The 144,179-nt window shown below is 41.5% G+C and overlaps 1 protein-coding gene across 1 annotated transcript; it reads right to left on the bottom strand.

The window, feature by feature from the left end:
- Positions 1-26,689: 26,689 nt before the first annotated feature.
- Positions 26,690-101,723, bottom strand: tusc3 (tumor suppressor candidate 3). Its single transcript, XM_041933679.1, has 10 exons — positions 101,603-101,723; positions 67,433-67,602; positions 61,527-61,644; positions 57,967-58,107; positions 55,324-55,464; positions 54,853-54,942; positions 39,792-39,855; positions 36,935-37,009; positions 28,495-28,585; positions 26,690-26,924 (listed from the first exon to the last, which is right to left on the bottom strand). Exons 1-10 carry the CDS (start codon positions 101,705-101,707, stop codon positions 26,909-26,911), a joined length of 1,011 nt encoding a protein of 336 aa, XP_041789613.1. The 5' UTR covers positions 101,708-101,723; the 3' UTR covers positions 26,690-26,908.
- Between the last annotated feature and the right edge of the window lie 42,456 nt (positions 101,724-144,179).

Genomic DNA, 144,179 nt, shown 5'->3' with positions numbered 1-144,179 from the left:
GCCTTGGAGGAACACTGATGCCGATGTGTCATCCACTTTCACCTGTAGGGACACTAAACACACACAGACACACACACACACACACACACTGACTCACAAAGAGCTATTACACGTCGAAAAAACACGAGGAGTGTGTGATCTCAGACAAAAGGATATTAAGTTGAGATGACACCTATCAACTGGCTGGAGGCAATTACACCTCAATAAAAGTCTTCATATGTTAGTGTGTGTGTCTTTCTGTGCGCGCGCCTGTGTGTGTGATTGCCCTCACGATGTCATGCACGATTATGGTAATTAGCAAATTACAGGATAAGATCAAGATTACTATTGCACACACAGCTGTTGAGGAAAAAGTCAGGAACACACACAGGCTCACGCACACGTATACCAACCCAGACTCAGTGTGGGGTTAGAGGATGCGAGAGCAACAAATCAATGCAAATGCCAATGTCCATCTCCTAATGTCCCCATGAATATGAGGCAGTGGGACGGAACCGTCCATACACAGTGTATAACTCAGTGCTTAACAAGCCCTAACGAGCCTTAACGATCCTATAAGCCCTTGATTAGAGGTTGATTATGAGGACGGCAGGGCTTAAGCAAATCGCTGTTTACCACTGGCCTTTGGCTGTTTGTGTGAAGCCGAGGTTGGAAGAGTGTGTGTGCGAGTAAAGAAGAGAGTCAAGTGAATGTGTGTGTGTGATTGTGTGAGCCATCAGGGATGAGGTGCAGACTTTGGGTGAAAATGTGTTTCCAATCCACCAGGCTTTGAGCAGGAAACAAAAGGGGAATTGCATTCACCCGTGAAACAAAACAGACTCTCTCTCTCTCTCTCTCTCTCTCTCTCTCTCTCTCTCTCTCTCTCTCTCTCTCTCTCTCTCTCTCCACCTTGCCGCTATTTGCTAAAGACAGTGATCCGTTGCCTTGTTTGAGATTAGGGTGCACAGGTTCAGTAAATGTTAATGTCGCTTTCAGTCAAACCAGTAAACGCTTAATTACACAGTAAAAGACTTGTTTTTCTTATCTTATTAGTATTACTGTTCTTTTTTTTTTCTTCATTGAAGTGACTCTTTGGCTGCCACTTCCACTGCTGTACTGCATGAAAAATTCATGGAGCAGTTACTGTTCTTCTCATGAGCATCTGATATGTCTGGTTTCATTTCCTCAATGTGGTAATTAACATCCCAAATACCTGTCAGGCGTAATTTTGCTTAATTTTCTGGTTGCAGTTGAACATTTCAGGGTTTTGCATCTCATTCAAATTAAAAATCGTTCATTTTCGTGGCAGGAGTGAATATCAAGCGCTACGGCCATGCGAGCAGCTCTGTGAGGCTGGACTTTGACATCGTAGTGCTCACAAAGGTGGTGCTAACATGTGGGTGTTTATCATGTGGGCCATCTTAGCTTAGCATGCCAACATTTGCTAATTAGCCACAAACACAAAAGTACAATACAATGAATACAAAAATACAAATGTCAAATGGTGGTGCTGGGTGAAAAGTCATACAGATGGACAGACATTACAAGAAGGATGGGTTATCACATGCACCATGTTTGAGGTCAGACAGGTGGGATACATGTAGGTTTGCAGCAGAAATGGATAAAAATGCACATGCTCAATATAAACACCAAATCCTTTAGAGCAACAGTTTTAACCAGCAAAAGGATTTTGTTTGCTTCAAAGCACAATAAAGGATTGGAAACTCGGATACTGCTGTCTTAGTTTGAGTCCTGATGGAGCTCTGCGGGATAAAAGTGAAGGAGTCTCGGCACATCAGCCGGCTCTAACCTCAAACAGGTGCCTCAATGGACAGGCATGATCCGGAGAGATGAGATCTGCAGCGAACGGTTATATTAAGAGCGTTTATTAATGTGCAGCAACTAAGAAGAGGCAGCGGTGATGCAGACGTTTCAAATGCCTGCACCCAGGCAACAGCTGTCTCTTATGGGATGGACAGGTTCTGGGCATTTCTTAGCTCATTAGATATAGATTCATTTCCTCATTTCATGCATACGGTTCAGTTGTGTTCAGTGTAAAAGTCCTGTAGCTCTGTCTGCATAACAGTTTGCTCACAATGTCCGCTACCCTCGGGGGCGAGGAACTAGTTTCAATACGCCAGGTTTTGAGGCTAGAGGCCGTTTCATGATTTGCATTCACATAACGTCGTGTCATCACATACTGGAGCCTTCAGGCTTTGTGCCGCCATCTCGGTATTATTACCGAGCCACTGTGATGCCACTGCTACGACTACCCGAAGCTGATGCAGGTGCTTGTGCGGCTGACCGGCTGGCACCGCCGGCAGTGTTGGAAGAAATCACAAAGGCCCTCATACTTATTAAAAGCTTATAGCTGCACAACGTGCCTTAAGCTAGTTTTTCACAGCATTAAATCCTGAAAGAACTCAATGTTTTTCTCTGTTCGACTGTAATTGGCTTCATGAATTCAGAACCTTGTTTTCTCCAATTAAATGTATGTTATCCGTGGCTTTCCTCTAATTATCCACAACTCTTGAGCCACCTGAGGTCAATGACTGAGTCAATGTGGTGTGTTTGATTGAGGCAGATGGGAATGTGTGTTAGCGAACAGAGAGTGTTTTTACCAAGTCCATCTATAATATTAATCCTAATACCAAAAATATTCTGCAGTAATGTACAGCTTGTAATTGCTCTGTTGAATTTAACCAGTTCCCAGCAATCTTTCATTGAACCTACAGTCAAATGTAGCAGCATTCAGTCGTGTTGTACTTTTCTTTTAAACATGAGTGGCAAATGTACCACTTAACAGATAAACTATATATGCACAACTGAGCAATGCTGTGTAATCAGCGGCGATATTGTTTTTATTATTCATGCTTCTTTTGTGTATTTGTGTGTGTGTGTGTGAGAGAGAGAGAGAGAGAGAGAGAGAGAGCTGCAGATGTGATTTGTTTTTGTCATGTCATTGGAAGGCAAATTATTTTCTCCCACAAGTTACATATTCATACTCACTCATCGGACAACGTTTGTGCCACCAGCAGTGGCAAACGTATAAAACTGTAATTTTCCTGCCCTGGAGCTATTTTACCTGAAGCATCTGGCAAAGACTCTGGAGAGCCACGAGTGTGTCGATGAGGTGAGACGGCGCCGAAAAACAGACATTAAAAACATATGTCAAACAAAAGTGCGACGCTCTGGTGTCGTGCACACACACAAAACGAGCCGCGTAAGCCACGCTGGATTCAAATCAAACCCCTGTCCTGCTCTGGGATTGGACAGTGTTACAGGAAGAGGTCTGCAGGGAGCGTAGGGAGAGGCAAATGCATTTCTAGTAATGTGGTGTCATGTATAAGGTAAACACAGAAATACACTCAGCCCTTTTAGAGGCTTCGCTGTTTCCAAAAAAAAAAAAAGCATTTCTTAGAGATCCTGGCCCTTTTCTCATCGCTCATTTTTAAACAATCTTTCATGTTACAACTAGAATGGAGGATTAACCTTTCGATCTTTTACAGCAAATCTCACTCATCACTCTCACTAGCTGCAGGGCTAAATAAAATAAGCGATTTGGCTACCCCTGTTTTAAAAGCAGCCACTTCTACAGCTTGTGTTGCTCTCTGCGTGTCATGAAAATGTCTCTGTTTTTGCCACGTGAGCGGCCTGCATAGGACATCTCGGAAAGCATCATCCATTCTGCCATCAGATTTGGCACGAATAATCAAAGTACCAAGAGAATGGTTGCTTTTGAGTTTGGTGAGCTTTTCTCTACGGCTGCTGTCAGGTCAAATATTTTCCTTTTGGTTAACACTTGTGTTGAAGTTGCAATATCTGGACAACCTACTGGCTATACATCCATAAAGTTAACTCTTGATGCTCATGTTCTTCATGGGATCATGAACGCCTTCATGGTTTTGATGGCATCCAACCTTTCCACCATCGGGCACAACATTTCCAGTTGCACATAGGAAATAATAAATGTATATGAAACGTGTGAACTTTAGTCTGCTACACCACCTTTTTTCTTGCAGTGTCATGAGGTCAAAATGTTAGTATGCAATATTTGCTATTGACGGTGTAACAATGCACACCCTCACTTCTACTTCAGTGTGTTGGCCTGTCAACACTTTGTTACCACATTCTCCTTCCAGTCTGACAGCCTTTTCTCACAGGGAGGACAAGCTAAATTCATGTAACAGGTGGTCAAGCTGCCGCATTTAATTTGTCTCCATAATGAGCTTTTATATCCAAACGATTTGTCGTGCAACTGCTTTGTAAAGGGCGGAAAGGTCAAGAGAGCACAATGAAAGAGAGGAAAGGAAATGATCTTAATGTAATGTGTTTATTTTCTATTATTTGTTGTTGGATGTATTTTAGACCTGTTGTCAATTATCCCAACTACTCACTAAGCTAAATTTTAAAAGATTAGTCGTCTAGTTGACAGCAAGAAGCCACAATTCCTGTTTGCTCAACCAGTTAAGCATCATCTTAACGTTCTTAGCAGAACAGAACAGAACTCGCTTTTGCTTCTGTATCCTGTCCCTTTCGAGGCAGAGCGAGTTGGCGGTTTGAGATGCTCTTCGGAGAAGCATTGTTGTGGAAAAGCTGTTATTTGCATACTTGCGGGCCACCTGTTCACTCACACAAGTCTGTCCAGTCTCTTCGGACCTCTGCCAATGCATGCAAGGACTGCTTCTGTGCAGATCTGCTGCAATTATTCTCATTAAAACCGCACACGCTGCAGAACTGCCGTTTCTGAGAGGCCGAAATGGATCTGTCAGCCACCACTGATCTGAAAATGAACAAGCCAAATGAGTGTTTACGAAGGCTGACACCCCCTTTTTTAAGGACGCCGAGAGACGGAGAGCTGGCGGAGGAGCAATAGTGACAGGTAGAAAAAGAGAAAGACAGACATAGATGTAGACAGGTTGATGGCCCACAAAAGGCCCATTGCAAAAACACTGTCAACACGAGGAACCCAAACACCTGTGACTGACTGTGTCCGACATCATTTGACAGACCCGGCAGGGGAAATCATGACAGCCGCAACACAAATGAATGATCAGCTATTCCACAGAGAAGGGAGACTAATTCACGTGTGTGCACTCACAAACACTATCCAAAGCCCTGACATGCCCGCCTTATAATTGGTAATCATGCCTCAGTAATGGGACTGTAATAACACTAATGCCGCCTCACCTCCCATAAACACACACACACACGATGGAGAACACATTAAAATGACATGACACTCTCGCTAACAGAGCTGGCAGCCGTGGTTCTGGGGTTTAGTTGCCATAGCTGTTAATGGAATACCCATCTAGTGTTTGTGTATGTGTGAACGTGACTGCCTGCACGTCTGCCTTATGCCTGGATCAGACTACAAAAATCTAGATGAAACGATTTTGTTGTGGCAGACGAATTGCCAGCGTTGCGTGAATGGCAATCGGGCATCTGTACCCGTGTAGCGTGACATGCTGAACGACACTTCATGCAGTGTTTGGCTCGCGACGCCCAGACGAAAAACTACTACTACTAAAGACTAATGTCTCAGAATTGTTTTTTTGTCTTGACGCGCCCTGTGTGAGATCTCCCAAGACCAGGGTGCTGACCATTCAGGTCAGTCAGGTAACCATGGCGAGGAGGAGGAGGGATGCTGAGGTCGCTGCTGTCAGGTGGGGCAACAAAAGAGAGGGAAAGCTCGCTGGGGCAACAGAAAACCTGACTATTTGACTTTTCCTGAAGGGAGAACCATGCCCGAGTCAAAAAAAAAAAACAAATGCTGGCGAGAAATAGCAGATCCTCCATCAGCTATGCCGATCATAACTGCGGGGATATGCTTATCATTACTCCAGTAGCATGTGGTGAGCTAGCTCCTTATTCCAGATCTAACGTTAAAGTAGCCTGTTTGATGCGGCCAACACAGCCAAGCTGATCTGGTCGGGGTCATATGTGTAGCAGTCATCCAACCAAGACACAGCAAGAGTTGATGGCACATTGACCATCATCAAAGACAAAAAAATCTGATGGTCTGATGTGTGTGTGTGTGTGTGGAGGACTGCGTCTGAACAATCAGTGCCTCCCAGCTCCAGATGTCAGGAGTGGAAAAGTCGCCGGCAGAAAGAAAAACAAGATGTATAAAAGTTATTATGCTTCAATTGGCCATTCCTCCTCCTCCATTCCTCCACTCCTCTCTCCTTTTATCTTTTGTTTTTTTTTAGATTATTCTCTCCATCTCCTCCCCCTCCATCTTCCCACATCAGAAAATAAATGAGAGAAAACAAACACATTTAGTGGTTATTGTCTTTCTTATTCTGCAGTTCAAGCAATTCTACGGGCTGGTGGCAAGACACACACACACACACAGACACACAGATATATTCCGTCACACTTCGGCACATACATTTTCACTTACACACAGCCCCTCATACACGTCCACACACACACACACACACACACGCTCACACACAGTCTGCAACTTGGATGGCACTATAAACACATTGATAAAACCATTTCTATAATAAGCCGTGTTTGTCAAAATGTCATCCCTCGGCCCCGCAGCCATTATCACTGCTTCAACATTTATAGTGGCTCTTTAAATAAACGGCCCAGGCCTTCATGGCCTACGGTGATACCCATCTCAACGCCCACACACACACACACACAGATTCACACACGTGCGCATTCTCTCTCTTCCCACTACATCGTGACCATTATGCTGCACATTTAATGGGAATATCCTCTTAGCTGTGACTGAGGTTTTGCGTTTTCTCTTTTTGTTTTGGTCTCCTTTTTCAACAAGTAGCCATAATTGACTGTCACTGAATTTCTCAGAACATGCAACATGCAAAATGTGAAATAAGAAATATCGGGGAGTGAGGAAATGGCTGGTGCCCTAATCAGTATTTCTTACTGACACTGGATCAAATGATTGTGTGTTGTGTGAAACGGTTTCACTCATAGTCACCAGTTTTGGTAGTAAGGTGTAATTCCACTATTTTTGTAACTAGAAATGTAACTAATTACTCTTTTAACATTGGAACACACACTCGACACAATGAAAGCCTTTGGCCTAAACGAAGAATAGATGGATGCAGTACTTGTACTTTCTGTATCTTTGATGATAGTACATGGGGTGTTGCACTTGGACAGTGATTATGGCCAGCCATTATCCAATAGATAATACCAATTATACAATGACCATGTGCACCTGTTCTAGGTTGACTATACATGTGCTTGCCTCATGTCTTTGTCCATTTTGACTGTGATGAAGACACTGCAAATCAATCAGTGTTTTTGGCCTGAGCTGAACTTGCTGAGTTTGCCTGAGAAAGAAAAAGAACTTGCTGAGAAAGGCTTATAGGTTAAAGACCAAAATGCACACACATTTGACCCGTTTTTATACAGCAACACACACCTCACAGAATCCAGTCCAAACGCTCAGAGCAAGTTGGGGAAGCTTCATGAGCCCGTAGCTGTTCAGACACAGCCTCATGCTGTAGGCTAAGTTGAGTTACTGTGTGTATACATATGCATACATGTATACACATTGGTAATCACGAAGCCTGAAGCCTGAAATGTCAGGTTCAGTAACCTGGCAACAGCCAACCTAGCAACAAAGAGCTGTCAAGAAAGCAGTCATCCAGGCCAGTAATTTCGTGCAACATCCCTACACACTACCATGCACCCAGACACTGTATCATCACAGACACATACTGACAAGCACACACACACACACACTTCATAATCGATTGCAACTTGCAATCAGCATGTGCCCCTGCAATGATTAAAAAGTTCAGCTATTCAATTTGTCTAAAGTCAATATGCTTTCCAGTTAATTCAGTGACTATTTACAGATATTGGATAATTTAAAGGTGTGTGTTTGTGTATGTTTCCACAGTGTGTTCAGATAGAAAACAAATGTTTTCATACGTATGCAGGAACGGAGGTCTTCGAGCAGAGCAATAACAACAGGATCTCGGAGGGAAACATTTGTCTTCGCATTCTTTAAAATGATCGGCTGCAATATTCCCGGCTTTATTGTCCAATAAATTCTGTTCAGTGCCAGCAACCACGCATTGCATTTACTGTAAAAAACTCAGTTTATTGCCTTTGATGTAGCACGGATTTACCACATACATTCAGGCTCCAGGAGACGAAGGTGTGGTATGTGAGTATGTGTGTGCACATGTGGTATGTATGCATGTAAACACTTTGACTTGTACTATCCATATGGTATGTGTGCGGTGTGTGCATGCACTGGTATTTTATTGTTGGTCTTTTTTTTTTTACAACTTTATCAGGCATTATTGGTACCTTCCAGTCAAAATGAGCTCTTTTCCGAGGTTTGCCCCGAGGTCAAACTTGACGGGCTCCTCGGAATATTAACAAACAGAGACTGCAACGAGAGGCCATAGGGCTGGACGAGGGGTGAGGAAGACCAAACGAAGGAAAAAGTGAGTGCTGAAGACATTATGGGAAGGAATGGAAAGAAGAAAAAGTTAGAGAAAAAAACAGCAACGCTTAGAAAATAAGAGGTCCGTTATTACCATAGCTCGGACGTGGTGGGAGAGCAGGGTTGTATGTGACGTCACATTGAGGAAAAAAAATCATCAATGTTATTTCTAAATCACAAACGTGAAAACCAAAACCGTAAGAAGCATAAATCTCTTTTGCTTAAGTGGAAGCCATAATGTTTAGACACATGCAATGCAATAATGTAATATTATATTTCTTTTGGGTTCATGTTCATGGTTTAGATATCACATTTAGAGATTTGTTTCCCATTAAAGATGTTATAATATTCCACAATTTGACACTATATTTGGTGCCCTGCCCTAGACTTGGATGGAAACATGCCGATGGTAATTCCTCCATGTTGTCAGCATCTGACAGTCACACAAGAATATAGACAAAATTGTTTTGAGACAACCAGATCTTGGCAATCCTGAGGAGGCCATTTGATTGGCTGTGAGTTAGAATCTCCAGAAACAACACTAGTGGTCGACGCAGTGTCGATGCAGGTAAAAGCAAAGTGATGTAACTTTACTTTCCCCATCCTTCCCCATCTAAGCAACTATTATAGCTTCAACTACAACTATTACTTTTGCAAATATGAGGCATGTTAGGTAACAAGTCCTGCACATGAATATTACAAAACAAATAAATAAATAAAAAAGGAACTTTTCAGCAACACAATTCACAAAAAAACATTTCTTGAGCCCCCTGTGGCTAGCCCTTTCCAAAAACACTTAAAGAGATCCATGTGATGCATCTTTTTCAAGGAGAGAAGGTGCAGTAAAACGGGCTCAGCGAAGACACAAAGACGAGACACCAAAAAGTATGCTGCAACCAGGCCAGTTCAGTTTTCCTCAGGTGCCCCCTCCCTCTCTGCGACTTAAAATAATCCTTTAATGGCACAGCAGCTTCATATGTGCACCAGGTGTAACTTCCACGAGTGTAGCTCAGGGCAGCGTGAGAGAAGGTGTCATCACGACAGTTGCTCAAAAAACTCTTAATCTCAGCGCCGAAATTAAGTGTGTTATTCCAGGTACACCAGAGAGAATACCTGCTAAACCTGATTATACCAGAAAATCCCATTACCCATTCAAATGGCAGACAGTGTCGCATGCTTTAGGCTTCCAAAGAGCATTTCAAAGAAATTCAGCACAGCTTCAGAGATTCGTTTTGAGGCCGCGGATGCACTCAACATGAAACACACTAATTTAGGAGAACTTAATGAGACTCTGTACCGATAATTGGCCAGTTTCTGGAAAACAGGGTTTGCCATGGAGTAAACATTTCTCCAAATGATTACCTCATGGGAAACATCCTTACATTTTTACATACTGTATAGTCACAGCCATGTGTAAACCAAAAACAAATATCTGTCCATTAAGTTGTTACGCATTACTTGATGCATGTAAATGTGCTTTTTATAGATAGACAGATAGATAGATAGATAGATAGATAGATAGATAGATAGATAGACATGTGTACATACATATGCATTATCTGTAGTCTTACTTGGACCCCTCTGCTTTTCACTAACATTAAGTGGCAGGTTTTAGTAAGCACATTTAAAACAGGGCCATTTGCTGCCAGTAGGTAATTGTTCACCAGAGCGTGAAGTGAGTTATTCGCTTTTGAGCAAAAAGTGCACACTGTTTACAACAAGATGGCTTTTTCATGAGAAGCGCACTACTGTGAAAACAAATCCTAATGGTATGCTTACAATGATGCTGTATTCTGTCGTCAAGTTTAAATATATATACACACACTATATCCACAATTCACACTCAATATTTTGAATATTGGAATTTGTGCTCCAAATTTGATGTTTAGATTTCAGTTTGTGTGTTCGGTTGGACGCTTCAGCTCAGTGTGTCATGTCACAGTTGTTGCAGATGGGGCTGCTGTTTGGACCTGCCGGCACAATTTGCGCAAAACCAGTCTTTTTTTTTTTCGCCATTGGAATCTGAACCAATGTGTCCATAAAGCTCCCTCACCGGCTGCGTTTCAGTTGCCGGTTGTACTAGCCATGCCGTTGGTTGGGTTGGTTAGGTTAAGGCATGAGGAGCGAGATTGGTTAAGGTCTGGTCAAGAATATCAGAGTAAGCCAATCAGAGGCAGAGTAGGGCAGGTCATCCATCAAGCATGCCGGGTGCCATAAAACACAGCCAATGAGCGTTCAGGTTCATTAGTTTCAAACGGTCCACTGTTCACCAAAAACACGAGCACATTCAAAGACGAGCACAACGCTGCACAGTGTCGTGTAGTGTGTATGAGTGCGGAGGCAGTTTGCCAATAAGTTGGCCAGAACAATCTTCCTGTGCTGCCCACGTGTAACCAAAATAACAGATGCTGCTGCTGAATTTAGAAACAACAGGAGCTCCGGAGCATGTTTGTGTTTGCTTACTTGTCCCAAAGCCTGTTGAGTGTTTTCCTTATCTGAACTATCCTTTTTATCTCCCTGAAAAATCTCTGAATATGAAAGTAGTTCTGTGAAGCTGCGATGGTTAGGTGTGAGGCCCGTCAAATATACGTGCGAATAACTTGACGCGCCCATTTTGTGACTTCATTACCATTCCGGACGTGGCCAACAGGTGTGAAATCACGCGCTGGGGGCCATTTTCTCGCCCTCTTCCCTCTGGAGGCCCCTGCACCCTTTACTTTTCATCCTCACTCTCACTTCCCTCTAATCTGACATTCACCTCCTTGCTCGATCCTCCATTACCATTCTGTTCACTGAACTGATATTTGAACTAATGAGCGCGATATAAAGTCAGAAGATGAGGCCGTATTCACTCCGTAATGAGTCTGCATGTATATATGCCAGTGTGTCCGTGTGTGAGAGAAGGAGGGACGTTTGTGCACAGTGTGGGCTTGTATGTGTCATGTTTAAGAGTCTGTGTGTGTGTGTCTTTATGCTTATGTGGGCCCCTCGTCATGATTAGCATATTTACAGTATGTGTTTTTATTTAATCTATATTTCTGGTGTATTTTCAGTGGGATGTTCTTGGCCTGTCTTTATAACTGTGTGTGCGTCCACGTGTGGGTGGATGAACACTCTTGTTTTCATGTGCCAGCTTCTTCTGTCTTTCATGCAAACAGAAAGAAATGGAAGTCTGGCCACTCCTATGTTTATCAATGTGGCTGAAAATGTGTTTTAATCATTTCGTTCTTTTTCCCCTCATCCACACACTGTGTACCATCAGCTGTCACTCAGTGAAAAGTTACACAAACAGAGGCTAACAAAAGATTTAAACAAAATGTCAGATTTTCTCCACTGTGGTCTGATTCTTCCGGAATGATGATAATTTACTTGAGTGACAGCTACCAGGGTGAGATAGAGTTTATTACTATATAACAAGGTTTCTGGCATATGCAGTCAGCTTTTAACTAGCACACAGAGCACACACTCATGCATGCTGTACACACTACATGAAATAGCCATACATTATATTAAAGCATGTGTTGAGCTTGAATCCAAGCACAAAGACTTTGGGTTTGTCCATGTGTGTCTATTCTTTATGGTGTGTGTGTGGGTGGGTGGGATGTTGTGTGTGTGTGCCCATGTATTAATCATGTTGTGGGGACATCAATCTGTTTATACAGTCATATTGTGGGAACAAAATACAAGCTCCCATAATGTAAATCAAAAAAATTTTAGGTGAAGACTTGGGTTAAGGTTAAGGTTCAGGTCAGTGTAGGGTAGTAGTGGTTATAGTTATGGTTAGTCTCCAGGAAATGAATGCAAGTCTGTGTAAAGTGATGGAAACCTAACGTGTGTGTGTTTGTGTGTGTGTGTGTGGGTGCGTGCATGTGCGTCAAGCAGCAGAAAGGCCATGCAGACAGTTTCATGCTCATCAGCATCAAAAATAAATGACAAAGGTGATATGCAAATTAGAGATATGCAAATGAGGCCTATGTCTTACCCAGGATTTCCTGTAACCGCGGTAACCTATAAGACAACTTTCTATTTGAAGAGCTGGTTACCGGGGCGCACACCATTAGTGTTACCTTACTCTGAATATGTGTGTGTGTGTGTGTGTGTGAGTGTGTCTTTGTGTGGACGTGAGACCCACACCAAATTTGACTTCCTTGACATCGTAGCTAGTTGTGTTCAGCATCTCATTGTCGGTGCTCGGCAGCCGTCCCTGCACGGTCTCACCCACAGCTGTGTCAGTCACCAAAACCTCAGGGCATTGTTAAGGAAGCGTCACTAGGGAGACCAGAGGAGAGAGCCAGGAAGGAGGTCTCAGAGAGTTCACGGATGTTTTCTTAAAGGGAGGTAATATTGGTTGTTCTGGATCTGCTGAAGAGTAACACATACACGGAGGAACTAAAGTTACTAATGTTAAGAATGTTACGTCAGTGTCAGAGAAAATGTTAAATCAGCACTGCGTGCACAGACAAAGCAATATGTGCTGTAAATCAATTCAGCACATTTTGTACTAAATCACTGTTAATGTGCCAGAATGGCTGCTCTTCATGGTCATGCTTGTTTATGGAAACTTGGAATTAATCAAAAGACCATACAGGTGCTGTCATCACACAGAAATGTAGTCAAAACTATTTCTTAATGGTTAACTACCATTAACTTTTAGGGCAGTAATGGTTCACAGGTTCATACCTGGATTAAACAGTCACAGTTCAGCATGACGATGAGCAGAAAGAGGAACAGGCCTAACGACATCATATATTTCAGAGTAAGCTGCCAACAATGTTCCAGTTAGGCTATTTTTTTTTCTTTGGTCCACGTTTGTACGTTTTTTCTCTTCTTAGACTTTATAGTGATTTAGCTCATCAATGCTTTTGGGCATTGGGTTATATTTCCTCTCCAGCAGCGTCCATGAAAGTTTATTTTTTTATCGTACTGGCATGAGCTAAAACCAGTGACTGCAAGCAAGCTAAGAGAAATCATGTGAAAATGTAGTGGCTTGCAGGTGTATGAAGTATAAACAATGTGCAGTAATCCTTCCCTTGAGGTTAAGATACAGAACATATCATCTTAAAGTAATTGATTATTATGTAAAATTCCAATTAGATATGAGAAAAGGCTGTTGTGATTCTTTGGATGTTAAATGTTGTGTGTCTCTCTAATGGTCAGAAGCTTTTTCATCCACATAACAGAACTTGGGGGAATTTAAATACAGTCTTTGACAACTGTGTTAGTAAAATAATGATAAATATATACTGTTAACATGTATATACAGTCATTGACATTCAGAATCAGCCAGACTACAGTTATGATGACCAGCGACGCAGACTTGTGTGTGTGTGTGTGTGTGTGTCTGTTCAGCACTTTTTCCACCTTGTCAGTGAATCTGGCAAGTGTAGGAGAAGGAGGTGGCGGTGGGAGACAAGAGATACAGAGTGCTGATATAATTAAAAACCAATTTTTAGGGTTATTACTTTTTCACCCGATTTCATCTAAATCTGGCAGGTTGTTGCTGAGGAAAAGACGGGAAAGTGTATATAGAGAGAAAGCGCGAGGCAAAGGGAGAGACAACAACAGAGCCTGAGAGTCTCCATGTAATAATTAAACCCCCTTTGAAGGCTACCCTTTGAAGGGCTCTTTTCTCAACGCCCAGCCGCTGCACAGCTAAAAAAGCACTTCTCTTTAAAGTCGCAACGTTGATGATGATCTCAGACCCCTCCGGTCGCCGTGTGTTTCGACGGTTTGTTTGTGAAAGAAAATTAGCTCTGCTGCTCCCTCGCAGGATGGCCACCGACTTATCTAATTCCTCCCTTTGAAGTCTTGGAGGGAGGCGTTTGTTTGTGCTCAGGGTGGAGGAGGTGGCGTCGCCGCTGTCAGCCCTCTGGGAAGCGACAGGGCGGGGTCTGCTCGGTCTCCGCCGAGGCACTTGAATCAATTTATCAATTAGCCACAATAATGCTGTTAATTAGGAGCTGATGGTGATTTGATGAGTTGTGATTGTTGTCTTCTCCTGCATCCCTGGGTGGAGGGGAAGGGGAGGTGGAGAGGGAGATGGAGAGACAGTGATAATGTAGAGGGAAACTGGAAAGCGAGTGAGCTGGTTAGGGGAGTAACAGAGTGACAATTACTGTGTATTACATGTTGCTGAGCGACAAGTACACTTCACAGAAAATGAATCGGGCCTGTCAAGAGCCAACAGTTTGAAGCCAAACGTTGCTGCATCAGCTGGGTATCACTGTGTGTGTGTGTGTGTGTGAGAGAGAGTGAGAGGGAGAGGGTATTTCCAGGTGATGCACTGTACCTAACTGAGGCATTGCAGAAAACAGCAGCCTGACACGTCCTGATGCTGTCACTGTAACAGCATGTACAGTCTGCGTGCTCCAGCGTTTCATGTGTGTAACTGTGTGGGCGTTTGTACATGTGTGCGCTACAAAGTGCATTTAGAAGCTGTAACACCGGAGGAAAAATCTTGACGAACCCTCTGAAAGCCTGTAAAGAAATTAGCTGTGCTCAAAAAAAAAAAAAAAAGGAAAGAACAAGCCATGTAGAGAAATCCAGCTTAAACACAACATAATTAAAAGCTGTAAAAGTTATATTTAGCAAAACATGAGAAGAAAATGCAAATGGTGTTTTGGTCGGGCAGCTTGTTTTTCCTCCAACTTTCTCACGCACACATCGCTTACTCCCGTGGTTTGCTACTATAAGAGCACTTTATATAAGTCTGAGGGCACTGGTTGCCATGGAGACGCTGTTGTGGCGTGATGGGATGGAAGGTCACGACTGACAGCAGCATTTCAGATCTCTGCGAGAGGAAACCTGCAGACCCGCTGATGTCAGGAAGTCGACTGCCGTCTCTTGACGGGCTCAGGATGCTGTTTGGTGGAGAAGGAGAAGAGTGAGGCTGGTTTCAGACATCGGGGAGGGAATGAATGATGCATGTTCTGTACGTTCTGGTGTCTTCAAACCGGATGTGTGCCATACACAGCAGGAACAGGAAATGTACGCTTATAGCACAAACTGACCGTTTGCAGGTATTCATGCTACAGAAAAACTGTGTTCCTCTGGCGAGCAGTCAGACTATCACAGGCACGTGGGTTATTTCCAGCAGGCTGTAGCCACCCAGGCCTCTCTGGTATGATGGCACAAATGAGAATGTTATTCTATACAACTGCACAAACTGTAGCTTGTTAATTGTCAAACTTATACCTGTTTTTTGCATCACTATTCCATGTTTTTCACTTCTTTATGTCTATATATCTCTTTTTGTACCTTGAACTTTGTTGCATGTACGTAATTTCTTTCTGCAAACTCTGCACTGTACTGACCTTGTAGAATGTGGAATTCCCTCTGTACATACTTTCTGGAACTGCTGTCAGATGCAGAAGACTTGGTTGCATTGAGCATTGAATGCCATTGATAATGATTGTGATGGAGGTGGGATGTGACAATAAAGTTAGAATCCACAAATATGTCGAGGCCAGTATCTTTGTGCGTTGGACTTGTTTTGATCAGTTGAGGACAGTTGATGAAGTTAAATCCAGACTTTTTTATAGTGCTAGATGAAAAGTTAGGGGATCCACAAACATCTTGTAATTAATCCTGAAGCGAGCATGAATGTATTCATTGAATTTCATGGCAAACCATCCAACTTTTCACCCAAAACAACAAACGTCGACCTCATGAAAAGTCAGGGGGTCACCAAAGTTGTTATGATTTGGAAAGTATTGAGCAATGTGTGAAAAGGTTTCTTTTCTCCTGTTTCACTGGGTCTTGTTCCCCAACGTTAACAGTGTGTTAACAAATTTCAGTGCAGTGCTTCAGTTTATTCAACTAATTATCAAGCACGTTGTAATGCAAGCTTGTTTAATTTGTTGTTTTATGTGACATTGTTGTTCTGCCTGGGTTGTGTGGGTAGATCAGCTGCTCACTCAGGGAGACTGAAAACAGGTTTGGGTCATTCTGTTCTGTTTGCCGGGAGGGCCCGGCCACCGTTCAGCTCCATGCAGACAGGTAAGATAGTTCGGCCCACAGGTAAATTATGATGTCAGCAGTGTATATGTTTTGTTAATTACTTTGTTTGATTGTAATTCTTGCTCTCAGGCTAAGCTGCCTGGACAGGTGGTAGGTTCCAGTTAGGTGAGAGCGATGTCTAGTCCACATGTACATGGATCTTTTTAAATACAGGGTTTTCCCTCCTTCATTTCCAAGAAGAAAATCCATCCACACAAGCACAAAAATCCCTGTATATAAGAAGATGCAAAAACATTGTTGAAGGGCTGTCAAGAGCATGCCAAACCAACAGGCGGTGAAATAACCCAAACCCTAAAGCCATGTTGGCCGATCAGAAGCCTGAAAAAAGCAATGACTGGCAGGCTACCTGCAACCAGAGATCCAATCATCCTGTGAACAAAGTAGATAATGACGCACGCTCTGTCGACACAAGCCAAAAGCACATCAGCAATGCAAACAGGGTTGCTGAATGTCTTCACCCTGGATGGAGTTTTCCAAAAGCTCCATTTTCTGTGACCAAAAATGACATTTATCTGTTGCTGAAAGGCCAAAACAATAGAAAAAGCTTTAAAAAAGAAATACCTGTCTAGTGTGGACCAGGCATAAGATGGTAAGTTTCAAAAAGCTTTTTGTCTAATATAAGTCAAAATGTTTTTTTCTGCACTTACTCCTGCATATTGACCTACTTCTTCAACATCTGTTTGAAAGCCAAGTGTCATCTGGCCTTTATATGAGGTGGCAGCATTACAGACAGGCTATATGTATGTATGTATGTCTGTACATATATGTGTATGTATGTATGTATACATATGTATAATTTTGTGAGAACAAAGAGTGTTCTAAGCTTTTCATGTTGTACATTTGATCAAGAAGGTGGAAGATGAGTTGGAAAAAGTTTTGAGAAGTAGAAAGTTTTAATAAGTTTCAGTGCAACACATAGACGTTTTGCAGGGGAAAAAAGATAATGAAAGTCTCTCAAATAGATAACATTACATCTCCTCTCCTCTCGATTTCACACCCACACTTGCAGATTTTTTCCTTACTGTTTGTGATTATCTATTTTTCATCAGAAAAATAGATCGGAGCTGAAATCTCTCCTCAAAATGACTTCCCCCTGCAAATAGAAGTGGTAATTTCAAACGTGGTAGATGGTGCTCCTGAATCTTGAGCCTCACAAGCTGTCATGCCACAGCATTATCCAGTATTATCTGTAAACTTGTGATTTTATTTATGCTTTTTCGTCCTTCTGTTAACAGACTCCGCATGCTTTTCCTCCTTCCTCCCTCTCCCAGGTAATGCTGCCGTGATTGCTGTAAATCTTCGTGATTACGTTCCAGGGCAGATCCCAGCTTATCCACAGTCCGGATCTGGTAAGAAGGGTGATGGCGGCATCAGCGGGGACGTAGGGTTGGCAGTGTAATCAAGGAAATACTTTGCTGAATTATCCTTTCTGCGATGAGTCTCCTGAAGTATCTTTTCTCGTCAGTGGCATGATTACTGCAGGAAGTTGTGGAGGGCCCTAGAAGAAGTTTCACAGTTTGATTCAAATGAAAATAAATGAGTTTTCATACATGTCGGGGATTGATGGCGTACGTGACGCATGCCGATGCGTCCGTGAGCTAATGCGAAGCCGGGCATGCTTTGAAACAAACATAATCTTTTAATAGCACATGAGGACTTTCCAGAAACCAGATTAATCCTCTAACAGAAAAGCCTAAATCTGTACTTTTTATATTCTATTTCACTGAACATGAAACTTTAATTTTCAGCCGATGACAGTGAAGTAACACAAACAAGCACATGTTCATACGCAACCTTCATTATCACTTATTTACTTTTAAAATCCTGTTTCCAATTACTTTCTCATTTGTGGCAATCTGGTTTATCCTATCTTGATACATCCTAAAGGTTAATCTCTGGTTCCTCAAACAAGGGAAAGTTTCCTGGTAAACAGCTGTTGAAGAGAGACGAGCAGGGATGTCACCACGTGGCCTTATTCTCCTCTATCTAATACGACTGTTTCCTCTGAAATCACATGTACACGCAGCTGCTTACACAACCAAATAAAAAGAAAAAAAAAACATGCATATACTCATGCGCACACTTTGATCCGTGCGCACACACACAGACACAGACACTGATGCAACAAAACAGCAACAACTGGAGCAGCACCCTGATGATAATTACTGTAGCTGTGGTGTAGATGCCTGGAGAACGCGTTCGTGGACTGCAGATGAGAGGGGAGGCTGGCGCACGCCGAGGCGGCATCACGGCCCAAAAAGACGGACAGCAGAGGAGTTTCTTCAAAGTTTGTCCTGATGCAGCAGGACGCAGAGGTCAGGCGAAACGGGTCGCCGGAGTGGAATCAGGCCAGACAGCAGGTTTCAGACACAATTCACCTGTAGCTGTGAGTGCCTTCAAGATTCATTGTAATATATTTAGTTGGAGGAGCGGAATGAATATTGAAAAGGTGCGAAAGACATTTTCAAGGTTTCTAGAAGCTCGGAAGTTACACAAAGCTTGGCCTGACGATTAGAACGACCTCGCTGCACCGCCGTTCATGAATGGCAGTGCTGATAGGTTACAGCGCCTGTGAAGGTGAAATAAAGTGCCAATGCTTCACACCAGTAATATACATTACTCACGTTACAATGAGGAGGCGCTGACTGGCTGCAAAAACCGGGATGAAAGCACAGGTGAAGGATGGTGAGCGACCCACGCTCACCTCTTGGTTTTCTTAAGGGACAGCAAGAAGAGATTGTCAGCTGCGTGTAAGTCAGATGGTAAACAAGCAGAGAGACGCATTAGAGACGAGATGCGTCTCTTAAAGACTCTCACCATGACCTCTGAAAATGCCAAGCCAGTCCTCTGATTTTTTCTATTTTCTCTCTTCATATGGAAGCATGAAAGCAAACATTAGCGGGTACGAAAGTACAATAACAACTTGTTGCACGGTACTAATGTATCTTTGAAAGGCTTCCTCTCCTGTGAATGTGTTCTTCTGTTGTCCAGAAAGCCTCTTAAATCTTTTTTTTTTATTTAACCCAGCAGATTTCATTTTGGACCAGCTCCTGTGCTGGGAACAGGTGATGCGTTTGACTTTTGCAACAGATTTTTATTAAATTTCTGAATGTGGCGGAGTCACAAGCAGAAGCCTATTCCAGCATGCATGGGAGTGTGGGCACACTGAATAGGCTGCGACTACATCACACGAATGGTACAGGCAATCATGCGTAGTTACAGCAACAGATGAATCCGCCTGATGACTTGCTGTTTTATTATTTATTTCCTAAAAAGCACTTCTGCCTAAATGTCACTATTCTGCCAGTAATTACTTCCTTCTGTCAGCCTGTTGAATTAATAGACGGTGACAACAGTGTGTTGCTTTATGCAATGTGGTGAAACACGTACCTAATGTTCTGTTTGGGGCCCTTGCGACCCACACATGCTTAACATGCTTTCATCAGCTTAATACTTCATGACGTTTCCTGATCTTATGACAATTAAATACAAACATGATTTTAAACCTGTGACATGTTACATAAAATGACTTTATGTCTCTGTTGGATCTCAGAGACCACAGCTCCGATGTGGTGAAACACAGTGGATTTTTACAAGCTTTACACCTGTGATCGGGTTTGAGAGTCAGTGTTATGCAGCACCACACCTCTCAATCAATCATTATATACAAAGTCTATTCGGATTGTCAATGGAGTTTTCCACAGAGGGTCTAACAGGGAGTTTGTCATCTTTGGGGTCGAACTGACCACAAACTTAAGTAACCTTCATCAAATGTGCAAGATGAGTTTGTAGCTACGGTCAGTACATTGCTACTTACTGGGTTTTAATCTTAATCTTACTTTTTAATCCTTTATGGACTGGGGTTTTTCATGACCTTATCATTTTGTTCCTTATAACTACAAATGATTGATTTCAGTTTTAATTGGTACTTCAAAAAACAGCATTATATATATATATATATATATGTATATATATACATACATACATACATATATTCGCCCGAATAAACTACTGTAAGAAGTTTACATCACAGCAAAGTATTTAGTTATTTCTTCTCAAAACACGCACACACACATATACATGCATACATGCATGTATACATTTTTCTGCGATATAAACTATACAGTAAACTTCTTACAGTAGTTTATTGTTTATTCTTAGAGTCGAGAGGAGGTAGTCCTTGTCTGCTAGTGGGTTATGAAGGTCAGGAGACAAAGAAAACAGTATTTAGAGCGAAACGCACACACACACACATATACACATATTGCAATTATTGTTATCATTTCTATACATACAGCAGTAGGCTCTATGGGACCCTAAGCAATGAGGAAGTAAAGCCATTGTCAAGAGATGAACTTAAACTCAAGTGTATTTACCGTGATTGGAGTTGGTTTCCATTCCACTGACGTCTCCTGAGAAATGTTGATGTCCTTCATCACTTCAGTACGTCAAACATTTGCATTTATGATACCTGTATGGTGGATGATATTATCATTGTCAAAAGAGGTCGAACTCCACAGAAGTGACAGCAGATGGAGAATGTTGGATCCTGTCATCTGGTTGCACAGATCCAGTGTACAAATACTGCATTTTTTAGTACAATTTGAATAATTTCTCAGACTGTTCATGTGGATTATATTATTACTATTACTGTACCATAGGTTCTGTTCTGAAGCACCAGACTGTAAAGGATTCCGGAGCACAGATTTATATACAGAACATGTTTTAATACAGGATAAAATTTCTACATAGTGACTAGCAGTATAATTCAAACCTCTAATTAACACAAATTGTACAAGATTTGTGGCTGATTTCAGCATGCAGAGTGACTTTTAGAAGAGGTGGGGAGATTATTCTATATGTCATTACGTCTTTTCTTCTACAACTGCCCTCTATCTAATATCCGCATTGATTTCGCTCCATTTGCCAATACCACCCACCACAGGAAGGTGACATTTGTTCTGCTTATTTTCTTCAGACCGCAAAGGCCAACAGTTGAGGAGAAACAGATGGGAAATTCAGCTCTCAGCGCTGATGCTCAGCATTGTTCCGCTGGTCCATTCAAATGTACTGAAGTACTTCTGGTGCCGAAAACAAAAACAGTCTAACTCTGGGCCCATCAATAATCTGGCCGTGGCATGGCTGCTGTTGGCTATTACTGTGATTATTCTACTTATTCTCAGAAAGGAAGTTATTTACAAGCACAAAGAGAGAAAGTGCTACTGCCAGTAATTATCTCTCCTCGCTTACAAGGTGGCTATGTTAATTACTCGCTGAAGGTAGGTGTTCTAGTTATACCATCTCTCTGCAGTATGTAAGAAAGAGCTCTTAGTAACTTTGATTTAGTTTCTTGCCCTGCACAAACTCAAATACACCAACAAGTCAATAGCCAACTCACTGAAATTATTTTCAGTAAGGTATATTGCGGTTTCTGATGTTCCTGTAGGTTAAGAAAGGGAAGGAAAGGATGAAAATACAGTGTATGTTTCTGTTTTGGTAAGATCAGCTTGCACACAAACACACACGCACACACTCATGTGGACAATGGTTCACTTTTCCCACCGTTTCAAACAAAAATAGACAAGAATGGGAAGTCTGAGAGGGAATATTTTTAATACACTTGTCAAAACTGGTCTATGTGCAGCACCGTTCCTCTGGCTGCCCACACACAGCAGGTTACATAAATGGTTTCAACGCTGCAGCCCACTCAGTGTTTTAGTGGGCAGTCCACAAGTGAAAGAATTAGAAACGCACAGTGTGTATCTGTGGTGTAGTCTTACACACACCCGTCCTGGAGCAGCGCCCCATAAGCACATCACAAACTGCTGAGGGCATTTCGAAAAGCTGGGTGTGTGTTATCAGGATGAACAACTTATTGTAAGCACTACAAGATTTAAACAGCCATGGGCATTTACAGCTGGGGAGATACAGAGGCTTTGGACTTTCTACTGTTTTCACAGCTGATATTATGTTAACTTATGATTGAGTTCTTTCTAAAAACCTGCTCATTCCATGTATGTACAATATAATCATATGTTTTGTATGCTCGGGCAGAAGTTCTTGTGATGGCAGTCATGGCCATTGCTCCAGCTCCCCCACCGTTTCCCCTGTATGCACCTAGCAGCAGTGTTGGACAGCTGCTGAAACATGACCGCTGCTGCTTTATTCTTGATGGGTTTTTTTTACCAGAGGAGAGAGGAGAGAAGACATGGCTCTGGTTCATTTCATTAGAAACTAACGTTATGTTGCGCTACGAACACTTGATATCCAGGTCAATTCACATTCCTGTGAGTGAAGCATATAAACAGAGAGGGGAGAGGTGGAGAGCAGAGGGCTCCGTCTTATCTCTTTGGCAGCTAACATTATGTTTTTTTGTGCTACGGATGCTTCAGATCCAGGTCAGTTCACTCACCTGCGAGTAAAGCACATCAATGAGAAGCCGACAAGCACTGGGTAGCGTCAGAAAATGAAGCAAGCAATGCTGACCACGGACTGTGATATCAAGGATCATCATTCACTCTGGGGAAAACAGTCCTGCAACTTGTGTATGTGTCTCACAGAGTCATGCTAGAAGCAAACACATTCATTTCATTTGAAATACACAACAATTGGATAATCCATCTTGATACAAAAGTAGCAAATATTCTTCTTCTGGAGGAAGGCTTTACTGTGCTGAAGGGCCACCATGACAGACAACTGACAGAGTCCCTCACATACATAAATGTGCATATTATTTGGATAGGAAGCCCTTAAAGAAACACCATCGATGTTATTTTAAAAGTTATTTTATCATTGAAAATGTTTTTTTAAGCAAAGTAACTCTGTTTAACCAGACTAGAGGAGAGGAGCACGGCGTGGCTCCTGCTGTCGCTGTACCAGGAGGACCAGGAGGAGCGCGACCAATAAGAGCCGCCGCTACAGCACCGACAAGCACTCACAGGCAAGCTGGTTTTGATGGTGGATGGAGAAACCAAGGTCCAAGCCTTGGCTGTACTATACAGCTGACCATGGTGAGTACCACATGTAACATATGGAGCAGTTTGGGGCCCAATCATGGCACACACACACACACACACACACACAGTGATACCCAACTTAGGCTTCAAACTGTTTGCTCTTGGCATTCATTTCTGTGAAGTGTACTTGTCGCTTAGCAACATAATACACAGTAATTGTCACTCTTTACTCCTGTAACCAGATATATACATATTGATAATATATTTATTGGTTGGCAGCTTTTCTGAAGTGACTACCTGGACAAGAATGCTGCCACTCAACATCATCGAGACAGTATGAAGGCAATTCACTAACGTCTCTCTCTCTCAAGCTTAAATTAATTTTTTTTCCCACGTTTGATTGAACATCTGTTTTTTTTATGTTTGTTTTTTTTAACCTTTGAACAGGGTCCTCAGTCCTCAGTGTGACCCTGTTGTCATTCTTGAACACCAGCCAGTAATTGGTGCCTCTACAACCTCACAAAAACACACTGATAAGATAAACGCTTACTGTTACATCCCACCCTTAGGAGGTGGCCCCACTCAACCACACAAACTTCCAAATACATGGGATTTATTAATATAAAGACAAACAACCAAGACAGTAAATCAAAAGGAATAATAGACAAAAGGTCAAAACAAAACATAAAATCCCAGTCAGAGGCAGAACAAGGGCGGTAGATGTGAAGAGGGACTGACCACGGACAAGCTCTGGGCCTGGTGCGGGAGTCAGGTGTGCTTGTTTTAGATCCCTGTAATTTGTTTAATGAAAAAAAAGTTTCAGTTCAATGATATGTTGTTGCTATGGTTAGGTGATGCCTCCATATATTGATGGCCTGCTGGAGGGCCTGGAGAGAAGGCTCAAGAACCTGTATGTTTTAGTAGCCGTCCACGTGCTCAACCCTCAGACAACGACTGGTTATCTAGATCCTTAGATCGATGTGTTTAATGTGTTTCAGGAGACGGATCAGCGGAACCTGATGCAGGACCTGGCGTCAGAGGTGGGTGAATGGGGGCAGCTCTACCCATCACTGAGCAGGATGGCTGACGTTGGCCTGACCATCCCAGTTTCCAGCTTAAACTGGGAAAGCATTTCTCAACAATGAACAGGGAGGATACCCGAGCAAGTAATACAATTATTCAACTTTATTCAGGTCCAACCCCCATTGGCCCCTCATCCACTCATCTGGTGATGATTGTTTTTGTATTTACAGATGAAGACTTATCTCAGGAATCTTTTACGAGGGGAACAACTTGCTGCTTTTATGCACTTGAGCATCTAAGCCCCCCCCCAACAAGAGCTTTAGAGCTGATCTTTCAGAGCCCTCAAAAGATCAAATGCTCTCAGTTCCAGATATGCCTCTCCCCAACAACACTACAAGCTCCTCCGAGGGGTCCCAAGTCATTGCCAGGCCAGTTGAGATAAGCAACATTTGGGTTATACAAGGCCGACGTCACATATAAACCTATTTTACACTTCTGTCACAACAACAGACGATGCTCGTAAGTGTCACAGTTTCAGAGCTTGTTGTATTATTATCTTAAGATCCAGAATGCTGCATCATGCTGTCAATGACGGGAAAAATTAGAAGTGAGCAACATTCGCCAAGGATCAGAGTTGCCAAATATTTCAAGGACAGGCAGGCGTGAATGTGCACTGAATGCATAATATATCTGAGGACACGCATGTACAGCACATCCTGTTCATCCTTAGTTGAGTACAGTTAAAGGGTATTGCAAATGCTCAAGAACTATGTAAAAATACACTAGCAGCCTCCTTTAGGAATTATTAAGATACATTTGTGCAACAGTACAAAGTATACTGGAAATGATCAGGCAATATATAAATACACTAATGTAGATGTACTTGTTATCCATTAGTAGTACATTTCATGTCCATTAAAGGTGCACTATATTCAAGCAAATTGGTAGGACACTTTAAACCCTCACTAATAACACATTTCTATTTTTTTTAGTGACAGCGGCTGTCCACTTATCAGAAGGTCGGGGCTTTGATCCCTCTCCCTCTCAGGCTATGTTAAAGTATCCTTGGGCAAGATACTGAAATTGCTTGCGCAAAAGCACTTTGAGCGGGTATTAAGACTAGAAAAGTGCTATATAAATAAAGTCCATTTTCCTTTTTGAAAATGCTCAAGAAGTATGTAGTAACATACTCCTATCCCAATGTAGGTGATTTAATGGACACTCAAAGTACAACTTGCAGTGTATTTCAGTTGTACTTTAAATTGAAGTAATTAGTATATTTGCAGTACATTAGGCTTACTTAATATAATCCAATTTTATCACAGTCAAGTACACTTAATACAACTTTGTACACACACACACACACACAGATAGGGTATCCCTCATTTTTCAGGTGTGGGTACACCGACTACTTCATACAACGCAACCCAACAACTCATGCAACGCAACATCAAGAGTGAGTTTGATTTGTGTCACTTAGCATTAGACCTTTTTAACTATGCTGAGGTACAGTAACACTAACCTTTTCCAATAATGACATCACCCTTAATTTTAGTGCATTATTGTGCATTTTTGTTGTTTGTTCAGTTTCCTGTCACATCTCTCTAACTGGTATTTGTGAAAAATAATTGTTGTGTAGTCTTGTGTATTTTTAGGAGGGTGTACAGAAATCCCTGAGCTTTCTTAGTGTGTACAGTGCACTTATACCTGCCCATCAAGTACACACTGCTGGTATGTATTCTAAATGAGATGCAGATCTTTTTTTTTGCTCGTCTGCAAACAACCAAACTGAACTTTGCGAGGGATTTTTGCCTTCTGAAGTTTGCCTAAGAAATAAGACAGCGGAGGCTGTAAATTAACACTCACATTCGGGATTTGTGCCGTCTCGTATTTGTCAATTTTGACTTTTTTGTGTTAAACTACGACCACAGTTTTTGCCTAACCTAACCTATAATTGACGGCAGTGGTCACTTGGATATACAGTATATTGCGTTAAAAGACAACACTTACAACATGAACGTTATGTGAAATTACAGGGATGGAGTCGGGAAAAATGTTGTGGTTAATAAGCTTTCCCCCTGACTAATCATGGAGCTTCAGCTCTCTGCTGCTGTGTTCAACTTCCACCACTTAATCCTCCATCTAAAATGCTGTTTCACAGTTTCCAGAAACAAATAATAATAAATAGATAAACCACAGTCACAGGTCAATGTATCAACCCACACTATTCAATGCTGACAGAAACCATAAACGACAAAAATACAGACACATGCCAAACACCTTTATTTTCCAGTGTAAGAAGGAATCATTTTTCTATTCAGCTTGCAGAGTTTATAAGAGCAGTCGATAAAAAAACAACACACAGAAAAAGAAGCTCCACCATGCACTCTAGACTCAATAGTGATGCTGCATCCACCTCTTCAAGTATCTTCTTGACTCCTCTTCTCCTCATCTCCCACCTCTTCACCATCCTCTGACCTTTTTTTCACTTAATAAGGAAGCTGAGAGACAGGAGGATTAACAGGAATATAGAAGAACAAAAGAGAGAAGTGAAGCAGAGAATAGGGAGACAAGAGGGAATATAAATAATACAATATATTTATACAAATTAAGTGTTTTTTCTTGCACAACAATATAAAATTTCAAGCACAGGCCAAAGGATGAAACTGACTGTGGCTTTTCATGATTACTTTGTTCAAAAATGCTTACTGCAGGTTTGAACTGTTTCTGGAAGCATGTAAAAAGGCAATAGTGCTCAAATGCTTGCTGAAGATTCATCTGTCCCTATCAAACAGCAAAAGAAATTGGGGAGTGTCTATATGCCATTAAAAATTTAAAACATGACTTTAATAATAAATAGGAAGTCACGGTCAAGTCAAATGTACCAGCAATTTAAAATACTACTTCTTGCAGTTTAGCATAAAGCAGCAGTTAAGTGAAAGCATCTTAACACTTCGATCCACATCTGCTCCGTCGACACTGTAGACGAGCGAAACAGAGCAAATGGCTGCATATGAAACGACACACAGTAGATCCAGCAGCGACTTTACAGCTCTGCAAATCACGTGGTGTAAATATTGCCATAGTTTTTCTTTTGTATAGCTGAATTGATACACGAGCAGCAGGAATAGAGTAGAATCTATCAACTACTGTAGGTTAATGTTTCAGTTAATGGGAATAACTTTAACCAAGAAATTTCTTGGAAAGTAAGAAAACATCTGTCAATTAAGGACCTGTAAATGAAAGCCTGACCAGGTTGAAACCAAGGCTACACTCTCCATCCATGGGTTTAAGTAACTAGACAACAATCACTGAGCTGGCACAAGCAATTTGGTCCTATTTCAAGGCACGGGTCACTTCAGGGTTCAAGCCCCCATGACAGTCAATTATCTGCTCTGGTGAAGTTCCCGCAACATCTTGAATCTTCTCCAGCTCCAGAGGTGAGTTTCTGCAGCTGGAGGTGTTGGTGCTGTGTGGCGATGAGCGGGACCCAGACTCTGCAGACTTGCAGTGTTTTCTGTCACACATGCAATCTTTTTCATGTTGTGGCGACCTTTAGCTCAAAGTGGGACCAAATCGCTGCTGTCCTGGCTTACTAAGATCAAGGTTTTTAGCATCCACACACATTCGCTATATGACGACCTACAAAAAACATCCATGATTGACCCATGATTTATAATATTCCGGTGAAAGAAGAAAAAATGTGCGAATATGCTGTGTACGGAGCATCCCAGAAAATGCCAAAGAAGCATTTGAGTCAACAAAGTCAGGCAGCAAATCTCTATTGAAGTTTTCGCTGGAACACTGGTCTCAAGAGAAACAAGCTTGGTGCCGTGACTTGTATATTTTGGAGGGAGTGTTTCCAATCGAACAGCTGTCTTCAGATCAATGAAATAATGGGAATGGATGGATCCTGTTTTGGCCTGGTTTTGTGCACTGTGTCTGCAATAACTTTGCAATGATTTTGTGTCAATTCAGCTGATTTTAAGATTTATTGTACCCTTGTATATTGTGTTTGAATAACTGTTGAGTAAGCTGGATGAAACTTGCGCAAACATCTGTGTAACTTACCTGTAGGGGTATCCATGATACTTGGACCTGAAAATGGAGAGCAGGAAGCTGAAGAAAAACACCACCAGGCCAAGGCCAACCAGGCAGATGACTGTAAACACACACACACACACACACAGGGTAAAAAACTGCAATATGATCTCTAAACTAAAGTTACTATAACTCTACTTAATGCCTTCGAGTTTGCATATTTTTCCAGCTTTTTGCAGGTCCTGCAGACACCCTGTTATATGCATAATAATTATTACACAATGGCCTGTGAGAATGTTTGATTCCTGGCTAAAGGCAACCATTTAAATCATTTCACGCACATTATAACCGCTGATGTAACTCTCTGTTTGATCTCTGTTCAAATTGAATGTGCTTGCGGGGTTTAGACATGGTACACACTGAAAGCATCCTCTCCTCTTCATGTCGGTGGTTCACACACACAAACACGCACATACAATCACATGCCCAGGCCTGAAGATGCACAGCCAAATGATGAAAAAAAATTAACTTTTTGACATTTGCTAAAATGCTAGAAGAGAGGCTGTCTAAAACATTACCTGGTGGTCTTCATCATGCGAAAACCTTTTAATGTTTGCATTTATTGAGGTAATCCCTCAACATATGCCACTGCCTCCTTCTCATCATCAACCCCGCTGTGCTGCAGAAAATGGTGTTATTGCAGCTATTATCATCTTATTTCCTCAGTGGCTATTCTAAAGCAAAATATACATAAGCATGATCTTTAATCTGCAAGGGAATTGTGTGTATCTCTGTGTGTGGGTGTCTGAGTATGTGCACACACCCTCATGTAGCAGCTAATCCTAGAAAAGCACTGTGTTAAATTAAACTGTCACCACCGACTGATATTGTTAATCAGGGATTAGGATGAGGACCTCTCCTGGAGACTAAACAGTGAGATATGCACTTGTTCTCACTGTGTGTGTGTGTGTGTGTGTGTGTGTGTGTGTGTGTGTGTGTGACTGAGAGAGAGACAGAGAGAAAACAATTGATATGACATTCAAGTTTTTGAGTATCCTACTACAGGCACAAACACAAACCCACAATGCAATCAGTGTGTGTTTTCTCTCAAATACATTTATTTGAGAGGACAGGGTTAAATAAATGATATATCCTGACAGGTGCTGTAATACTAATATGTGTGTGTGTGTGTCAGAGTGACATTGACTGAGTGACTTGATTGAGAGCACTGCAGATTTGAGAGTGGGTCTCCAAGGAGGGCCCTTATGCCCCCGCGTTCCCTTGGCTGCCACATCTACGTACAGCATGTGCCTGCGAGTGTGTCAGCGGCAGAACGTCTGTGTATCTTCATTAAGTATAGTGGAATGTATTTCCCATAGCTCATCAATTATGACTGAGAGGTATCTGAGTATGCTTCTATGGATAATGACACTCCCATAGACTCACGCGCTAAGCATGCTAATACGCTAAATGATTTATGACCTTGGCGAAATGACAAGTTGTTTGAGCTGAATGATTTCCCTCTGTGACAAAGGTGGTAATCCCTCTTTTGACTGTATGACTTGGCTCAATTCAAATCATGATATATTGGCATGGTGGAAATAAATGTACATTTCCCCGGCACGAGGAAGCCAATAAACATATTAAGTTAAGCCTATCTCATTAGGAGGGCAAATACGAATAGATATTGTAATGCTAAATGGTTCGTCATAGTTTATTCTGTGATTAGCAACAGGCTTCAAGAGACATTAACTAACTCATCCTCAGAATACAACCACGCACAACTGTTTCATTGTTTTTATGCAAACCTACACCAGAAAAATCTGCTGCCTTTCTTTGTATGGCTTGTTAATGTTCACACTGCCCAGTTACAACTGAGCCAGGGTCTGTGGACAAATGTTTAATGGCAATTAGTTTCTTTACCATTCTAATCACGTCCAACAAAAACAAACTTACAGGCATCACACAGGCTGCCTCTGAGCAGTGCAATTGTGTATATCTGTGTGGCTATGAATGTACAGTATATGTGTAGACGTGACCACGCCTGTATAGTATCTGTTGTTTTTAAAGGTGCACTATGCTGAAATCAACAGTTTTCTTATAATTTCTAACATTATTATTAAAGAATTGTTAGGGCATATGTCAACATGATTCAGCAGTATCACAAAATTTGGAGCTAAACAAAAATACACATGAGTCTTTACATTTTGTGGTCAAATGCTATGGTTGTATATAGCACACCACCACTGCCACCACCCATCATCCTTGATATGTCACATATTATCTGCCCTCACTTTCACCTTCCTTCTGTCTCCCGTCTAATTTTGTATCTCCCTTACTTGTGCAGTACCTCCCTTGCTGAAAGACAGTGTGTGCCCTGTTATTGCTGGTGGAGATGCCCACAGAAGCAGCAGATAAGTGTAGCTTCACTCAGCAGTATGGAAGCTATATGCCAGGGATTTAACACCCACATCCAGCGATTACACTACCATTCAAGCCTAATCCTCTCTCTATTACTGACAGACGACTATTCTATGTGCTGCTTTATAATGCCCTTATTTAATTTGTGTGTCTGTATGTGCGTCATTCCAATGACAGCGGTGTGTGGGATATAAAACTGTTTATTCTATGCAAGCTTGTGTCTTGATATTGTGCATGCTTTATATAACAGGTCTCTGAAAGCATTAGTATGCTTGCACTGTAGTAAAATGTAAGTTTCTGCACAGAAGGGGACAAAGAGTGACATGGAGGTGGAACAGATGAATGAGTCCTCTCTGCTCTACATGTTACCACAGGTGGTAATGATTGAGCACACATGCACCTGTGTCTGTGACTGCACATAGATGTGTGTGTGTGCATTTTTCTTCAGCCTGATACTGAGAAACAAGCCTTACGGCAGTTATAAAGTCACTATCATTTTAATTGCCAAGCTTTAACATCTCAAGGAGAACTCATAGGTAAAGTAGAACAAAAAGTTAATAATCTTGCCTTTAGAATTTTTTCTTAGTGGTGCGTACGTGTGTATGCATGAGTGTGAGGCCTCACAGAGGCGGCTGAAAGGCTTCTCTAGTTGCCTTTTCATCACGCCGACTCTAATTAAAATCCACTTGTGTGTAACTCTGTCTCTGTGCTTGAGGTAATTAACAGTGCAGGCCATCTAAAATCTAACTCCCCTTCCCAGAATCTGAAGATTATGCAGAAATCCTGTTTGGACAGTAAAGGAAAAGGTTGAAAGTCAGTACGCCATTAGTATGGTCATGTGACCACCTCCCATCTGAAATGACGAACTGCGTTACACCTTCTGCACTTCCAGACAAAACTCATCAGGAGACATCTGAGACCATCTGGCCTTCAATCAAGAGATCAGTGTCAGTTTCTTTCATTTGTGTGTCTTGTTAGAGCAGAATACATTCTTGCTTTCTTTTGAGCAAAGGTGACAGCACACACCTACATGATCCCTGTAATGTCCATTTCCATGTCTGTAATATTATGCATTAAAATCCACAGTATGATGCAAATGTGCACACTAGGAAAAAAAATGGATTCGGGATTTTTGAACCTTTTGGCATTGGAGAGGTTGACGGAAACTTCACAGAAACTCCACAACACTAACTACTAATCACCCCCCCCGTGAACTCCCCCTGTGAAGTCTTCAAAACGTGTTACAGTAAAGCACAACCACAAAAACAGGAAGGGGGACTAGTACAGGCATCAACCTTGCGACCAATACGTAACAATAGAATGCGATACCAATTACAAACCAATCACAGTGTATTTAGGTGATATGTTTTTAAAGTAGTATAAATTGCACCATTAAAAACATTTGATGGTTGACATTAAGACAATGTGTGTTGCCTCAAACAGCAATTCGGGGTCCCATTAGTCTTCATTAACCTACAAAGTCCATTTTTATATCCAACAGTGGAAAAGAATGGCCTTTGTCAGCACAAGGTTTAAGACACATCTTGCAACCAGAGGCCCAGAGGTCTGTCATCAGGGATCCACCTACAGCGCAATCAGTGCAGTGCACCCCGAACTCTTACTGAACCTGTGGCTGCGTGTGCATTGTGCTGGACTGGCCGAGACTGAGAAGAGGGTCGGGTTTGTACGAACATTTTCTGCCCCTCAAAAGCAGGTAGAGAAGCATTCGTGGTTCAGAGACTATTTTGGTCGAGGAGGGACAATTGAAAAAAATCAAGCAAATAAACAAACAAACAAACGAAAATGCTTCTTAGCAAAGAAAAAGAGCAGAATAGTCAATAAGCAACATATCGAATAATTTGAAATGGAGAGGAGCAGGAGACATGAATATGCATACTGTATGTTAATAGAGCTGCCAGTGTGCTGCTGGGATTTTACATGTTTGATGAGACATTTATAAACATGCACTTGGCTGCAGGTGCTGTCGGAATATGTCGGCCATATTGATTGTGTCGTCCACCAGCTCTGGTATGTGTGTCTGCTGGACTCAGAACAGCTGATCTGCTGCAGTGGTGGTCCACCGGCCGCCGTGATGATTTGTACTCTGTTCCTTCTGAGCATGATTTTGTGTCATTCCATTTATAATTACATTTTAACTCATGTTTTACCTATAATGTTTCCTACATCCTTCATTTTAATATTAAACCATTATTTAATATTGTGAGCAACACAAACACAAATTAACTGAACTGCAGCCTTGGTGAATGTTTCAGAATCTCGTTAAATTAAATTAATCTTGATTAATAAGTAGCCCATTTAGATTACTAAAAGTTGAGTCCTTGATTTCTGATTTTTGTTAGCTTGCCGGTCACCAGTGAACTGAGCCTTTAAGGTCTACTTAGCTTGCAAATTGTGACTATTCGGTGATTGCATAATTAGTTGCTGCTATAGTAAATTTGATGTTAATTTCAAACAGAATGTGGGAACAAATTGAGTAATTTGCACTGACAAAAAAAGTTTTGCATTCATTTATTGGGCCATTCACAGACAGGCCCAGCTAGACTCCAACTGCAGTGTCTGTGCCTATTTCTGAACGACTTGGGCTCTAACATGAACGTTAAGATAAAAACATTAGATTCAGAAGAAAATCAGTGCTCTGAACGCACACACACACTAAAGAGCATGCGTCAACTAACTTTTAATAGTCTCCAGAGTAATGAGTAATTATAAGCACTCTGAATCATTTTCACGTCAAGCCAAATCAGGTTCATTTTCATAACGCCACATACACTACTTGCTAGTCAAGGTTTGTCAACCACAGCCCAAGTACATTTAAAATAAGGCGATATCATGGAGGATGTAAAGAAAAAGGATCTTTGCATGGCAAAGCCACTCAAGCATTCCCCGGACATACAGTATCCAAATACTATCATTGTGTATTCAGAGGCAGTTATGGTGGAGGTGAGGGGTCATCTCAGTGATTAACTGGAAAGTGAAACAAGTGCTTCTCATTTTCAGAGCTGCTGCAGCTAATTGACAGTTATGCAAATACACGTCACACTAATGAAAGTACTGCGATAATGGTTCACTTATGGAGTGCGTGTGTGCGAGTATGTGTGTATCCTATCTCAGTCTTGAGATAGGACACACACTCTTTTTTTTTAAATGTCACTCTTTTTTTTTTAAAAAAGAGAAAAGACAGAGCAATTTTCTAACAAAAACTATTTCTTGGTCAAACCAGTTCCAGCTGTTCCTGTACACTATATGCCAATGAATACATTGAATTACATTCAGTCTGTCTCTAGCTTTAAGGACTGCTAATGGACTGTATTTTTCACGCAACCACTCAAAGTGCTTTTTCGCACAAACATTTGTACGATGGTGCCACCTGCTCATTATGAGCATTAACCATTCACACACACTGATGGCACAGCATTGGAAGCAATTCAGTATCTTGTCCAAGGATACTTCAAGATGTACGGTAGACTGCAAGGGTTCGAACCACTGACCTGACCATCTGATAAGTGGACGACCCCTCTACCTCCTGAGCCACAAGTGTAGAGCCCCACTATTTCATCCACCAAACAATATGTGTTGCCTGGCCTCAATCTCCTCGACCATCATCGTGAATGTGTCTTTGGAAAAGTTTGCTTTTTCTTTTGGTCCATGGCTATTCCTGACTAAACCCTTAGTTGTGCTGGCATTAGATTTGGAGAAATCACAATGCAGGTGTCATCAGTTTATTTTTGTTTTTAAGTTTATTCTGTGATTAAAGAGCAAAGATGCAATGTGATTTCTAGAACCTGCTTAAGCATGTCTTTTTATGCTCAGTCATGAATCAAACATAAGTGCACTGTCAAAATGATCTTAAAACTAAGTTCAAGAACTTTTGATCAACACTTGGTCAATATTGAGCTCACAAAGATTTAAAGATTTAAACTTTACCTCTTGATTCATTTGGTTGGTTTAAAGGTCACTTCTCTAAAATAAAAAAATAAAATAAAACTGTCCTCTATCTCCATCCTCCTCCTTCCCTCTTTGCACTGGCAGTCACACATAAAACAAATTGTATGCAAAACGACATACAATCCAACAACAAATAAAGCAGGTTGAGGAAAATCAACACACCGAAGCACAAGAGGAGGCTCAAAAGAAATTTGTCCTATTGATTGTAACCCGAAGAGGCTGGGAAGCCAAGTAATGAAATGTTTTTCATTTTCATTTTCCAGTAATAGAGAGTGGCAGCTAGAGGCCTCGTAAAGAAATAACTGCTTATGAAGTTGGTAAGTGTAGGTCCAATCTTAAAGAAGGAAGAGCACTCGGGCTAAGTCTGACAGATAAGTTCCTGAGTGGAAAAACGATGTTCCTGCTGTTGATGTTGCAGTCAGAGGATGCCATTTTCTAAGAGATCTAGGAGGCTAAACTGTAACCAGCAGGATGGAGAATTAATTGCTAATACCTGAACTTGTGGCCTGATTTCGACTAAAGGAAATTTTATAAGTTAGAAAATTTAAAGCTGAACAATATCTATTTGTGAATGTGTATGTCAGGCATGGGCAAACTACGGCCCGAGGGCCATATGCGGCCCGTTACAAATTTTAATCTGGCCCGCCGAACTTGAACAAATTATATTAATAAACCTCGTTAATGTTTTATTTTCCCTGCAATTCTGGCTTTTTCCCAATAGATGGCGCACTCTAGATACATTGAGCTTTGTTGAGGTGCGGCGTATTACTCCACGTTTGCGCTTTACTCTTCGACCCTCAGCCCTTCTGTAAAGATGAGTGTAGCTAAGAAAAGAAAAGTGGACAGAGAATGTCCAGTTTTCAAGAAGGAGTGGACAACTAAATATTTTTTACTGATCACCGATCAGCTACTGTATGCCTGATATGCCAAGAGACTGTGGCGGTGTTTAAAGACGATGATACAGCAAGAAAACTGACTCCAGACTGATGCGCTGGATAAAAAGGGAGACCAACAACACTGTTTCCACTGAAATTAAAGTTTCTCCGTTGTGTTATGTAAAAAATGCATTTGAAAATAATTTCTTCAATAAGCCTTACATGTTACATGTCCTGTCTGTTAAGGGATGCACATATGTGGTGCTCAGGTGCACGTACGTTCTCAAAACCAAGTGCGCAAAAGCAACGCGATCAAATATAACGCGCTCCACATACTGGTGCGTTGTCACTGTTCCGTCCTCGCGCTGCTCGTTGTTGGGTTTTGGCATTAGGGATGATTGAATAGAAGGAGAGGACAAGTAGACCTGCATCTCCTACCGTTTTTTAAATAAAGACAGTCAGGAGGAGAGTGATGATGATGATATCCTGAAGGATAACACAACTTTCAGTGCTTTAAAATAATAAAAAAATATATTTTATTCATTTAATTTATAGTGTTTTAAGAGTCATTTCAATAAATAGCTCAGTTCTGTGGGACTTCAAAGTTGTAATGCTTTTGTTCATTTTCAATTTAAATTAAAGCACATGTTTTCTACATATCTCATGATATTTTATTTTCTCTTACGAGGTGGATTGCCAAAACACTCCATCCATCTGCTCCTGGTCCGGCCCCCCTGTCAAATTTTAGAACCCTTTGTGGCCCCAAAGTTTGCCCACCCCTGGTGTATGTGCAACTAATTAAAATGCTAAACTTTTTATTGTGTTGCTCTGTGCTTTTCTTATTTGAATTTTAATACGTCTTACAATACACCTTCAAGAATTAAAGCTTTACAGGATGTGTATTTATTTTCCAAGAATTTTAACCTCTCCAGCACCAGTGCTGCCACCTCTGGAAACATGAATTTTGATGCGTACACACTGAATATCGCAAGAATAAATTACCCACCTGGAGTCTACTAGTTGTTGCAAGGTGGTTTGAACAAACATGCCACTCTGCTTTAACGCAACCTCAAAACTTACCGACACTCTTGGCAACTGCTTCACTCAAAATGGTCTAAAACTGAACAACTGAAGCTTGTAAAGGGAAAGAACAAGGACAATTAAAAAAAAAAGAAGAAGAAAAAAAGAAAACAATCTTGTCTACTTACTTCTCCTCTTGCCAACGTCTCCCTTGGAGGTGGCAGCCTCATTTAGCAGCACCATCCCCATGGTGATTGCAGCATCTGGGACAAGGTTGTCAAGGAAACAACACACTGGCAGACAGCGGAGGTAGAAGCTGGGAGTATACATTGCCCCAGGAAGAACTGCTGGACACACATACTCACTTATAGAGCTGCACATATATGTGCACAGACACAATCAGGCAGATTAGCAAGAACACCGGTCACATGTACTGTAAAAGCACAGAGAATAAAAACCGGAGAACTTTGCCAGTGGGCCACTCTGCCTATTCTTAAGTACTGTAAAAAGGATAAAAGCTGTTTTTTAATTGAATCACAAGCAGTTTTTTGTGTTCTTTTTGTTTTTGTTTGAGAATGGGAAAGTGCTGACATGGCAACACAAAACAAAAAAACAAAACATTTTTTTGTAAACCTATCGATTTAATTAAATGCGGCACAGTCTTAACATTGGAAGGAAAACCTCATGATGGATTACCTATTCAAGTTTTTTTTTTTTTTTTTTTTCGAGCCCACACACTACAGTGATGCCAAGTTAACTCTGCAAACATACCACACTGACAAAGGCACAGAGTACACATGTCACAGTCATGGCCCTCGCTTATGCAAATGATGCTGTTAAGTAGTGTAAATTGCGATGCATTACAATAAGACACAGTTGTAAAGGAAAAAAAAAAAACTAATCCGGACTGAGTCACATCTGAATCTTGTCAATGAAGATGTGAAAAAGTAATTGCTGCAAAGATGAAAAATGTGCTGCGCATCAGCCAAGATTGTGATCCACGGGGACGGGGTGCACAAACAATGCTGCAACATGGGGAAGACACAGCGCAGGAACTGACGCATCCTCGTGATGATATGGTAACAGACATGATACGCTCGGGTGACACAAACACAACAGAACGGCAATAGAATTGAACCGTGGAAGGTGGCAATTTGGGTGGTTCCAGGCAAGCTTTGCCACTGTCTGATGATGCAGTAATAATAAATGGAGACCTATCAGCGCATAAATAAGGTGGTGTAAATGCACTGAATTGTAACTATAAAAACATACTTTTCCCTGGGCCTGCAGGCATCCTACGCCAACACCTGTCTGCAGCAACAGAATATCAGAAAATTGTGAAGCAGGTTATCTTAGACACACCGCTGTGCACTGTCACCCGAAGTGTTATCCTGTTACCAGTTCTGCCATCTGCAGTTATTCTATCTGTCATGGTGCAGCCTAATCATTCTGGGAAATATTCACACTACATCCAAATGCACAGTATATCATTAGACTCTTTTTCCTGCTTTAATCTTTAAGTCAGACTGGAATGCATGCCGTAAGATTGGTACCATTTTGAACAGGACTGGACTTATGTGCACATTCCCAAAACAAAACGTCTGATTGGCTGGGTGGTGAAAGCTCTAATCCTAGTTTTCCTTGGCACCAAAATTTCAATGTACTGCTCCCTCGTCACTTCACTGCTCAAGTTTAGAGATGATGACCTGCAATGCTTTGCGGGTGGTTGACATGATTAATTGATCTCGTCCCATCTGTTTATAGAGAAAGGAGCACCTAATTCCACTAGGTACACTCACACTATGCTTGATAAACAACAGCTTTGTCACAAAAAACTTCAAATAATATGACGATATGTGAGAATGAGATTAAGTGCATAAATCTGTGTTTCTATTTTATCCAAAAATGAAGGTAATGTATGCTTATGCAACTGCACGTGGTACCAGGGTGTGTGTGTGTGCGCGAGGAATTAAACAAGGTTATATCCATAGAGAACCTGCATCTGTGACAGTCATGAAATGTGTTTACACCACCTGCACAGACAACAAGGTGTGATAGCGTTTCAGCAGGTGTGAATGTGTGTGTGTGTTTCATTTAGATGTAATCAGAGTGGCAGAAAATAAAAAAAAATAAACTGTGAGAATGGACAAACAAATATTGCTCTGCAGCAGGTGCGACCTTGGACCTGCTATTTCCCATGGGGACAAACACAACAGCTAGGAATGAACGGCATTCATTATCCACACACATATAAAAGCAGCAGTGCTACAAGTACACATGCAAGCAGACAGAAGTGCAGAAAAACAGAAAATCTATCCTGCCAAACAAGCACACGCACAACGCCTGTCATCAGGGGTTGAATTTGGAACAAATCAGGCCAAGGGGGTGAAGTTAAAAGAGGACAATCTCTGGTCTTTGTATTGTCTGTTAGTTCAGTCCAGCAGGCAGGCTCCCTGTGGAGGATGCACACTGATGACAAAGCCTTCGTGACGGGAAAATAAATGTAGCACACGGCAAGATTGGAAGCTGTTTCAGCCGTACAACCCTGATTCTAAAGAAGTTGGGATGCAGTGCAAAACATAAATAAAACAGAATGTGAAAATGTGCTAATCCTTTTTTTACATACGCTGAAACGGGACAAAGCAGTACAAAGACAATAAATTTAACATTTGACCTCATCAACTTCATTGGTTTTTGCAAATATAGTTTGATCCCAGCAACACGTTTCAATTAAGTTGGGACAAGAGCAACAAAGTTGTGGAATGCTCAAAAAGCACCTGTTTGGAACTGCATTCTGTTATTAAGTACGTTTAATACAGCGTCCCGATGTTTTTGGAATCGTTGCGTAAAAGGTGTAAAAGGCAGCTTTTGTGAAAGCAAATGGAAAATTAAAGGGATTTATTGCCTTGATGACCTGTTGAACATTCCCATTCAAGTTCAGTCCTCTTTGTTTTGTATTGCTGTGGAGAACTTCTGCGGCACCTTGTTCCTATTTGCAACCAGCACATGAAACATACAGCTATAAGCACGTTGGTGAAAGGATACTCAGAAGAAGGATGATGTGAGACTCAGCCACAAACTGAGCCTGACTGCTGCCATGAATGTAACTCTGTGGAGAGGAAGACAAAAAGAGAGGCAGACAGACATATTAGCTTACAGCAAAAACAGGACTGAGTTATGAACAGCAAAAAACAGGACTGAACACTGGGCGATATAACAAAATAAGTTAGAAACCGTGAATCAAGAAAGGAACAATCGTTATTACAGAGGTTATAACCTCTTGTGACATTATGTCTTCTCTGTATATAAAGTTACAGACAGAGTTAATGTCTGGTCCTGTCCAGTGGCTCATAAACCTAAAATGATGCCACACATCCCTTTGTCTTTTAGGTACAATAACTGTCCCTGATATAAGCAGACCTGGACTTGGTTCGCTTTATCGTGATGGACGCTGGAAATGCAGAGGAGAATGGCCAGTACTTTGTTCTGTAAGGATACAGTCGGTCTTATTATGCAGCACGCAGCAGCAAAATGCTTGTGGGTGCTTGAAGCAAATCCAAACACATGGCTTTGTCGAATATATGAGCAGGAATATGTCATTTCCGTGTCTGTGTGCCGATCAGATTAAGAGTGCATGCTTGTGCGCGTGTGTGTGCTCGTGTATTTCTCTCTTGTAGTGCGTTGGTGTATAGAGGTGCTACCTTTTGACTGAGTGGGCAGGGAGGTCAATCTAACCCTGCAGGAACACTCACACATACAAGTGACACAAGCAAGACTGCACTTCCTCACATTCGCTCCCCGACCACTACAGACCCGTTTAACTAGCCGCTACTGTGCAACGCTTTCTCAAAGCACCTTCCCTGCATTAATGCTGCTTCCAGATCTTTCAGACAACAAAACTAGTGCACAAAGTCAGTCGAAAAATTATCTCAAAACCAGCAAAAGGACGATGCTGAGGTAATTCATCAGTTTTCTTTCCATTTAAGATATTCATGTTCTTTCGTGCAGAATCAGTAATGTCACGGTCTCATTTTTGATTGGACGCCTATCCTCAACAGTGCGGCTCTTTGTGTAAATTGAGTCCTTCTGAGGGCAGATGACAGAGAAGTGAGAAGAAGAGGACAGGAGAGTGGTGTGCTGCTGAGGGCGCAACACCATCCCACCTTTACATGATGATTCATTCTTCAAGAGAATGTATTTTCCCCTCAATACAAATGAAATGATGCAGAATCGTCATGTATAGACACTTTGCCTCCCTCCACAGGGGGAAAACAATTAAATTATAATGTTGTTAAATAGAAATCAGAATATCATATGTCTTTGTCCCGTATCATGCTCTGTTGCACAGAACAACCACCTACTATAGGTCATAATATTCTCTTTGTGACTGTCACATCCCCCGTGACTGCCTCACATGTTAATTAAATCCCAAAGAGCTAAAACACATAATTTTAGCAATACTGTCATGACAGTAAAATTAGACAAAATGTTGTGACCTGAATCACTGACATACATTAAATAAATCCCTTGATACACTGACCTTTGAGCTTCTAAAGCTCTTGACATCTTTTGGCAGAGAGTGATGATGAAGCTATAGTACAGCGCGCACTCTGCTGAGATTTCATTGATAAGGATCCAAGATAAACTTGATGCTACCAAACTCTCATGTAAGTACATCAATGCTAGGTGCTAGGGATACATTTATGAGCATTAAAAAAACAATGTTTTGACAAGATTGTTTTATCAGGGGATTTTAACAGCCCTATTTATGTCCCCTGAGTGTGGTGGTGAATGTATTTTCAGCTTAGCAGTGACATTTCTTCATTGCACAACAATGTATCAAACGGTGACAGAAAGTGGAAACCGAAAACCACAGATGCTAAAAAAAACCTGACAGCGTAAAAAACCGTCACTGCCATAAGACCGACATGAACAAAAAAAATCGGAAGATGTCACTGAAAAACACATTATAATCCGAAAAATATCAAAATGAAATCATTTTTAATGTTTGTGTTTTATTTTTCAGTGGAACTTGTTTCAGTGGGGTCTAACTAGCCAACCAGTTAGCCAACTGTTAGCAACCTAATCTTTGTCTCAACCATTGAAGAAAGTCTCCCACACATAGACTTCAAACTCAAACTCTGTGCAGGCAAGCTTCTCTGATAAAAGTCAGAGCACTAATTTGACTGGCATCAGTCTGTGCGTGATGTTAGAGAAGCAGAGAGACAGACAAAGGAAGACAAAGTGGAAGTCTTGTGGAAACGAGACAAATAGAAGAGAGAGAGGAAGGAAGTATTTCAGCGTGTTTCTCTTTGTTGAATCCCTGCAGATTATGAGCGTCTACGTTTACGGCACATCCAGGGTCTGTTTTTCCACTTGACTGCCCCGCTCTTCATTTCTTTCCCTATCAGACAGGAATACGGATGGAGAGATGAATACAAGATGACAAAGGAGGAGGAGTGAACGGTGGACAGCTTTTTCTTGCTTCAGTGGAGAGAAATGACGCTTTTTTGCACTTGAAAGCAGACATAAAGACAACAAAGGCTCAAGGCTGAAACAGATATTTTTGTCTTGAATGCAAACCTGTTGTTCTCCATTAGCTGATTATTACCACAAAGAAAAAAGTTGTATTTGGAAGTTGAGAGAGGTTTTTTTTTGCATTCCTAAACACTGCATGAGAAACTGCAGTGAAGTGCAACTCAGTAGTGTCATGACAAACTTGTCAAATTAAATGCATTAGTTGAATTCCAGGTTATGTAAAGATTAAGCCACTAGGACAAGGGTGAGGACACTTGCGGGTAGTGCTACATTAAAAGTAAATTAATTTGAGTAAAACACAAACACACAAGCCAAGAGGCACCATGTGTCTTAATGACATCTGGGTTTCGCACAAGCATGCACATTAAATTTATGGGAGTGAACTGGGTGCTGATTAACTAGCACTGCAATATGGTACTATGTAAAATGAAGTGCAGTTATACATTAAAGATTGTCTTGTCCCTTGAAAAAATCGAAAATGGAACTTGACAGGTGTTTTGCAGGTTCCCCTTTATACTCCGGTCTAGCAATAATTTAAAATGAGAGCCTTTATCTAAGCCTATACATTCGCAGTTTCCAGTTTATAGGGTACACTGAGCCACATCCAAAGCACTCAAATACAACAGCTGTGCAATCAATCCTGCCTTTCTGAAACTTTATGGTGTCAACAAAATCTTGGAAACACCTCCCCATATAACGCAATACAAGTCAACAGTACCACAAACTACAGCCATGCATAAGGACATAAACAAAAATACAACCTTAATACAGTGGAACACAATAACCAGAGCTGAATTGCTCTAGATTTAACCTTACGTATATACTGTACTGGCAACTTTGTGTCGTAAGGTACTGATGTATCGCAGCACACTGGTGCAGATGCACACGGATAAACTTACTGTAGCGATTTTGTGTTTCAATATTCTGAAACAAGGAAACTGGACTCAAGATGTAATGAGATGTTTAAATGTCTTGAACACCCAGACTCCCAATGGGATCAGCTGAATTAATCCCGCATTTCATCCCAGATTCAAGGAGAAAGGGCATCTTTGTAAAATGTTCAATAACTGTATGAGGAAAAGGGTACTTTGAGAGAATGGCACAGCTGTGCCACATTACAAAAGGCTAACTAACTAGCCCATAAGCAAACCTTAATTGAATGAGACAAGCTTAGTGCCCCTTTCAGGAGATTGTTGAACAGTCACTCGGGAAATGATTGCTAAATCAAGTACACTACAAGTAGATGAGGCACATGAAAGCAAATTGGGAACAGGGGGAAACTATAAATTAGTAAACCGTGAAAATCTTACAAAACCTCAGACAGGTGAGAGGCAACTGCATCAATATCTGAGAGCAGAATTTTTCTTTTATTACTAAAACTAAACAAACATTACTTCACACTTCATACAGCTTCTCTGCATGTTACCTCCTCAACATGAACAGAAACTGCAGACACAGGCTATGAGCAAGAGCAGTGTTTCGGGGATGAAAAATTCCTCAATCCATGGCCAGGCACTTCCAATTAATCTGATGGATTAGAATGCAGGAGTTCCATTCATTAATGTGCAGAGCTGAGTGTGTGTGTGTGTGTGTGTGTGTGTTTCAGTGCACGTAGCTTTGCATGTGTGTGCTGAAAACCTGTAAGTAAATGCGTGTTTGTGAATGAGGCTGTTTAGAGAGAAGCTGTCAGCGTGAAAGAAAGTGTACGTGCGTGTGTTCATTAGACACAAAGACATGAGACATCAAGGTGGTCTGGAAGTAAAAGCAGGCACAGCACATTGAGCTAACATGGAGATAAATGGAAAAGCTAACGCAACAGTCACACTCTATAACTCCTCCTCTCTCAGCAAGTTTATCAAATGCACAGGTTACCAACAAAGACCAACTTATACACTTGTGAATAAGGCTATGCAGTCTTGGAAGTGTGGTCTGGTGTTGAATACAGCCACATATCATGCAAAAAAAGGGCCTATTTCATATTTAGTTAAATGACAATCGACTGAGATGAATGAATCTGTTCAAACATGTATGTATAGAACATATAAAGACATCTTCCATGGCTTCTGCCACCAAATAACCAGCACTACAGAGCTTGTTGAAAACATAAGAGAACTTCACTTTCACATGAGGTTTACCTGTGGAATCAAAAGGGAACCTTCACCGGTCTACGACAAATCAAACAAAGAGCTGTGTTTTTTAGAGTCACATATAATACAGGGTCAAGCACACATCTTTCTCCTAGCTGTAAGTGGTGGAATCGATCCTGTAAATGCTTAAAACAAACTAACTTTCATTAGCGTCCAAACTATGGCACAATGTCCGACCACTTGACAAGGACAAAAGCAAGCACCTGTTTACAGACGTTTAGAGCAACTAGACCCATCTAAAGACTCCTGGCACTTTACAGCATTTACTTGAAAGACAGCAACAATAGATGTCTTAAAAGCACATTTTTAAGAACAGTTGTATCTGTCGTTTCATATAGTCTGAAGTTGTGATGCTTTTTAATTGATCTTTTAGCTGAATCTGTTTTTCAGTTGCTACCTGAACAGTTCTAGAGAACTGGTGCTATCAAGTGCTATCAACCAAAATATTGGTAAAGGACGAGGCTGGAAATATTTCAGGTTTTTGTTACTGTCAATATTTTCCATGAAAAGACCTTGTCATTCTCTTAATTCAGCAATAATAATTCCCATTGGATCCAAATAAAGACATACGTCTTGTTTATGTTGGGACTGCTTTCCGCTGTGCATTTAAAAAAAAATGGTGCACTTGTGAATATTGATGGCAGCAGGACAGTGTGTGTGGGATAGACTGTGAAACAGTGACCATGTTCATCCTGATGAAGAAACATGTCACCCAGAGATCCTATTTGACTCAGTGATGTGTTTCTAATAGTTTCTGGAAAACAATGGAGGTCTGTGGCACAGAAGAATAAGCCCTATTAGAATTTAAATATAAGGGCATTGCTTGCTAGTAAGAACCATTCATTGAAGAAGGAAAAACGTGATGGTAATTTGTAATATGTATGTCATTTTACTGTACAGCATGCTGGCACATGCTTCCTTTCCCCTTTTAAACAGCCTTATCATGGCTCACCTTCGTAAATTTAGGCTGGTACAACGCTACTCTGCTGCAATTAATGTGATGGATTCGTTCTTTAAGAGGCCCGTGTCTCAAAAGGGGTCGAAACATAACGATAAATAAAAGAAAATTCTCCTCCGCACTTGAGGGTGTAATGGTCAAAGTCTCTTTACCGAACACTGCATTGAGAAATGTTACCAGCCTGTTGAGGATAACATTTACTATTCGGCTATGAATATTTGAGCATAGATCACTGTGCAAACAGTTTTCTTAAAAGCTGTAATGTTTTATTGTGGGTTGTCTAAGACAATTCTGAAAAAAATTAGTATTCTATCCATCTTTTTATTTGCCACATCATTGGGTATAATACACATTTAAAATGTACTAAATAATTAATATAAATGCAATGATGCAGTAATTCTTCCAGAGGATCTCAAGGAAATGGTAAAAGATGGTAAAAGGTAAGTTCAATTAAGTATCTAAATATTAGACAGAACTCCAAAATATTTCTAGACCTTTACCAAACACCTGCCCCAAGGATAATCTATTATAGTATTTTTCATTAGCACGCTCTTAGGATCTAGATCTCAGGAAAACACGTCCTTACATTCTATCTAATACAAGAGTGGAGATGTGAAGAGCACCGTTAGTGTCTGTGTTCATGCACTCATTTGAATACATTGACATTAAAAAGCCTTGTTTATATAAGAACTGCATAAAACAGGCCATTTGTCAGACTTTGAAGCAAATTAGGTGCCTGCACCAATGCGGGTATAATAAGCATCCATATACACATACACACACATAAGCCCATGCATACACACACAGGAAGGCCACAGGCATCTCACATGTTTATCACTGTATTAGAATGAGGTTGAGAACAGGCTTTGCCATATCATAGTGTGCTACACGTCGCAGAAAACATACACAGCTAGGAACTTAAACACCAATAAAATGCAATAGTTGGAATCAATGGCAAATTATGTCAACACTGATAACACAAAGTATATGAGCGATGAGCATACTTTGTCCCTCCTTCTCTTCACTTGACTATTCTCAGTCTAACGCCAAACCATTGTAGTGTTAGCTGTTAGTATCCGTGAGCCCGATAACCTTTACAAATAGCTATATTCATCCTTTCCACCCTGTATCATGTATTTGAATATAGTGTGTGTGAATGTGTGTTTGTGTGTGTTTTATTTGGTAAAGGTCAGGAGGCACTCAGACAGGAAGGGGGATAAATGAAAAGTCAACAAAGCAGAAAGAACAGAGAGCAGAAAGAGTAAGTAACAGAGGGGAAGTGAGATGGAGTGGAAATATGTGCTTCATTTATATCGACAAAGAAGAGGTTTGACTGTTTATGTTGTTGCGAATGGGTATAATGATAAGCGATCTAGGAAGTGAACCTTGCGGGGTAATCTGGGTAAGAGTGTCAGCTAAATGCCGAAAACATAAAATGAGAGCATGGGCGTGAAAGAGAAAACCGAGGGAGAGGATGATTGTTCGCCTGATGATACAGCTAGATTGAATCAGACACGTAAACTATAAACAACTAGTACTGATGCACTGTACAGATCAAGTCAACTGAAAATGATGAAAGAATTAACAGAGGCAGAGGAGGCAAAGAGCAACACCAATATTTCTGACTGATAGCTACAAGACTAGAATTTTAATATTTCTCAGTTAAGAGAAAAATATGCTGCAACACATCAATGATTTAACTATCATACAGCATATGGAGGGGTGATTGCTCCAGATCAGCAGAGGGATTATGGGTAGGTTCAGTGAACCCTTCATTTAAACAAATATGGTCGTCTATTGTAGGGATTCAGGTGATGCTTTAAAATCTCATTATCTACTCACTGTTTATGCAGTTCAATGTTTACACACTCCATCGGGAGTTCAGTTTAATTACCCAAGAGTCAATTAAAGCCATTTAAAACCTATTTTCTTTCTTCTCCTTCTCTCCTTTTCTTTTTTTGAAAACGTGTCAATCAATAAAATGAGGTGACTTCTCATTTTCTCAAAAGACTAAGTTTTATTTGTTTTCTACTTCTGGGACATATGGTGGATTTTTGCTGACAGCAATGAGATGTAAAAAAGACAAAGACAAAGACAAAGAATTGCTGGCACAATCAACAGACTGTTCACATAAATCTGGGCAGGGGAGAAGGACAAAAGAGCAAAAATAGAAAAAAAAAAAAAAGAAAAAAAAAGGTCAAGGTGCCCAAGAGCAAAGCAGTTAAACCCCAACTGCACCAATGTACCTTCTCAGTGACCAACAGCTCAAGTCATACAGGGCATTTTCCAGGTGTGGGTGAGTCAGACAGAGGGACTCAGACGTTCGGTAGTCTGCAGGCTCAATCGTTAAGCATTTAAAGGATAACTTTCGTTTTTTACATTCTGGACCTTATTTGTAGCATTAAATACGACCATTTACTCACCCAGACAACTTTGGTGGCATTTGGAGTTGTTTTGAAGAAATTAGCCCCAGAGGAGCGGCGCGTATATCCGTGTAATGCGAGTACTCGGGCATCCATGCGCAGCCTCTATATAACGCATAATTTGTGGCAAAACTCGTTCATATTCCAATATTTTCTTATGATATGCTGGTGCTATTCCCCTCTGAGCCTGTGGTGGCATGTTATCAACATCTGGCATCTCTAGACAACTACCTCTGACGTGGATGATGTCATTACCGAACGAGCAGCCAGCCACAACACGGCTAACTCTGCGGCGGTCGTCTACGAATACGCAATAAAGAACCATAGCTGTGCCAAACTACAGCTAAACTAGCCGACCACCGGCTCAGAGCGGAATAGCACCAGTATATCATAACAAAATATTGGAATATGAACGAGTTTTGCTGCAGACTATGCGTTTATAGAGGCTGCGCATGGATGCCCCGAGTACTCGCATTATTTGGATATACGCGCCGCTCCTCTGGGGCTATTTTCTTCAAAGCGACTCCAAATGCCACCAAAGTTGTCTGGGTAAGTAAATGGGCATATTTAATGCTACAAATAAGGTCCAGCTTGTAAAAAACGAAAGTTATCCTTCAAAACATCCAAATTTTACAGAGAAATCAGTTCATTTCAATGGAATTGGCGCAATTAGTGGATTCGCTCACAAGGGGAAAGTAAATCTCATCATAATTACACAGACGACACAAATTCAAACAATAATATCACCAGGTGACTATTGATCTCATATGACCACTGTATAGGTGTATTCAACAAATCAGTGACTGGACGTGGCACAATTTCCTCCAGTTCAACCGAGAAACAACAGAAGCAGCTGTCTGTGGATCTAAAAATATCTAAACGCTTCAATCTCGAAGTCTTTATACGCTGAAGACCACAAACCTGGCCACAAAGCTTGATGTAGTCAGGACTCAGAACTACAATTTAACATTCACAAAAGGCAAAACAAAACCAGTTGGCTATTGCCTTAAGAACATAAATATAAGAAACATAAATTCTAAGAATTAAGAATTAAAGGATTTATGCTACGAGTTGGCTCGACTACTCATAGTTTCCACTGGCTCTGTGTGTATCCAAGAATAGATTTTAAAATATGACTATCGTTTTACAAAGCACTAAATGGTTTGGGGCCAAAACACATTTCTGATGTGCTGCCCCAGCGCGAACCATCCAGACCTCTCAGATCATGTCGGAGAAGCAGCATTCACTTTGTATGCACCGCATATCTGGAGCAAACTCCCAGCAAACTAAATCAGAGTTTAAGACTTTTGTTGCTACTGTTTATCAAATTAAATTTGGGACTATATATTCATCCATGTCTTGCAATTGCACTGTAGCTGCACTATAATTTTCACTCTCTACTCTTTTTATCATCTTTACTCTTAAATCGTATTAGCGTATGTATTCTAATACTGACCTTTTATAATGCCTTGTATTTATTTTACAGCTTGTCTTAATACTTTTTTATGTCTTATGTAAAACACTTTGTATAATTTGATGTTGAAAAATGCTATACAAATAAACTAAAATAAAATAAATAAATAAATTAAAGCAATTTTTATTCTGGCACTATACTGTATACATGGTTTGCATTTTCTCCCTTATTTCCTCTATGTTTTATCTTCTGTACACTGATCTCCTTCTTCCCCTCTCACCTCCAGGATATATGTCTTTAATATATGGCTCATAATTGCAGTTTTCTGCTAAATACAATGCTACTAATCACTTTGTGTGTAGCTGCGAGTGACTGTGAGAATGTGCGTCTAAGTGAGGAGACAGAAAGAGGCGGTCAATGTCTACTGCTCTGAACAAATATCCAGCCTAAAGGACCATTTATTTCACAGCTTCACTACACTGCTCAGTTCCCATATCGGCTCAAAACACATAGATAAATACACAAGCTTTCCCTCACTTAATCAGAAGCACAGACACACTCATACCCGCGTGTGCACGCACGCACGCACACACACACACCTCTGCAAGCCAAAAGTCAACTATTTGCAAAGAGCCAATAAAAGTGACAGCAGTGTTTCTTTAAAATATGAAAGGTTAGCAGTAACTTAGAGAGGCCTCCTGGCGGCAGCTGCCAAAAGCCATCAACCAATCATGTGAAATCAGCTGGAAATATGGAAATGTCATCAGCCAATCGTGTGGAAAATAAGGGAGTGGTTGGTCATAGTAAAAGCCAAGAGAGAAACAATGGCAGAAATGCTTCACAAAGAAACTCCCTTTGCTTCCCTGTGATTCCCCTCCGTCCAGGCAGTGACAGGTTAAAGTGTGCTAATATTATGACTTGTTATAACCTGTTCAATACAATCCTCAATACATTTAGTTTAAACCTTAATTAAGGAAAAAGCTGCATGTGTGACATTTGTTCTGTTTTCTTTTTGGTCTACATGACTGCGTTTGTTGTATGTTGAGTGGTTAAATCTGAAACGTGTGTGGAAATAATATCATATTATATCCTCCTGCTGAAAAAATAACACGTGCAGGATAATGACCACTTACTTTGGTGTTTTATATATATTAATGATGTGTCATGTTTCAGACAAATGTCCTGTCTGTGCTCAGATTAAGCACCTGTCAGGACATTATCTGCAAAGAGCATCTGTTTTCATCTGCTTGCTTCCACAGGTTGATAGTGGGTTATGTGCTGTTCTGTGGACACAGACAGTCTGTGTCAACAAAGTAAGAAAACACTGTATTTGCACACAAAACGAATCCAGGCAGCATAACCGCCATGTAAATTCTGAATAAATGTATACATGTACAGATAATATGCAGCTGCCTTCTCACGACTGGATGCTTTTCCATACTTTGTAGTCAGTTTTGGACTACTTAGTGAAGAAATATGCTATTTTATATGATTTCCTGCATCAATATTTTGCTTATATACTTAAAGCTGAGGCGAAGGCGCACAGTTTCGTCTGGATACTTGGGTAAATGTTTATCCTTCCACCATATTTTTCATACTACAACAGAATAATGCATCCACAAACACTTGACAGCAAACTGTTAACATAATGTTTGTCAGAGATATTTTAAAAGGTAAAAATGATATTTCCACTGTGTTTCTGGCAGCTCTCAATGCAGCTCTGGCAGCCCCCCACCCTGCTCTCCCATTTTGTGTGTGCATGTGTGTGTGTGTTAGAGCAAAAATCAGCTGGTAGTATTTTCTTGGCTGCACAGTGAGACGCTCACTACAATTTCATCTGCTTGGTTGTGCCATTCGTCAGTTGACAAATCCTTTCAATATAGTCTACCTGGCCTTGCTCGCTCATCATTTTAAAGGAATTACACTGTCTGGGGAGAGCAGGAGAGAGAGGAGAGTGGGAGATTACAGAGAGAGAGAGAGGTGAGAGGAAGTAACAGAGGAAAGAGGAGGAAAGTAGAACAGGAAAGATAAGACAGGTATCTATTCAATATTGACTGCCCAGTTCAAACTATTCACTGTCAGAGGACAGAGAAAGGAAAAGAGGGATTTAAAGAGACCATAGTGCTGCGGATGAAGGTGGAAACGACATGAATGGAGGAAGGAAATAAGAAAGAAATAAGGGCCATTCACACAGGATCTAATGTACCTATGCCTGCTGCTATTTTGGTTGAGTGGCTACAAAACAGCAATCTGGCCTGGAAGCTCAAGAAAATGGTTGGGTTAAAGCATGTAGGTCAATGAGCTACTGCTGTAAGAGGAAATGGAAAGAAGGAGAGGAAGGATTAAGGTTAGGCTATGAGACCTAGGAGGCAAGGACTGTAGGGGGCTTAACAGGAAGTTACAGCATAATAGAGCCAGGCCTCAACATATTCACATAAATAGGTTCAAATTAACTACGTTTCAACCAAGCAATCCGGTTCGGGAACATATCAATGGAAACACTCCATTCTGTCCCATTTTTCTGCCACCCTTCTGTTGAGGTACGTAGCACACTGATCCGGTTCTTAACTTGTGAGCTAACACTGCAGTCAGGTCAGAGAGAATCCGAGAAACCAGAGTCGTCTCATCATCTGTGCTCTGATGTAGGATTTCCCAACTCTCTCTGCTTTTTTCACGAGCCTTTTATCAAACAGAGTTTGCCTGTTTGTTGTAATAAACAACTACATACCGAGAGGAAACAACAGACAACATTTGATGTCCGGCAACTCTTGCTCTGGTGCAGGTTTTAAGGATATTATCCCACAAATGTTTGTTGGATACGCAGCTAAACAATCAGCGGCCAACCTATTAGGTACACCAGTACAGTTTAATGCAGTCCAATGCAACAGTGGAAGATGGAAGTACATTTTTTGTCCTTCACTTCACTTATTTACATACATGAGGGGGGCAGAGTTATTAGAAACACAATTAAAACTTCTATGACAAACTCAACACAAAACTAACATTAGAGGCATCATGAAAGCAGACTTTATGGGAAAACAGTTATGTTGGATTGAAACACATTTGAAATAATAAAGCACCTCTTTAGGTTTAATTTAATAATCTTTTTTTTAAGTATTACTTGTATTTGCTAATATGAGTCATGGAAGTATATAATCACAGCTTTAGCCTTTGCTGATTCTTCTGCTTTCTTCAGAAAAAGCTAAACTGGCTATCTAGCACAAGGCTGGATGGCCAGAGCAGAGGCTACAGTGAAACAGTGTTTTCTATTACCATACTGAGCCTGGATCTACATTCTAGTGACATATTTTCTCATCTCATCAGGCAAAAAACAATCAATGTCTCTATACGTAAATGGAGTTTGCCCTGATGATCAACAAGTGGCACGTCTACTGATGTTCTGATTAAAGGTGACTTAGGTGGAAGCTCTACTGGCCATTTTCTTGATATAATATGATTCAGACAGTGAATATGGCCTACACTTTTGCCCTACATTTCCATTTCATCTCCCACTTGCCTATACTGCCTTGTATCAAGAGAAAATATTCAAATAAACACATCACATGTACTACACATGAAAGGCAGAGTTTAAAGAGGAGTGGTTTTATAATATGTAGACACGTGATTGGTAGTCAAGACAGGGGTTTCTGTTATTTTGACAATGGATAGTCAGCATGGATACAATCAGTCATGGGATTTCTGGAAAGCACGTCCAAGGTGTACATGAGTATGTCTGCAGCTCGTCGCAGAAGTGTTTTTTTGGATACAAGGAGAATAGTCTGAATTAATGTGACAAATATTGCTGATACCTTGGACACTTTCACTTGATAATAGCACTTGTTTCAGTAGCTGCCTTAGTTTCCCAACTTCAGCAGGGTATACAATGAGCCCCCCACCAGCTCTCCAACCCATCCTCCCCTAACTGGTATAATTTGTTTTCTGTGTGCTCAGTAATACATCTTTTACGACCTGCTCACCTTTGCATTTGAATCAGATGCCAGTGGCTATTGCTCCTGATAGTTAGGGAATTAATTCCTGGCTACCTAAAATGCTGTTTCAACACTTGACTATGTCAAAGCCCTAATGCTGGCCTCATCGCTCTGCTCAGCTCATACAAGAGAGGAAGACAGGACAGAAGCAGCAGGCAGGTAGGAAAGTAGCTGACAGCCCGTCTTTCTTATGAAGACTGAAACATGGTTCAAGGACAGACAGAGATGTGGAAGACAGATGGAGAAGATGGGGAGTGGAGGAAAAGGAAATAAGTAGGAAGAGAAAAAGGGAGAAATGAACTAATGAGCAGAGAGAATAAGGACAATATCAAGAGGCTAAAAAAGTGAAGCCTCTTGTCATGAATGCAGTGCCACGCACTTTTTGAATCAGTTAGGATTTAAGTAGTCATAACTTTAACCTCAAACCGTGCTACCTCTGTCTGTCGATGCTTGTCCTGGCAGGATAAAAGCGGTTCACATGCAAGTAGGTGGCAGAGTCGGGAAGGTGGAGGGATATGGAAATAGCAGGGAAAGAGAAAGAAGGGGTGAAGGCTGGGAGCTACAGCGACATAGAATGAGGGTTAAACCCATTTGCTGTAAACGGACCGACAAACGACAGAGAGCCAACAGAGCCTGACAACTACAGTGCTTTTACTCAGAACAAGAGAGAGGGGCAATACCATGTGGAGGAGAGGATGGAAGGGGCAACGGGGAGGTTGTGATGTTTTTTTTTTCTATTTCCTCTTTCTTTTGACTCTCTGAGAGTGTGTTTGTGCACTTCTCTCTTCTTGCACTTCTCTCTATTTGTATGTCGTCTCTGGGAGTGCTGGCTACAGGGAACACCAATCCTTTTCAGTCTCCCCATGAGCTGAATTGACTTTTCCTGTGACAACCACACCACTTTGCAAGTGTGCGGTCTGGGTCACCATGCACCACTGTGAAAGGGTCTGCGTATGTGAGTGTGCAAATGCACACAGTGGAGGTGAATTTCCTTTACTCTATTCTTTGCTCTCTCCCATCAATCTCCCTCCCTGCCTCCCCTTCTCTTTATCCTTCTTCATTTTCTCAGTTTGTGTCATATTTTTATTTTAATTTCACACTTGGGTGAACAAACTTAAATGATGACCAGCAAAACTATATCTGCCAATGCTCTGTGTGTCTGTCTTTGCACACATATTGGTAATAAGTGGCAACTGTCCAATAATACTGTGAGAGACTGTATAAAACAGCAGAGGTGAGGCAGATATATAGATAAATCACAGAGCGTTGATATTACCATACAATCACTGCTCCCAGCTGTCCAGCACACACACACACACACTGTCTCAGTCCTGACCTGTTAGCAGGTGGTAATGGTGCAGACTAGTGCATCTTACTTGGGGGAAAGAGCATTACAGACGTTCCAATTAATGATCTAATACTGTCTCACTTACCAAACTAAGATTTACCTTAAAATACTGTTTTTACTGAGAACACATAACTAATTGTAAAGAAAATAAGAATGAAACCAAGTCACAAGGATAGAAGGACAAGACAACAAGAGGGGGGGATAAAAGGAGGCCAACAACAACAAGACATGGAAGGATTGATGAATGCATGGATTTATAGACACAGGGAGGTAGTAATCTGATTCATACCACTTGTCCATTCTGGGGGTTTTTGTGGGCGTAGGGAGGACCTCTGATGTGATTCCACATCTGACCAGATGTCATTGCAAAAACTACACACTATGAGAGAGAGAGAGAGAGATGAACAGGAAATAATGCAGATGAAACATCATTAGTGTGGAAACTTTTAACTGAGACACTTTGAAATGTATCAAATAATTTGATCTTAAACTGAAGTATATCCAACTCAGCACATGACTCTGAGACACAGAAATGTAAGTTTTGTTAAAACAGACAGAAAATTGTACTAATGAGGTGTGATTACTCTATTCAATTTGTTTCCACTGCAGTTTCACTTGACTTATGTCCCTGGGCCTGGCTTGTGAGGGTTATTTTTGGCAGAGCTTGCATCTATCTTCTCTCAGTGGATTAAAAGATTCCCACCTAAAGCCCAATTTGTGTGTGTGTGTGTGTGTGTGTGTGTGTGTGTGTGTGTCATACCAGAGCAGCCATGGCCCATCCAGTTTTGTTGTATATGAATTCCAAGTTGTTCCTCCTCAGATACAGCAGCCCTCCAACCAGAGACACTAACAAAGCCAAAGCAATAGTCCCTGAATAATTAGGAGGACGGAAGACACGGATCTGGAGAGAGAGAGAGAGAGAGAGAGAGAGAGAGAGACAGAGATAGAGAGAGCATGTACCTTTGCCATTTTCAGTTATTGTATATATCACTATACTACTGTATAAATGTATAAATATATTGACTATTGTTTGTTTTTCCCAATATGAACCAAGACAATATGTTTCCTTTGCTTGACAATAACTGAATAAAAATAAGAAAATAATTCATTCAACCTCTATCCTGTTACAGTTTGAATGTATAATCTATTGATTGAGCTATTGAACAGAGACATCTTCCAGGAAACAGCAAAAACAAAACTGAATGAATGTGGTGAAAAGAAACTGAGAAAAAAACAGTTTACTCTTTAAAAAAAGCATGAGATATTTTTGTGTATGTCATTGGTATTTTCAATAATATGTCAAATACTTTGTTTTAGGTTACTCAATAACTTTTCTAACTATTCTTGACAGCTGGTTTTAAAATGACAAATGTCCAAACATTTTCCTAAATTGTAATTCACAAAAAAAGGGTCTAATCTTCAACCTTTTTAGATTTTAGAAATAATTTCAGAAATATTAAAAAGTATGGGTACAGCAATGACGGGAAAAAAAACGTTTCTTTGGTCATGCATACTGAAAGTGAATCCTGGAAGTGTTCATTATAACCCTGAAGGTCATTTCAATAAAAACATGATATTTTAACACTTGTTTTTAATAAGTTATATATATAGAAATGCTTATTCCCCTTTTTAAAGGAGAAACACCTCTCCTCACATCACTGGGGTACATAACCTGGCGCCAAGGCAGAGAGCATTTCTGATGGCAAACATGATGTTGCTTATAAACCAACAGGTAAAAGAGAGGAATGCACAGTGGATGGTTGTCAGACTCGAGCTAGCTGCTCAGTTCTCAGTCTGCCATCATTTCCCAGTACCACGAATGTCACCCACTCTTCTTCTTCTTCTTCTTCTTCGTATGCAGACTAGATGCCACAATGGTGTACTGCTGTCATACTGATTTTTATTAGTGTTCAATTTGACAGCTATTTATATTCTTATACAGACCAATACTGCACAGATATTCCATCAGTCTCTTTTCTCATTTTAGGCCAGCTATGCAGTTGAGTGCACAAAGTGAAAAAGCAACTATAATGTAGAATGTATATTGTAATTTTCTTTTTGCAACATGGATTTAATAAAAATTGTACTGAAAAAGTATCATCAGCATCAAAGTCAAGGTATCTGTACTGATAAAGAGTGTGTGTGTGTGTGTGTGTGTGTGTGTGTGTGTGTGTGTGTGTGTGTGTGTGTGTGTGGCCATGAAGCCAAACTGAAAACATGCTGTGTTTGCTATTAACAGATGTAAAGGTGAAACATTCCAAAAGACAAATGTGCCACCAGCGCTGATGATGTCACTTGTGAAAATGTGTCGACCATCTGCTGCTGCTTAGTGTTACTGGATTAAAACCTAAAAATGAATAATTCAGGGAGAAAGAGAGAAAGAGTTTAAAAAGCTCTGCCACAGAGTGTATGAGTCTGCAGGCTGGCCTGCAACCTAGTGTGTCTAACAATCAGCATGACAGTGAACACTGTAAAGTAACCTCGAACAACGTTATGTCTCATAATGCATGACGTCAATCCGCCTTTTGTCTTTGTAAAGCTGGGAATTATGTGGAACAGAACAGAAAGGCAAGAGAGAATGGTTGATATGTTTGCACAACAGTACGAGATCCTACACATTCCCCATCAATCCTTTCAATTCTTCAACATTATTGTCACTAAAGTTTCAGACTTATCTAACTTTCCTTTGAGTTCCTTCATCGCACAAGTTTATTCATCTCACCATTTTTTTCTCAGTTATGTTTCATTTTTCCTATTCTGTACAGTTCTTTTTTCATGAAGTAAAGTCACATTGTACTGCATGAAAGCTAGCACTTAGTGTAAGTGCTCTCCTTCGCCTTCTCTGAAAGGCAGCCTTTTGAATTTAGATCCATCAGCAGGATGTCAGCAGAATGCTTGGACTATGTCTGCCAGTACTGGCTGACAGGTTGTTCAGGAAAGAAGAAATTGTAGTCCGATGGTTGAAGGTTTGCTCTCACAGGTGGCAACAACTTAACCGCCTCCGAGCAAGGTATCACCCGCTTGGTCCTTGAGTCTTATAAGGCTCTGACATGGTCGACATGGTATTTGCCTTGCAGGGCAAAGGGAAGGGTGTCTTCACAGCTAACCTGATGCTAACTTGTTTGATGCAGAAAAAAAACAAAAAAACAAAACAAAACTGTGGTGCGTTTGCCCGTTTGTATCAGTTTAGCACTGCACTGTACAAAATTGTTGGACTCATGATGGACAGTTTAAAAAAAAGCCTTTTTTGCATCACAATGGAACTCGTTCATGTGTGTTATGCTAGTAGTGGCTCAAATATCCTCGTGCACCAGAAATCTACAACAGCTAAAACCACCACGTACGCATAGACTAATAAGGGGTTTTGCAAATGTGTGAATGTGAAGATCAGTGTGTGTAGTACCTGAACATCTGTGCGGTCGGCAATCCACTTGGCCAGCTGCTCCGAAGCAAAGCCAATCCTTTGCAGGTCGAAGGTGTCAGCTCTCTTTGGCTTTCCTTTAGCTGGGAAATGCATGAACGTCGGAGCGCTGTTCATGTTCAACTAGACGGGAAGAAGAAAATGAGGGTGAGAGGACATCAAGTCAATGTCATCTCTCATTTGTCAAAACATGTTAAGTAACATATCATCCAAAGATCAAGGAACATTAACGACCACAGTGTCTTGATCAACAGATTGATGCTGCGGGTGTTATCACAGATTCACACTTGATTGCTTGCTGTAATTGCTGGCCTCCTCTGGCTTTTGTGAAAAATGTCCTTCAAATAACAATCCCTGACATTGTCCTGGCTCTGCTTATCCATGTACATAATGGCTGTATGTAAGAATTCAAGTTTTTTTCAGTTTTTTTTTTTTTTTTTTTTTTTAAATTACATTTCAATCAAGACATTAAGTAACCGGTTAATTCTAAAAAGTAAATTATGCCTTTATTACTTCTTGCTTGGAATAATTTATTTAGATTGCATAACTTGATATAACATTGAGCAGCCAGCTAATGCTGGTCCAATAAATACAAGTAAATCACTGTTGGAACAAAAATGTTGACACAGTATGTATTCCAACAGTGTGCCATTACTGAAGGAGCAGCATTTCATACAGTATCAGTGCCATTGTGCAGGTGCACCATGCCTCTAAAGTGTTGGCTCAAAACCGAATTTGAACTTGAATTAAGGAAAACTGTCCAAATACTGTCCACACCTACCGGACTCTGATATAAGACAGTAAGTGGGTTTGTGTTGGCTAATAGATAGATAGGATGGAGCGAACATCTCCAATTATTTCATCTTTGCAAACATCTATTCTTCTGAACAATTGGATTACTCTGTTTTCTGCCTTTCCTCTGAAATTTACACACAAGCACACAAACACACACACACACACACACACACACGCACACATACACACTCTTTTCCCTCCTCTCTCTCTCCCAACCATGTTGCACACCTATTCAACTCCAAATCCCAGGACTCTCTACAGTTATCGGCAAAATTAAAGTCAACTGGTTTACTCTCTCCTGTTTACCCAAGACACCTGGAGAAAAATGGAGAGGAGGGGAAAAGGAAGGAAATGAGCAGAGAAAAAGGAGACGGAAATGAGAGGAGAGTTGACATGCAGAGTATTTATCTCTGCCACATGGGTACCCACCTATTTCATCAAGTGACAAAGGTGTGTTGACATATATATGCATGCAAATGTAAACATGTACACACAGATGCACAAATGCCCTTGAACAAAAACATGCATGCATACAAACCATCACAAATGGAAAAAATAAAGAAAAGAAAAAAAAAAAAACAAAAGGATGTGCACGTGATTGACTTTGATTTAAACTTAAATAGCCCATTATTTTCATGACAAGAAGAGATGTGCACAGAGTCATGAAAAACAAAAAGCCTGGAGGAGAAGTACAAAAGAAGATAGAAGAAAGCCAGAGAAGTAACAAGAATTACACTAATAAAGAAAAAAGAAACAATGGCTTGCAAAATCACAATTAAAAATAAGAGGGAGAAGATATATTAAAGTCTATTAAAGGAGCATGTTTTAATGTCATCTTCAATGGATTAATCTGTCTAAAATCAATCAAGATAAAGGAAAAAGAAACCAGGCTATTTCTAACTAAGCACAGCTATTTTAAGTTCTAAGAGTATAAGTGTGGAATGAAAAAGGACAAAGGGGAATGGAACCTCCATATTAGTATCTTTTTCTGTATTTAGGTAAAAATGCCTGCAGCCAGCAGCTGGTTGCTAATCATGCCTGAGTTTAAGAGTTTTAAACTTATTCAGTATTTCTGATAACATAGACGCCACACCAGAGAAAAGAAATAACATTTTGTAGCTCCCAAAATACCTCTTCACTGAATAATACTGTAATACCAGATTACAATTACATACAATACACTTTTTATAGGCATTTATATTTGTTCCTGGGTTGTGGGAAAGCCCATACATTGTCTCCATTTTGGTTTCATAGGTAAGCTACAACACAAATGTAAGCACAGCCACTGTGGCGAAGTGAAAACCGCTGTGCCTCCCACTCAAAACCTCCTGCAAACCATCAACGTCACTGCAAAGCAAAGCAGAGCCTGTAATTTGTGTCTGCCTTTCCACCCTCAGAAGCCTCACTGGATAATAAGTAGATAATAAATAAAATGCTGTTTTTGTGTCATTTACCACTGGTTAAAGGAGCAGTCATGTATTATAATCGGGCAGGTTTGATTTCCATCATCAATCCCTTTCATCCTGTGGATCACATCTACAGTTCAGTACATGGCAAGGTAGAAGCACTATATAAGGGATACTGACAGGCCGGTGGACCCTGTGTTTATGTCAAACCAATGGCTGACGTCTGCGTTTTCACATCAGTTCACACTGCATAGACTGAACCTACATCTACTCAGTTTCATTTGCATATTTTCATTGACTTTGTGCGCAGCAGAGCCTCCACTAAAATGTGCTTTATGCATGAGCAAACCAAATACTTGTACTGAACGTTAAATTAGAGCTGAAACAGTTGATTAATTGATTAGTTAATAGCCGGAAAATTAATTGACAATAATTCTGATCATTTAATAAATCATTTAAGTCTTTTTTAAAACAAAAATCCACCCATAACAGTTTTTCAGTGAACATTTGTTGGTTTTCTTCATCTTTTAAAACAGTAAACTGAATATATAATTTTAGACTGTCAGTCGAACAAAACAAGACATTTACTTGGGCTCTGGAAACTTGTGAGATGCATTTTTCACTGTAACATTTTGTAGACAAAACCAATAATTGAGAAAGTAGCCAGCAGTTCAATCCAACTAATCGATAGTTAACTGTACTTTCTGTCTTTGTCTCTGTGGTTTTCTGACGGGATGTTTGCTGAACTATTGCTGAAGTTCTGAGACAGCTCCTTCTGAATGGAAAACTGGTGGATGTATGTAACGAAGAACAAAATAAAGAATGAATAAATGGTAAGAGAGAGAAGAGCAACAGGAGGAGAAAAAAGTTGAAGGTGAATATGACAGGAGGGAATGGTCAAAGACGTGGGGAGGGAGCAGAACAAGCTTCAGTATTCTGGTAGGTCCTATGATAAAAATAATGGGACTACAACACGACGGTAATTAGCTGTGGGTGTGCAATACGCTTTTATGGGTCTTTTAACTTTGTCATAAAGATTTTCCGTATGTCACAAAAAATAAAACAGATTTGCTAAATCAGAAGCCAACTGATTTTAAACTCGAGCTATTGCAGTTGCAACAAGGGCCAGTGGCGTTTTACTGTGGATTTCACAATACTGTGTGGATGTGTTTCATTAAAGTCATGACTTGGAGGATGATAAGGGACCCACATAATAATAGAGAGAAAAAAATGGTGTTATGTGCAAGCAGAGGGATGAAGACGGCATGGAGGAGGAGAAAGAAAGTCCAAACAGGTGAAACTTGCAGTAGGTTTGGTGCTGATGATAAACTAAATACCTACCTGTTGGAAAACATCAGCTCCCTCATCATAGTCCACTACCGTGAAGAAGAGCTTGTTGGAGAATGCAGATGAGTAACGCCATGAGTTTGCCAATACCTGGTACTCCTCGTTCGCCTGCCTATAAGATGACAATGAGACAAAAAAAAAGCAAAAAAAATGAACTGCCAAACACTTGGACTCAGATACACATACTCAAATACCCCACATATAACTGACACTAAAGTCAGATGTCACTTGAGTTCCTAAAAAACAAACAAAAAAAAAAAAATAATAATTTCAGACCCATTTTGCCACAGTTGTGCAGAAGAAGACCAATCTCCCTGTGAGGCAATAACCCTGAACAAGTATTGCTTTTCTGATTTAAATTTGCAGAATGCTGTAGTCTTTAAACACATGATTCAGATTATATGATTTCCTTAATCACAATCACCTGCTCTTTTTCATATCAGGTTTTGCAAACCTAGAGGCAGGTGACACAAGTAGTGCTATCAGACATGAACCAATACTGTGGGCAGGCACAACAGAAAAATGCAGTGTACTCAAGATGTCTTATTTACATTGTTGTTAATAATTTCACTCTCCCTCTGAAAGGTAATCTTTTTACAAATACTTAGTTTACACTGACTTTTCAGTTTTTCCATTTATTGACCTGCTGGCACTATTTTGATTCTGACAGGCTATAGGTACAGGCACTGCACAAAGGATGAAATGAATGCATTTATTCATGAAGAAGAAATAGCATTCCAAAAAAAGGAGGACAATACCACAAGAAAAGCAGAACTAGTGACCACAACATCAGAGGATAAGGACAGAGCTAAAACTAGAATTACCATCTCACGGTTGTATGCCTTCGCCAAGTCACATTGCAGCTGACATCCATGTCTGTCCATACTCAAATAGATTTCGTTATTTACAAGCATATCAGCATATTTACTTTTAGATTTAGCTGACTTAAAAGGAATTTCAAAAAATTTATTATTTGCATCAGTTCATCCTTCTGTCTAAGTGAAAGGGCCAGACGTAGTGAAATTCCTGCTTTCACGAGAACGGGAAGGACGTGAGGTGACAGGGACCTTTGACCAACAAAATCTAATCATTTCATCCAAGAGTTCATGTCTGTACCAAACTTCAAGGGGTTCCTGAGATGTGGCATTCATATGAATGAGACGGACTGATGGACATACAAACCGCAGAGCGATACAAACAGGAAGCAAGTAAGAGAACAAAGTGAAGACTGCGTCAGATTAAAAAAAGATGTAGAGTTAGAGAAAGGAGAAAGACGAAGGGAGTATGTAAAGGAAACAGCACACTAGATCCTCAGTAGTCTCTCTGTTCATCCCATAATGGTCTTCATAAGTATAGATATTACATTTCCATTTCTCATTTTATTTTGATTTCCTTCAAAAATAGCCAAATGCATTTTTTTTCCCAACCAGACAGTTGAGTCTATCACTTCATCCTCCTACATGACAAGATAAACACTTAAATGCCACGAAGCAGTCTCTTTTCTCTCTGGTCTGTCTCTCTCCATTGTTTCTGACTTCAGCTATATGTCTCTTTTCACTTTGACATCGTGTCTTATGTCAACCGTCTCTCGTGTTGGCTTTAATTAGTGGGAAATTGTCTGTCAGGATGTGTTTCGTGCGGTGATGTTACATTGTTATCTTTGCAGCGAATGTTAGGACGGGTCCCTTTGAAGTGTCGACTATTTTAAAAAGTCATCACAATGAAGTTGAAACTCGGGCCAGCAGACTGTCGGGGATTACAGCGGTGCTCATCTGAGTCTGTGAACACCACTTTGCTGGAGTTGTCAATGTGTCACTGTGAAGTGGTTTCAACTGTCTTGATAATCCATGTTATCTATTTATTTATTGTCATTATTATCAGCATCTGAAGACTGTCCTAATGACGAAAGGCTTTTTTATTTTATTTTTTTTACAAATAGGGGTTTCAGGAGATTGTCTTTTGATCTATTATTAAGAAGTGTCATCATATTGGAAAATCATCAATCCTATATAATGTACCTGGGTGATGTACAGCGGTGGCATAGCATGTTATCCAAATTGTATTATTTCAATTGATCATGATCTGATCATTCAAAGTGTAAACATTTTACCATTCATTTTCAAACTTCAGTTATACATGAAGATTCTTGCCGCATGCAAAAGAGCTTTAAATGATGTCAGCCGTTTTTTTTAACCTATTAATTTACATCTAACACAGCAACACTTTTCACTTTCACTCAATTCTCAGTGTGTTACCCAAACCCATCCACTCTCAGCTGATCAACAGGTTTGTCTGGAATAGGAAAAGGTCTTAAAAAAGTTTGTTTATTTATGTGGGCATGATGACCAACCATTTAAGTCTGATAAAAGTCTCCATATCTGCCTGGCCACGGTAAAATAAAATAAAAAATAAAACAAAAAAACAGCACAACAATAGGGATTTTAAATTACGTATGTAGCGAAAATACCACAGCCTGCTGTGAATTAATCTTTAAATCTTCTCACCTTTTTTTCCTACATAAATTCTATATCTACTGTATGTATTGTTGTAGGTATACTGTAAGCTGCTGTGTTTCTTGTCTTTATTTATTCACTTATTAATTTTATTAATACATTTTCTAATTTTTTCTTTTGTTTTCTTTATGTATTATTGTACATAGCATAGTATACTATGCTATAGTATGCATTTTATATTTTCATGACAGTCATCAATGACATCATGGACATTCTCACATGTGTGATTGAAGCTTGTGCTGAATTCACTGTGTGTGTCATTGTTTGACCCTGAGGAAGCCAGTGCGTGGTCAACACTCGTTGATCTTGTTTCTATTCACATTACCACTATGAAATGACATTAAATGTTTTTATGTTTAAATGTTTTTAAATGAAATAATAAAACAAAACTTCAAGGTGAGTACACATTTGCTAAGATGATGGAGACAAAGTAAAATAAATAAGAGAAAAATGAAATAAGCAAAGGCACCAAGAAAGACGGCACCCTTTCTGCATGCTTTCAATTCATAAACAGCCAAGATATCTTGAAGCCGACAACCACAGCACCCCTGAAAAGTAAAGATAGTTGTTAGCAGTTCCTAGGCAACAATTATACAAAATCTATTTCAACCCCACAGAAATCTGCTAAATGTTACCTTGTAACCAAAGTAAATAAACATGTACAGTACTAGTGTCTTTCTTGTAAAAGAGAAGGCAGTCTTCTGAGTTTCATCCTCTTGTGTTTGAACATCACTGTCAGTCATGTTTGCAGTCCTGAGTCCCTTGACCATTCATATACCATGGTGCACTGTGTGAAAATACTAGCCATTCAAGACAAGCTTAAAAACCGAATGAATGTAGCATGAATACTCATCTCTGAGTGCACTTAATTTACTCAGCGATGATTTTTTGTGTGAAAGCAATTCTCAGTTAAAGGCCCAGTTAGAATTACTGTGTAATATGGAACTGGGACAAAGCTTAAGAGTGATGTGGGAGTGCGGACCCCAGTGATTAGCCATCTTTTTCACTGCCAGATAGTCCTCTTAACGCAGACGCTCGGGTCACCATCTAACATCCATCTCTTACTCGAACTCTCGCTCTTGCTCCCTATTTCTAATGATGGGAAGCTATCGCTAATGTTAATAAGAAAATACCTCAGGAGATGAAAAGAGAGAGAAAGAGCGAGCGTGAGAGAGCAAGAGAGAGAGATAAACAAACAAATGGAAGAAAAAGAACAGGGATAAAAATGGAATAAGGGTGAATGAGAATGAGAGTGGGTTGACATTAATGAATGCATCTGCCAATTAAATAGAAATAAATACCGGTAGTCTAGTTTCTTGTTGTAGTTCCTAGTTCTTGTGTGTGTGTGTGTGTGTGTGTGTGTGTGTGTGTGTGTGTGTGTGTGTGTTTGTGTGTGTGTGTGTGTGTGTGTGTGGATATCTCAAGGATAAGCCCACACCTACTAGAACTTTGTATAAACCGCTTGGGCATACATGTATGTAAATTATGGTCATGTCAATAAAGCAAGAACATTAGACTGTGGATTTTAGAACATGGCAATGAAAAAGAAATGATAAAATGTTTGTCTGTGTGTTCCTACTGTCAGAATGAATATATATTTAGGAGGAAAAAGGGAGAGAGAGAGAGACATACACAGACGCAGAGAGAGAAAGGATGCTGAAGGGCACTGACATGAGTGATAAATAAGTTATCTAATCAAGTGACTGAGGAAGCAGAGAGTGGCTGATTAGAGTGACAGGTTCAGGATGGAGAAGGTCAACGTTGATTTCATTAACTAACTGGACTTCCCCTAAGACACCAGGACAAAGGTCAACTACCTCGTTTACACTACACAGCAAAAAGGTGCAGATTCAACCGACGACATCAAACAACCATGAATTTCTCAAGAGCAGACTGAAGGACATATTCCTTGCATTCCAATGTGATGAATGCCAATCAGGCAACATGTCATTTCCAACACCTAAGCAATGAGTCACAGCTGATTTCCAATTTTTTTTTTTTGATACAGGATTAACTCAACCTCACTCAAACCTGGGCTTACCGAAGAGAAATACTTTTCAGAGAGAGACAGTGGTTTATGGTGGAATGTGACAAATAACTAATTCTTCAAATCAGAGCAACCACCACCTTTAGTTGCAGCTCTATCTTCACAGTAACAAAGCACTTTTCAAAGGCATAAATAGAAATGCAGAAGCAGTGAAAAATAAATGATAATTGAAGCAAGCAAAAATAAAACCAAAAAGAATAGGACTGAGTGGAATTCCCATGAGAAAAGCATTATAAAAAATAATAAAGGAGGTTCCCTCTGTGTACAGGCTGTATGCAATCCAATTAATAGCTTCTGTCTGTTTTCATCATTATCTGAGGCAGAGTGTAGCATGCATATCATCAACACATATAGGCATAGGACAGGGTGTACAACAAAAACATGAACACATCTGAATGACATGCCTATGGCTACTCATCATGCTGCTGTAGACTTTCCAGTGGTCTAACTTTTTGCCAGCTGCTTTCACAATTGTTTCATTTAGATTGGAGAGAAAACAGTTTAGTAAATCTACTAATCTGGCGTTTGCATTTACATGATCATCTTTGAAAACCTGTATACCAAATACGGCTTCTCATGATTGCTCTGACTAATCCACAGCAGCTTTCAGGGCCATGGACAGCACCAAGAGTCAGCTCTCTTTTGAAAACCAGTGTTTTGTGCAGAGCTGTCCATGGTGCTGAAATATTAGGGTTGTCAGGGTGTTAGAATTATTAGATTCAAATGGTAAAATTTAAATCAAACTTCTAATCTTGTATTGCCATTTTGGGGTAGTGCTTGACCTTGCAGTGTTACACTTGGTTCTGCTGCAAACATGATGCAAGCCTGATTTTGTAAAGAAAAATCCAATTCAAAGCTCGCTTTTGGGATTTTTGGAAAATCTCCTCATGCATTAAATGCTTTGAGTACGCAGGTGGGTAAGTAGGTCTGGTTGGCCTTGTTCTGTGGAATGTATTCATTCCCCTTTGGCAGTACGGCTGGCTGGAGTCCCTTTGATCCAAATGTCAACGTGACCCACAGGTTCTTGTTATATAATGCTGTTTTCTGTGTTTCCCAAGGTGGGCAAGTCTATATGTGCATGTGGAAGGCGGGTACGTGAAATATCAGATGAGTCCTGGGTCATTTGTGCTTGTGCCTGAACATTAGTGTGGGAGCTTGTGACTTCAGGGCTCACAAATTCTTTCATTGTAGGAGACCTTCAGTGCACAGAGTAAACTTGTAGAAGAACGAGAATCTTAGGAAATAAAAGGAAAGGACAGAGGAATGACAAGGTAGGAGCATGCTGGATTGTGGCCTACAGACAGTGCACTGGTCTTGAGTGTGTCTGTGTGTGTACGGACCTGCAGACAGAACACTGTCTTTGAGGCTGCAGGGCAGTGAACATGACGATGACAGAGTAGTTCCTGGGTGGGGCCTTGACGAAGCGCCGGAACTTGTCCCCGTTCATCCGGACGACCGACCGCCGAGAGGACCACTCCATCATCTGGTCAACCTTCTCTGACAGCAGATTCTGAACACACAGATGACGAAAAGGGCAGAAAGGACAATGCATCCCATTAGGATTTTCAGATTCACAAAGAAACACTATTCCTGCGAGTGTTTCATGTGACAGATGGAGTTAGGATTATTATTAACACTTTCACTTAGTAAAAGATTGCAAAAATTGCACTACCACTGTGCCCATCACAGGGGAATGTAATATCAAGTCTGTAATGTCAAATGACATTACAGAGAAGTAGCAAAGACATTCTGGTTCAAAATGACAAATTTGCTAAAATCCCCTGATATCAGCCATCTTACCCACAGAATATATCAACATCTTTTACTTTTCCTGCCTGAAAAACAGGTAGTATATCTTTTATTCTATGGCATTCCAGCTATTCCCTGACCAGCAAAGGACCTTACAGTATATACCGGCTGCTCTGAAAGTCCTAAACTGACACACAACAAGCTGTCGCTGGATGCCAATTGCTATATCAAAATTTTAATACGTTTCACTCCTGGCCTGTTTTGACTAATGGGATCCAAACAAAGAATCCGGAATACATCAAACCAAACCATTATTTCCAGAAAACAAGCCCCGACTTGGCAGTGTGTGTGTGTGTGTGTGTATTGCACAGAAAAGCAAGAGTTCTTGGTTGTGTTTGTGTGTGAATTGTAGGAGTTTGTTGTTGATTAAATCCGGCCCGGCTTTGCTAAAAGGTCACAACTGAGTCAGCATGGGAACGCAAACGCTAAAGGTAAACAACACACAGCATAAGCGTGTACACAAACACACCAGCTACTGTGTTTGAAGAAATCCTAAATGCTTATAATAGGAAACTCATATGATGGCATACAGTGTGGCTGTGTGTGCGCGTGCGTGTGTGTACCAATTTGTACCCCTCTTAGACAGACATTCAAAGGGCTGTTTGAGGGTCAATATTTGGTTTTAAGGGTTAGGTAAGAATGCGGTTTGGGTTGGGGTTCAGGGCAGGGGTGGGAAACCTCCAGCCCCCGGGACACACACTGACCAAAAAAAGCAATTACTTTTTTTTCCAGCAATAAAGAAAATAATAAGGTTGAGGGGTCCAGAGGAGGCTCCCCCAGCACTCCTGTCCTGTGCGTCCCAAATGAGAAGCAGCAGCTACAGTGCTGTCCAACAGCAGGGCCACTCTGCATCCATCTGTCTCCGATGCAAAGACAAGGTGGAACAGGTGAGATGAGTACCTCTCAAACATCGTACCATGATTTACTTAACTGTTCATCTGCCTTTTAAAAGGCAAAGAAAGAGAGAGTTAAGATGCAACTTTTGAAGAGGGGCACATGACAACAAATATAAGTAGAAGTAGCTAAAGTGTGTAAAAGTACATTCAGAGGAATTAATTCACCACGCTCATTGTCCAATGTGCATTACGGCATCCTGTGAGCCCAGGAGGGGCATTAGTTTCATTAACTGGAAACCCATTCATTCCACGTGCCTGTGGTGCATCAGCCTTGGTGCTGGAGAATTGCTGTTGGAGAAGTGTGTAATTGAGCCCTGCTGCCTCCAATGAGAATTGATCACCACTTTTAGTACAACTTAGTGAAAGTTTAGGCCATCTGCAAAAGAGAAATTGGCTAGTTTTTGGTGCAGATAGTGCACCATGGTTATCGAACACCTACGACTGACATGACATCATTGTGTTCTTTTTATTTTTTTAATTGAATCCCTGTTTTTTGTGTCCTGTTCTGTATACAATTAAATTAAAAAAGGGAAAGAACAAGGTGACAGATTGTCAATAATTTCTAAACACAGATGGCTAAAACATTTTTCCGAGCAGTCCCTGAACACAACAAACACGTAGCATAGATCATAGTGTTTGTCAACAAACCGTAAGCAGTTGCAGAGTCTCACACTTTCCAAGAGAAATGGATGAAGGATGTTTTTTTATTTTTGTTGTTAGTTGTTGAGGACGCAGTCGCAATGATGACAAATGCTATCAGTGCCATGACAGCTCTAAAACATGCTAAACTGAATAAGCTGCAAGGATATATGCACATGGGTAAAGTTAATGCTCTTCTGTGGAGTTTGGGTGCCAAACAAGCAGCTTTCACTAGACCACATTCTGACAGACAGAGACAGTGTTTGCAGGCAAGAAGCTAATAGATCGTTCAGTAGAATAATTGAAGGAGAGCCTTGTTGCTGCTGTGGAACTGCTAACACCAGACAAAGTTAAACTCTTCCAAAGTGTCAGTTTGTCTGAAGTAATTCATGGAGATGAAGGAAAACCTGATGTGGAAACTCAGTGATAGCAAGCGTCCGTGTCTGTGCCTCCGCTGGAGCCCCCGCTCTTGGACCTTGGACAGTTCCGTTTCCCCGCTGCTCCACCAGCAGCCGCTGTGGACCTACAGCTGCCCGGCGGATTCCCTGGTGAGCCTACCGCTCATTCCTCCCCAGCAATCCACCTGCGATACGGAAAGCTAAGTTTTGCAATAAACTTATTTTAACTCTGATCTGTCTGTGCCTGTTCTGTGTGTTCTCCTGTAGGTTCACTACCGGCAACACCTGACAGTCTGTGTGATTTGGCTTCATGGTGGACATTACCAAGAACCTCTCAGAGCTGAACCTCAAGCTTGAGCAATCTTCTCAGCTCACTGCTTTAAAATGTGAAATCATCCGAAGCTAAATTAAAGATGTGGCAAGTGCAACTGGAAAGGGGTAACACTGTGCAGTTTCCTCCTCTGCAAGAACAAAAGCCTGCTGTGAAATCTGAATATGCTGCTGAGTGTGAAAACCCCTTACGGCGTTTGATGAGACGTTTCAGGACATGAAAGGTAAACAAAAGGAACATATTTGCTACGCCGTTTAATGTTGGACCAGCTGATGCAACATTAAGGAATGATGGTTCAGGTTAGCGTAGGGAGTTAGGGAATGCATCATGTCAATGAGTGTCCTCACAAGGATAGAAGTACAGAACGTGTGTGTATGTGTGTACACATGAGTCTTGTGCTGTGTATGTGTTTGGCTGTAAATCTACTGTGAGACTGTGTGAGTGTAAGTTCTCAGCAGGACACGGCTTAGTTCCTACAGCATCATCTTTGGGAAACTCTGCGCTGATGAGTGATGAAACACTGAGGCTGCTGATGAAACACTTGTTTTCCAACCTCTGCAGATCAAACTGTACAGCAAGAAATCTGTGGGGATGCTTATTTCAATTTACTCCCTAAAACTGTATTTCCATTTATTTTATTTGTGTGTGTGTGTGTGTGTGTGTGTGTGTGTGTGTACTCGACAGCACCAAATTTATGCTGAGGTTGTGCCATGCATTTTTAAGCAAAGACTTTTGTCCACCATCTCTACATCTTTAACACATACAGAAGCACAGATAAATGGTTTTTTTTTCTCTCCCCATTTCTTTAGAACAACTTAACTGTGAACAGGGATGGGTGGTATAAAAATGATTAATAGCCTGGTTGAAAAAAAATGAATGGAGTCAGCTTGCTGCTGGTGTTCAGTGTATACAAATGACAACATACAAGACAATGTCTATAATAGTGATAACGTTAGCTAATGGTAAATGGTAGTTTGTCAAAGCATATTATTGCTGAGAGTTCTGCAAGGATTCTCTTGAATTACAAAAACGCTAAATTAAATATATATATATATATATATATATATATATAAGGCTTGATGCTGAGTTTGCTCTATTTTACTGAAAAGCTGTGCTCATTTCATTGTTCACTTCTAAATGCACTGTTAAAATGTATAGCAAAATAAGCCAGCCGAGTGTGCTGACTTCCTCAACTACGGTACATCATGCTTCATACTTCTCACTCTCACTTGCAAGCCCACATATGAATGCAAGTCTCGTTTGGGCAGCAGGGTATTTGATGCTGGGCTCAAGTGCAGCCGAGAGGAGTGGTAGTGGTGACTGCACTCTCACACTCACACTCACTCTCTCAAAATGTCTTTCAAATCTGCAATCAGTTTCCAGCTGTTGTAAGGAGTAATGCATGGCGTTGGCATGATCTACTCAATGTACAGTAACTTTCCATCTCTCCCTCTTCATCCCTCTTTCCTCCCAGCAGTTCAGTGTATCAGATCAAGTAGACAGTAGCTAAATAATTAAGCAGTGCTCCTCACTCCTACTGCTAATCGGACACAAAATCTCTCTCTCTCACACACACTCACTCAGACACACGCACGCGCACACACACATTAGGTCATCAGCTTGGCTGCAGACACAGAATAGCTGTAAACCAAATCTCTCTAGTAAACTGCCTAGAGACAAGATCTACAAAGACAAAAAAGAAAAAGGGGATAGACAAGAGTGAGACAGAGAGAGCGAGAGAGCGAGACAGTAGTGTGGCACGCGTTTCTGCTGTAGTGCCTGTTCATTTCAGACAACACACTCCCACACTAATGGGCCATGTATAATGAGGGAGGCGATTGACTAGGAAACACAGCACAAAGGAGTACAACACACATACACATACAGATACAGATGGATGTGCACATCCAGAGGAAGTACAAAGAGCTATTTGTACACCTTTTTCTTGTCTTTAATTTATCTCCCGTGAACGTTCAGCCCCCAAAAAGGAGAGCTGTCAGTCCTGGACGCCAATCAAGCTGGCAGCAATGATGCACTGCCTTACACCATACGTAACCACACACACAAACAAACAGTGCTCAGAACAGAAGTACAACTTGTGAGGGAAGTGTAAGAGATGATAAAGGTGCCGAAAAGCAATGGCTTGCAGGGAATCAGGAAAGAGAGAATATTTGCCATTATACAGTGCATGTTTTGAAGTATAAGCTGGCATTTGGGGCATCTTAACAACCAACACTGTTTAAAATAATATGTCAGGAAAAATAGAGAGAGAAGAGCATTACAACAGGTAAACATGAAGAAAGTCTGCGTTTAACAGCAAATTAAGAAAGCAAACACAAGTAGAGACTTTTAAGTGAGTAAAAGCAGTTAAGTCTGACCTCATGAAATACAGGAAATTAGAAAATTGCGACTCATACTTAAAGACTGACTCAAACAAAAGGCCTGGTTCACCCTTCAGTTGGGGTAAATACAACCACTCTTATGGAGTTCACAGTAATCATTATTGTCTGTAGTAAGAAAAACAGATGCCTCTCAACTGCAAAGTAGTTAAAAAACCCTTCACTGGAGTAAGTCATGCACAGAGCTATTTAAATACCTTATGTTAGACCTTCAAGTGACTCCCGACTTCACCTGACCCACACACACAAACATGTACAGCACATAAGCACTCCAAACAGCCTAGGACCATTAAAAACATTTATTTTCTACCCCACTGAGCACAGAGAGCATTAAAATGAATCACATCTAGGGTGTGTGTGTGTGTGTGTGTGTGTAACATGCACAAATGGTTTGCAGATTTCCTGCTTTATCCATCTGATTTTCTGTTACTCACTCTATGAATGTCATAACCTCTCTCTCTTTCTCTCTGTCACACACAGACACAGACACACACACACACACACACACACACACACACACACACACACACAGGCAGCAGACTGTATGAGTAGCACTGAACTGTGGTCTAAATCTTTACATAATTCCCTATTTCATCTTTTTCTCTCATTCTCTTTTCTCATTAAGTCAAGTTTTCTACGTAATCTTCATTTGTCTTTTCTCCTGTTCTTCTTAACTCCTCCTTTTTTCATCTTCTTTTCAGCACCGGACATTTCCATGTTTCTTGCAACGCCAAGCCATTATGGTGAGCTGAGAACCAGCGATCATGACTAAAATTATAATAAAAAAAAAACTAAAAAAAGGTCTCAATAAATAAAATTACATTCAAAGAAAACATTCTCACTAAGAGAGCATCCGCAAACTGAGATATAAAGAGATCTAGCAACTGGAAAAGAAAAAGCGCTACAAAGGGAGAAAAAAACTGAAACTTGTAGGAGGAAAGGAAATGACGATGTGAGAGAAAATAATGGACGTGAAGAGGATGACACATGGAGTGTAAGGCAGAGCTCACTCATGCGCTAATGATGGCCGCACAGCAAGAGGTTACTGAGGGCATGATAGAGGACGGTTAGTGTGTCAGCCAGCCACTCTGCAGATGACAAATGATCAGACCCTCAGCCAGTTTTAATCAGTCTGTCAGATAATCATTTATTGGCAAATTAGCTAAATAGTAAATCGGTGAGTTGATGTCGGTCACTCACTCAAAGAATCAGTTGGTGAAGTACAGGCAGTCATGTGGTTAGTTAGTTTGTCTTTCAATCAGCTGAGTTGCTCATTCAAATAATTAGTCAAATAAGTATTCTGAAAGCTGACCTGCACGGCAGCCAGAGCAGACAAATACAGCACTTCCTGATACATACAAATCCTCTCCTTTACTTAATCCTTTTTCCCTCTCTATTACAAAAATTAAGACATATTTCGCCGTGAGGGTTGGGCAGTGTGACGGTATGTATTGTGAGATGTTAGAAATGTGTTCTCTGGAAGAGATTTGGCAATACGGTTTCCACCACAGGAGCCCACCTGGCATGACAGCTTTAATCTGACCGCGGCCGTTGTAGACGGCGCACATGTTCCCGCCAGAAGCGCTGCAGTGCGTTTCAGAAGCAACTCAGAAGTGGATCTCTGCTCCACAGAGAATACGCACCTATATGTACTCACTGATGATCAGTTAATCACATCTTAAAATCGCTGTAATCATTTACTCTTGTCATTTAGCATTTATTTAATCATTACAAACACTTTTCGTTGAAGCTATGCCTTTCATTTTTTGTGATGGTAAACCCTTCAGAACATAATGGTGACTGCAACAGAGCATAGGACTGAGGGCGGAAGTGCCAAGTGTCCCATCTCACATGTCACATGTCAAGCAACCAAGGTAATGGATGATTAGTTCTGGGAACGGATGTGGGTTTGGGGGAAAACCCATATTTGGGGAGAAACAGTGGTGTATAGAAAAATGACATGATAATGGGAAGTGGTCAAAATTTAATCCCACATTAGGAAGCGGTATGAATAAAAGTATTAAAGCGTGTGTTTTCTGAAGATTGCTTTAGTTGCTCCTGGGACCAGCTTGGCTTATTAAATACTGTTTGAACTTGTGCAATACACCTACCACATCAGACTCAGTTAACTACTGGTTATTATAAATGTATTATTGAACTGTGCCAAAAAGGATCTGAGCCCATCTGGACCTGCGAGGATCTTCTTCCACAATTAGTCCTCCTCCTTGTCATGTACACTCGACCCAGGCGCCACCCTTCACCTAATGCAAAGTATTTACAGTAAGTGAGAATGCGTCAACGGAAAAATGTGCTACACGTGTGAAAGAGCAACTCTGGAAGTCCGGACATGAATCTCCAGACTGTCTGAAGTTCATATAAGAAAACAGCTTTAGTGCCTCTGCTATATATTCAGGGCGTGCAGCACAATCCAGCTGTCTCGCAAGCTCAAGCGGTCACATGATGGTCAATGATGAATGATGATGTTAATTTTGAGTCTTTTGTTTCTAAACTTAAGTGTTGGCATGTGGGGCAGCTGTTTTTGTTTGTATGGAAGTTCCAAATAAAAGAAGAAAATAATCAAATGTGATAAAGTATGGTACAGTTTGGTTAATCCAAGCATTTTCTAAACTGAATTTACAAAACAATTACTATACTGTGATACAGAACGTTACAGTGATCCCATCCCTATTAGCAACATGTTAAAGCATCTCTGCAGATAACCAGAAAAGCAAAACTTACTTGCAGAGCTGAAGCACATGCACCATGGTTTTGACCAAACATTCATCCATTGTCACAGAGGGTTAGACATAGGTTCTAACTGTTTACCTGCATTTGAACAGTGTCCGTCTCAAACACCCATTAAAACATAGAACCTGAACAGTAAAGCATTACGGCACATAAAAAAGACACTTTTTAATTCTTTTTTTTCAATTTTTAATGGCCTCAGCAATCTGACCGTTCAAACTGTGAAATAAGTGCTGCAAAGGAGGAAGGAAGATGAGGAAGACTAGGGATTCTTGTAGTGGTAGAGATCATGCGATCTAGTCCATTGCAGGCAGGCGGGATGAGCTGGTCAAACCACCTCTCAAAATGTATGTTGTTTTGAACGGGAGTGCTTGACTTCAGTTCAAACTGTGTGATCCTCACTTTAGAGAAACCAATGGATGTACACCTCTACTGTGCCATTTCAATTCCTTACTTTGGTTTTTACTACCTGAGAAAATATATCGCAGATGAAATTCTTTGTCATCTCAAGTGCACTGGAGAGCAAACATGCGTTTATTTCCCTCTCCTTGAGAACCATCTGAGAAATTGGAAACAGGACGTACTAAAGATATTGGTTCATGAGCAGGTAGGGATGCTCCGGTGGTCAGGGCATACAAAGGGGATAGGAAGTGAAACTATGACATAACATGCTACAAACGTTCTGTATGTCCAATGTGTATGGAGACTGTAGTACTGCCCTACAGTGCGATAAGTGAAACACCCCACACAGGGTACCTTTAAGTGCCCAGTAGTTACTGGATGGCGACAGCAAAGATTCCCCCAGCCAACCAGGGGTTTGATCTGCGAACGTTCCTCATGAGAAGCCAACAGTATTTGTTCAATCCACAATCCCCAGGCAGAGGTCTATTGTAAGTGAATGGATCTCGGCTTTGGCCATCAAGCTCCTATACGTTTTCCTCCAATTCTCCCATTGAAAGGAGGATTACTGGAAATTGGCTTCGTATAACAAGGAACAAAGACTCATCTCTCACCCACTCTGTCTCTCTCACACGCACACACACTCACACGCGCACACACACATACACATAAACACACACACAATGAAGTACACTGTCCTTTGTAAAAACCAACAAAAACTTGCAAGTCAATTTCTGGTAATCATGGGGTCCGTATGATGACTTGGGGACTTTTTATGTTGAGTTAAATTGAAAATACTTAAAGCACACGCGCACACACACATACAAATGTGCAAAGGGCTCAGGAGGGCAGAACAAATGAAGAGGGAAGGAAAAGCAACATTACGCAGAATTCAGATTTTTTTATTTCATTTTCATTTTATTATAGTGACAGAAGAATTAAATGAAAAAAGAGGGGAAGAAGTAACGGAGAGGCTAAAGAAAGAATGGAGATGGACAAATCATAGAGTGGTGGAAGAAAAACTGTTTTACTTATGTGATGAATAGGATGGGAAGGAGCTGAGGATTCTATGAAGAGGAAAGCAAATGAAGCAGGAGAGGAGATGCATGGAGAAAGAAGAGGCTCAAGAGAGGAAGGTGACATGAAGATGACAGAGCAGTGATGAAAATGGACAAGTGAGCAGTCGGACAGAACGAGCATCACAGTTCTTTCCATACTAACAATCAGACCACAAACATGCTTCGATGCCTGAATGTGTTTCTCTGCTAGCAGCACACGCATGCACGTAAACACTGGAGAAAGTAAGTGAAATCCTGTGAATAACGTGAGGAAAAGAGCTAATATGGCGTGATGTAAATACATCTACCATCACACATTTTGATAGTGTCTGTTGGAGTCAGGTCCCCTGTCAGTGCCATTGTTTCTATCTTACCTCCATTGAATCAAACCAACATGCTTTCATATTGCCAGATCCGTATTTGTCAGTCCATAATCTGTGATTGCCAGAAATATCATGACTTGTCAGTGGAGGGTGTGGGGGAGAGGATTTGTCATCTTATCTCCCTAATAACGATTATTTGAAATAAATGCATTTTCCCTTGCCTTTGTCCACGTGTCCTCGAGTCCATCACCCTCCAGTGATTTTATTTTAGTTCATATTTCCCCCATTAGTGCCAGCGGTTGTGTCTTTCCATGTGATGCTTATGGAATATCTAAAGATTTGTCTGCCTTTTTTTGCCGTACAGATTACAGCTTCTCTCTAAACCTTGCAGGCACATGGTGTGACATTTTAAATCTTCAGTCATTTCCTTTCCCTAGGGCGTCTGTCTAAGTCTTTTGTGTTTGTTGGTGCCGGATGTCTGCGAGTTTCATCAAGTTAACTTCCAAACTTTTTCAGATGCTTTAAATGCCAGTTGGGAGGCGATATAAGCCTGATTCTGAAGATGAAATAAGACCCTGAAAATGATAAAAAAAAAAAAAAAGCACAGTCTGCATTGGGTGTAGGTGGCTTGTTTGAATCCTCACAATGATAACAGGTGATTGGGCCTAGATACTACAGGAGAACTCAATTAAGATGACAATAATTAAAGACTTTTTTAAAGACCATTTTGAGTTAAAATATCATGGAAAATTACTATTATTATTTTTTGTAGGATTACTCTTCAGTGGAATCTGGAACGGAATTTCTATTTGTAGAACGTGAGCAAGATAGTTGTTGTGGAGAAGTGAAGAGCATTGCTCATCACGCCAGTCAAGCATATGGGAGAATATCTTAACAATGCACTGCAACCCCAGTTAGCCCAGTTACTGGAGCCATCAACATGCTGGTGGGTGTAATTTGTTCTAGTTACACTTTATTGGTCACAGCATAGGTGAAGAATGCCAAAGTTAATTGTTTAGTCACTCCGCTTGACCTCTACTAACCCCCTCTTTCCCCTTTATTATTCTTCTTTTCCCTGTCTTTGCAGATATCATTTCTCTGGGGAAGCAGAGAGCTCCAATTGGGTTTATGGGGCATCTGTGCAGTCTGATTTTGTTATAAAGGCATCCCAATAAAAACTGGGAGTGGACACAAAGGGCAAGGGGCCAGTCCTACTGTAAAAACAATAGGGAGTCAACGCAAGCACTCAGGGAGCATATGGTCACTATGCTTCTCCCTGCAATAAAGCCAAGGGATGGAGGGATGAACGGAGGAGAGGAAAGTAAATGAAAAAAAATGGGAGGAAAACAGGAGGTGTGGAGGGAAGAAAGGAGGAACATCACCTCTGTAAGTACAAAGTAAGAGAGAAGGAGACAAAGAGACAAACAGGAAGTAATACAGGAAGAAAAGTGAAAAAAGAAACCACTGCTACTTTTAGAATAAATAAAAAGCAGAATATGGTGACACAACACTGACATGCAGCTAATGTTATTGTTTCAGGCTGCAAATCGGTGTAACACATATCAACACTGGGTTTTGCCAGTGGCTAATGGGCAGGGGACATTACTGTGTGACAGTTTATGACTTAAATTTCATGAATTCCCTCCAAGCTCCAGATCAATACCATAGTACTATTTCAAACATGTTCATCAATGCAAAAATGTGGACAAGTCTTCATGCCTGCTGTAGTGAGGGCTGATCAATGCAATACACAGTTTGCAGTGTGTCTCAAGCCTGAGCACTGTAACATACCCAACGTTTGCCTTGGCACCAACTACGGGCCAAGCATCACTATTCCATTTCTGCAATAATCCCAGAACAAACAAATAAACAAACAAAATTATTCCCTCACTTTACTGTCTTTGTGGTGGCTTGAAGCATGTTATTAAGGGAGCGCATATCTGGCAAAACGTGATGCACAACAAATCTGTGTTTAAATTAGTTTCATTGGGGAGGTTATGTAAGCTTGAAGCAGTCAACATCAGGTGAAAATGTAATTTTAAAAATGCGCATCATAGGATTTTTTAAAAGTAATTCCAATTCCTTGAGGGACTAGGCAGGAACATCAGTGCATGGCAAGTAAGAGCCTTTTTTCTGTCTTGTGCAGCAACATCTGTGGCACCCTTGAGCCAGGCACCAGTGACGCAAAGGAAATAATGTAGGTAAGTCATGCAACTACACAACATGGCTCATGCAATGGATACACATTTATAAGGTTAGTTGACATAAGCCCCAGAGAAGGGGAAGAGAAGAGTAATTTCTCTAATTCAGGTCATAACTAACAATTATGGAAACACCCACAGCACTGCAAGAGTTACACTTTTCTGTAAAGTAAAAGGAAAGAACAAAACAACAAAACCAACTTCAGAAAGAAAGAGAAATATATTTGGAACTATAAAACTATTTTTTTAAAAAAGAGGACATAAATGGAGCCCCTGAGATGTGTCAGCTGCAGAAAAGAACCCTCCTCTTGAATCTGAAAGAAGCACAAAGCGAGTATGTGGGCTCTATCTCCCTGACACATGGCTAAGTCATCATAATGTGGGAGACATGTTACCATCAAGTCTTTCATGCCTTAGTATCTTCACTTCATCTCCCTCTCCCTTTCACTCTGAAGTGGGTTTAAAAAACAGAAAAAAACGTTTCAACTTGCCGCTCTGGGCAGAATTACATTTGAGTATTTGAGTAGTCACACAAATTCAAGTCTCTGCATGTTGCGGGTCACACTCTCGCTGTGGGTGTGTGCGCAAAGTGTTCATCAGCCTGCACTAAGTGTTCAGCTTCAAACATTTGTGTGTGCGTGTGTGTGCGTTATGTGGTCAAATGAGTCATGCAAAAAGAGAGTCCAAATTTTGCATTCAGCTCGTTCAGTGATTTTGCTAGTACAGGTCAGCTGTGGGTGGTCTTAAAGTTTAATTAAGCACTGCAGAGAAACCAGAAAAAGAGGCACAGCTTGATGTCCAGCCACATCCCTCTTAATCCATTTTACATCAAATTAGAAACAAAAACATACTCAAGTCACTCAGTCAAAGGATGTCAGAGGCTGTGTGTGTGTGTGTGTGTGCTGATAAAAGTTTTTTGAGCACTTCATTCTAAAAGTTCACCAGAGAGAAACAGAGACAATGTGTGGAGACTGATAGTAGCATTTCTTACAAATGTGATACACTTTGAGGGAGGAGACAAGGAGGAAAGTTATAGTCGCACAGACAAATGCAAAGTTCACAACACCCAGCACAACACGAGAAGAGGAGGAAGAAACTTCTTCAGTCCCCTGGTTGTTGTCTTTCACCATATCTAGAAAACCATTATGTTGCAAAGTATATTTTCTATGAAATACAAGACTAGATCTAGCAGTAGATTTCCCATTAACATCCTGTACTGTCCACATCCATTGACCAATTAGATACAACTCAATAAAGAGTCTTGATACTTGAGAGAGTTGAGGTAAGACTTGGGCAAGCATTACCTCCATACTGCAGTAATTCTACAAACACAGAGGGGTTGATCTTATTACGCTTTTCTTTTTTTTCCCATATGATTGTGACTAAGTAGCCACTAATCTGCATCAACAACCAGGCAGCAAAGTCTGTTTTCACTCCTAGCTAAAGTGAGGTTTTCGTTAATACAAATAACATAATTACAAAGTGCTTCACAAGCTTTGAGCCAGCCAGTTCATTGTAATAATGTTGTGAAAGATCTATAGTTTCCTGTTGGCAACAATGACAGCAACAGCCTATTGTTAAGTGTGTACAAGTAGGCCTAAGATATGGACATTTTTCCTGAGCTTTTGTTGTTGTCAGTAGATAACTTTAAAATGCTGCAGGGAGGAAAGATACAAAACAAAACTAAACCAGTGTTGTGTTACCGAAGGACATTGTTAACCCCGTCATCCCTGCATAATGATAAAGCGCTTGCACCGAGCCCACTTCACAGGCACCGATCGCAGTTGCTTATGTTAGGCTATTATGTCCCATTTCACATATGAGGTGCTTACTTTATAAAACATAATTTATCACAAAACCAAACACATTTCCAAAACTCTCACTTCTCAGTGGGATAGTTATCCTTGCCAAACCGTTGGGGAGCGCTGTCCAATCAAATTTGAAAAGTCACTCCCTATAGGGCCACATCTTTGCTACCAGGTACAAAGTATATGGTGGACTGACCTGGATTCACTTCTGTTGCCTACAGTACTGTAACAAAAGTAATTGGTGTTAAAAAAAATACTAAGTTTAAGGTGAGAAGAGGCAGACAGACACAAAGGTGACAACTACTGACTTATGTGTAAAGCAAAAGACGTAGATAACGTGGAAATGAGGGGTTTGAACTCACTAAAGGTCATGAAGTTGAGAACCTGTCGGACTAACAGGTCAGTTGCCTTCCTCTTTTCTCCTTCCCAGGTGTGCTGCGTGTCACTCCTGTGTGACCTTTAGCTCTAAACCCTCCATTTCCTCCTCTCTCTCTCGGTATTCTAACTTTATGCACCTGTCTAGCATACAGACTGTGCCAGTATGTCTGCAGTGATTACTTCTAATGGTCAAAGTCAGATTATTAGAAATACAAGTGTAATTGGCCTACTATGCTACCTCATTAGCCTTTGGAAGCTAACACTTGTATTAGTGCATAATAAATGCGTGCTTAATGGTGCTCCTAATTAGCCTTATAAGCCATTCACATTTGTTCTTCGTTTCTGCTTAGGTGAGTATTCAGTCTCACTAGACCTAACGCATAAGAACAGCAGCTTTTGAATGCACTTCGAAGAAATACCTCCAAAAATATCACCAGTATAGCTGAATTAATAATGCAAAGGAAACACAAACTAAGTATATGGGTTACCTTAAAATAGAAATGTATCCCAGGTAGACATATCACCTAAAACTATGTCAAGAGTTGTTTGTGGGATAAGCTATTTCTTATTAGCAATATGTTAAAACTTTTGGGTGTAAAGGCACAACATGAGGACAGCTGCTCGACCACAGAATTCTGTTAACAGAAGTCCAAATTTTAAGATGGAATTGTGCTTTTTTGGCAAAAACCACGATTAATAATCTTAACTTGTGGTTTGTGTGTGTCTATGTCTGACAGGATGATAAAATATGTAAATACATAAATAAACTCAATTTACTAGCATATATGGATTTATTTATTTTGTTTTCATGCAAACCATTATTTGGTGGCCCAGTCTGCGGTTGCTTTGTTCAAGGACTCACACAGCACAGTTTTTCTCTCCCCCACAGAGAGAAAGTATTACTAACTTCAGCACATAAAGAAAACACTGATTACTCATATAGTTGCCTTAAAATAGAATTTATCTTGGGTAAATATGCTGCCAAAAACTATGAGCAGTGTGCAATTTGTGAGAAAAAAAAAAAAAAGAACTTGTGGGCTGACGGGCATACGGTTGTTTTGTTATTCCTGAGCAATAAATTGCAAAACTGGACATAACGGAGGATGAAGAGTGCTGCGATGTGAAGGCTGCCTCTATGGAATTTGCACTGCTTTTATTAGGATTTCTGTTCATGCATATTAAGAATACACTGTACAACACGACATCCTGTAAACATCTTACATAATGACCAGAAAACACTTGCACTGACATTTTATCACAACACAACCTTGGTTTGATAAGCAGTTAGACCTGAATGGGCTGGCATACTGACTAAAGAGCTCATTTCAGAATGAGCCAGCGATAAAGCCACTGGAGAAAAGCTGCTGTCCAGAACCTTTCTTGTTTTATTGCCTGGAAAAAAAAAAATGCACACATTAAAGCTCTACCCCCTGTCCAAGTACTCTCAATGCAGCCTTATGGGCTATGATAACAGTAATGTAACTTCTTCTAGCCCAGCAAGCTACAGCTGTGCTACCGCCAACTGCAAAGTGGTGTCAGTCTCACAAGGGAGATGGTGAGCTAGTTGCACTAATCATATCGCACTCTGAGCTCAGCTGGTGAGACTAATTGGCAGGTCAAGAACCGAACAGCTGGGAAAGGGGAGTGACCACCAGTTGCTCGGTCGAAACGGGGGTTGCAACAATCATCACAAAGCAAGTTCCTCATTATAGACATGATCTGTCAGCCATAGTTCAGACAGCCTTCTATTACTCTGCTTGCTTATTTATTGTGTAGTCACAGCATCAGGCTATGCTTTTATTGCGTGCCAGGTCAGACTTTGTCAACTCTGAGAAAAACTTTCTGTTTTTGTCAACGTGGGACTCGAAGCTTGTTTGCCATGTTTTTACAATAAATTTGGAAAGACAACTGAGAATATGTCTCCATTAGTAGAAAATGAAACAGAGCTGCCAAATACGTGCCACAGTCCCCAGAAACCCTCAAATTACATACAGTAGCAGGAGTGTGAAGTCACCTCTGTGCTGAATCAATTTGACTAAATTAAACAGCTGTGCAACTTGACTTTGACTTAAATGATGGGTCATGACTACACTTGGATTTTACCCCTTTGATTTGAGATGCCATTTCTGAGGCACAAAGATTGAAAATGCTAGTATTTAAAATTATCTGTCTGTTTTGTTTGATTTACTGAACATCAGCACAAAATGATTCACTTCCTTTCGTGACTTAACTTGCCCCACTCCTCTGCTGTGTGTGTGAGTGATTAGTGAAGTGATGATGAGGTGCTGAGAACAATTTCGCCTGCAAATTTGATACTTTAAGCATCCTTACTGAGGTAATGCTGTGAGTGTGCCTGTGTTTATCTGTTGATGATGCTGAAGAGTTTGCAGTGATAGCAAAGCTGCTGATTTCATCGCTGTATGAGACTCGCAGTCTGAAATTACTGGCAGGGCTTCAAGCTCTAGCTGTGTCAGAGTCTGTCGGGATGAGTGAAATCTGTGAAGAGAAACTCAGCTTGGTCAGTAAAGCATTGGCTTTTACCCAATGTGTCATCAGTGACATCTGTGAAAAAGTGTCCAGATAGGTTCAGGCTGCAGTCTAATAGTGTTAGAAGCAAGGGTGGGCGATATCAAGGTATCACAAAAATAAAAGGAATAGTCCAATCAAAACTTGATTCCCCTCCTTTTCACTCTATTAATAATATAAGGCAACACATCTTAGGGAAGAAAAGATAATGAAAAATGGATGTGTTTATTGGCTCCAAATAGGGATGAAAACGTGTGTTTTGGGAGGAGGAACCTGCCCTATAATTTAAGTTAAAAAGTAAATGTAATGTGACTAATTCTCAGAGTTAGACAGTGGGTAGGATTAGACATATTAACAGCATTTATTTAGCAGAAAACCTGAAGTACATTATATAAGTACAACAGTCAGTGTACCACGGGGCATGTCTATCAAGTACATTTCCATACAGCAGCAACAGACAACAGCATAGAGCTAAGCTACCAGTTACTCTACATTAAATGAATCTTCACTACACTGAAGCTACTGGCAGAGAAATGTAGCACGCTCAGCTACAGCAACATGTCAAAAGTAGTTTACGACAAAAAGCTTTTCTTTTCCTTTTTTTCTTTTTTACTTCTTTCCAAGTTAGTGGTCTCAGTGAACAATACAACTGCCAGTCAAACACATAGACAGGCAAAAAATGTTAAGTTCAATTAATACTAATTAATCATAACACAATAGGTTGTGCTCTCTATTCTCACTGCTCCAAAACCAAGATGGCATGTCCATCCACATTTGTGTTTTGACCACAGCTACATCTCTGTTTCTCTGCATTAAGTGTTTTAAACACAAGCATGAGCATAAGCCCCTGTGAGACAAAACCACATGCACTTTAACTCCATTAAAAACCACATGGAGACATCGCTCATCCAAATACTAACAAATCTCACAAATAGACTTAAAATGCCACTTCTGCCAGCTTCTAATGTTGTGCTGACCGTCGCTGTTGCTGACACCTCAGTGACATCAAGGTACTTTCCAAAAGAGCAGGAGAGAGAGTGAGGGAGGGAGAAAGAGTTGTGCTGACCGTCGCTGTTGCTGACACCTCAGTGACATCAAGGTACTTTCCAAAAGAGCAGGAGAGAGAGTGAGGGAGGGAGAAAGAGACCAGGTCTGACACCAAATGGCATTTAGCATTTATACTGACTGCAGCTTTATGCTGAACTTCTTCAGTTCATCATGTTACAATACTGTATTGCTCTACATATGTGTGTGTGTGTGTGTGTGTGTGTGTGTGTGTGTGTGCATTTAATAACTTATTTGGGGCTATAAATAACCAGTTAGAAAGGCAAACTTCAAGTAATTTGTAATTTCTAATAAATCTCAATGCGACCAGGCAGAGGAGGATGAGCACTTTTCTAACTTTTCCATTCACACTCAGATGATTCTTTTCTCCATTAATATCAACACAGCTAAGAGGTTAGAGATCCCATCCACTTACCAACACACCACACCCTCCTTCAGCTGCATCTATAATACTGCTCCATGGTCGACAGTCTCCCAGGTTTGACTGTGTTCGGCTGAGCAAACGAGCAGAGCAAAGCAGGAGACAAGCCAGGGACTCTGGTGATTACTTGACATTCCCTGGACAAATAAATGTTTTCAAAAGGCTATGTTAACATAAATCAATAATTCATAACCAGTTCGATTATTTCTAGGTGTAGCATTACCAAACAAGGACTCACTCTGACCACATGAGCACTGTCCTCAGGTCAAACGAGGTAAGACGGAGAAAAAGAAATCTGCCTCTCTTACATCTGCCGTTACCTTCTCATGACAAGTCTTTTCAATAGTTACAAACAATAGAACAGGGCCGCCCACACGCAGAATGGCTCTGCTTGAGGTTTCTGCCTGTTAAAAGGAAGTTTTTCTTCACCACTCTCACCAAACGCTTGCTCGTGTGCAAACTGTTGGTTCTTTGTGGATTAAGAGTATGGTCCTGACCTGCTCTACATGGAAAATGTCTTGAGAAAACGTCTGTTGTGATTTGCCGCTATATACCCTATTTTCCGCACTATAAGGCGCACCGGATTATAAGGCGCACCTTCAATGAATGGCCTATTTTAAAACTTTTTTCATATATAGGGCGCACCGCTCACTCACAGATGACAGTTTATCCTGCGTAACGATGCAGGTGACGGCGCACAGCGCTGATGTGCAGACGCTGTGCGCTGAGGTTCAGGAGCAGAAATCACATTAACCACGTTTGATTAATACTTTAATTGCCAAATATTTAGCATATATTCATATTTTTTCATTGTTCAGTGAAATAGTCATTTTATTATTCAGGTTGACAGCTGACTGCACGCGCCAGTAAAAGGAAGACGGCACGCAGAGAATGGAACGCCCTTTACACTTTTACAGCTGTTACTTTGGCCACGCCCCCTGACTACGATAGCCATAATTAACCAATATTAATCCATATAAAAGGTGAGCAGATTATAAGGCGCACTGTCGGTTTTTGAGAAAATTAAAGGCTTTTAGGTGCACCTTATAGTGCTGAAAATATGGTAAATAAAATTCATTGAACAAAATGCAGCAGTCTTATGACAGCCTCTGTACCATGCAGAGAAACACGTAAGCACAAAAGCCATGTTTCCATGTGATTGTGAAGTGAATTTGGAGTGAACTTTTGAAATGTTGCAACAAAGAAAATGCAAATAAGGCACATTACCATCAACTGGTTTTAAGAAAATAGTTTCGTCAGACATTGGTGGTATACACTATGTTACACTTGGCTAAGTAGAAAAAGCAGAGGTTGTGGAAAGGGAAACAAAACCAATTTGTTTAACGGCAACCTCACATCTTATTCTTTGGCTAGCATCACTTTTTAGAAGTCCTGGAATTCCTGATTGGAATTCTGTTGCAGTTTTCCATCTAAAATTCAGTATTTCAATGGATGAGACAAGGAATAATTTAGTCCCCTCAACACACACCTGTTGCTACTACCAGCCACATTTTTCACACATTCTGAGAACATACAGAAAGAAACATGACAGAAAAACAGCTTCTTCCTCTTCCCCCTCCTCCTTCTTCTTCTCCTCCTCCTCCTTCAAGTGGAAACAGCTGATCAGCGCTGAGTTAAATGTTCACTACATCAGAACTAATTCAGAAAAGGTGTTTCCACTTTGAATGCATTAACTCCGTTTTGAAAAAAAAAAAAAAAAACACCTCAACAGAGTGTTATTTTTTTTCTAATTCTGCCATTTCCATCAACCTTTTGACTGAAGTCAATACTTCAACAGTGCATAAAAATACACTGATGGAAGCACTGCCACACACACACACACACACAAACATTAAAAGTCTGTGCAGCGTTAACAGGCTTTCTGCCAGTGAAGCAGAAAGACTAAGAGTTTAATCAGAGGGAATCATCATATATCTGTGACAGGCAACATGTGCACACACAAACACAGGCACACATACATACACACACACAGCATTAGGAAAAGCTCCACTATAAGGCTTTAAATTTAACAGCCTAGTACATAGTCAAGACTGTGCGTATGTGTGTGCATATGAGTTAAAGTGCATACTTGTGTGTTTGTGCTTGTTTCTGTGTGTAGCTGTGTGTAGCATGTGAGTTTGCGTGAGGCCTGCGAACCGTCACAGCGACACAGGTCTGTCTGGGAGGATAAGAGTGAGACGTCTTATCAGCCACAAGCCAGACAGACACACATACACTCAAACACACACACACACACACACTGGGATAATACGCCACCTCATATCAGGTATACAGCAAGGCCTGTCACTGTGGTGCATGTGGGAAGGGGGACAGCAGCAGGAAGCGAAGAAGGGAGGGAGTAGGGCCATGGACGAGCAGAGAAAGTTGAGGGATAAAGAAAGAAAAGGGAAAATGGGATGAGGAGGGAAGATAAGTGACTGAGAAGAGACAGATAAAGAGAGAGGGGGGCAAAGGAGAGAGTACTCTTATGACAACATTTCCCTGTGGATATAAGGAGTGATGAAGCAAGGTAGGGATGAGCGATCAGAGAAGTGTGTTGGACATTAACAGTTAGACAGACTGTCGGGTAACCAAAAGGTCTGACTATCTCAGCAGTAGTTGTCCTGATACAACAGCCTGACAGCGCTGAGATTTTGGCATGTTTCAGTCCAGCAGCCACACAGAAGTCAATGAGTGAATCAGTGACTGACTGGGAAACAAATGTTGTGCTCATGTCATGTGAGATGGATGGTAGAAACTAGAAAGATTCCCATGTACTTAACTCACAAAGGTCCTCGTCACTCAAGGTGGATGTACAGTTGGCCATGCGAGGGGTTAAAATACTATGCATTGACAACATAACACTACATCCATTATGTCTGGGTTTAATTACCTTGAACAACAGACTTTGGATATCCTGAGGCATCCGTGTTTGATTTTCAGGGACTTGTAGCCTTAAGTTGGGTATAGCACAGTTTTCGAAGAGAGTTCCCCTCTCCCGCTAAATACAAATGTGATACAAACTTGTTGATGTGAACGCTTTTTACAGGTCAAAAACAGGTAATTAAGGAAACGTCGACATGGAATGAATGTGGCGTAAGGTCCTAACGCACTCGCTGAATGAATAACCACAAAGTCGCTAAGAGCATGACTTCCTGACTTACTGACAACCTCACTACATGAGCAACAAGTCAACAGATGACTGAGTGAGTGATCGAAGGCGAGTTACAAAGTGGTCAACTGACAAAAAGCAACAAATGACCAGATTTTTTGTATTTGTCATGTTTATACCTGTTGATAGTGGCTAACGTGATGAGGAAATTAAATCAAATGAGGAAATCTAATCACGTAACAGTGAGGGGGTTAAAATGACCCATTGACTGAATGGTGGTTAAGTGAGTGAATGGCTGAATGAATGAGAGACTGCATAAATAACCAAGCACTTTACTGGCTACCTGGTTGAGTAAATGATTGAACTAAGCAAAAGAGAGACGCTTCACAAGCAATACCACTGAGAAATTCATGCTCCAAACAACAAGGAGACACCCTGTACTCCTCTCAAATTTACCAGAGTTGGCCCAGAAATTAGCCTCAGAAATGTCAGGAGGGAGAGTTAGGAAGAGTTAGGAGGGAGGAACAAGGGGAGGGAAGAAGAAAGCAAAGAGAACAAGGGAAGGACCCAATGGAGGGAAAAAATAGGGAACCCAGTAAAAGAAAAGAGAGAAATTATTTCATGACACCACATAATTATAGAAATGTCAAAGGGGCGCACTGAGACAGGTGGTTGAAGGAAAAAGACACAGGGGAGGTGACAGGGGAGGGGAAAGGGGTGGGTAAGGGGATGGAAAGCAGGAGATGGAAATCCTTTTGCCACTCAGAAAATTTGTTATAGAAGTGTTGGAAAGGGGAGGGGAAAAAAGGAGGAGGAGAGGGAGGAATAACAGAGGGGGAAAATGACTTGGGAACACAGGCCATCAGTCATTGGAAAAGCAGGCCTGACACTACTGCATCAATAATTCAGATGACTACGGTTAATGAGCGAGATCCAAACAAATCACCCCTGAATTCACTGGGAGAACATTGAAACATTTCACTGCGCAAAATATGGCACCATTATGGCCGCTTTTCAGCCGCAGTTTGTGCTGTATTGGCAACACACACGGAAAAGTGGGTTGGATAGAATATTCATCACTCGTGAACCCTTGAAATATTCACATTTATTTTCATGAGAAAAGGGGGACAGAGAGAATCAACAGAGACTGAGCACTGTGCGCATGCATGAAAGTTTAAGACCAAAGGAAAATATGCATTTGGCAGAAATAAACAAAGACTGTGATGAAGTAGATGGAAAAGAAAGAAAGAAAGAGGAGAGAATATGTCATCGCACCGATGGTGGAAACAGCTGGAGCACAGCAGACGTATAGAAATGTAAAGACAAACACAGACAGTGCTATTTGGCACCACTAAGCCTAGATCAAACCCAGTGTGGTGTCTGGCATTGGACAGATGACTGTAACTAACACACACCCACACCAACAAACACGCGGCAAACAACTTCCTACCTCCCAACAGCACCTACACAGCATGGGACAGTAATGAAACTACAGCCCATGTCCTCCACACAGCATGATAACACGCACTCATTTATACTGTGTGCTTGTTGAATAGGAAGTTGAGAGCTGGCGACACGTGGAAGCTATACGACACTAAAAGTAAAGCAGACCGTTTGGTGACCATATAATTGGTAAAACTGTTTGAGCAATAACTATACAATAATAACAATTAATTATTATAATTAATAAATCATACTATGTTAGCTCCAGTCTCAGAGGATCAGTCTAAACACAAACATGACACAGTCCCTGGGCATTAGACAACTAGTCAATTTAACCACAAGAAAGAGGATGACTATTTTATTAATGTACACATTTAAATTAGAGGATAATGTGTTCATAATGCATGGCAGGGTTTCCATTATCTGGAAATTACTGGGGTTTTTTTAACGTTGAACATCAAGTAATCATGTCAGGTGAAGAACAATTCCTGAGTTAGATGTGAAAATATTCTGGTCCTACACGCTGTTTCCCCTTCTGCTCCTCTCATGTCTGCCCTCTCTCGCTCCTCTCTCACTCCTTTCCCAATTTGGTGAATTAAGGGTTAAGTTCGACCAAACCAGAGTTGGTGGTGATTGTTGGAACAGTGAAAGAGACCAACCCTGAAGGCTTTTGGTGAGTTTTATTTTGTTTCTGTCAAGTTCGAATGAAGTGTGTTTTATGATGATCAAATTCATGCTTCTGTAAACAGAATCTGGCTGCTTGGCGAGAGCGATACAGCAGCTGTTTCTAGTTAAACAAAAATGATCTTACTCAAGCAAAAAAGGATAATTTCCATAATGGAATTTCCATAATGACGCTTACGACAACAATCTGAGCCTGTCAGTGGCAAAAACACTTTTAGTACAGACAAAAACATGGGAAATGGGGTCCATAAACACAGGTAATATTTGACCGAAAATTTCTCCAGTTTGCCTGGGACATCAAAATCTTCAAGGACATGGGGACCGGCATGTGGACTGACACCGAAACCCTGATCAAATTTTTCTGTGGCATTTAAAATCTGATGCAGTTGTTGAAGAATGTGACAGTACAATATACACAATATTTTTCAGACAATGCATGGAAATTAGTCGTTAGGAACATTCCTAGTGAAGCAACCATCATCTTCCTGATTCACTGTGTGTGTGCTTGCTTAGATGGGCCAAGTAGCACTGTCAGTCATGTTTTTGGATTTCTCCAGTGCATAAAATACCATCCAGCCTGCCCTACTTGGGAGCTAGCGGACAGCATGCAGGTAAACCCTCCTCCGGTGTCCTGGATTGTGGACTATCTGACTGGTTGGTCACGGTATGCGTGACTGCGGGGCTGCGTGTCTGACACTGTCCAGTCACGTTTTCTGTTCAGCCTTTACACCTCGGATTTTAGATACAACTCCAAGTCCTGCCACCTGAAAAACTAACTACAACTATGGGCTGTGTCAGTGGGGGAAGGGAGGCTGGGTAAAATATAGCATAGTGGACTCCTTCATTGAGTGACGTGGGCTGAACCACCTGTTTGTTAACACAGGTAAGACAAAGGAGATGGTGATGGAAAGTAGATGGAAAACACCCAATACACCATCCAGCAGGGGGTGAACGTGGACATTGTGCCGGACCGCAAGTACACCTGGACAAAAAGCTGGACTGGGCTGAGAACGTGGAGAAGGAGGGCCAAAGCTGACTCTTCTCTCTGTGGAGGCTCCCATCATTCAATGTCTGCAGTACCATGCTGAGGATACCAGTCTGTGGTAGCCAGTGCAATTTCCTTTACGGCCGTGTGCTGAGGCAGCAGGGTGAGGGCAGTGGACGGCAATAGAATCAAAAGCTCATCAGGAAGACTCTGTCTAGGCAATGGAGCTTGATTCTTTGGTGGTGGTGTCAGAGAGAAACTGCAGAGCATCATGGACAATGATTCTCACTCTCTCCATGATGCGCTGTAGACTGTTATCACCATGGTGCACCACAGAAGGGCAACAGGAAATCCTTTCTTCCTGTGGCAATCAAACCTTACAACTCATCTACCTCATAACAAGCGATCGACAGCTGAGTCATAAGGTGCTGAGGTGGCTCAAGCCTCTATTTCAGCTCTGTTCTGATCTGTTCTCTCTCCAGATTACTGTCCCTCCATGGACTACAATCATTACAACACTGTGATTAATGGGATGTGTGAAATTATGGGACATTACATGCTATATCATGAACTTAATCATGAACATTTAACCATGCACAATGACCTTCACTTAAGATTGGAAATTGTACATACATAGATATGCCACTTCTCATGTGTACCTTTGGTCCTTACCATAACCTGTTTATGTTTTTTGGCCATTGTGTATATTTGGGATTCGCATCTTATTGTTATATTTGCACTCTTTCTACTTTGTACTGCAAATGCTACACAACAATATCTAATATTCTTATATGATTTATTTTCTAATGTTAAAGCTCAAATATTACTACACACTAAAAACAATAAGTATATTTGCCTGTGGTATTATTTTCAAATTTTAGAGTCATTGGTGTTAACTTACTTAATGAAAATCCATCCGACAGACAGTATTCCTACGATGTCAAAGCAGCATCTGTTAAAATAGGCCTCCCCAAGAACAAGAGGCCAGGGACAAATGTGTGACAAGACCCTAAAGCTGCTCTATTCTGGTTTTCTTAACTGCAAGATTCCTAGGTTTAATGGCATTTTAGCACTAAAACCAGCTACCAAGTGTTCAGAAAGTTGAGAGTAGGTGAAAGAGTCTTACGACTGATCCACAAACTGCACAGGGCCTACTGAAAGTACTGGCCTCATTATTAATGACGTGGCATCCCTATGTCCTAGTTATCTAGTATGCATACAACGTAGGTGTGACATCCCAGGTTCATTTGCTGCTGGGGACCTTTGTTACTCCACTTAATGTGTCCCATGGTTAGATATTTGCAGTTTCTCAAACATCATTACATTTGTGAACTTCACAGCGTTGAGCAATACTAATTAAGAGAGCTTCAATCCTACCCCTTCATTTTGGTTTTTTTTCCCCCCTTTGGCTGAATGTAACACAACATGTACATCTAAACATGTAAAAAACAAGAGAATTCGTGTGGAAAAAGCGGCATTTTCTCACACAGTAACTGCCCGCACAATAAAATCCATGGCTTGAAAGACAGAGCTCAGACTGCGTAAAGAGCGAGCTATGTTTTCTTCTCAGATGAACAGGTCAGACAGAAAACCAAGAGTCAATAGTGCTTACACAGTGTTTAGCTTCATATGCCCCAATCTAAACTCAGCAAGTGGCTTGGGCTATGCCCTGAAGGGCCTACCCAGTAGTTTACTGCACCTCTGTGTGCAGAGGTAGCAGGCTCTTATTATTCCGATCCACTTATTAGACTGGTCCCTGGGTGCGGTGGCAACCCCACTACTTTGCAATCTCTATCTCTCTGTAGATATATAACTCTCTAGATATATAATTCTCCTTTCCTAAGACTCGCTGTCCTCGACTTTTTTCTCTCTTTGCCTCCCCTGACTCCGTGTGCCTAGGTATAGGAAGTGCTTACATTGGTTCTTTCTTTGTGCTGTCGTCAGCCTTAAGACAGAAACACAACACAGCTAGATATAATATCTAGCAGAGCTGGGGTGATGAACGAGGGAGTATTGAAGGGATATAAATATTCTTTCTCTCTCCATGACTATTTCTTCCACTCCCTGAGGGGCATACAGCACGATTTAAGAAGGCAGGGGTCCACCTCTGCTGCCCTGACTTCTATTTATTTTATTTCTTTCTTCCCGACCGTCTGTCACAATCTTGGTGCTTAACTTTCTCCTTAACATCTCCCTTTCTCTATCAGACTCCATTTTATCCTTATCTTCCACCCACCCACATCTATCCTGATTAGCACGAAAGAAAGGAAAAGAAAAAGAAGGAAAAGGAAACTTTCCTGTCCCTTTCTTACACATTAAACTTCCTAGGGCATAAATAACAGTGGCCAAAAACTGCCACTATCAGTGTTCTGGAGTCTGGCTCTGACAGTAATACCATTTTCCATCGGCATGATACAGCACACTTTTGCTGCAAAGTGTTGTGCTGCACTGTGTCCATCTGAAATTTCACTGCAAACTCACGAAGCAAGATTACCAAGATGACCCACTCTGCCCTCGAAGCAGAGTGTGACGGTGCCCATCCTTACCTGAACTTTATTGTCGGTCAAATTATTTGCCAAAGATGTGATTTCATGCAGACTAGAAGAGATACTTAAAAGACTTAAACTGGATTTAGATTTAATGCTGGGGTTAAGGGAGTCCCACCGTACATAACTATGATGTAAATTTGGATTTATAGTTTAGCCTTTGCTTTCATCCCTTGATAAACAGGTCTTATATCTGATCAGGCCGTATCAAACTTTAATTATGTGCAGTAAGGGTTTGCATCATTTCATTCACCTTCTGATACGAGCGACTGTGGGACTATAACATGCAGCCACCACATTAAGTTGTTTCATTCATGTCCTGTGTTACATTTATGAGGAGGCGCCAGTCACCTGAGGTGTAGCCTATAGATTAGCTTCTGAGCCTACACATACTGTCACTGTAAGTACTGTATAACCCCTGAACGCAGAAATATAAAACTAGCTTTACTTTGCTTGTCCTGGGTCACATGTGTGGCTGTTACTGGGGGTTTTGTTCTATTCTACATTTCTGATCTTGCCAGAAAGACGCGTCAGTGTTTTTGATCCACCCCCCTTCCAACCTGGCTCGACCTGCTCTGCGCAGCTTGACGCGCCGTCCATCAAAAATAGACTTGATGCATATTTTCTGGTGAGTAGAGAGGATAACCGCTTCTGGGACGCTTCTGAAACACGCCATGGCGCACCCAGTGGAATTGTGTGCATTGTGTAGAATGGCAGCGATCAGCTGGAATTCAGGGGTCAAAGCTGTAATGAAATCCATTGCTTCCTAATGCAAATGAATAAGTTTTTACTGCTCTTCTGCATAAACTTATGGTGGTGCCTCTTTACTTCATATATTTGTGAGATTTATTAAGATTCCCAGCAGTGCTTTAGTCTTATTTGATTTTGGTGCATAACAAAGAAATTGTGAATCAACATTATGGAGTCAATTTATATTACACAAATAAAAAGGGCTTCATAAAAGCAATTGTAACCTCTAAATCACTTAGCTTTTACTGTGAAGCACATGCTGACAATGTTAAATTAGCCACCAAGGGCTAACTCCTTGCTTGATAGAAGCTGGTATTCAATTCTGTTCCAAAAAAGAGTAGATAATGGGAGTAGATAAAAACACAATTAGGCTCCTATCTGTTAGATGATCACTAACAATACAAAATAAGTCAAGAGCAGCATTCCTACATTATATCCAAACTGAACCTTAAGCCTGATATTTGTCTCTCAGTCTCTCTGACCCCCTCGCTCTCTCTCTACACTGCAGGGGTCGACTGGACAGACTAAAAATGCATTTAGTGTAGCTGTGAAATACAGCCGTGATCTAGTCTGCCATGCAGCTGTAGGACAGCGAATGAGACATACTTTGAATACAGATTAAAGATTTAAATATCGATAATAAGGATTTGAATGTTTGAATGTTTAAGAGCAGACTTAATTAAGTTTACTTTAGGTCCGACCCATCGCTACAGTTTAGAGTCTGATGGCCAAGGAAAGACGACTGGCAGTGAGGGGGAGCAGAAGTTAGTGAGATGAATACAAAATGCTGCTTCACCATTTTGTCCATTTCCAGCTAAATAAGATCTTCCTCCGCCTCCTCCACCTCCTCTGCCATGGCCCCAGGCAGGCAACTGGGAAAGAACATTTCTCAGATTATAACCCCTCAATATCTCTCCTGTGGCTCATTGGAAGTGTGTCTGTCTGTCTCTCTCTCTCTCTCTCTCTGTGTGTGTGTGTGTGTGTGTGTGTGTGTGTGTATGTGTGTGTGTGTGTGTGTGTGTGTGTGTGTGTGTGTGTGTGTGTGTGTGTGCTTGTCAAAGTATATGTGGTTAGCTCCTGTCTGCTACCTGGTACAGAGTCACACTCAGATCTTTCGTAAAGGATGGACCAAATTTAAATATTGTTGGACAATATATTGAACTCAGCGGAGGGTTAAAGAGAGCAATGTCAATGGCAGAGAAGCAAACTAATAATAGCTGGATGCCTGATTGAGAAATGCTCTTTCTGTCATTCATTAGATAATGTGGAGCTGTCCTTGAGCTGGTCAGTGCCTAACAGCAGACTGTGGCTATAATGGGCAGCTCCCTGGTGTAATTTTGTGAATGTGAAACAAGGCCTTGCTGAAAATAAGCACTGATGTCAGCAGACTCTCCCTGGGTAAAAAAAAGTTTAAAATGGCAGTTTAAGACAGTATTCATTAAGAAGTGCAAAATTTAAGTTTCAAACCTCTAATCACAGCTGCTCTAATTTGGTTTTCTTCATCCACAGACTACTGTAAGCTTTTCCTTAAAAGCTTTGATATCCTCAAAAATTAATAAGAGACTGAGATATTATCAAAACGATAGATCTTGCACTAAGAAATTGACTAAAAGTACTATCTAAGGTTTGTAAAGTCTTTATTACAAAGACTTACAAAATAATGCTGCATTTGACTTTGAAAATATAAAGGCAATTACCTGCATCAACTTCCCTCAGCTTGTTGTTTTTAAATGGCAAGACATGACTGCATATAGATGTTACATCTTCATAAATAAAGTGATTGTGGCTTTACATCAGGGGTGGGGAATCGCATATGGCCCGAGGGACCATTTGATCCAGGCTGGGAGGCAATTCATTAAGACAAAAAAAGCTATTACTGTTTTTTTTAGTGATAAAGAAAATAACATAAAATAGTAGAGTATCATGTTCTTCAAAAGGGTCCCTAAACACAACATATGCATAGTGTTGATGCTGTGTCGATGCATCATGGCACCTGTCAACAAAACAAAAGTAGATACAAAGTGTCACCTTTTCCAAGAGAAATGGACAAACAATTTTTATTATCGTTGAAGTGAAGGCAAGCCAGTGTTCAGTTTGTAGGGATGCTAATCTTGAGTATCACGACAGCTCGAAACATGTTAAACTGGATGAGCTACAAGGACAAATGAGCTTGGATAGCCTAACAAGCAGCCCAACAAGCTGCTTTCACAAGTCCACATTCCAACACAATGTTATGCAGGCAGGTTTAGTTGTAAGAAAGCTAATAGAAGAAGCTAAGAAGCTGAAACCTCATTCAGAGGGAGAATTTTTGAGGCAGTGCCTGCCAACATACAACACAAAATCTCTTTTCAAAACTGACTCTTGCAAAGACTCAACTCCACTTAAGACTGACTGACCCATTCCTGGCAAACCAGCTGCAAGTCGCATCATCATCATCATCATCATCATCACTGCTGTCTGACATCAGACGCCTCACCAAAGAGAAGCTGTTGCAGTCATCGCAGATTTTAGTGTTATATATGCGTTCAATAAGTAGGACCAGGTGCAGTGATACAATTCCTGCCCCACATGAGTTAACATGTTGACATTACAAGAAGGGAGAAATACAGTGCATCTGGAAGGTATTCACAGCACTTCACTTTTTCCACATTTGGTTATATTACAGCCTTATTCCAAAATGGATTTTTTTTTCCTCAAAATTCTAAACACAACACCCCGTAATGACAATGTGAAAAAAGTATGCAAATGTATGTAACAATAAAAATATAAGAAATCATATGTACATTAGTATTCACAGCCTTTGCCATGAAGCTCAGAATTGGGCTCAGGTGCTTCCTGTTCCCACTGATCATCCTTAAGATGTTCCTACTGTTTAATTTGGGTCCACCTGTGGTAAATTTAGTTGATTGGACATGATTTGGAAAGGCACACACCTGTATATATATGGTCCCACACTTGACAGCACATGTCAGAGCACAAACCAAGCATGAAGTCAAAGGAATTGTCTGTAGGCACAAATCTCCATCATATGTAAATGGGAGAAATTCGGAACCACCAAGACTCTTCCTAGAGCTGGCTGGCCGTCTAAACTGAGCGATAGGGGGAGAAGGGCCCTAGTCAGGGAGGTGACCAAGAACTCCATGGTCACTCTGTCAGAGCGACAGCGTTCCCCTGTGGAGAGAGGAGAACCTTCCAGAAGGACAACCATCTCTGTAGCAATCCACCAATCAGGCCTGTATAGTAGAGTGGCCAGATGGAAGCCACTCCTGAGTAAAAAGCACATGGCAGTCCGCCTGGAGTTTGCCAAAATGCACCTGAAGGACTCTCAGACCATGAGAAACAAAATTTTCTGGTCTTATGAGACAAAGATTGCCATGAATGTCAGGTGTCATGTTTGGAGGAAACCAGGCACCACTCATCAGCAGGCCAATACCATCCCTACAGTGAAGCATGATGGTGGCAGCATCATGGTGTGGGGGTGTTTTTTAGTGGCAGGAACTGAGAGACAAGACAGGATAGAGGGAAAGATGAATGCAGGATTTACAGAGACATCCTGGATGAAAACCTGCTCCAGAGCGCGCTTGACCTCAGACTGGGGTCAGGGTTCATCTTTTAGCAGGACAACGACCGGAAGCACACAGCCAAGATATCAAAGGAGTGGCTTCAGGACAACTCTGTGAATGTCCTTGAGTGGCCCAGCCAGCGCCCAAACGATCTCTGGAGAGATCTGAAAATGGCTGTGCAGGGACGCCTTCCATCCAACCTGATCGAGCCTGAGGCCCAAATATAGGTGCGCCAAGCTTGTGGCATTATATTCAAAAAAGTCTTGGAGCTGTAATTGCTGCCAAAGATGCATCAACAAAGTATTGAGCAAAGGCTGTGAATACTTATGTGCATGTGATTTCTTAGCTTTATTTTATTTTTTATAAATTTGCTAACATTTCAAAACCACTTTTTTCACGTTGTCATAATGGGGTGTTGTGTGAAGAATTTTGAGAGAAAAAAATGAATTTATTCCATTTTGGAATAAAGCTGTAACATAACAAAATGTGGGGAAAATGAAGCACTGTGAATACTTTCCAGATGCACTGCATGGGCTCATTTTTGTATATCTTCACTCCATTTGTGGTGACACATTCATTACACGTACACTTTGCAAGCCATCAACATTACTGAGAGAAAAAATGAAGTGTTTTCAAAGAGCTGGAGAGCAAATATGTCACTCTCAATTATTCATTCACTCTCTCTCCCTCATTCAAATGCTCTTTCGTCGGTGGTTAATCTGTCCATTTATTCATCATTTTATCCTTCCACTTTATCAGTGCCTTCCTCATCCATTTGTTGACACGTTCATTTTTTTCATGAATTCAAATATTTGTTCACCTGTCATGCATGTGTACATTCATTCCTTCATTCATTCATTCTGAAATTTGACCACTCTGTCAATTTTCTATTCATATGTTCAGTCAGCTGAAAAGATAAAGTGCAGACGAGGTGCAGTTACAATAGCACTGTGACTTCTACTTGGCCCATAACAAGATATTAAACCAAGCTAAGGCTGCCCACTAAATGTTGATGATTTGAGCCCTGGAGCTGAACCCTGTGTTGACAGTTGAAGCATCAGACTTTTTTTTCTTTCACTAAATCACTACAAAGGACAATGCAACCCAGTATTGTCTCAAAATAATCCAAAATAAAAAGACAGCACAGTAGAGCAATGCTCCAGTACAGTATCCTTTGTTGCTCTCCGCTCTCAAATACTGAATGTTAGCTCAGTATGTCACCGAGTTCTGCTGATGATAAGATAAGATAAGATAAGATAAGATAAGATAAGATAAGATAAGATAACTACTCCTTAACCAGACCGGCCACTGGCAGAGCTCCCTGTACTGCCATCTAATGTGATTGCCACTTCAGCTAATGCCATATTCAGACAGACAAGCCCTGCCTGTGGGTGTGCTAACTCAGAGGGTGCAAAACAATGCAGGGTCATCCTGCAAAAAGTTTAGCCAGAAGCTGCATTGGACACTGGACACAATCAAATACATTTAATAGTTATCTACTCTGTAATGTGAACACTGTACTTCTATTGTCAGAAATAAAATAATTTCCACCATGATAACTTTGTAGAGTTGTAAATTCCTGGTATAACAAAGCACTGTGCAGTTTTTTTTTTTTTTTTTGTGCCTGATAAGCCTTTAAATGCATTAATCTGTTACTACAACTGGACTTACCATTATTTCATTGTCTCACCATTAACAAAGCCTCAGGCCCTCACCCATGTAGTTTTATTGCAGGGCTGTTTTCAATCTGAATCCCTGCGAACAGTGCTGTCACAAGCCATGCAGGGGTGGTTCCCCACAGCGTTACCAAACTATAATGAGGATGCACACTTTGTATTTTACTAACGATGCCCATGTTACTTCTTGGTAGTGAAGGCCCTAAAACATGAGTCACACAGATAAACGTGAGACTTGAAATGCAAGTTTTTCAGTGTGAGACAACTGCTCTGCAGGTGAGCTGGTCTGTAGCATAATTGGAAAGGGGCCATGAATCACTTAGTTTGACAAACTAATCTCAAACTCTACGTGATGGTTGAAAGCTCCAGAAAAAATATGTGGATGTCGAGTTAAGATTGCTTCATCAAACTGATGATCAAACTGCTATTCCCAAGGTCAAAAATTACCTTGTTAATATCTGCTACAGATGCTATACATACACACACACACACACACACACACACACACTTGAGTCGATTCACCTCAAAGCAGGTAAACAGACACAGTACACACCTCAAAGCAGGTAAACAGACACAGTATGTTAGCAAACAGCCCTTTCAGCCCAGTGACAAATGACAAATCGAGCAAGCCAGCCACAAGAGCTTCCTGCTCACTTCCGTTTAAACTGAAATACACCTGCTGTCACTTCAATGCGGTAACTACATGGCAGGCTTGTACACTAAACCAACACTAGTTAAAGGCTGTCCCTGTGCACTACAACAACCTAATGCAGCTAGCATTTAGACATTTCTTTTAATTACTATTCGCTAGGATCGTCAAACGTCACGGTTAAGCTGCCGAGAAGTAAAACACAGCACGTCCTGCACGTACGACTTTCAAAATAAAAAGCCTAACGTAATGGCGACATTGCAGCAATGTCTTAAGAGTAATGGAGCTAATCTCAAAGTATTGAAACGGCGTCAATGTAAACACAGAGGATATATTAATAGTGCTCCGCGACCAAATCGATTTTCAACCGAATACTGTAAACTACATATTAGCTATCTTAGCTACATTAGCTGGCTATGCCTACTCGTATACGTACGCTTATCACATTACGCAGATAACAAGTAAAACTTAATCCCAAAGCAAAGAGTCAACGACAAAAAGTAAAAAATGCCAATATGTAAGAAGTGTCTCTTCCAATTATTGTTCCCCAAAGACAACATAACCAGCCCCGACGACATACTTCCTGTCTATTCGGACTGAACGTCACCAACTTGACGCACACCGGCAGATTCAATTTGCACACTCCTTTCATTAAACAACAAAACAATATTGGCTGAAATATACACCCAGGTGGGTTAAGCGTTACCTCCTTCTTTTTTTGTCCTCCCCCGGGCGGCAAACATAGCAGCAGGAGTAAGAAAACAGACAGGACAGGCAGTGTAGCGAAGGATTTAGCCCAAACAGACGCCATTGCGAAAGGATGCTCTGACTGCGAGACACGTCTCCGCCAAGGGATTGGATTCTGCGTCGACCAATCAACGGGAAGAGGTTTTAAGGCGCGGTAGCCTCTGGGCTTTGTAGTTTTTTAGACTGACAGACTCTGACCAGCAAACCTCTGTATATTCGCATCTAGATGTAATATTTTTGGGGGAAGACATCTGTTGGGAGTTGCTGAAGCCATTGTAATTATAGCCTGGTCTTTACCAATAGATTTTTTTATTGTAATACACTGCATGTAGTATTATATTACACATATAGTAGCCTATTACATATGACATGTAATAGGCTACTTCAGCACTTAAGTAGAAAACAAAAAGTGCATTCAGAAAAGGGCATGACAGACGTAATTCTGGTTTATGCCAAAGCAAAGAAAAGAAAAAGAAAGAAGAAAAAGATAAATGAAAATGTATTTGTTACTGATGATAAATGTGACCTCTTTAAATGTACAAATAAAGATTTCCAATATCTTTTTTAATGTACAGTACATGCTGTCATTTTTTAGTTTACTTTATTTGGGTTTTTTTTTATTTTTCCATCGGGCATGTGTTTCAGTCTTGGAACACTTGAAATGAGTCCAGTGGCTGAGAAAATATCTCCCTGATTTGCTGGTCTGTAGCTGGGCCTGCTATTTGTCAAAAGTCTGAGCAAAAGTGATGCCTGAAACAAGAACTGCAGAATCTGTCCCTCTGCTTCTCCCTCTCTCATATGTTCTGGGAGTGGTGAGACACTTGATAGAGTTAATTGAGGGGGAAAAATGATTTATGTGAAATCATTGCGGTTGACATGTCTCCCTGTCTCCCTATTAAATTACACCTAAGCACTTTTTGAGTAATGTAATGCAGTACATAAGCCCTTGAATAAACTTTACTATTGCCTGCGTAAAACTGTTCACAGTCAGAATAGTGGTGACTATGTTTTTGTGTTTATTTGTAATTGATTAATGTATGCAGATGCTATACACCTTTTAATATAATGCAGTACAGTGCATCACCACAAGAAACTATGGCTTCATTAACTTAACACTCTATCAGCAAAAAATACAATTAGGCCAGTAAGTATCACAAAGGATATCATAGTGGATTGCGTTTAACTGTACATGGCTTCTACTTTTCCGGCCCCTTGGTGTATTTCCTTGGCTCTGACCCAGAGGGAACAAGAGGCCCAGAGGCAAGAGAAAGAAAGTGGCTAAGCTAGTTTGCTTTGTTGCATTAACTCTTTGTAATGCAAAAAAGCTTCCTGGCAGTTTTTTTAGATTACATTCTTGCTCAGGTGTTACACCCTTTATTGACTCAGTTCAGCTCTCAGCAACATAAAATTAGGCTGACTTTCAAGAAGCAAATAGTATTGAAAGTGCACTAACAGACCCATTCATCTCAAATTAAAAAGATACAAACAAAAAAGGTATTTTCTTTCATTCTTGTACATCAATGATTAGATACTCTTAGAACTTTTCATTCAGTACAAGTATACTTTGGAAATAAAAGAATGCAAAAAGGATACAAAAACATTGCAAGACAATCAAATCAATGCAAGTGCGCTAATATGTAACCAGACACAGGCATGAAACAAACACTAGTTACAAAATCAATGTAATTGGACATTGAGGTAGATATCATGGCAGACAGCAAAATGCGTGCCGATATGCTGAAATGGCACAGCAAGGGAATGCATCCCTCCAGCATGGGGGCGAGGGGGGGGGTTAATGGGCCAGTAATAGATGCGTAAGTGGCTTGTGCAAGGTCTAATGACCTGCTGGACGAAACCAACGCTCTAGAATCTTCTGATAAATGGTAGTGAGAGCCATACTTTTGAAATGAAGCTGAATGGCTTATTAATAAGACGAGCCTCCAAATGAACACAAAAAGTCATTCACTTCCAAGGGGTGAATGAAGTGATTATTTATGAATGAAAGAAGGAAGTCGATTTCAAACACACGCACACATACACTGCTGAAATGAAACGCATGTTGGAGTATTAAAACCAATGCACCATGAAACAATCACTACGTGTTGCAGACTTGTTAAACCACAGCTCATTCACTCAGCTCAATCATGGAAACAATCCCAGACTTCCTGCTTGATTGCAGATTTTGTAAAACGATTCCCTTGGAACTGCCTTGCATGGTTATTACATAGAACTGCATTTCCTGAACTTTTTAATGCAAAGGTTATATAAATGAATAAGCTGTACGGCAGACTGTGTCTGGTTAATGCTTTGTCTTAGGGACAGTCATTCAGGCTACAACTAGTAATACTGAGAGTACAAACAGCATTTCCCAAAACCATAATGTACATATTCAAATTGTTTTTTCCAAAATCAATATTCAGCTTATTATCATAGAGGACTAATAAAGCAGAAAATATTTGCATTCAAGAAGCTGGAGACAGCAGAATTTTTAGCACTTTTGCTTAAAACATTATTTAAACAATTAATCAGTTTTACAAATTGTTGCAGGATGATTCTCTGTAAATCAACTAATCACAATATGACACAATAATCGACTAAAAGTTTCAGAAGTATAGAAAGTCTGCTGTCATGGTGTCATGCTGTCATTTTAAATCAAAAATAGAGATGTAAATAGCCAACTCGGTTAAGTTCAGACTAAAGGAAACATTTAGACTGTATCATTCATCCGACCACCTCTGGACCAAATACACGTGGCACATCTGTGTCTTAAGCAAAGAAAGCCCGGCTCCATTTTCATACACATCCCCTAGCTAGCTGATGCTAGCCAGGAACTTGCAAGTTGCGGTCAAACTTTATGCTGCGCGGCAGCAGTAATAATGCAACCCTCCCATAGGCGTTTGCTCTCTGTGCAGCTTGCAAAGCAAACGGCTGCACTATGTTTGAGCAGAAGAATAAAGCTCCTGTCTGATCACAGCCGAGAAGAGCGTTGTGAGGGGGAGAGAGCAGAGGTGGAGAGAGAGACAGAGAGGCCTGTTACAGTCCGTCGCTGCCGCTCCACAGCTGCATCACGAGTGGGGGGGCAGGTAAAGTGACACACCACGTAGTCGGGATGGAGACGTCAGTATAACATTGTAAAGGAATCGGGATGGTACATTAAAAAAGAAGAGCAATTGTGAAATGTGAAACCATACTCAGTTTGTGAAACCTATCCAGTGGAAAATGATGTTTCACATGTGCTAGATCTATGTGAATTTTTGTAAGGGAAATTACATTATAATATCGTGCTTACACGTAGTCGACTTTGTTATTGATTGAGTTGTGGCAATAAAGCCACTGAAGTAAGTCAGAGGGATTCATTTGCATTTCTGGGCAAGCAGCAAAGATATAAAGCCAGGTAAATGAGAGACAGTATGGAGGGAGAGAAAAGTGTTTATGGTGTTTTAAAATGCAGGGGGAGAGGCGGGGGGAGGAGGAGAGAGAGGACAAGGGGAGAGATGGGTGATGTCATTTCCAGCTGGCACAGGACTGGGCGCCTGTGTCCGATATCAGCCGCTCCCTCATAAAAAATAACGAGTCCTCAGAAAAAAGAATGATTAATTGCCCGACAGCACAAAGTTTATAGAAAACGAAGGAGAGATGGTGGTGGGGAGGTGGAGGTGGTGGAGGTCCCCAAGTTACAGAGGAGCAGAAAATAGCGAAACAGCACGAGTGAGAGGGGTTGAGAGAGTGCAACATCAGACGAGGAAGAGAGAGCAAGAGAGGTGTTGGAGGGGGATAGAAGACAAAGCAGCGAACAGAGGGAGGAAGAGGGGAGGCGAGAGGGGCATGTGCGGAGGGAGAGCTAGGAAAGAAAAGCAGCAAAGAAGAGTCAGACAAACAGAGAGGGAGGAGCAGAGTGTATGAGTGAGGCATTCATTAATATGATGTTCGTTATCTCTGACTGACTCCCTCAACAAATGTTCCTCTGTGTTCTCTCTTGTGCTATTCAGTGGGACTGTAGCTGTGTGTGTGTGTGTGTGTGTGCGTGCGCGCGTGCGCGCACGCGTGTGTGTCCTCTGAGCTCTGCACAGCACAGTCCTGTAAATGCATGCGTGATGTGGCTCCTCTCAAAGGCAAATCTACTAAATTGAACTACAGGACGTTGCAGTGATAGGAATTGGAGAGGACTTGAAATGATCCTTGAATCGGAGGCTTTGAAGTTCCAGCAGAAATCTTCACGCATAAAAGCATGATGCCACCTTGGAGGAGTTGAGGAGGATGCTCGTGGATCAACAAAGCCGTGCCGAAACTGAAACAGTCTGTTACTGTATGTTTGGCTCTGGTTCTGGACATGCATTCGTTCAGGGATATCCTGTTTGTTAGACCTCACACTGAGCCTAAACATCATTTTCAACCACATTCTCTGTTTTTGCAAAGAAAAGGGAACTGGCGACGCAGCTAAACACAATATTGATAAATTATGAAATGGATAATAGCTGTGATGTCTTAAATCCAGCAGAGTGTGATTGGGTGAAGTGATAATCATATCGTTACAGCACAGCAAGGTGTTTTCCGCTTGGCTGGCAGAGGAGGTCTGAGTCGACAAGAGGACATTATTCAGCATATCCTACCTGTCTCGCCTTGCCTGCAGTCATCATATCTAATACTATAGGTTAGAAGGACAGTAGTAAAAATGTCGGAGTAAAACGTAACTGCAGACGTCTGCAGATTGTAACAAAAAAATCAAATGATCATGTTCTGTCTTAAATCTGAACTCTTACTCTGCCATAAACTGAGATAATGTGGTCAGAATTTCTTACAAAACAGAGAATGACGTAGTGATGGACCCTTCTCCTCCTTTTTTCATCTTAGCTCGTCTCTTTTCCTCCCCTCCTCTCCTCTTTTGCCACCCCATCTCTCTCCTCCGCTCCTCTCCTTCCCTTCTTTCCTCATCACATGCTCTTCTCTCCTCCACTTACCACCACTCTTCTCCTCTCATCCCATCTCTCCACCTCCCTCTCTTACCCCTCTCTTCTCCTCACCACTCCTCTCTCCTTCCTTTGTCACCACTCATCTCCTCCCCTTTCCTCCCCTCGTCTAGGCACTGCACCTCCTCTCCTCCTCTTTCTGCTGCTCTTCTCCTTATTCGAAAGGTGTGTGACAGACAATAAAAAGCTCTGGTGGTCGGCAGGCGGCGACACCTTATTATGTGGAAGAAAAATGAGGACAATTTGGACCTTAACAAAGAAAGAAAGAAAGAAAGAAAGAAAAAAGAAAGAAAGAAAGAAAGAAGGAAGGAAGGAAGAAAGAAAGAAGGAAGGAAGGAAAGTTGTGCCTATTCACAAATATGATCTTTAAAACATTCTCTGTCCCCACAGTCACAATATGATCACAGCTCTGCAATATTCATATAGAGACATGCTGTATCAGTTTAGTGCTTCTACTTTATGTCTGTGTACAGAAACGCGCACGCACGCGCACACACTCAGAGGCAGCAACCCGAGACTTCCTGCAACAGCCGGTTAACATCCTCTGCATTTAAATCTCTTTCTTGTCTTCACTGGCAAAGCAGCATTTTCGATTCATCTACTTGATTAGAATGAGCCTTTCCTTTCCCTCTCCCTCCCTCTTTCTCTGTCACACGCACGCGCACACACACACACACACACACACACACACACACACACCGGTGCGTCAGTCATTGGAATAATGTACAGCATAAACCTTCCTTCCTTCTCTGCTCTCGTCTCAACTCTCGCAGCTCTCCTCATCTCCTCTCTTCAGCATCTCTCCCACCAGTCCCCCCTCTCTCCATCTCTCTCTCTCTCTCTCTCTCTCTCTCCCTTCTTCTTTCAGGGAGAGCTGATATCTCTGGCGGTTTGCCGCATGGAAGTCGCCCAGGCAAGGCAGAGTATCATCTGTCTGATCCGGACTCCTTCTCTCCAGTTGCCGACCACAGCACGAGCAGACACAACATCACAGCAACATTTCCTGGGATTCAACGGGATATAACGGCATTTATCCGCTGACCGACCGGCTTCATTCCTGCAGTGGGGGGAATATTTCTTACTCAGATGTAACAACAGCATCAACAACAACAAAAGACGTATCGGATCGTTAAGTGCGCAAAAGCCGCATTTTGAAACATTACGCACGGCTTATTGTGTCTCTCTGTATATTTTCTATTCCCTCCGTCCCCAGCACGGACTAACCGGGGACCGGAGGTGGGGGGGACTTCCACGGTATGGAGTCCTGATTTTACCAAGCGACCCACCGGGGGGAATGAAACTGAGAAAATCCGTCGCCGTGGTGGAATATTAATAACCTTCTCCCAACAATAAACCAGGAGATGTTGCAGCAGAGTTTGGGACTATAGAGAGCGTTCCAACTTTTTTTTGTCTCCGTTTTTCATCTCTTTCCCTCTCATCTTCTTCGCTTGTGGGACTTCTATTTTCGTGACTGATTTGCAGCACTTCACTTCTCTATCATGGACCGGTCGACGTCTTTGGATATAGAGGCGCTCAAGGTAAGACGCTCGCTGCCGGACGGCGCGCACTGGGAGAGAGTTGCGATCCTCCGCTGGGTGGGTGGACTGGGGAATAGATGGCTGGGTGGCCTGTTGGGTGACTGGGTGTGATGGGTGGCTGGTCGGCTGGCTGTCATCGCCGGCTTGGATTAATCCGCAGCAGAGTGAGTGATGGTGAAGGGGAAAGACGCTGGTCGGATAACTGGGTGGCTGTGAATAGGTGACCGGGTGGCTGTTCGGGCTAGCTGGGTGACCCCGTGGCTCCAGGACGTTTGAGGGTACAGCTGGACGCTAAAACGTGTTGAGGTGCAAATAAACGAACGGGGTTTGCCACTGTCGGAGCGCCCAGATCGCAACAGCATCCAGGAGCACATCTCTCCCGCTCTGTCTCTCATACGCATGCACAAATCCACACTCTTTCTATGTTGGCGAGGGAATAAAGAGAGCGAGAGAGGGGGAGCGTGCATGTCAGTATTGGGCGCGTGGGGTGAATTTCAATGCGCCTCGCTTCGCACATAGTTGCGGAGAGCTGTCGTGGGCGTCGGTGGGACGCTCGATAAACGGGACGGATTTGCCCGACGGGGCGGCATCGTTGTGCAGAGGGTCTGTGCGGAGAGAGGGAGGGAGGAGACCTGGGTATCACCTCTCTCCCAGCTGATCCTCACTTCATGTTAATTCCCCAGTTCATCATCATCTGCTCAGAGGTGAAAAGTGTCTGCACGACTCCGAACTGTCAAGATGAAAAGATATACTGGACCTGTGTGCACTTGTGCTCCTACTTGTGTGTGTGAAGGCTACTTGCCATGAGTGTGTGTGTGTGTGTGTATGTGTGTGTGCGCGCGCGCATGTGTGGTAGACGTCAGGGGGATATGGGTCACTGCTTAGACACTCTCGCGCGCTCTTTCCGGTATACAGTTTAGCCCCCACCTCCTCATCCCCATGTGTGTCTGCGTGTTCGCGCGCGCGTGCGTTCATATGGCCAGCATCATGTGGATAGCACGTCAGCGTCAAGAAGAGTAAGTACCACAGGTTTGTGACGCTCAGAGAACTCCCACCTCATCAATAACCTAGGCAAGCCAATTGATGTTCAGGTACCAATCTGTGTGCATGGAATGGGTTACCTTGCACTTCATGTAGACTATTTATAGATCAAAACAATGCTAAAACAGTGAAAAATCCACCTGGAAGCAGGTGCAGCAGGGGAGCATTCAGTGTCTGTTCCCTCTGTACCATCAGCATTCATTCATCACTCACATTTTACTCCCTCCTTTAGCTGCTTGGACGCTGGTGGTTCAGTGTGGTTGTATTTGTGTGTGTGTGCACATTGTGTGTCACCTGAAGCCGTCCCAAACTCGGATAGTGTTAACATGTGAGTGACTCAATGGAAATGGTTTGGTAGCAAAACCGTGGAGAGTTCACAGTTAAGAACAGAGAAAAGGCTATGTGGAAGTGTTTGAGTGACACCATTACAGCAGTGATGAGCGGCAGTGTTCAGGCAGGTCACTGTCACTACAGATTACATGAAAAGCCACATGCATACTGTAAGTCTAATGTCATTCTTTTCATCGGGGGAATGTAATGCACGCTGCAATTGTGGTCGGAAATGTCCATTTTCCGAGCTGCTGCCATTTCTGATAAGCAGCGACAGGAGAAGTCGGCGAATCGATGGGATTCCCCAGGGGTTTGACATTTCAAGTAGCATTTTATGTGATCACTTTTCTGAGAAGGGGACCTCAGTACTGCGCTGCAGCAGTGCTCCAAATTGACTTTGACTCAGCTGGCGGGTTGCAGATTCCAAAAATGAAAATTGACATTCTGATTTAAAAATGACCTTAACTCTTGGTCACTGAACCTGACCCATACTGCTGCGTGAGTATTGCCGTTTTTGTCACATGTATGGGCCGTCTCGTGCTTGGTACAACCTGTTTGTGCGCTTTGTTGGATTTTTTCCAGGCGATTTAAATTGTGACACGTGTCAGAGAGTCTAACGTACACAGACACAGAAATGAAAATATACTGAGAGTAAATATCTTACATTAAGTGCAACACAACTTATCTGCCATGAATAATATTTTGTCAGATAAAAATGAGGCTCTGTCTGACTTCTTTTTTAATCAAAGCTGAGTTATCTGCCCATTTTTTCCTTAAAATCTATTTATGCTTGTGTGGTGGAGTTCAAAGAACCTTGTCAGGTCCAACATTTAAGAATACACAGAATATAAAATAGTTTTGCTAGCTAGGATGTTATATCTCTGATGTTTAATATCTCAGCACTGAACTCCCAGACAAAACCTTCAAGATGATGATATGTTAAAGGAAACTTCTGCTATTTTTCAACCTGGCTTCCTGTTCTCATTGCTGTAGCCACTCTGACTGCAGGTAACATTAACACCACTCAGTTAATGTTTGGGGTAAGCAGTACAAGCCTCCCAAAGACTTCCACTTAAGCTCCAGTTTTAAACTAAGTATTTCCAACTCTTGGAAACACAGAAATTAACCCCCTGGATTATCTAGTGTAGCTAACTGCGTAAGGACCTATTTTCCAAATTCCCTGCAATGAAGGTGGTGTGTGCAAACCCTTGAATTATGAGTAACACCCACGTTGACAAAGGGCAGAATTGTCCTTTAAGTTTTAAGCACCTTACAGTACATACATTAACTACTGGTGGCATCTGGGTTATAGCTCCAGTTTCAGAGAATATCACCTTGCCACCTCTTTTAAACGAGTATGCAATTAACACGACATGCAAAATCTCCTGCTGTGGGCCCAAAGAAACCTTCACCCTGCAAGCGACAGCACTGGGTGGCCACCAATTAAATCAACCCTGGCAGTGTTAGTCCAGCACTCTGCCCGTTGACTTTAAAGGATTTCCGTCCACTCCCACCATCCATCTATCCATCCATCTGCTGGTTGTTTTCTGCAGAGCTGGTGTCATATCCTTGGCAGTGCTATCCCTGAGTCCGAGTGCATTGGTAGTTGGCACTCAAATACACACAAACACACACACACACACACACACACACACACACACACACACACACACACAGACACACACACCTGCTGTGTGCTCTATTTGTAGTGAAGGTCGCAAATGTGTGTGTGTTTGTTCATACGGGTATGGGCATGCTTATCTATACTTGTGTGGACCGATCCTTCATAAACCGTCATACTTTTAAATATATTTGGGAATTTATGTAAATTAATACAGTGTCCTTTCAAGTGTGTGTGTGTGTGTGTGTGTGTGAGAGAGAGAGAGAATGCATAAAGGTTCGCTGGCCAGCTGGCCTTTCAAACTTTGAAAGTAAACTGGATACAAACAGTCACACAAAGCAATCCAATCTAATGAAAAGCCAGATTTTTTTTTCAAACATTTAAGTGTGTGTGTGTGTGTGTGTGTGTGTGTGTGTGTGTGTGTTTGTGTGTGTGTGTGTGTGTGTGTGTCTCAAAGAGCAATCACAGGAAATGAACAGCAAGCAAGGACAACATCGGGACATTGGGAAGTCATTGCATTATATCAAATATACAAGTGGTTTGTGTGTGTTTGTGTGTGTGTATTTGACCAAAGACCTATCTGCTTGTAAATCAGTGCAGGTTTCAATATCAATGGAGCAGTTTAAGTGCTATTGATCTTTAGTAATAGCTGCACCATAAATTATATGCAATATAATAAAGGCAGTCAGATTGGATTTGACCCTCTAGATCAGAGGCTCTCAACTTGCAACAGGAACAGATCTTTCAAAAATCAAAGAATAGTTTTATTGTAGTGGTACTCGATCAAAATTATAATTGAACCCTGATGTAACTGGACAAGATCAAACAGAAGAAATGCATGCCAAATGTAATAATCATGTCATGGCAGGGCCCAAAAAAATGTGTGCATCGCCCACTGTGGCTCTCTCACAACATATAAGGCACTTCCATTATGTCCCCAGCCAGCTGAAATTAAAGACCTAGAATTAGCGTCCACTGCAGTATATTATGGTTGGCAAGCTGAAAGTGTGGCTGCTAGTCTAGAAATATTTATCAGATGCGTTCACTAAATCACAAGCCAACTAGATTTTCAGAATAAAGCAGAACCTCCAAAAGATGGTTAGTTACCTGCCAAAGTGGCTGGCAAAATAAACCAACTTATGGTACAAGTGTCAGCCAGAATGAACCAGCATTTGCATGGTGGCTGCTTTCCCACCCTGGTTGCACTCTTTAACACAACCCCATTTGGTAAGCACCCAGTGCAGCCACAGTTTTGCATTTCTGGCCACTGAGCAGCTCAATTGGAGCAATTGGGGGTTCAGTGCCTCTTCCAAGGGCACTTCAACAGTAGCTGCTGAGGGATGGGAGAACATTACTCATTCATTTAAGCCAGCCAGCCCCAGGCCTGCCTCTCTAACCTTCAGGCAAGCACAATTCCTCATCTGTGTATTTGCAGGCACCATCTCAGTTTAACCAAGTTACAAGCATAAACTGCACGTGAACTGATGACTTAATGTGCTGCAGTGTGAAATACATTAAACTTCAGTGACAGTTAAGTTCGTTGAAGCTGCCAGTTTAACAGCTGCGCAAACTGAAAAGTGGGCGCCTCGCTCCGGAGCCAAGCAGGCTTCATTTCTGTTATAGTGGAGCCTTCCCGAACATCTGCATGTGTGCTCCCTCCGTTTTTAAAACCATGGCAGATGTATTAGGTTTACCGAGGGTGACATCACATTAATAACAAAGCCTCTGTGGTGCCAAGTGATTCTGCAGTTGTGTATTGATAGGCAGCAACATGAGTGAGTTTAACTGCCTGGCACTTTCTCAACCTTTGGGATGGGACAACACATGGGATCATCAAATGTGTAAATAAACTGTAGAAAACGTTTAAGTCTGAGGAAGTGATATATGCCCAACCAGCCGTTCCCTTGCAAACAGTATAGTAAAGACCTCCTGTGGGGTTTGGATGGTGGTAAACCTCTACAAACAGGATATGAACCAGCGGCATGGAAATGAAGAGCAGCAGACAGGCAAAGATTTTTCCAGAGCTCAGGGTTTCTTTGCTTGAGTCCAAGCACCGAGTACACCAGATCCTCACATGTCCCTCATGAAAAGCAGCACACTCCTGCTCATTAAAAAACTTCACAGGTGCACTAATTGCAGCAGCCCAGCTTCCACTGATTTCTCACCTGACCTTCCCTGCAGTCTCCACCCACACCCAGTAAAAGCAGCAAGACTTTAAAGCATCTACTTACATTTAGCATTACTTACATTTTTCTACACACCATGCACATGACTAATACAGGTTAGAGAAAATGCACGGTAAACTCAAAACTCCCAAACAAACTCCTGTATCCCCTCCCCTCTCTCTTCCCTGATCACTCCACTCAGCCTCAGCCTCAGCCTCAAGGTAATGAACAGCTGCTGGTGTCCTGCGGCTGCATCCTCACGTGTGCACACCATGAAAACCCACTGAAGTAGACCTCGAAGACAGAGAGGTCGGTAAAGGGTTCACCAAACGAAAAACACAACATAACAAAAGCAAACTTCCTGGTTTAGTCTATGTTCAGTCAACTTTACAGTCAATATGCTGGTGTGTGTCCTCACCTGAGTGAGGGGGATGCTCGCCAGCTCCATCACACTTTCATATGGAAACCAATGGCAACTTTAATACTAAATATACATTAAAACAAGTCAACTCAAGTGATTTAATAAGCTACCTTAGACCTAGTTCATGTCTTATGTCATTCACTGATATATATTGACATGGAGTAATTCCATAGGACTCTGATGATCAGGATTCTAATGGTCTACTGGTCAGTGTTTAAGTTATAACTCTGTTTTCATTTCTGATAACAGCATTGCTGCAACCCAGTAACATCTCAGCATCTCAATGAGACGATTAACATTCCTCCCACCCTGAAAACAGCTTTCAGCTAACATCCCTTCCGTTTATATGAATCATTCAATTTCAAAATCTTTGGCTTTTTGTTCTCCAAAGCAAAACTACAGGCATTAAACACATTTCCTAGCAAGCTGCAGTGCCTCTACCTAGGAGGCAGACATCTGAAACTCAGAAAACTGGTCCTTTAGATGTCCAGATTCCTATACAGTTCAACAGTCAACTACCCTCATCTTCATCATCGTTGCAGTGAACACATGTAAAGCAAACGCTCTAGGGTTTTACATGCAGGTAGAGCAGTGAAAGGAAACATTTATTGATCTTGTTGATCATAGACCCTGACCGCTGCAGAACAGACTGAACATTGTGAACCAGTTAAGGATTCTCTGTGCAGTCTTCAAGAATCGATTATTATCACACACTGAAACTTTTACATGAAGTGGCTGGACGCAATATCCTCTAAGTAAAGGCAAGGTTGTCTGGGGGAGCCTTCCGGGTTCCTCAAAGCTTTCTTACTCTTGCAACCATTTGATTCACTGTATCACTTATACATGTCGTATACATATATTCAGACACACCCACACATATACACACAGCCAGGAGTATGAGCATAAAGTACTCAAGGTAAGTTGCAAATTCCAGTAGTCATTCACCTTTTTTTGTCCATATCAGTCCATTTTACAGGTAATTAGCTGTTCCTTGCAGAAAGGCCACTTCCATTACTCACTGTGTGTGTGTGTGTGTGTGTGTGTGTGTGTGTGTACTTGCTACAGAGCGACAACAGTCTTGGAAAGAGAGGACATTTTCGCTTGTCCTCTCAACGTCATGGGGCTGATTGAAGGTTTGGACTTGGTTTTAAGAGTTAGAATGAAGGGGTTAGAATTAGGTTAGGGCTTGGCATTTAGCTGTGAGGGTTAAGGTTAAGGTAAGGGGCTAAGTAATACATTATGCCAGTGAGGGTCCTCACAAAGATAGAAGTGCAAGTATTTGTGTGTGTTTTTGTGTGTGTGTTATGTTTGTGTTTGCGTGTGTGTGCATGTGTGTTTATGTGTGCTGCTCAGATAGCATTGTTTAAAGGTCTAATAGCTAGCGGGCTACTGTTGGCTTTCTGAAGGTTAACTTACGGTATTTAGACTGTGTGTGTTTGTGTGTGTGTGTGTGTGTGTGTGAGTGTGCATGTTTGTGTGTGTGAGAGCACTTTTGTTATGTTTGCTGAGCAACAGAATGAAGTAATTCACACTGTGGAATCCATCAGCTCTGCATTGCTTGCAGTTGTGTGTGTGTGCCTTTCAGTCTGTGTGTGAGCTCTCCACCACTCCACATAATGAAGTAGCTTAAGGTAAACTTACCCAGCTGTGCACCACTCCATTTAAGGAATATACACCCACATTTTGGGAAACACATTTATTTGCTTGCTTTGTGGGAATTAGAGGGGAAGTTGGAGATCAATTTCCTCATTGTGCATTCTCTGCAGAAGAGCCTCTGTGCCCTGTTTAGCTTAGCTTAGCACAAAGACTAGAAACAGAGGGGAAACAGCTAGCCTAGCTAGCCCTCTTACAATCCACTGCTGTCATACACGTGTTGTGTGTGTGTATTTCTCAAAATGTTCTAAAAAGCTTGTTTAGGTTTGTGACAGACGCACATGCACACTCGTACACAAACAACATATGTCTTTTTCAGCTCTTTGACAAACACACATGGCAGCATAAAGTCAGAATGACATTAAAATGCAAAGTGCTTAATTGATAAACTGATGCATTAACTTCCCACCATCTGCCAGTCCATACATTGCAAACAATTAGTACAACCTCGTTAATTATTCACAATTACGTCTTTGTGTTTTTGGAACCTTTGCTTTCATGGAATTCATTTCTTGGATCTCGCCTCGGGCCACACATTACACCAAATGTGAGCCTGTGAGTGTGTGTTGGGGGTGCACTGAATGTTTTATTTGTGGTATCTGTGTTAATTAGTTGAGCTACTTTAACTCTGGAAAACACAGTGGATGTTGGTGGTCTGAGAGACTGCCACCTATGCTTTCATTTCCAAGTGGTAGGTATAACCCTGACTTATATTTCCATTCTGAAGTTGAATACATACACTGGCTTGGGCAGAAGACAGACACCCACATATTGTATTGCCTCTTGAGCCCACCAGGTCCGTAAAGACCGAGATGGGCGATCATGTTGTTAATGGTGGTTGGATAGCCTACGGTTTGAATGCCGCATCCCAGCAAACACAGTACAAATCCCTAATCTGGGTATTTGTGTGTAGCATCAACTGGTGAAGCCCGGGACCAACTGGTCAAGTCTGTATCAGCATCTATCATCCCATATCTATGTGTTTAGAGCTCTTCAAATTCAGCACGTGGACTGTCAGCTAACATGGATGGGTGCTGTTAAAATCCCATGGGTACAGGCAGGTGGTGCATAAAAATGCAGGTGCGATGCTGAACAAACAGGTCTGTGCAGACCGCTAACCTACACGGCATCTTTTACCATTATTAGTATAAGGTCTGAAAGATTTTGGGGGTCAAACTAGAGGTTAATGAGCTGTGGGCTGAATGGGGCAAATTTAATCATTTTAAGAAATATTGGCACTGCCAAGCCGAGAACCAGTGAGTGCTGCCAGTGAAGCTGTGTGCTCTGCAAGTAAATGGTGTTCAACGCTAAACACGCTTGGCACAAAATCACACAATGAACACTAACTTCGCGAGCAGAACTAACTCAGGCATCCACGACGTTTCAGGGACGAAGGCAGCATCCTCGGAGTCACAATTACTCATTTAGATGCCTTTTGAAAGCCTCAGGGAAGAAATTATAGACAGAGAAGGAGTGTGTGGGGATTCGCTGGTCCGCGGTAGATGTCTATCTGGGGAAGTGAAGGTATTTTGAAAGCAGAAAGAAAACACAGCGGTGTTGAACTTAGCCCTGGGGAGGCTCCAGGGTTCACATCACTGTACAGGTGTAATAATTACCCACAAACACACACACACTTGTGTTTCCATCACTTGTGGGGACATCACATAGACTTACATTCATTTCCCGGGGGATTTACTGTAATCGTAACCATAGCTATTACTTGCCTAACCCTAACCCTAGCTTTATGTTAGAAACATAACCCTAAAATTTAATGATTTATCTTAAGGGGACTTGTGCTTTGTCCCCATAAGGAAGGTGAGTTCCCACGGTGTGAGTGTGTGAACAGACTTATGTCCCCACAACTTCAGTAATGCTTGTCCACACACACACACACACACACACACACACACACACACACACACACACACACACACACATATAGCCCCGTAAACCATTGTTTATTGTTAATAATAGCTTGTGGGATGAATGTGTGTGGAAGCATTAACCCTCTGTGTTCACATACAGATCCAGAAACAAGCAAAAACACATGTTTGCCTCGGGCATATTTACTGTGCACCTTGGCCCCCAGATCACCACTTATGGCCGTTATCGCACACACACACACACACACACACACACACACACACACACATGCATGCATGCACACAAGTCCCCAGTCTTAACAGAGACTGATGCTTCACCTCACTACCTGCCACTTTACTTTTCCACTGTGAGCCTCATGGTGTGTGCCTGTGTGTGTGTGTGTTTCTACATATGTGTGACTTTTATTTCCCATGTTACTCAGCCCTGACGTACGGGAATACCTTGTCCGCCTCATGTTCTGACGTGCTGTAGCAGTTCCACAGTCTTTCTTGCACTGCAGTCGTTTTGATGCTTGCGTGTGTGTGTGCGTGACAGAGAGCAAATGTGTGTGTCTGTGCATATATGCAGTAATTCAAATGCAAATCATATAGCACCACAGTTCCTCTGCAGCAAATTAGAACCTATATAATGCATCCAGTGTTGCAGAGTGGGTTCCTGTTCCATTTGCTGCAGTTTCACATGATGATCTTTCTACTTATTATCTGTGCCTCAGTCCTGTTCAGACTTCCACTGCTGTCACTCAGTGTGCTAGTTCTTCCAGTTAAGACTGTGTGTTTATGTGGGTGGGCTCAGCACTTGCCCTTTAAGTGGCATTTCCTTATTCCCGGCAAAACCTAAATAACTGCAACAAAAATAAACTGGTTTACATTTGGAGAGATGGGTTTCCCTCCACGGCCGAGGTGAAAAGTCTGCTGTATGCTGACTGGAGGTGTGTGTATTATTACTTCAATAAACCAGTTACCCAAATCTGTCATTATAGCTCGGCATTTTGCGGAAATTTGGCATATGGTAATGGCTTCAGTAGGCAAGATTTTGATATACAATTACAGTCATCTAAATCTAAATCACAACGCAGTGCTGCAAGAGAGAATAGCTGAATAATAAAAAACTTGTGAGTAAAATACAAGCTGTCACGTTGCTCACAGCAGTGAGCGAGCACTCCAAACAGAGAAAGCATGGCTCAGCAACATTGGATCTGTTTCCTTTATTCCTGAGAATATACAGATCATGCGGTACTCCTGTGTAGTTTCAAATAGTTATACAAGCCTTGCTGCCATTCGGAACCGCCAACAAACCGCTTAAAGTTGTTCAGCTGAAATCCAGATACAGTTTACACACAGTCTCATCCATCTGGCTGTTACAATATATGACATGTCACTTCATCATGCTACGAGAAGAAGTACTCTGTGTGCTCAATCTGCTGTACTGCTTGTTAAAAGTTCACCAAGTAGGTTGCAACATGACAACGAATGCAGCTGGGCGAGATGAGAAGGTCACTAATTTGGCAAGTATTTGGTTATGAACCAAAATGGTGAGGAGAGGAAAGGTGATCAGGTGATCATATCTCTATATCTGCACCAAACTGAATTACAATCCATCCAGTTGCAAAGACAATAAAAAGACAACATCAACCTGCTGGTGGCGCTAGAGGGAAAGTCAGGGGATCGCCAAAGTCAGTAGGATTTATCCCCCAGGGATCATGAATATCTGTACAAACTTCCTTGTCGTTCAGTAGTTGCTGATGCTGCTAATGCACCTAAAACCAGATCTGTAGCTGCTGTGATACTGCACGGATGTGACGGTATTGATCAGCTGTTACAACAACAACAGCAGATTTTCATGAAGGACTGCCACCGTAGAAAATCCCCTTTGCTCATCGACGGGTGGAATATTTTTAATCATCGAAATTTGGTTGAATAGTTTATGAGCAGCAGCGTTTGTGTGCTGTGTCAGGCAGTCTGCACAAGAATGCAGCATAAATGAGATTTTAGCATAGATATTAGTGTAGTGATTAAGGCTCATGGCAACAGTCATCCTTCATACATCAAATTGGTTGATTGCTCGGTCAAAACGCAGCATAAACCATTGTTAAAATTGCAGCTTCATGCTGTGTTTACTTACAGTCAGCGCATACCTTCCATTTGAAATGTCCTTAACTGACTGCACTTTTCAGATGCAGACTGCATTTATCACCACGGCTTTCATCTACATGTGACTTTCCTCCTGCTTCCTCTTTAAGTCAAGGTGATCATTTTGTCCCTGTCCGTAAGATTGAAATGATTTGGTTTCATTTCATCTGCAACTTAAATCCCTGCCACAAGCCTGCTCACTACATATAGAGTTTTAGACATTAATATGAGGTTTATCCCACCATGAAGGGACATTTACATTTGTCATTATATGCACTGCTGCAGGCTATGTCCCCCTGTCCAGCAATGACAAGTTAATAGACTGCTTTGCACCGTGAGGCTAAACAGGGACTCACATCCATTATTAATCTCAGTCATTTAATTCTCCCCAAATTGCCATGATCATTTTGGAGATTATTGCAATATGACTCAATTTGTCAACAACATTGTAATTTGAAATTGAATTATGCTACAATGACAAGGTAATCATGATCTGGTAATTATTACCTGATCCTGCCATGACAGGGTAATGACCACCTGTGTTTTTGTCACTTACATAAATCAATGCCTCTTTATTGTCGCTTTAGTGCAACCACAGCCGTTTTTGAACATCGATCATAAAAAAAGTGAATGTTTGTTTTGTTTTGTTTTTGCTGCAGGGGCACATTCAGTTAATTAACGTTTACTGTCCCTAAAGTTAATATAAAAGGTAGAGTAGTATTTAGTTTTAGGATCCTTTTATAAATTAAATGAAAATATGGTAATTTTTCATTCTTCTACAGTATACCTTACTTATTTCAAATAAATGATTTTGAAGAAAATGTCCAAACTTTATGTAAATGACGTGGGAGACGTACATAATTCAAAGCAGAAAAGGGGCTACCTTTTCCTCACTCACACGTGCTCACCTTTATTCCCTGATAACGTTTAGTTTGTCATTTCCCTTCAGCAAGCCAGCTATCATGTGCCCCAGCCTGGATATCATTTACAGAGACTGAGGAAGTGACACTGAAATGACAGGCTAATACTCGTCTTTTCAGGCGCCATCTTGTCCTGTCTGTCACCTCCCAAACCGCCGCCTCTGCTGCCACTCAGGACATGAACTCAGTTCAACATCACAGTCTGAGGAAATATTAGGGCGGGAGGATTGTTTTGCCTTGATGATGATTTACAGTTTTTTCACTGTCACCAAAGAGGGCAAGCCAGTAGTCTGCAGGACAAATTCAGATGAATTCAGTCTACTCTAGACATGTTCGAGCTATTTCACTCTTGTTTAGGCGACTTTCTGTAGAGCCCAGTCAGTTTATTCAGTTCAGTCTAGTCTGATCCAGGTTAGTTCAGGCAAGGCCATTTTAGGTTAGTCTGATAGTCCAGTTCAGTTTAGTTTTAAAGGCACTTCAGCTTTATTTGACATCATGCAGTGAGTACTTTCATCCAAGTATCAAACCACAGGACTGCCTGATCGTTTGAGAGCATATCTCTCTATGTTGTGAGTAAAATACAGGCAGAAATACCAGAGAGACCAACCCGTTCTCACTCCCAGCTCGTCACACACAGATGCTTGGTCAGGACCCCTCGGCATCATCAGTGTGCAGGCAGGTTGACCAGTGACAAAGTATAAAGGGCAAGAAAAGTCCACAGCTGGAGGAAGGTGGGGTAGTTGGGTGGGTCAAGAACAGGACTTCCACCAAGGTGGTGAAAGCAAAAGAGAGGATTGTTTTCTTTTGTAAGTGAAGTAACGTAACATACATACATACTGTAACTTACTGTACATGTGTAACGTCACCATGACGAAAACCAGGTAGTTTTATTGTGTAAACCAAAGTGCAATATTTTCAGAACATTAACCTTGTGTTTATTATTGTTTTATTTTGAAAGTCTAACCGAACATCACTACGTTGTATATTTATTATTGCTAACTTGACCGTGGAGCCAAGCATCCGTATGCGACGAGTCGGGAATGAGAATGTGAGACACAGGGGTGACATGATGCGGGTCATGATTTGAAACAGACATGCATTGTTACAGGCATATAACATGCGCTCTCGCTCACTCTGCATCAGTGGTCCCACAGGCTGTACAGTATATGTTCCAGCAGCATAGCCCAGCATCTTGACATTATCCTACCAGCAGCACAGTGCATTTATCTGCACGCTGCATCTGCCTTCCTGTCCCTCAGCCCCCTGACAAGTAAATCATCTCTTCTCCTGCTGTGACAGCACAATCCTGATATCTGTCACTTTCTACAGGCCAAGCTGGGCCACACACATACTGAACACACACACATATATATATATATATATATATATATATATATATATATATATATATATATATATATATATATATATATATATATATAAAGCACCACACAGGAACAGGCAATCACATTACACACGCGCCGGCATCCACGCGCACACGCAAACACTTTTTGTCAGAGGGGATTCTCACCCACTCAAGGGCAGAGCGGTGACACCTCATCATGTGCCAAATGAAGCAAGAGTGGCAAGAAGAGGAGGAGGAGGAGAGATGGAGGGATGGATGAAGCGGAACGATGGAGCAATATGGAGGGGGATGAGTGGAGCTATATGCCAGCGTGGCGACCGGCGCCAGGCGCCAGATTTCAGGGGCATGAAATAGGCTCTGGGAAACGTGAAGGGACAGACAGAAAGGTGGAGAGAAAGTGAGAGTGGAGAGCTGGGAGGGGTGCGCAAGAGGTAAAGAATGCAAAAAAATTCCTGTCCTAGTCTAGTCCGTTAACAAAACTTTCCTCAAATACAAATAAGTCTAGCGTATCTTGACAGTGTTGCAGTTGCCACAAAATTTGCACTCTGTCACTGCAAGATGGAACGCAAACATGCGTCACACGAGCAACATGTGGGAGGCCAAAAAGCACTGTCATGGTGTGTGATTGTGTCAGGATTCATTTGAACGCAGCTTTCTCTACTGATACAGACTCACTCACACAGTTTCTCTAAACTGTAGGAGCACTTATGAAAGATAGGCATCAACTCAAGCTGTTAATGACTGCATGTGTGCAGGCATTCGCTGCTGCAAAGTAAAAGCATGGAGACATGGAGTAAAGGCGCATCGCGTGTCCCTTCAGGAAAAAGCAATCGATCGAGCAAACGATCACTTAGTGTGACATTCTTTAACCGCTTTGTTATTAATGTGACACCATCACGGTCGCTGTCTATCTGGTTTAGTCATCTGTCGTTTGTTTTTGTTTCTGTTTTCACTTTGGCAGTAATTCGTGGCCTGGAGTACTTCATGCCGGCAAACTATAATTGACTTTAATTGAAAGAGAGAGGGTGAAAACAGAAAATGGCGGCCAAAATCATTTTATATATGAGTGTGTGTGTGTGAGACAATCAGACTGTGAGAGACCGAGCAAGAGAAAGATAGGCTGGTTCTCTTTCCGGCTCGCATTAACATGCTTTCCACATCACGCTTCTCCTTTAATTCACTTAGATTACATTCGCACCTGACGTTAAAATATGCCTCCTGTGTATATATATAAATTGGATTTCTCTTTGCTCTGCCAAAATGCAGATGTCACCTGCTTTATAATATTCCCATCCTGTAAAAGTGACTATAAACACTGACAGTCGGCCTGATGCTTGTCTGAATCACATTAGTGAATTGGTTGAAAATGTGCATAAAGATTGATATTTATTCACAAAGCCTCCATTTGTGGACGGCGGTTTTTAATGTGGCCAAATGCACCTGTGGTTATCTCCAGATTTGGAATTGGTAGATCTTATATTTGCATTTATTTCATGTTAATTTCAGATAAAAAGTGGGGATGCAGAGGTGAAGGAAATGAAAACATAAACTGTCATAATATAGAGCAAAAAAGAGGAAAAAAAGGAAAAGAAATCCTTAGAAAGAGGCAAAGGGAAAGCGTAAGAGGAGCGAGGCAGAATGTTACAGGGTCCTCGTCACCGCCTGTCCCCGTCATTTGGAAGTGAGAGAGTAAAGGACAGAGAGAGATGGAGTGACGGAGAGGAGGACAGGGGGCTGTGCTTCGCCTCAGAGAGCCACAGATGGAGAGTGATGATAATGCAGCAATAGACAGAGGACAGAGAGAGGAGGAGAGAGGGGTGAGGAGAAAGAGAGAAAGAGGAAATCGTGATGTACAGAAAGGTTTCGATAATGCAGATAGAGAGTTAAGGTAAGGCCAAAAACAGCGCAACCTGTGAAGTTCCCACAAAAATGATAGCGTTCATCATCCCTAGACCCAAACCCTGGGGATTTGTAAAATCTTGCTGGGCTGCTTGCCAAATTTAAGCCTGATTTTATCAAGCAAATCAAGAGAGACATTGTTAACTGACTTGCATAAGCGTGCGTCTTGAATCTAGTTTGATGCCCTATTTATTACGGTTATGAAAATGCAATCTGTTGCCACATATGTGATTTGGATAATGATCAGTCCAATCATTACCTTTGCTTCGGCAGCTGGCATTCATTTGCATTTATGCTGTTTGCATTCTTTCACTGTGATCGCACTTAGTTTTTGTGTGTATTCTGCGGGACGCAGGTTGAGTGGAGGCTGTGACAAACGGGGCAGGTGCAGGGCACGGAGACTTCATCTGAAACGGACAGAGTCACGGTGCCTCACTTTTTAGAGGGCGGTAACAGAAATAATCAACCCTGCGGTGGCTGGTGGGAACGGATCGTGCGGGAGTTGTTCAGCGAGCGGCTAGAACACTTCGGAGCGAAGCTTCTACCCGGAAGGCAGGAGGCTCTCACAAATGAGAGCACAGAGTCCTGAGCGGACACGCTCCTGGCTGGGAGCTGACCGCCCGCAGAGGCGGCCCTGGCATCACATTTTGATCGTGGATGCTGCGTGTGTTTACACCTTGTCCTACATATGTTGTCCTTTTTTAGATCAGAAATTCTGTGCATTTTTAACAGCATGTGGTGGGGTGTTGTGATTGAAATCACATTTTCATCTCTTCCTCCTAATTTTTTTTTCTGTAAACATGCTACTAATAATCCTTCACAAAATTTGAACCAGCAAAAAAAAAAAAAAAGTGTCAGATGAACTTCAGTGTTCAGGTTGAAGTGAGCTGGTAATCAGTGGTAGAAGAAGTATCTCATCTCCAACAGTAGCAATACTACAAAAATAAACTATTATACTGATCTAGTATTATTAAAAGTATTCAATGAAGTGACAGTGGAATGATTTGATTGTTATAACAGATGCATTAATGCCTAAATCAGATGTTGTTCCACTACTGTTGGTAACAAGTCAGCCAGTCAGCGGCTTCTGAAACCTTTACAAATCACCGTTCTGCTTCAAGGTTGGGTTAGTTTGAAGAACAAAAAGGATTTGGTTAAGGTTAGGGGAATAATTGTGGTTTTGGCAGAAAACCACGTCGTGGCAGCCCTGTGGGGGTTGAGATGCAGACCGTGAACCACAACGTCTCCAGTTTGAGTGTGCGACTTTCGATGCATCTCTCTCCCTGTTTTCCTGTCATCTCTCTGCTGTCACTGTCTAATAAAGGCATTAAAGCCCATGGAAATAATTGACAAATTACAATGTTAGCTGTCAGTAGGAAACGGGAAGCAAATGCAGCAGTATTTTCCGAGCAAACACCCCAACCTCCCTCCCATGCAAAAACACCAACGCAAACCTGAATTTGTGTGACGAAGCTGAAGAAGCTCCCATGGTCGACCCATGACCCTAAAGTAGCTGCGTTCACCACAGCTCAGCAGATGCTTTCATGTTGCTGCCATCGTGTCATTGTGCGTACAGCATGTGCGCGTGTGTGTGTGTGTGTTGCAAAGAGATCAAGCATGATGTAAAACAATTAAACAAAGCAGCGACAGACATGCTGACCCACCGTTGTGCTGGGAGATTCTTGCTAAGCGCGTAGAGCCTGGTCCATGCGCTGCCGCTGCTGCTCGAGCTCATTACTTTGCATTTTGTTTCCTCTGAAATAGCTCAACTTATTGTCCACGCCACAAAAGGAGCAGCTGGCTCATGCACCTTTCATACTTGAAATTGAAAAGTGCATGAATAGTTGGAAAATAGCTCATTCCTTTTTCTTCTTAACATGAAAGAAACTTATTTTGATATTGTGTTGCTGATGTTGTTTCTTTTTTTTTTCCTATGTGGAGATTCTCTTGATCTTGTCCTCATACCTGCTTTTGATGCTTTGTGTGCAGTGTGTGTGTGTGTGTTTGTGTGTTAGTGGATTTGCAGGCATATGCCCATATCCGAATGGTTTGATGTTAGTTGTTTGTTTTGTTTGTATACGTTGAGCTTTTTCTATCCTTCCTACCCATTCCATCCCTTCCCAGCATGCCACAAACAAACGTGATCTTGTAAAGGCCGCAGGCGTTCTCAAATGAAAACCTCCACCATCATCTTTGAGCGTGCAGCACTGCAGCCTACCTCTTTGTCCCAAAGTCACCCCGACTTCTCCACAAAGCACCTTAACAAGGTGATTTTTCCCCCTCTCAGCAACAAACAGCAGCCACTTGGAATAACAAGCCTCTATCAGGATTCGCAATTGAACCAAATACTTTGTGTTGCAAGCTGAGACGGACCGAACGGTGATTGTGCTGACAAAGTGGCAAACCTAAGAGGGGAAGAGGCATCAAGCCTGATTTATACAGGACAGCGACACACTTGCTGGAAAAACCCAGTATGATATACTGCATGCATTTATGCATTTCTCCCAGTTTTTTCTTCCAATTACCAACCATCACACAGACATGAGCGTGGGATGAAGCTTATGAATGTCAGTGTCAGTTTCCATTTCTATATCATTCACATTACAATACATTCAAAGCAGGATAATGATGACAATTTTCTACCAGGCTGGACTGAAACAGGAAAGAAACAACAGTTAGCATGAGGCGCAGCTCGTTTTCCTCACAGAATGCGGGGCGTGGGCTCAGTCAGTCTAATAAGGTTTTCAGAAAGAGTGACACATCATTCAAAAGGCGAAAAAGGTGCTAATAGAGACAGTAAAAGACACAATTCTGATTTTCATCCAAGTCCTCATTTAGACATTAGAATTCAACAAAGTTCCCACGTTTGCAAAAGCCAGGAGCATGTAAGGTTGAGTGTGTGTGTGTGTGTGTGTGTGTGTGACTTCAAAGCTGCAGGAGTACATGTGTTTGAGCCTATTTATGTCCATGTTAGACTAAAAACAGCAGAGACATAATCCATTAGAGTTGTGAGTGCACCACTGCGCGTCAGTCTCTGTTCCCACCATGATTTTTAATTCTTTCATCGCTACTTTCAAACCTTTTGTGTTTTTTTGGAGGCAGAGAGAGCAAAGTGGAAAAAAAGGAGAGTGGAATTGCTTTGATGTGTAATAGATGCTCTGCTATTCTTTTTGAGGGTAGCATCCTCAGAAATGGTGCTTTTCATTCTTCCTTCCTTCCTTCCTTTCTTCCCTTCATCCTATCCTCTTGCATACTTTTTGTCTGAATTGATTTTTCCTCAGACATGAAAAAGGGCGCAGAGTGTGTCGGTACTGGATGGGTTTGATGTGTGCGTGCGCCTCTTCGCGTGTGTATTTGACTTTAAGTTTGCGTCTGTGACCTGCCTCCTCTACATATCTGACAGATTCTTTTCAAGGGCTTCACGAATACAACCTTTGTAATTACACCAAGAGGATGCTCCCTTTACAGTCTTCAGTACACTTTACGGAGAGGAAGTGGCTTCTTTTTCTTTTTTTCAGTCATGACGGGGCAGTCATCGCACGCTTCCCTCGCCTCTCAGAGGACAAAGTGTGGGAACAAAACAATGCTGATGACTAGGTGTCTGGGAGGATAATGGAGGGGGGGTGGGGGGGGCGGCCTCTCAGGTCAAAATAAAAACAGACTGCTACTCCTCTGCTTGTATTGGCTGAAAAGGGGCTTGTGCCTATTGATCTGTCTTTGTTACAGCAAAAAGTGCACACACAAAAGGCACGCATGCACACACGCGAAGAAGCAACATACACCCCCACACACCATTCTGTACATATGGAGATATTTTGCTAACCAGCTAAGTTACATGTGCATTAAAACCTGAAAACGCACAGCATACACACACACACACATGTAAACTCTAATTTAGCAATGAGACTCATGTATTTTGTATACATATGCAAAAACACATACACAAACACAGCACATGTACTTGTGCAAGGCATGTTTGCAATACATTGCACTTATTGCACAGAATTAAAGCTCCCCACTATGGATTTCTCATATTGCTAATAGTGTGAACAAAAGTGAAGGAGACAGGGAGACGCAAGGATGAAGAGATAGAGGAAGGCAAGTATAGGATAAGAATGTGTATGTATGCGTGTGTGTGTGTGTGTGTGTGTGCGTGTGTGTGTGTGTGTGTGCATGGAGGTGGTCAGGCAGTAAGGAACAGTGTCATCCTGTTGCTATGAGACAGCTGGTCTCACCAGAGGGGGCGAGAGAGAAAGAGATAGGGAGGGAGAGAGGCTTAGCAGGACCGGCGGCGAGCCGCTCTGCACGGAGGCTAACTTTTGGTTAGAACGTAGCGATTAGCATTGAGCAAACATGGTGTTTAAGGCATTGTGTTTGTATAGCAACTGATATAAAGAACAAACAGGAGCATTTCAGCAGCAGACTAAAATCTTCTTCTTCTTTGCTGCAGAACTGTGACACAAATATGTCACTTTTCCCTTTTTTTGTCACAGTCACTGTTATTTTTGTATTCTAACACCATTTACATGCTCTATGACATGCATTGTATACGTTTTTATAACTTAGCACAATGACCTAATACAACAAGTTTCCTTATTGTCAATTCATAATGCCACATATTGTATATGAGATTGATGAGTTCAAGTAGAAAAATTCACAAACATTGAGGCAACCATTTGTTGCCAAATCACTATTTTGTGAATATAATAGTATAACTTGGCAGCACCATTCATTAACACCATGCATTCATTTTAATTCATCCATTTAACGGTTTAATGATCACCGCATATAATGTAAACAATTATTTTTAGATTGGAAAATAAATTGGAAGATATAAACAACTGCCATTCTGCTTTCAGGAAACAACTACGAAGGCAGGAAGGAGACAGAGGAAGAAGAGAGCAGATGGCAAGGACAAAGCAGGCAGAAATGGATAAAGAAGGAGCAAGACTGATGAATTTAGAGAAGCAGGAGAGGAATGAAATGATAAAATACCGAAAGGGACGGAAAAGGCAGAACAGAGAAGGATGAATGGAAAATGATGTTTTTTCAGTAGGCTGTATACAGTGTCAGGATGTGCCAATCCAAAGATCCGCTGTGATAAAATTGTTTTCCTGGAGAGATGACATGCATCAGGGTTGGGAAACAGAGCAATGGTGGATCCTGATGCATCTGAGCGCATCAACCTTTGGCAAGATGCCGCTCGTGTATGGGCTAGACATTAATTTGCTGTGTGTGTGTTGCCTTCATGGCCCGATCTTTCACGGGATGATGGGGATTTACTTAACTTTGTTTTAAAACAGTCTGATATGATAAGGAGGCCGCAATGCAGTAAAGTGGTGGTAAAGCACTTCCAAAAATTACTGATTTCATGTCTGTTTTCTATGATAGTATGACTGCACACATAAGCAATTGAACAACATGCATGAGAGTATTTCATTAATATAAAAGAGAAAAAAGGCGAGAGTGTGGAGTAAAATAACACAGTCACAACATCCCAAACATAAACTGACTAAACAGTGATCAGTTACAATAAAGGGGAATGCCAGGCTGTGATTGGATCATCGAAGTACGAGATAAAAATATGGCCAGTTGTAAAATAACTATAATAAAACAGATTAAAACTGTTGAAAATACAGTTATATATATATATATATATATATAACAAAAAGCATGCAAACATGTAAACAATTCCCTTGTTCTTCCCATGCACCACCCACCCTGACAGGACCATGGCTCCATCAGCTCCTGCTTCTACCAGGGTACGATTTAAAGTGTGCGATAAACATGGAAAAGCATGAGAGGGAAATGAAAATATAAAAACAGTGAGAAGATGAGAAGGGAGGAGAGGGAGGAAGATGGAGGGATCGAAGTAAATGGGAAGTGAACTGCAGGATTTAGGGAAGAGTGTGTGTGTGCGTGTGCGTGTGTGTGTGTGTGTGTGTGTGTGTGTGTGTGTGTGCAGTTAAACTGTTGTGTTCGTATCTCCCTCCCTCTCTTCCATCTCAGGCTGAAGGCAATAATATGATGATTGGGATATGATCTATATAGGCCTGGCCTTGAGCAGGGATTGGTGTCTGGTTATACTGCACACACACACACACACACACACACACACACGCACACACACACACACACACATACACACACACACACACACATACACACACACACACACACACACACACACCCAGAAGGTCCCGCTTTAATCTAGCACGCGTTTAGACGAGACAGACGATTTTGTCTTGTCCTGTAAATATGTCAGCCAGCGCTTCTCTCTCTTTTCTTTCTCTCATTTACTTTTCTGTTCATTCTAGCTCTCCATCTCCCATCCCTCACTCCCCCCACCCTTGCCGCTTTTTCTCTCTCTTGTCTAGCTCATGCTTTACATCCAGTGCCATCTCCACCTTTTCCTCTTCTTCACTTCTTCCCTTCCCACCACCTTTCTGCCTTCCTGCCGTCCATCTATCTTCCTATCCCCACCCTGTGCACACACACAAATGTGACAAAGGGCCAAGTGTATGTGTGTGTGTGTGTATGACTATATGTGTGTAGGTGTAAGTGTGTGTGAGCCAAGATTCTGTCACAGCTTGAGCGGTCTGACTTTTCTTGCTCTGGATCAATGAACACAAAGAACAGTGTCCCACGCTGCCCCTAGGAATCTGTGTGTGTGTGTGTGTGTGTGTGTGTGTGTGTGTGTGTGTGTGTGTGGATGTGTTTGCTTCTTGTTTAGACTGACCTCCCCAAACAAGCATATCTAACATATTTCCTGTCAACACTGCGGTAGTTACAATTGCAGTTGTGGGGTTTTTTTTAGAGTGTGCATGCCCTACGTTTGTTTCTGTGTGTGTGTGTGTGTGTGTGTGCGTGTGTGTGTTTGTGTGTGTGTGTTTTGGTTGACCAGTGACCTATGTGGTTTGAGGCCTGTAGCAGTAATCCATGCTGGGGGTTGGAGAAAGGAGTGGGAGAGTGGTCACTATATGGATCAATATGTCAGCAGTGCACAGTTGTCTCTCCCTCCTTCCGTCGTTGCTGCCTCATCCCACCTTTTCTCTCTCCGTCGCCATCTTTCCTTTCCTGCATCCCACCTATTCCCTCATTTGAATTTTTTCTGTTTTCAGTCCCCTTTTCCCCGCTTCTACTCTTTCTCCCTCCTTTCATATTTCAGACCCTGCTCTCCGTTGGTAAATCAATCCCCTCCTCCCTCCTTTTCCTTTATTTCCCCTTTACTTATCTTTCTTCAATGCCAGCTTCCCCCTCTCCCATGGCCACTTGCCATTCCGTAAATCTATTTTTCTCACTCTAAATCACTGTCTTCATCACTTCTCGCCATCCTCCATCTCTCTCTTTCTTCTGAGATAGCCAGTCTCCATCTTTCCTCTCTCTCTCTCTCTCTCTCTCTCTCAAAGGCGGGAGTCTATTTCTGTGCATTACCGATCTGTCATTGCTGCCCTCTAACAAAAAGACGTACTGTATTCTACTTTTCTCTCGCTCTTTCTCTCCCGGCATTCAGTTCTATTGCTTTATTGGCGAGCAGCTAGCGGAACCAGTATTTAGTAAGAAGCAAACAAGTCTCCCTCCAACAGCGTCACTAATGTCTCCCTATAGTGTTTCTATAGGGACTCCAGATGTGTCTACGGTGCACAGAAGTGTGTTTATGGTGCACTTTAATAGCTATGGCATTTCCTATCTCTCCTGCAAGACTGCCCTCACAAAAAACAAACAAAAAAAAAAAAAAAAACACAGCAAGCACTTATTGCTGTTTCAAAAGACTCTACTGTTCTTTGTTTACCTGATAAAGACCTGTTGAGCTGCTGCAAATGATGAATCTTTGTCTGTCAGATGCAAAGGCATACGGAGTGTGACGATGCTATCCTGCCATGAAAGCGCTCAGGGTTGAGGCGGATGAAGAGCAAAGACTGTGGCTTTCATTTCTTTTTAATTTGCACTCATACAAACAGCATGAAACTGGCATGGAATGGATGTGAGAGAGAAATGAGGAGAAATTAACAAGCCTCAGGATTAAACCTATATATATATATATATATATATGGAAAAACATAACAGAAATGAAAAGGAGAGAAAGATCATATAAAAAATGAATTGAATGCAGGAGGACACAGTAACACAGAATGCAATAACCGCATAGCAGACAAAATTAATTAGATGGTATGAGTTGGATCCAATGGCTTTATTTTCTTTTTAAAAAACTGAAATGATAGAAAGCTCTTAATAAAATTTAGGTCAGCTTTCAATATCTGTGCACAGTGAGGCCTCACATCATGAATGCTGGGCCTGTCTGGCTTTACACGAAGTGAGAAGAAGTTTAAAGAAGTTGCCAAAAGGTCATGAGATAGAAAGTGATAACAGCCTGTACAGTAATTGGATAAAAATATATTTTGGTTATGTTGATGTGTTTCTCATTTTAATTACATCATCCCTGCTTTTGTATGTTTCTCTCTCACTTTCTTTCTCTGTTTTGTTGAACCACTGGCTTTGCATGGTGGAGAACCTCCATTTGTCTCACCTCGTTCCCTCCTTCCTCCCCCCTTTGTTGCCGTCCTCCATTCAGAGCGCTTTTGAGGAAAGAATGGAAAAAAAAGTTGTTTGATCAAAGGAATTATTTGGATGACATGACAACCCAAATCACTGATGACTGGTGCATACATGCATGCTGGTAAGTGCACACACACACACGGACAAGTATAATGCACTTACACACACTTTCACGTCTCATATTTTCTTTCTTTTTTTTTTTTTGTCGGAGGAAGATTCAAAGATCAGCCTGAGGCGCTTTCTCTCCTTCAGCACCCCCACCCTCTCGCCTTCTCTCTCGTCTTACTCCTCTCCACGAGACTATGATAGTGATTACTTAACTCCGCGCTCTGAGAATCTGACAACGGCATCTTGGACTAACACGCACGTGCTCGCATGCACGTAGTTTGACACCCTTTCATCTCCTCTGCTCCTTCCTCACCTCCTGTTCCTCAGGGACTGAGCTGCTTATATGCTTTTTCAATTCCAATAAGCTCCTAGCAATGTTTTCTGCATTAATTACTGAATCTGACATACAACATGCAGTTGTCCCTTAAAGAAACATGTTGCTCGCTCACCCTCTCTGGCATCTCTCTCTCTATATATATATATATATACACACACACCCTTTTGTTTTTCATAAAAAATACATGCTTTTAGGCAATCAGCTCTGATATTGGAGCAGGTTTCAATATAGCAGAGAGTATTTGCATTTTAAAGATCATATTTCCACCGCATATACAAACAGCTCCAGGTCTTGCACACTGCAGCTTTCTTTGCCGTCGGGCTCTGGTTTACGAGGTGAACTAATACAACATCCAGCGGAAACATTGACGTAATGAATCCAGGACTAGCCGCTATCTTGCTCTTGTCTCCGCTCTCCGCATTAATATTCTGCTCACTTCAGCTAAAAAAAGAAACACACCCAGTAACCCCTACTCACAATATAGACTCTTCAAATACCAACAAGATCGGCCTGCTGGCTGCACAGCACCCACCCCCCAGAAGGCTGCGTCGGGCTTCAACCGTGGGTTAGCAGCTAATCAAAGAAAACGCTAAAACTACGTTAAAACATTCTGAGGCTCAAAGCCTCAGGGAGAAACCTGTAGCTTTCTATGCAGTGCGCCAGTCACAACAGCACGTCCTGCCTGATGCTTCTGGGCTAGCAGAGAAGCTACAAGCTTCTGTAGTGCTCAAAGTCTCTTCCTCTAAATGTCCATATTTTGCAATAACTGAGTGCCATTGCAGTGTGATTACAGAGCATGCTGTAAGAAGATGATATACCTTCATGATTCAAAACAAAAAGTTATTTATAATCTTAGCATACAAAACTGCAGTTCCCATTAAAATTTACTAGCATTTTCATGCTTACACCATTACTGTATAACCTGGTTTCTATGATATCCACCGAGGGAAAGTAGTTTTTTTTTTTTTCTTTTTTGTAGCTGTAGTTTTGCTTTCTAAACTCACAAAAACAGGAACATATGAAATAATGATATCTGTCATTTCTAACTAAATGATCATCCATGTCTGGACATAGTTCCAAGGCTGGATGTTTAGTGATCTGCGTCGTCACACGTGCAATTGGGATTTTTAATGAGGTTCTCCTACTTGTGAAACAGATCTGCATTAAGGCCTGCACGGCACCCGTATTTGATCTACATCGAGGTGGGAAAACTGCGTCTAATCGTTAAAAAGTGCCGTCAGCATGCAGGCAGCCAACTTGTAAAAATTTCCTCAGCAGCACAGGTAGATGTGATTGGACCATTTCTAGATCAACCTGGGCCTCATACTGAGAGTCTGTGTCTCACTGCTAATTCCAAAAGTAGGACATGTGTGTTAAAAACAAATGCTAAGAAAGATATTATTCATTTTGATGTGGTGAACTACTTTGTACTGACACCGGAATGTGGCCCAGCTTGACGTTCATTAGGGAGTGTAAGCTGACGTGCTGCATCCTCTCTGGCCTTCACCCGATTCAGACAGCTGAGTCCGTGGTGTAAGGGACACGAGGGAACAGCGTAACACGGCTGCTGACTAAGGTCTTCGGCTAGAAGGAGCTGTTTTAGAGACACATTAATTCAGACTCCTTCAGCTGTAGTTCATGAGGAGGTGAGTACATTTATAATGAAATGCTTTCTTTTTAATTAACTGTACAAACTGCATGTCAGCACGCCTTTGTTTCCGGTCGCTATAGCTTATCAAGCACGAGCCTTGTCCTGTTTTGTCACGGAAAATGGAAGCAACACAGACCTCCACGCTTTTTCAGCAGCGTCAGGCTGATTTCGAGCATTTAATGACAAAAGGATCAATTTGTTAGTGAAAACTGGCTCAACGCTGTCAGCGGGGTGCTATTTCAGGGGTGACGAAGAAGGATATGGCTTTGGATGATAAAATGAATCCTCCTGTGGTTAAAACGGCGTCTCTCTATACTGGAAGGAAGCAGGCGCTCTACAGAAGTGGGGATCAGAGGAGGAATAAAGCAATAAAGCTTGGCTAAATTAAAAGCAATCACCAAACTCACACTGCTGTTTCTTAGCTCCCTAAATATTTCCCCTCTTTAAAGCTCCCTCCGTCCCTCCATTACAGTCTCCATCTGCCATTTCTCCATCCCTCCCACTCTCTGGCCTGGTTCACAGTCCAGCTCGCCATCTCCCTGCGAAAATAGTAGCAAGGCCCTCCTCCCACACACTCTTTCACACACACATATGCTTTTTTTTTGGAGAAAGAAGAGGAGGAGGAGGAGAGAAATGAAAATGAAGACAGGGGAATGAGAGGGCAGAGCAGTGTTACAGTGTGCATCTGCACAGCTCGGTACGGCTTTGTCATATTTTCAGTGCTGTAATGTTTTATTTTGTTTATCTATCGCTGATGTCTGACTTGCTGTAGGTGGCTCTCTCTTCTTTGCCTGTTGAGCCATGATGAGTGTTGCTGCTGAATGCCCAGCTCTTCTTTTATTCATTCCAAACAAACCAAAAGACAGAAGCACGTTGCTGCCTGCACATGACTCGCAGGCACAAAGCGCTCCTCAACAAACGTCATAGGAGAGACGTTGAATTGGGAGGATCGGTTGTCTTAGTTCCGGCTGAAATCAGAATGTTAATTTTAGGTTTGGAAGCAAATTTTGGGGAATTTAAGGACATATTTTAAAAATGATGTAAGCATGAGGTTGTACATAAAATGTCTCAAATATCAATATTGCTGTCACTCTCAAAAATCCAACACTGGTCAAGGCCTACAAAACAGTTTTTACGCCTGTTTTAGGGCTAAATGTTCGCCATCGTCCCAGATAAAAAATATTATACTTAAATTATACTTTTTTCAGAATGCACTGAGTACAGTTTGTGCTACTTTTGCGCCTTCGAGTATACTCAAGTAGTCCTTGAGTAACTCTCGAGTAATATTGAAGTGAAAATAGTCGCTAAATTGGCAGAACTTTTTACAAACTTTAAGTGTCACACCAGTCAAAATCAGGATTCACAAGTATTCAAAACACACTTGCAGTACAATTGTATTATATCACCAATGTGTTGTCCTTAAATATACTTAAAATGAGGTGAAATTTAAGCACACTTTAATTAAACATGCTAATGGTGTATTACAAAGCACTTGGAAATAAGTATACTTCTGATAAGCACACTTTATTACTATTAAAGGTGTTTGTAATTTAGTCCACTTTTTAAAAGAAGATCTTTGTTGGACTCATGGTGCACAGTTTTTCCAGAGGTTTTTTTTTTTTTCTTCAATGCATTTTTCTCTTTGTCCAAACCTGGTTCCTACCCACAGTGCAACTTGACTGGCAACAGCGCGTTCAGATATCTGGCCCTGTTATGCTAGTAGTGGTTAATGCAGCCCTGGGCCTCTTTATTGCGTGCACATGTGGGAGTGTTTCTGAAATTGTGCATGTGTGTCCGTGCGTGCGTAGCAGATTATAGTCTTTCACCCATCTCCAAGCACACAGCACCCGCGGGCTAAGTCACTCATGCTCGGTCTTTCCATAGTTTAGCCGGTAGCAACACACCATGTTTGCCTGTCAATACCTCTCTTACAGTAGCGATCCCTACCAGTTACACAGATACGTTTACAGCTTATGCAAATGCTATCACATAAAGTGTCCTTATTTTCTATGCTAACATGCTGTTCAGGGCTGTATCTATATCCTGCAGTGAGCCAAACCCCAGGCTCTGCAGCGCAGCAGCTGGATACACCACTGTGATAGCAGAAATATGTCTGCGAGATAACTGTGTCAGACCAAATGCTACTGACTGTGTGCTGCTCTGTGGCCAACACTGGATATTTGGGAGCATTAAAAGAGCTCAAAAAGACGTCTTTTATGTCACAACAATCTTAATCTAAATGAGAACAAAACAATTTCCTGACTTCACAAGTTCAAAACGCAAGATTTAACCATTGGATCAATTTCACATTGATCCAAAAGAATGGATTTAAACAAACACTAGACAGCACCTAATAAATGTTTTTCTGATATATCTTAAGGTGAAGGTTTTTTCAACTATAAGACAGCAAAAAAAAAAAAAAAAAAGCTGATAACTTGTATTTATGTGAAATCAGCTCAAATAGAGACATGGCTCCATTGATAAGTTGGAGCTTAAGCTGTTTTTGGTACCATCGTTATCGTCCCAGTCTCTTTTAACCATATCAGCCTGAAACCGGACTTGGTGTGTTGAAACGTGATTCACACTTCAACAAATGCCCATTAAATGTGTGAATGCAGTGCCTGAATCATTCACTGGTGCCAAGTATGTATGTAGAGTAATGGCACAAAGGTTCAAGAACCTCCTACACACACACACACACACACACACACACACACACACTCATAAGTACCGTAATACCAAATACTGTATTACATGTATTATACCATCTGTAGAGAGTGTAAGTTCCTCATTAGCTTTGGTCACTGAGTCATAAAAAGCCATTCTCCATCATGTGAGAAATTGTGCATTTCTTCCTGTTCTGTACACATCTAGAAAAATTCATTAAACCATCTGAGTTGTATCGGTAGCCTTCTACAGCAGATGGAGTTGCTCAGTTGTCATGGAGATGCGAAACAGGTCTCTGTAGGTCAATTGCCAAGGAGTCCCAAAACAATATGTGACCGGTACCACTAAAGTACCAGCGTCAGGCGCTCCAGACCTTCGTCATCATGTAGTTATCATTGTGAAACGGTCACAGGTTGTTATGTAACAAACGTTACAGTAAGTGTAAGTCCGGTGTGTGTTTCCACCCTGACTTTGTCGCTCTTTGTGCTGCGTCCCCCGACTTCCTCCTTTGCACTAGTCGTAATTACTATGGCCAGAAGAGGTCGCCTCCGAACAATAAACGTAAGTATGGACAGTCGTGAGCTGCTGCCTATACGACCTATATGGATGCATTTTGGCGAGGACGGGCTGGGAGATACGCTGTGATAAGTATGGAAGTATGGTCATACGTGTGAGTTGGATCCTAACCTCTTTCTCTCATCAAGGATGTTCTTGACTCACACTGAACAGGTGGAGGTCTTTATGTATACAAGCTGTACGCACCTCGTGAATGATAATCCCGCAGATTGTTTTGGTTTTAGACGCTGTAAAGTCACCCTGAAGTGATGCTTTACTGAACTTAACATGACTTCCAGGACTCACACTTTTCCAACTATAAAGGCACACTATTTACAAATGTAATCAGTTCCTGGTTGCACTTTAAATTGATTTTCATTTTAAATTGATGGAATTGACCCCAGACCCGGTGGAGACAGAGACCGACTTGATGATGGAAGCAGGGTCCAAATAGCAATCAGTCAGTGTCTATCTCAATCAGACCATATCCTGCCTGTACGTGGACTCCAGGAACTTCTCCTTTCAACTTATCTCTTTCACTTCCCCTTGTCTGCCTGCCAGACTGGAAGAAAGAGCAGTGGACTGGGCAAATGCCTCGACTTCTACAGGGTATTCTGACGTACAGTACACAAACACAAACACACACACACACACACACACACTCGCGCAGGCACACACACGCACATAGGCACACACCCTTGCACGCACACACGCACACACTCACACAGACTCATGCAGTTTTTGTTTGGAAGCGGTTTCATCTTCAGCCTATTATTTACAGTCTGCTGGTGACAGCTCGCTACACTGTATACAGATCTGGAGCATGTTTGTGTGTGTGCGTGTGTGTGTGTGTGTGTTTGTGTGTGATGTGGCACTCAGCTCCTTGACTCTCAGTATTGATGGAGGCTTTCTATCTCCTCCAGAGAAAGTGCTCTTGGTAAAACTTGCCCTTACAAACATGCAGAGTGGTGCGTGCATACGTGTGTGTGTGGGGTTGGAAGACTTGTTTAACCTCCTCAGCATCTGGATTAACATAAAGAACAATAGGGGTATGTTGTATCTTTTCTTCTGAGCTGCAGAAATATGATTTAGGTATAGTGAGTGTCAGACAGGTGGAGCCACCACATCTCAAGCACGGTGCTCCTCCTCAAACTGCACTCAGAAAGCTTGCCTACATCGCATCTGCATATGTCAACCACTGCTGCGATGTTTTGCTCTCTATGTGCTTCTGTCAATTTCCCTACACATCAAAGTGTCCTCGGACAAGGTGCTGAACCTCAAATTGCTCCCGATGCCGCGCCCTTGGCGTGAGTGTACGTGCATCAATCGCTGCCAATTAGCAGGTGGCACCTCGCACGATAGCCTCTGACACCAGTGTATGAATGTGTGTGCAAATGCTGATTTGTCTTGTAAAGCTGTTTGAGTAGTCAGTAAGGCAAGAAAAGGGCCAGATAAATGCAGTCCGTTCATCACTTCTCCGCTTAAGAGGATCTAATAAATATTTTAATTTTCTGCCTTTTGAAGCGTCCCACCCTGAGCCACATGCTGCAGTGTAAAACCTTGTCGGACTGATGGAAAGTGTTGCACTATGGCACACCATTTAGCGTGTTTATATAGTCTGGCAGTCCCTCGTCATATGCTCACTGTACCGGATCAAAATGAAGCTGAAGGTACACGTATTCCACCTGACGACAGCAGCTTCACCAGGAAGATGATCAGGGCCACCGACTTGTTCAGAAGCAGCAAAGCAGTCATTAACTGTGGAGGGAGCATCTCATGTTCCTTTGAGTTGATGTGAATTTCCAACGTGATTCTTTCGGGTCGTCAAACATCGTATCCAGGCTGTGGATTTGATTCATCTTGTAAACATTTTGCCACAGTTTCGTGGGTTACTTGTTTATTTGTTCATGTTGTTCTTATTTTGGTCGGGCAGCCAAGGTGTCCCAGCATGCAAACACTTTGAGTGATAAAGGTGCTGTGAGCCAAGACAGCAGACTGGAAGACTGACGGCTTTGTGTTTAAAGCCATCACTTTCCTCTTACAGCAATAAGGAAACTGCAACAGCTGCATCTACTGTGTCTTTGTCTCTGTGGCCAGATATACTTTAAAGCGAAGAAATGAACTGAACTTATGATGGCATGCCATGGCTGCCATCCAATCATACATCAATATTGTCTTGGTAGATGTGGTGAAGTTGCAAGTTTGGATGTCACGTAATGTTAGTTATTGAATTAACAGGGAAAGGTGTGAATGTCTGGGCTTGTTGTATTGTGCTCTTATATACTCTGCTTGTTGGGGAGTAAATGGCACTGAAGTCCTGAATTCAAGCAGACCAAGTGAACAATTGAAATACGCTTTTTCCTTTACAACAGCCCTGAGCAGCCCATAGCAGCCAAGCATAAAGGTTGCCTACATATGATGCTGCCCCAAGGTCAGGAGATCACACTGATCTTAATACAGCTGTGAAAAAAGGATTTTTTTTCTTTTAATCCAAACACAAAATGTCCCTTTAAGGCTTGTGCAGCCTGTCCTGCCAGGACAGCGACTGTAACGTATAGCATGGTAGAATTATAAATCTTCTTAATTAGGATTATATAACACACTATCCGTTTGATTTCTATCACTGACTTAATGTTAAAGGACTCTTTGGTCATCTTTCTACACCATCTCCATTAGTCATGTGTCAGAAACACATAATGAGCACACTATATTCGCCTCTTCGGACTGTTGCGGCCAATTAGAAGCTTCCGTCCTGGCCTTGGCCCAGTATCACTGTGTGTCAGTCGTGTATTTTAATTTAACTAGGGCAGCGCAGGGAGTTACTTATATTTAAGCTATGTTATTAAACCAAATGGAGAATTTACTGAAGACAGCATGATGATGGTAGAGAGCATCCTCTCAGTTTCTCTCTCTCCGTCTCCCTCTCTCCGAGTGATCATTGTTTCTATTGATGAGCGGAGCGAGTCTCTGTATGTCAATACGATCTCCAGTAAGAACTCCTCTATCGATTATACAGCCTGGATGAGAGAGTTGCTGAACAAGAGCAAGAACAGACAGAAGTGGGAGACAGAGAAAGGGAGAGGCAGGAGGACGGTGTGAGGCTGGCGGAGCTCATGGCTCGACTTCTCTGAAGAGAGGAGCTGACAAGTAATAACTCCACTCCCTCTCATTCCCTCCCCCCCTTTTCCTCCCTTCCAATTTACTTTGGGAGGGCGAGGCCGGACCTGGCCAAGTACATCAAAGGCCGTCCAGGATTTTGTCTTTTTCACCGTCCTTTTATTAAAGTAAATGAGGAAAGAAGAGAACAAGTGATGAAGGGACAAAGACAGGAGATGGGAGGAGGAGATAAGATTAGGAGGAGGGGGCTCCTTATAACCAGAACTTCTCTGACAATCATCATGTTTTAAAGTTTTTTTCAGTATCAAAGTAATACAGTGATAGTTGTCTGAACAGCCATGGCTACATTGCAAACAGGAACTAACAACAGCTAATTTGGCAGACTTTTAATGGTGCCAAAGTGTGAACAAATTTAGGCTAACAGGTCTCAAGTTGTAGGATGCAGCTAACAGCTTGTTTACATCCCCCAAAGCATGATGGGAACTGTCATTCCAAGACCTTGAACATGATTATCTCCACTAGAAATAATACAAGTGACAAAATAACAAAATCCCATTACTAATGCACAGAATGTCCATCAATCTTCCTTAGACCACGTCCAGTGCTCTAAGTGGGCCGGTACGCAACAGTACGGAGTACCAGCACTTCTCAATTTTAGCCTCTAGTGTACCGGAACTTTTTACGGCATACCGGGACTTCACATGAGCCCATAGTACCCTCTCTTGTTGTATTTCTCTCATGTGCTTTGTGGTACTCATACTCCGATGGCTATACTACATTACCCAGTGTCCACACACCTCCTCCTCACGAGGGGTTCACTTGTAAGGAGGTCTGAGAAAAAGGGATCTCGCTGGTCAAATGACCAAATCAGGTTTTTTTGCTCACAGAATGAGTGGCTTGTAAGTAAGGACAAAAAGTTTGGGTGCAAGGTATGAAGTCAAGTTAACTTCCTTGCTACCCAAACACTTTAAGGACTGAGGTTGTCACATGAGTGGAGTAGATATTAATCTCTGCATTTGGACCTGACAAATGCAAACTGCTTGAGGGCTGCACCCCTGAAGACCTCCCTTTAGCCAATATCCAAGTGAACAAACAGAATTTACCTGCAAAGTTTAATATTCAATAAAAACAATTTTCTTTTTAAATATCAGTATCAAGTCCTAGTATTTAAATACATCACTTAATGATCTGCTGTTACCCACTGCCTAATTTGCCTGGCAACGGTGAAGAACAGAGGTTATATAGACGCACCTTCGAACAGGCCTGACGTGCCGAGTCAAGTCAAGCCAGCACAAGTGAATGGCAAAGAATCTTATAAGGCTGCCGACCTTTATCCTCTTGTCATTATGGAGATACATTGTTATTTATGTGTTCAGTGTATGTGTGTCCCCGTACAGGATGTACACTGTGTTTATTATTCTCTGGCACCGCCTTACTGGCCTTCAACCGTGCTTTGAGTGTGCAGTCACATGCAGGGTACGCAGCTGCTGCAGAATTGTTGCTGTCTGCTATGTATCAATTTTCTTTGTGAATTAGTGATGTCCTACATGTAATGTGCAGCCGACATCGTCTCTCCCATCTGCAGAATGCTTCAGCACCCTGGGAGGCCGAGGCAAATCATAGTAATGCATTGTGGATACCAGAAATTTAGCACCACAGGGAGCAAATTCACCAGATTTTCGAATGTGTTTCTGAACATCACGCTGTCTAATTAGCTGTGATACCTTGATATAATACAAATGAGACCACGGTGAGGACAATTTGTAGCTTTTTTTCCCCCAAGTTTCATTATCAATAGTTGATGCGTTGCTACATTTGCCTGTTTACTCAAAATGAGCACATTTCCAGTACTATGTGACTTGTCAGGGTGACCCTCCTCTTGTGCTTTTAACAGGTCAGTGATCAAGTTTAGACCCTCTGAAAACACCTCTAGGCTGTTTCCAATAGCAATGAAGCCATCCCATGGAGGCCCAGCAGGCTCATTTGTAAAATGTTTTCAGAGCTCTACCTGCTCTTAGACCGTCCTGTCAATTGGTGGCCTTTCTCACAGATGTAAGAAAGCTCGGTAAGAGCATATTAAGGCGATCAGCGTGGCTGTTCTCTTACTAAACGTTCATGGGTTTAAAGAAAAACAAGAAATGGGGGGGAAAAAAAATGCAGGATGCCCAACATGTCCTCCAAATTAAACATCATTGGTAACAATAATGAAAACCACCTGGTTAAGGAATGATGGTGGTCACACTCTGTAATACCGTCACCTGACTTCCTCTTTTGCCCTCGTCTTCATTACTAAGGCGGTCTCTGGTTGCCTGTCAGTGAAGCAGACAGTTGGACTTGAAAACGTGAGAAAAATGACCAATGAAAAGGTCAATCAATAAAATGAATTAGTAATCATTTGTGCATGTATCACCATCAATCGCACTCGAGAATAGCATTTTGTAACCAGGACAAATTAGATGGAGCGCTGTCCCTCTGCCGATGCTACGCTGCAGTCAAATCTTTCCAGTTTCATGTGTTGGGTTTTCAATGAAAGGTTATTTTTCAACTTTTTTCAGGAAATGCAGGTTTTCATGTCTGTACCTGAGGTGGAATATGGTTTAAGAGTGCTCAAACCTGGCTACTTGTAAATAATGTTCATGCTTGTGGCAATAGCAGGTGGCCCACTCCACTGTGAGCTCTGCACATTGTCACGTTAGCAGAAGTCGGGCTTCTTTGCAGGCACATGTTACGTAGTTAGAAAACAGAAAAAAGATTATTTGCAATATAATAATTAAATAATAGGGAAAAAGTTTTTTTTTTGTTTAGTTTTGTTTTTCTCCAGCTCTTTTGAATGGGGAGAAAACCACGCCAAAGTGCACTTGGCTAAGTTGTGAGATGCTGTAAGTCACACCAGCAGCTTTAGTCACCCCCCTGCGTTTGTTTCATTTATCACAATAGCCACAGTTGAAATGCAGAATCGCCGCCAAAAGCTCATCAAGCTGCAGGACCATGAAGTTAAATAACTGACTCTTTCCTTTGCTGCAAATCTGCTTAGTTGTTCTTTCCTGCTCATCGAGCGTGATGGCAATCTTGCTTTGTGTGACTAATAGACGTTAGAAACACCCGTTAATCAGCTAAAGAAAAGTGATGTATAAGAAAGAGAGCTGATTGCTTTTCATTTTTTTGTGTAATTGTGCTCTATTGTTTAACAGCCGCAGTAGCATATTTGTTCATGAAATGCTTTTTTTTTCACATATGCTAATGAAGATATTCAGCAATATGAAAGAATGATCAATTCTAGTTGATTGTTCACGGAGCGTGACAGTGGGTTTACTTAAACGCGAGCAGACTAACACGAGCCTTGCTAGCTGCTGTGAAGTCCTGGATACAGTATGTTACCGTGACGTCGACACGAGAGAGCCGTTAATTGCTTGGTATTTATTTTTCATGATGCCTGATGGGGCTCCCGCTGATCTAATAACACTTGTTTGGCACATCAATAAACACATCTGTCTTTGCAATGTGACCACAGGGATGCTTCGGAGTCAACAATGAAGATCTGATTCTGTCGAGTGTCGTGTAATTACTTATTCTTCATGGTTCACAAAGCCTGATAGCACGCAAGCCGGCTG

This window comes from Chelmon rostratus, chromosome 3 (assembly GCF_017976325.1).
Source record: "Chelmon rostratus isolate fCheRos1 chromosome 3, fCheRos1.pri, whole genome shotgun sequence".
Classification (NCBI taxonomy): Eukaryota; Metazoa; Chordata; class Actinopteri; order Chaetodontiformes; family Chaetodontidae; genus Chelmon; species Chelmon rostratus.
The sequence above is the reverse complement of the archived record's forward strand: the minus strand, read 5'-3'. Positions and strand labels throughout refer to the sequence as shown.

Excerpts from the sequence above, each read along its gene's own strand:
- tusc3 (XM_041933679.1), bottom strand. The coding sequence starts at position 101,707 with ATGGCGTCTGTTTGGGCTAAATCCTTCGCTACACTGCCTGTCCTGTCT. Across the intron at positions 61,645-67,432 it reads AGACAGTGTTCTGTCTGCAG|GCAGGCGAACGAGGAGTACC; the intron begins GTCCGTACACAC and ends GTCATCTTATAG. Across the intron at positions 37,010-39,791 it reads TCACATCATCCTTCTTCTGA|ATGCTGCAATCACCATGGGG; the intron begins GTATCCTTTCAC and ends ACCTTGTCCCAG.